A 144,179-nucleotide genomic window follows, 5' to 3' on the forward strand; every position below is an offset into this window, starting at 1 on the left:
TGCTGGGTCAACTGAAGTGGAGTTTTCACTTTAGGGTTGGGAGTGGAATTCCTGATAGCTCTGTTTGCCAGTTAAATGACTACGGTCATCACATTTTCACTTCTACTTTTTCTTTTTAAAAGCTCATTAAAAAAAAAAAAATCTTGCATTTCATTAAATGTAAATTATGTATATTGGATTACCTTTTTATCTGACTGCGCAGCCATTTTTGGTCGGACTAAGGTTGCCTGACCTTCTACTGCTATTGATCTATGTTGGCGAGTCTGGCAAATAGAAAATGGCATTTTATTTACCTAAGAAAAATATATGTACATAATTAAAAAAAAAACATTAGTTTCATTGTAATGAACTTTTTTTTTCAAAAAAAAAAAAAAAATTTGAAAAGAATATTTGACAGTTGTCCTTTTTAATTCCAGCATAAAGCATTGCCCTGTGCCAGCAGCCTCTTGTGTAAGACAAGACAAGTATCTCACAAGATGACTGAACATGGCATCAATGCCAGCAAAGATTATCTCAGGGTTTACATCAAAAGGGAAAAAAAAAAAAATTCTAAATATTTTTTTTTGTATGTTTATGGTTGTATTTGTGGAATATTCACTAAACATGTTGGAGTAAGTGTTCATTATATATTATGCTCCCTGTATCTACAATGCTTCTAGATGAGAAACATTTGATTGAATAATGCATAGCATAAACCAGGCATTTCACAATAAGGGGGCAGATCAGCTTAGCTGCAGAAGGCAAGTTTTGCATCTAAACAAAAGTATGATTTTAGTAAGTTAAGGGAATTTTAAAAACTAGAATGCATAAAAAAAAAAAAAAAAAAAACAACTTTCACAGCATATCCATTTTAATTGTATACATTGAAACAACTTCACACGTGTTGCACGAGCCAAACAATTAAAGTGAGATTCTCAATTAAAGCAAAGCATTTCATATGGCAGGTTGTATAAAATAGTCTTCTATTGGATTAAAAACAAGCTCTAGTATAAAAAGGTTCAGGTGTTCCTAGAATAGGTTACCCACGGTGATTTTTTTTTTTTCCTTTTTCATTATTATTTGTAAAAAATCCTATGCATAAATAGTTAATTAAACCATTTGATCATTGCATGGTAGTCACATTTTTAGCATTGTTTACCATAAACTAGAGGATAAGCAAAATGCAGTCCACAATACAAAAAAAACAAAAAAACAACCCACACACTGAAGAGCAAACAGCTGAGCTACTCCAAAAGTAATCTGACCTTCAGTCCCCTGAAAAGGTCCACCTCCGGGAATATGGTAAAAATGTTCATAAGTTGTTACTACCTGCCACACAGGTGATTCTTCTCATATTAAGTCCCCTGGGTAAAAGGATACATATTTCCTGATGTGACACAAAAGAGGTTTCAAACAATTAATACTGAAACGTTCTCATGTTTGGCGACAGGAGTCATTCTTTTCATCCAAGTATAACTACCATCTCTGGCCTCCTCCTCTGCTGTATCCCCCAGTACCTTGATAACCACCTCTTCCAAAATTCCTTCCTCCAGCATTAGAACTTCCTCTACCAAAGCCACCACCTCTACCACCACCACCACCTCCTCTCCATCCTCCTCTTCCACCATCCTGACGTTTTTGCCAAGGTGGCATTTCTGGTGGTGGTGGGTCAATCTCTCTAGGTCTGCCTCCTCTGTCAGGAACTCTCCCCATCAAGACCTGCAAGGGACGGAATGTTATAGATACATACATGAAGGAGAACTGCCAATACAATTGAGGAACATGCAGAGCTGTAAGTGTAATATCCAAGTATCAGAAAAATCACAGTATAATGATAGACAATACAGGGTCCTTGAATTCCATTCACTAACAGCTGCAGAGTGATAATTTAGGCAAATGTTGGAGAGTGGGCAGGTAAGATTTGTACATGCTATATTTCTTAAAATAAAGGCATCCTACCTTATTTACAGCACACACTGTTTTTTGCCGAATCTCTCCACTGCTAGTGCGTACAATTCTGGAGAAATCCTCTCGGGCAGCAAGGAGGTTTGCCAGTGAAACAGCAGGCTTGGGACACAAAGAGTAACGTGCTGGCTGATAAACCCTTGCAATCTCATCTGTTTTTGCCTGCAAAACAAAATAAGTGCAAAATGATAGGTAGCAACAATGGGTATTAAGTATATAAAATGTTGCAAAAGTGCAAGTAACAATAGTGGTCTTTATATTTGATATTGCTTTAGTGAAACAATATATTAAAAAGACACCCCAGCACAGATGCAGTTTAATGCATTGCATAGGTTTTGGCCTCATTAATATGCTGTATTTTTGTGTGCTCAGATGTTTATAGTTTTTGCAGAATGATGCACCGTGTGTATGTACACAGCTCAGCCACAGATAGCACCGATTGAGCTGCTTTTAATGCAAAATCTGGCTGCAGGCAGTCAGTTTCAGACGGTGTGCATACATTTGATAAGAAAGTTTTTGTTTGTTTTTTACTAAGGAGGTAAGACCACAGCTACAGAGCCAAGGCACAACATTAAAATCTCTCCCAGATGCATTTCTCTAAGTGCTCACATGGCAACATGAGACAGGGCCTCAGTTAGGAAAAAGGACAAATTAGTAATTTATTACATGTATTACATGTAAGTTTACAGAGGAAGATGTTCTATTTTAACTGTCAAAAGCAAAGACAAATAAGTCAATGAGGCCTGATGGAATACACCCAAAGTTATTAAAAGAGCTTAGTGGTGTACTAGCAAAACCATTAACAGATTTATTTAACCAATCGTTGTTAACAGGAGTAGTCCCAGACGATTGTTAGCGAATGTTGTGCCCATTCACAAGAAAGGTAGTAGGGAGGAGTCGGGCAACTATAGGCCAGTAAGCCTTACTTCAGTAGTGGGGAAAGTAATGGAAACCATGTTAAAAGGATAGGATTGTTGAACATCTAAAAACACATGGATTTCAAGATCAGAGACAACATGGGTTTACTTCAATGAGATCGTGCCAAACTAATCTTATTGATTTTTTTGATTGGGTAACTAAAATTATAGATCAGGGTGGTGCAGTAGACATTGCTTACCTAGATTTCAGTATGGCTTTTGACACTGTTGTACATAGAAGGCTTATCAATAAATTGCAATCTTTAAGTTTGGATTCCAATATTGTTGAATGGGTCACCAGTGGGGTACCTCAGGGATCTGTACTTTGACTCATTCTCTTTAATGTTTTTTATTAGGGATATTGCAGAAGGTCTGTCTTTTTGCTGATGATACTAAGATATGTAACAGGGTTAATGTTCCAGGAGGGATAAGCCAAATGGCAAATGATTTAGGTAAGCTAGAAAAATTGTCAGAGTTTGGCAACGGACATTTAATGTGGATAAGTGCAAGATAATGCACCTATAAAAACCCAAGGGCAGAGTATAGGATATTCGATAGAGTCCTAACCTCAACATCTGAGGAAAGGGATTTAGGGGTAATTATTTCATATGACTTAAAAGTAGGCAGACAATGTAATAGAGCAGCAGGAAATGCTAGCAGAATGCTTGGTTGTATAGGGAGAGGTATTAGCAGTAGAAAGAGGGAAGTGCTCATGCCAATGTACAGAACACTGGTGAGACCTCACTTGGAGTATTGTACGCAGTACTGGAGACTGTATCTCCAGAAGGATATTGATACCTTAGAGAGAGTTCAGAGAAGGGCTACTAAACTGGTTCATGGATTGCAGGATAAAACTTACCAGGAAAGGTTAAAGGATCTTAACATGTATAGCTTGGAGGAAAGACGAGACAGGGGGGAAATGATAGAAACATTTAAATACATAAAGGGAATCAACACAGTAAAGGAGGAGACTGTATTTAAAAGAAGAAAAACTACCACAACAAGAGGACATAGTCTGAAATTAGAGGGGCAAAGGTTTAAAAATAATAGCAGGAAGTATTACTTTACTGAGAGGGTAGTGGATGCATGGAATAGCCTTCCAGCTGAAGTGGTAGAGGTTAACACAGTAAGGGGGTTTAAGCATGCGTAGGATAGGCATAAGGTTTTCCTAACTATAAGATAAGGCCAGGGACTAATGAAAGTATTTAGAAAATTGGGCAGACTAGATGGGCCGAATGGTTCTTAATTGCCGTCACATTCTATGTTTCTATGTGTCTTCAACTTTGTCAGTTTTCAACAAACTGTCACAATGTGATTTTACGGTCCTCTCCCCCACTGTTCACACATAATGGTCAGTGGAAGTATCCATACTCCGAGACATGAGACGCAATATGAATTGATACAATTTATGACTGAACTAAGACTGCAAAATTGTAAAAGCTCTCAGAGATGTATGTACAAAAAAAAATGTCATGCAGTACTTGCCATTAAGCCCTTAAGGACTGAACATAGCTGTTTTTCCATGTTGCTTTCGATAAGACAGTGCTGCCACCATCTGTACATTTAGAAGTACTGCATGCACACATTACACTAACCTTTGCTCTGTCTGACCATCCAAACGATTGAACAGTCACATCCAGACGCTTTATTAACATCCTGCGTCGACACTCATATTCCTTGGAAAGGGCTTCGTTTATTTTCTCCAGGCTGTCCTAAAGGGAAAAAAGAAACACTGTCACGCTGTGCAATGCAGGAATGGAAATGTTTTGAATACGTACTCTCTACCATTTACACAGTCTGCAGAGTTAACTGCAATTAGAATATGTTGTTACAATGTAAGTGGTGTAAGAATGCCCTGTCCCAGACTCTCTGCACATAATTAGTTATTAATGCAAACACTATAAAACAATTGTCTACTGAACCTCACTAAAACAAACCATGTAAGAATCAGGATAGGCTGAACAGCTTGACTGGGTGGGATGTCCCTGCAGAAGATGTAAACCAGGGCTGTCCAACCTGCGGCCCCCCAGATGTTGCTGAACTACAACTCCCATGATTCTTTCAATGAAACAGATAGCCAGGGAATCATGGGAGTTGTAGTTCAGCAACATCTGGGGGGCCGCAGGTTGGACAGCCCTGATGTAAACCCTGAGGATAAGCTGCATTAGAAGAAACTTCAATAAGTATGTTTCACAATGTTCTTGTCTTGTGTTTTGGATTTTTTTGCATATTTTTTATGCATAATTCAAAAAAAGATTATAATGAATAGGACACTCCACACACAAAGTACTTCACTTTATTTATGGGTTCAAGGGACACTGTAGGCACGATATCCATTTTACCTTACTGAATTAGTTATAGTGCTTTTAATCCCCTGGCACTGCCCCTCCATTCAGTGTTAAACCATTTGTGATCTGTTTAACAGTAAATGAGGACCCCATGCTTCACAAAGCTCCATACCCACTGGAGGTATAACGGCTAACGCAGAGATTACACCGTTTCTTGTAGCCATACCGATTCATACCTGCAATGGCACTGTGACAGGATGATTGAGGTCAGGTGACACTGTCAGGAAATCTTAGAAACCCATTAATGCTCGGGCTAATGCTTCATTAACCCAAACAGCACAGACTGGATAAATTCCTGGGGAATCTTGATTAGCATTAAAACATTAAAAATGGTACAATGCTATATAGAAGGACAGCACCAGGGGACTTCAGACATTATAACCACTTCAACAAGATGGAGCAGCTATAGTGCTTACAGTGTCCCTTTAACTAGGGATGCACAAAAATGTAAATTCTGGTCCGAAACCGAAAATTCAGGATGCCCTTGGCCGAAAACCAAAAAGGACTTTTCCCCCCCCAAATGATTTGTGTAGGTTATGTAGTGTCTGTGTATGGAATATAGTGGTATGTGGGAACGGGATGTAGTGTGTGTATGGAATATAGTGGTATGTGGGAACGGGATGTAGTGTGTGTATGGAATATAGTGAGGTGTGGGAAAGGGATGTAGTGTGTAGGTTATATAGTGTGTAGGGAACATGGTGTGGTGCAGTATAGAGATGTAGTGGGGGTGACTGGTGAGAGTGACCGAGGGAGGGCTTGATGGGTGACTGGTGGCAGAGTGAGGGAGAAAGAGAGTGGTTGGTGACAAAGACTGAGGGAGGGGGGTGACTGGTGACAAAGACTGAGGGAGGGGGGTGACTGGGGACAAAGACTGAGGGAGGGGGGTGACTGGGGAGAGTAAGGGAGGGGGGTGACTGGTGAGAGTAAGAGAGGGGGGTGACTGGTGAGAGTAAGAGAGGGGGGTGACTGGTGAGAGTAAGAGAGGGGGGTGACTGGTGAGAGTAAGAGAGGGGGGTGACTGGTGAGAGTAAGAGAGGGGGGTGACTGGTGAGAGTAAGAGAGGGGGTGACTGGTGAGAGTAAGGGAGGGGGGTGACTGGTGAGAGTAAGGGAGGGGGGTGACTGGTGAGAGTAAGGGAGGGGGGTGACTGGTGAGAGTAAGGGAGGGGGGTGACTGGTGAGAGTAAGAGAGGGGGGTGACTGGTGAGAGTAAGAGAGGGGTGTGACTGGTGAGAGTAAGGGAGGGGGGTGACTGGTGAGAGTAAGGGAGGGGGGTGACTGGTGAGAGTAAGGGAGGGGGGTGACTGGTGAGAGTAAGGGAGGGGGGTGACTGGTGAGAGTAAGGGAGGGGGTGACTGGTGATAGTGACTGAGGGAGGGTGTAAGAAATACCTTCTTTTTTTGTTTGTTACCCTGATGGTCCAGTGTCCTGGCTGCAGACTGTGCTGTATCTCCAGTGTCCATGCTCCCTGGTGGTCCGGTGGTCTGTTTCACACTCTGCAGCTCCGCCCGGTGTGAGCTGTAGACTGTGCGGTATCCCGCGAACTCCAGAAGTCCGAGCGTTGCTGTGGTAACTCGCAGCAACGCTCTGATTGCCAGAGATCGCGAGATACAACACAGTCTGCAGCTCACACTGGGCGGAGCTGCAGACTGTACTGGCTCTCTCCCCGGGCAGATGGGAGGGGCCTTGCACCCCGCGGCACACAGGGCAAGCCACCGGACCTCCTCCCGATGTTGGGTCCTTGGTCATGTACTGAGGACCTGACAAGTCACTCTGCCCTATTTTCGGCAGATGTGACTTTTTTTGGCCGAAATGGGATAGGCCCATTTTCGGCGCATCCCTACCTTTAACTGCAAGCCCCCATTGACCATAAATCGCAGAAATTACAATTTCAATAGCAGTTAGTGTAGGCAAAGACCGGCAACCAGCAGACCCAGGTATGAGGTAAACTGTTCAAAAAAGGTTTGACTACATACATTAAGGGAGGTTAAGATGAGCCAGAGAAATCTGGACACCATAATCACTACAGCTAGCGTTTGGTATTCCTGTAAAGAGTTTAGAGTGCTGACTGGACTAAGATGGTAAAATGCATTTGTCTCTAAAGCTACAGTTTGTTTTGCCGGGGATCAGGGTTTTATATGATGTAGCAGTACAGCAAATCACCTGTTTTTCTATTTACTCCAACTATACAAAAAACAGTGTTTTAGGTCTAAATCTGTGCCGTTCCCTTTCATGGATCTACTACATGGAGCTAGAATCTAGAACATGTTATAATAGTTTGTACATTGTGTGCATTTGCAGTCTCTCACCAGCTGTTCTTCATTCAGTTCCGATTTAAGCAACATTGGTCCAACGTGCTTGGTGTTCACTTGAGACATAATGTCTGTGACCTGCACAAAGAGTAAAACAATAACTTAGGCTGAAGGATAATGCGAGAAGGACTAAATATTACATGGACAGTCTTTACTATGTAGTGCATAGTTTAAAATTAAGATTAAACTAAGATTAAATTAGGGTTAGAGCAGGCTTCCCCAAACTCCGGCCCTCCACATGTTGCTGACCTACAACTCCCATGATTCTATGAATGAAATAGATAGGCTGAGAATCATGGGAGTTGTAGTTCAGCAACATCTAGAGGGCTGGAGTTTGGGGAAACCTGTGATAGAGTAACACTTAAATTTAGAAAAATATTCACAAGATTACAAAAATAAATAAATAAACCCACCCATCTCTTTTTAGAACCATATTTCTTTTGTCATTTCCTCTACTATTTTCAAACTACAAAAAAGAACCCCTTCATTGTGGTGATAGACCCTGGATATACATTATTTTTTGTATTATATTCAGTGAATATATTCCAGGTTGCACTCATAGGATATAAAGACACCACTGGCTACCCTGTAACAGCATTAATTATTTCTAATAGGATCACCTGCAGATATCATCAAGTACAGCCATCTGAGTAAACGCACTGTAGCTGCTCCGTCCAACGTGAGATCATTGTGATCACTTGGAGTACTGTACGCAGTACTGGAAACCGTATCTTCAGAAGGATATTGATACTTTAGAGAGAGTTCAGAAAAGGGCTACTGAACGGATTAATGGATTGCAGGATAAAACTTACCAGGAAAGGTTAAAGGACCACTATAGGCACCCAGACCACTTTAGCTTCATGAAGTGGTCTGGGTGCCAGGTCCAGCTAGGATTAACCCTTTCTTCTATAAACATAGCAGTTTCAAAGAAACTGCTATGTTTATAATAGGGTTAATCCAGCCTCTAGTGGCTGTCTCATTGACAGCTGCTAGAGGCGCTTCTGCGCTTCTCACTGTGATTTTCACAGTGAGAAGACGCCAGCATTGAGAATGCTTTCCTATGGACTGGCTGAATGCGCGCGCGGCTCCTGCCGCGCATGCGCATTCAGCAGATGACGACGAGAAGGAGGAGAGTTTCCCGCCCGGCACTGGAAAAATAGGTAAATTTAACCCCTTCCACCCCCTAGAGCCCACCGGGTGGGGCACCCTCAGGGCACTAGAGTGCCAGGAAAACTAGTATGTTTTCCTGGCACTATAGTGGTCCTTTAACCCCATAAGGACCAAACTTCTGGAATAAAAGGGAATCATGACATGTCACACATGTCATGTGTCCTTAAGGGGTTAAAAGAACTTAACATGTATAGCTTTGAGGAAAGACGAGACAAGGGGATATGATAGAAACATTTAAATACATAAAGGGAATCAACACAGTAAAGGAGGAGACTATATTTAAAAGAAGAAAAACTACCCCAACAAGAGGACATAGTCTTAAATTAGAGGGGCAAAGGTTTAAAAATAATATCAGGAAGTATTACTTTACTGAGAGGGTAGTGGATGCATGGAATAGCCTTCCAGCTGAAGTGGTAGAGGTTAACACAGTGAGGGAGTTTAAGCAAGTGTGGAAAAGGCATAAGGCTTGGTGGTTACTCATAGGACAGGGAGATAGAGGTATGTACCTCACCTTGGCCTCCACAATCTTCAGTATTGACATGATATCAGAAGAAGGCTGCTCAGGTAAGTGGAGTGCGTCACATATTGCTTTCAATTCCAGGTGGGCAGGGTCATTCTTCTCTGTGTCCATTTGCTTCCTGCTATGGAAGATCTGCAGGGCTTGAAGCTCTGTGCCTAGAAATACTGAAATAAAGAAAACCCTGCTAAGTACTAGACTTCTGCGTCACAATGAAATTCCTTTTAATCTATGCCCAAACTAATCCATCCGTCTGGGATTTACCTGTACAGTCTTTTTCAATAAATAAGGCTCCACAGGTAAATCGTGGGCAAGTCAGTTTGTTTGGGGTCGATTAAGTATTAGAGTCCAAGTGAATTCCTGCAAATGACAGTCTTCAAATGGTTTGGTCTGGCCACTTTAAAACAAATGCTGGTCAAATTTCCTGTTGTGTTTTGTTTATGAATTCCATTTTCACAGGGAATGTAATAATCCTGATATGGGTTAGTGCAATAAGGCCTCAGTAGTTTTGATTTACATTGTATCACTAATATAAGAGTATCCCCACATATTGGTTTTTCAGGTCTTTTTGGTAATTCTCACTGCAAAATATATTAGAAATATTGACAAACTGATTTTCTGGGCCCATATCGCCTTTAATAGAAAATGACGGACTAAGAAAGAAATTTGCCCCACGATAGCATACCATTTTAACAGGTATTCTAGAAGTAGGATTTTGAGTTTTTTGTGTAGCCACTATATCAGAGCTTGACAAATGTGTTTGGAATCTAGGAGCAAGCTAAAAAAAAAGTTAGGACACCATTTAAAAAAAAAAAAAAAATTTAACTAGCAAAGTTTAAATTTACAATGAGAAACGTGCAAATCTTAAAGGGACACTATAGTCACCAGAACCACTACAGATTAATGAAGTTATTCTGGTGCCTATAGCCTGTAGTCTGTACCTTTAGCCTTTTCAATGTAAACGCTGCATTTTCAGAGAAAAGGCAGTGGTTTATATTGCTGCCTAGTAAGACTTCTAGTAAGGCAACTAGAGAGTCCTGTGTCAGTGCTCTGCATGGAGGCGCTGAATGTTATCCATAGAGAACTTGCACAATATCCTCCAAATGCATTCCTATGGGAAAGCATTGGCTTAGCCAGTGACATACACATGACCCATGGGGCCCCGGTGCAAAAATTGATCCGTGGGCCCCCCCGCCCCCCACCCACGCTTACTCTGCGCGGGCCAGGGCCAAAACACATGGCGGCGGGCACCTGGTCGCAGGGCTGCGACCGCGGTATGTACGCCAGTACACTTAAAGGACCACTACAATCACCCAGATCACATCAGCTCAATGAAGTGGTCTGGGTGCCAGGTCCCTCTAGTTTTAACCCTGCAGCTGAAAACATAGCAGTTTCAGAGACATACTCAGCCATAATCAGCAACAGACATACTCACTCCCTAACAGACATCAAACAGACTCACTAACAGACACTCACTAGCAGACACACACACACACACACACTTTTTTTTTATTATTATTTTTTTTATTTAATCCCCCCAGCCTCCTTACCTTTTGGAGTGCTGAGGGGATTCCCTGGGGTCCAGTGGTATCACCTGGTGGGCAGGCTGGCGCACGAGGGAGCACTCTCCCTGGTCGAGTGCTTCCTCTTCAGCTCCCTCCTGCGCCGCGTACTGATGCCGGAGCCGGACGTCATCTTCCGGCTCCGGTATCAGTGCGGTGCACGAGGGAGCTGAAGAGGAAGCACTCAACCAGGGAGAGTGCTCCCTCGCCTGCCCACCAGGTGACACGAGGGCCAGCCTCGGGGGGCCTTGAGGTGGCCGGCTCCTGGGCCCCCCAGGAGAAGAGGCTGGCCCAGTGGGTACATACCTGGGTTGGCCGGGCCCGGTCGCAGCCGCGACTCCGGTATGTACGCCACTGGGCTTAGCCAGTGGTGTATCCTGGTTTTGTGCTGCCCTAGGCAGAACAAAACTCAGACGCCCCCCCCCCCGCGCGCCACCCAACCTTTACCCCGCCCCGCATTCTAAACACACACACATTCACTGACAGATACGCATTCACTAGCTAACAGAAACACACACACTAATAGACAAACTCACACTCAGTAACAGACACACACTCGCTAACAGACACACACACACACACTCGCTAACAGACACACACACACACACTCGCTAACAGACACACACACACACACACTCGCTAACAGACACACACACACACACACTCGCTAACAGACACACACACACACACTCGCTAACAGACACACACACACACACTCGCTAACAGACACACACACACACACTCGCTAACAGACACACACACACACACTCGCTAACAGACACACACACACACACTCGCTAACAGACACACACACACACACTCGCTAACAGACACACACACACACACTCGCTAACAGACACACACACACTCGCTAACAGACACACACACACACTCGCTAACAGACACACACACACTCTCGCTAACAGACACACACACACACACTCGCTAACAGACACACACACACACACACACACACATTCGCTAACAGACACACACACACTCGCTAACAGACACACACACACACTCACTAACAGACACACACACACACACTCACTAACAGACACACACACACACACTAACAGACACACACACACACACTAACAGACACACACACACTAACAGACACACTAACAGACACACACACACTAACAGACACACTAACAGACACACACACACTAACAGACACACACACACTAACAGACACACACACTAACAGACACACACACACTAACAGACACACACACACTAACAGACACACACTAACAGACACACACACACTAACAGACACACACACACTAACAGACACACACACACTAACAGACACACACACACTAACAGACACACACACACACACTAACAGACACAGACACACACACTCACAGACACACACACTCACAGACACACACACTCACAGACACACACACTCACAGACACACACACTCACAGACACACACACTCACAGACACACACACTCACAGACACACACACTCACAGACACACACACTCACAGACACACACACTCACAGACACACACACTCACAGACACACACACTCACAGACACACACACTCACAGACACACACACACACTCACTAACAGACACACACACACACACACACTCACTAACAGACACACACACACACACACTCACTAACAGACACACACACACACACTCACTAACAGACACACACACACACACACTCACTAACAGACACACACACACACACACTCACTAACAGACACACACACACACACTCACTAACAGACACACACACACACACACTCACTAACAGACACACACACACACACTCACTAACAGACACACACACACACACTCACTAACAGACACACACACACACACTCACTAACAGACACACACACACACACTCACTAACAGACACACACACACACACTCACTAACAGACACACACACACACTCACTAACAGACACACACACACACTCACTAACAGACACACACACTCACTAACAGACACACACACACACACACACACACACTCACTAACAGACACACACACACACACTCACTAACAGACACACACACACACACTCACTAACAGACACACACACACACACTCACTAACAGACACACACACACACACTCACTAACAGACACACACTCACTAACAGACACACACACACTCACTAACAGACACACACACACTCACTAACAGACACACACACACACTCACTAACAGACACACACGCACACTCACTAACAGACACACACGCACACTCACTAACAGACACACACACACTCACTAACAGACACACACACTCACTAACAGACACACACACACACACACACTCACTAACAGACACACACACACACTCACTAACAGACACACACACACACTCACTAACAGACACACACACACACTCACTAACAGACACACACACACACTCACTAACAGACACACACACACACTCACTAACAGACACACACACACTCACACTCACTAACAGACACTCACATTAACACTTTTTTTTGTTTTTTTTACTTTAACCCCCCCAGCCTCCTTACTTTTGGGAATGCTGGGGGGGGGGGGGGGGGCTTCTTTTTTTCCCTGGTGGTCCAGTGGCTTTTTTTTTTTACTTTAACCCCCCCAGCCTCCTTACCTTTGGGAATGCTGGGGGCCTTCTTTTTTCCCTGGTGGTCCAGTGGCTTTTTTTTTTTACTTTAACCCCCCCAGCCTCCTTACCTTTGGGAATGCTGGGGGGGGGGGGCTTCTTTTTTTCCCTGGTGGTCCAGTGGCTTTTTTTTTTTTACTTTAACCCCCCCAGCCTCCTTACCTTTGGGAATGCTGGGGGGGGGGGGGGCCCTTCTTTTTTCCCTGGTGGTCCAGTGGCTGCTGGGCGGTCGGGCGGCGCTGCTGGGCGGGCGGCGAGGGAGCACTCCCCCTGAGCTGTCTGCTCAGCTCCCTCGCGCGCCGCACAGTGAGGCTGGGAGGCGGAGCCAGAATATGACGTCATATTCCGGCTCCCAGCCTCACTGTGCGGCGCGCGAGGGAGCTGAGCAGACAGCTCAGGGGGAGTGCTCCCTCGCCGTCCGCCCAGCAGCGCCGCCCGACCGCCCAGCAGCAGCCCAGCATGTCTGTTAGCCGCAAGGCTAACAAGACATTTGCCTTGGGCATTTGGGGGGCGGCTTTTTTTGCCGCCCCCTGGAAAATGCCGCCCAAGGCAAATGCCTTGTTTGCCTCGCGGCTAATACGCCCCTGGGCTTAGCAGAGTTTATAAAGATTGATGATCTCAGCTATGGAGGCGGGACAAGCCATGGCGAAACTGGCACGGTGAGGAAAAAAAGGGGAGTTAAAATACCTCTCTGAGATCAGAGGGGCAGGTACCTAAACAGACACACACTCTCTGACAGAGGCACACACATAAGCGCACACACACAAATTTACATTTTTGATTTAAATCCACACAGCCTACCCTTGGGAGAGCAGAGTAGATCTTTCCCTGGGGTCCAGTGTGCTTGCTCTCTCTTCCTGCGTGCGAAGGAGCAGTAATCTTCCTGCAGCTTCTCTCTGCTCCCTGTAGGGATGTCGGGAGCAGAGAGAAGCTACAGGAAGATCACTGCTCCCATGCGCACTGCCTCAGCTGATCACCTCCATGCTCCCCAGGGTAGGCCGCCGGCTACAATGCTCCCTAAACCGGCTGCCTCTATTCTTCAAATGGCTACTTTGAAGCAGCTACAGGAGATAAGGGCTTTGGGTATCGACCTAGCAGGCTGCCTTACAGTAGCATCAGAAGACAGGGTTTTTTGGAATCACCAATGGGTTAGTGACAGCCAGCGACTGTGTGACCGGATATTGGTATTTAACAAACTCCTATAACTTCTGGAATTTAATGATTTGGCAGTTAATACTTTGAAGCATTTGATGCTTACGTAACAGCTACAGTATACAACAACAAGCTGGATAGTCACTTGTGTGTAGCGATTCTAACACTTCATCCCGTTTTGGCGGCACTGCCCCTAAATGCACAGTTTTTAGACAAGCCACCCTTTTTTTCCCCCCAACCATCCACCTCCTCTACTTTGTTTGGAGCCGGGTTCATCGTGTCCACGCCATAGTGAACCCTTTGATTAATATGGTCTAATTAAGGGATGGACAAGACTAGTGTAGCCCTGTTGCCTCTTCTTGTGCAGCTCCATTGTTTGCCCAGACAGCCCCTTTAGCTAAAGGGCTGACAGATCACAGACGCCAGCGCAAAATTTCAAGTTGCCATGCCCTTCACTATATAAATGCCTGGACTTAACTTAAACAAGGACAGGTCAATGTAAAGGGAATGCAGAAGTCAGGGTAGTTGACATAACAAGTCAATAAGTCTGTACAGGCAGCTAACAAAGAGAAATCATGACAAGCCGGCGTCAGATATCCAAAATAATCAAACACACTGAGACAGTCACACACTGAGTGATTCAATAGTTTAGCTCTGTATGGTAGACTCTGAAACAGTCTGTTATGCAGAGGGCAGATTGAGATGGCCAGGAAGGGTCCTTTCTCTGGGGTGACTTATTCAGGGTGTGCGTGAGGGATTTGTGAAGGAAAGTGCTTGCCACAAAGTCTTTGGACATCATCTGATTCCCAAGAGGGAGGAGTGGGGGACTGGGTAAATAAAATATCAGACAAAAGTTTCAAGATAATAATCAAGAAATTGGTATGGCTTCCCTGTGGCTGCTTTTTATACAGCAAATAGGAAGTGAAAATTGATTAAATAGATTGCAATTGTCTTGTACCAGGACCTACTTTTTCAGTTCAGCAGATAAGCCTGTGTACATTGATCAGCCGAGTCCACTCCCCCCCCTATACATGCTAGTTTAACAATGCACTTTGATTTTTCCAACTGCTCAGTTCTTCCTCTGATGTACACTGGCACTGTGCTTTTGTTGTGCAATGTTTCCTGACAGAGAGCTGATGCGGAGCCTCTACTGCATGTCAGGGTTTGGGGGAAAGCTCTGCGTGTTTTACGCGCCGTGCCACATGCTAGGGTTTTAAAACAAAATATATATTTTAAATAAATCAATACTGGTATAATAACCATCAACCTCTTACTATATCTGTTCCAGGCCCTACCGGTAGTATTCCCGGGAACTTTTTTCCAAACCAGTTCCACTGTGATCCGGCAGTTTGTGTCCAACAGCTGAGCACCCCCAAATACAGCGCTCCCAACTGATCCTTACCAAGCACACAGGAGGAGCTGGCGTCCCGTCAGGTGGTCACATACTACCAAGCAACCCACCTACAAAGATTGGTTGAATGGCATGCAAAGGCACCAAAGAAGCTGTTGGTGACGATGGAAACCCAATAGACGGAGGGCAAAATCCCCTCCCTACATTGGCTCCGAGGAGTACCGTACGGGACACTCCGCACAGGCAATCCTAGGATAGACGCAATGCTCAAGGTCTGGTGCTCAACTCGCTACTCAAATCAATTAACCACGTCCCCAAACCCACTGATGTCAATACCACACAACCCGAAACTCGCGGGCAGCCTGCGACTGGCCAGCTTCCAAGCTTTGAACTGGACATGTATCCATCACTGGTGCACCACGTCTCAGCTAAAGACCCTTCCCGAACTGATCCCTGACCGGCAGCTGGCCCACATGGAAAGGTTTCGACACCACCAAATACACTCCTATTGCACCGGGGCGTACACAGTTTCACAGACCACTTACACAATTCGAGCAACTATGCACGACACATGAAATACTGTATAAAAGGGATCTCCACACTATGCTACTTACAGGATGTGATAGACCACCACTTGGGTTTACCTCGAGATGGGAAAGAGCTGTGCGGGAGACGCTTACAGATAGTGAATGGGACAAAAATTTCAATTAAGAACCAGAAACTAAGCTACAAGTTCTTAACACCCTAGTATCGGACGCGAGACGTCCTACACCGCATGAACTCAGAGACCCCGGCAGTCTGTTGGTGCTGCGGAGGGGGAAGAGGGCACGAACTGCCACATCTGGTGGTCTTGCCCAGTGATCGCCCCTTACTGGGCTATGATGCATTCTAAAACCCATGAGATTACAGGCACAGACCTCCCACTACAACCTCTTCCGATTCTTCTATACCACATGAACAGTCCCATCGCCTCATACATGAATTCCCTAACTATCCGCCTACTCACAGCGGCAAAGTCCCTTATACCGATACTATGGAAACAGACGGGTGCTCCTGTCAGCAATGAGCTGCCAGGATCAAAGAGACCCATAGCATGAGACCCTGACCACAAACCTGAGAGGCCGCACTGACAAATGTATCTTGACTTGGTACCCATGGTTGAACTATATCACCAGGATTAGTTTTTGAAACCTCCCCACATCCAGACGGGCAGCCTGTGAAAGACCAGACGACACACTTAGACCCCAAAGGCAGGGGAGAGCCAGTCCGCCCACATAACGATGACACCCTCCATCAACCGCTACTTTGCCGAACCTGAACTACACCCCACTTTCTCGCTCACTCTCACTCTCTATCATACATTCACGTCTTCTACATTGTCTCACAGCCTTCCCCCTTGAAGTTCTCATTTACTGCTCCCCTATCCCCTCCCACCCACTTCCCCCTCAACCAACAGTACACCAATTCGAACGCAATTGCTCATCCATAGCCCAAACACATCTACCTAAAGATGCCCCTAATGTATAGCCCAAGGCCAAACAAGAGGCACACAAAATATGTCTTGACTCAGATACTAAGCTCTGTAATGCGCATCACTCACTGTACCCTGGCACAACAACTGAATTAACAATTGTCAAAAATAAATATATATAACCATCAACCCATGGATAATAACCCTTATTTAACATGGGAAAGATCAGATCCCACTCAATCTTGCAATTTGTACCCACAAATCAGGGCATCTTGGTGGGTCAAGATGGCTATCCTTCTCTTGATAAATGCAAAAAGCCCCGTATAGCCAGTAGTGGATTCATAGAATTCATAAAATGTAATGCCATATCGTAACAGCTTCAATTGGATATATTGTTTGAAAAGCAGTCTCCCTTAGAATTCATAAGGTATTCGTCAATACAAATGTTTTGGGATAATTTGTTAGAAATTACAAATTGTTTGACAGATTCTGTAAAATTCGGCCCCTTATGTTGGATAAGGGGCCGAATTTTACAGAGTCTGTCAAACAATTGGTCGTTTCTTAGAATACATACTGTATTAATTTCAAACTGGAGGAATTGCAGTATTTGCTCATAGTGATCCTTTCTTCATAATCCCTGGGAAAAGAGGGGCAGCCAGGATGGGGTGCTTGTGTTAGCAGGACCTGATACACGGCTTTTCACAATACCCATAACTAGGATTATATACATTTATTTTAATTTCTGCAACATCAGCGAGATAACACATTTATTCCTACTGTAAATAGGTTGTCTGACATCAAGAGGCAAAAACAGTTCACAGGCTCCAACATCTACCGATGTTGTGATGCCAGATGTAGCCGTGGGGTTATTTCTAGGGCTGTCAAGTTTGGGGGTATTTAACTTTCCTCTGGTACTGTGGGGTGTCCTAAGCGCCTTCTTGTAGATTGTGGTGGGGGCACCATAACTGATGGACTCACTTGTGGCCTCAATGTCAGAAGCTGTCATAGTGTCACTGTCGGTGAAAGTGTCCCTATCTGAGCCTGCCAGAATGGCGTACAGTTTCTCCGACATATTAGCATGCCATCTTAGGGGGGGATTCATTTAAGCTATGTCACTAAGGGGTAAATTTTATTTGCCCACCTGCCTAATACACGCTACCACACCCTTATTTCCCACTTCAACCAACAGAATACCCAACACCCAACCCAAAAATTAAAATAACAGTGATTGCAGATCAAACAGCCGCGACCAGCACTAAAAGGGTTATTATACCTTATTTGCATATGCCCACCCAGAATCCTTTGCAATAGTAGCATCACTGCAAATTTGAGATTTCTGTGGGAAAAGCAAGTCTTTTGACTTGACTGGTGTGCAGATCTGTGTTTAACAATGTATTGAATATATATATGCAAAGCAAAAACCAAGAATGGTGGGGTATATGGTGGGGAATAAATTGTGATTGAGAACCCCTTTCACCTGAAGTCTGTGGCTAGTCAATACAATGTTAAACAAAGATCTGCACACCAGTCAAGCAAAAAGACTTGCTATTCCCACAGAAATCTCAAATTTGCAGTGATGTTGCCACCTCATAGGATTCTGGATGGACGTATGCAAATTAGTTCAACAAAGAATCACATTTTTGCCTCATTCCATTTTTAACATGGATTCCTTGGAGTTTGTGTTTGCTGTATACAACAGCTTTGTAACACAACTCAGGAAGAGATGCAAAGCCAGTGAACCAAAGCAAATCTATAAATATATTTATACTTTTTAGCACAGTTTAGGCAATTATCTCTCTGCCTCTCTCACCGTAGATCAAAATAAGGAAAGAGTGGGGCAGAGACATCGTTATAGTAAGGGCTAAATGGTTAGGACATGCTATGGCTTTAAGCCCTCCTATTGCAGGACAGCATATCATGCTCTAATTGAGTGAAAGGGTTAACTAATGCTCATTTTTTTTATTTTAGGTATACAATTATTGAAAGGGATACTATATGCATCAAAACAAACCTTTTTTTGGGGGGGGGGGTGAATAAATCACCCCCCTGCAATCTCACAGCTGAATTCTTTGCAATTTAGGAGATAAATCACTTTTGTTTCTGGAGCCTTAGCCACACCTCCCCTGGCTGTGACTGACACAGCCTGCATGGAAAAAAAATGGTTTCATTTTTAATCAGATCTGTAAATGGAACTTTAATCGCACACTCATGTAGAATCTAGCAGGCTATTAAAGCAGCGGAGGTAAATTATAAATTAAACAGAATGTGCAATAAAAGAAGTTTTAACATTGGATTGCTCTTTACAGGAATTGTATAGGAAGGCTGGGAGGTGTGACTAGGGCTGTATAAAAAAAGTGATTTAACTCCTAAATGGCAGAGAATTGAGCAGTGAGACTGCAGGGGCATGTTCTATACACCAAAACTACTTAATTACGCTAAAAAGGTTGTAAATTAACTCAGTTATAAAATGATCAAAAGGTATACAATATCCTATAAAACGACAAATCGCAAATATTAACATTTATACCATGGTGGGTAAAAGCAAACCTTTTTGTAAAAACATTTTAGGTTTATTCATTGAACCATAAAATATGCAATTCTCATGCAAATATAACAAAAAAAATATAACATAGTTGGAGAATTTCTCAAACTGTGCGATTGTAGCTGTAAACCTTTTTTTTTTATTATTGATTCATCACACTTCCTATTTTAGTGATTGTCAGGGTTATTCAATAAAGTGTGACTGGCAATAAATTCAAAATGAATTAAATATTCTTAACCCAAGATAAACAAAACAGGAAATATTTTACAAGTCAGCTATGATTCATGTTCATAGGTCAAGAATTATAACCTATAATTTGAGATTCCCTTTGTATTTTGACCATTTAATGAATAATTCTGATAATGTTGCAACAAAGAAATCACTCTAAAGTAGCCTGGACTTCCCTTACTTTACTCATGTACCATTACTAATCTCAGATTCACGAGTGAGAGAAGAAAAGCAATGGGTGCACTCACACAGCAGCCTCAGACAGTCCTCCTTGGATTGAAGTCTATCCTTGATGTCTCCAGAAACAAGTGCAGGATACGGACAGGAAAGCTCCTTTAAAAATCCACTCACTTCCAACTGAACACTCTCCACATCTTCACCTGAAATACAAAGTCAAAATACAATTATTAATCAATGCTAGTGTTTCTAACATGAAGTACACACTATGATGAAGGGCCGCTCTGTATGATAGACAATCAGTGTGAACTGAGCCAATGACTTGACTCCGCCCTCACAGCCAATCACTGTCCTCTTGAAAGGAGACTAATAATAGGACTGTGAGATGTTAGTCGAGTTGCTGACATGATTCCATTCTACAACCAGATTTCTCTGTGGCTGAGCATGTGCACACATAAGGAGGTTACTTGTGAAAAGAAGGGGCATGTCTAAAGAAGGGGCATTTCTAAAGAAAGCTGTAGAACTAAACAGATTTGAATGTAGACAAAATGCAACATGGATATACTCCACAATGTGTACGTAAAATGGTTTTCATACCTGGAGTGTCCTTTTAAGTTGAATTTGAGTATATAGTGTTGCATATAAGAGGGGAGTTCAACAGCGCTGAAACTGTGAGAACACGCTTCACAGATTTAGAGCCACAGACCTCCCTAGCACTTTATTTTGTTTAACATTTTTATATTTTACTGGAATAATTGCTTAAGAAATACTTGAGACCTGAGTTCTGTATCAACTATGTTTCCTTTGTGGAGTGGATGTGATTCATAGGTGTAGGGATCCAACGCTCCCCACAAATTTGATTCTACCGAGGTGCAACAGTGTGGCACTATAAACCACATGATTTTCACCTGTGTATTGATTGATCTGCACTATGTAAAGATTATTTAAGTAGATATCTATGAAGTGATTAGTAGTATATTTTTTTTGCGCACCATTGTGGATTTCATTTATATTAAGTTTAGTGTCACATTATTATTAGTTACAGCACTATAATTCGGGGTTTTGGTACAGTGACACAATCTGGATTTATGTTTGTACCTAAACCATATTTATTTATTATTGTTTTGTGATGATCAGAATATGTAAAGCAGATCAATGATTGTGGATTTCTCTCAATGTTATGTTGTTCTTGGTCATATTTGCAGAAAGCAGTCAGTGACCAAGCACTAAAGGCAGCTCAGGGAACTGTTTGCATGCAGCCTGTGACTTGTGGAAGAGGTGTCTGAGCTTCAAACCAAATGTTCTGACACTAGAACAGCAAGAAAAGAGATGCTTGCCATTGACAGGTGGGCTCGGTTTTCTCAGCTGCACTGTCACAGTGATCTGTGATTAGATGTGTAGTTCACAATACTTTTTGTTGAACAGCCAATCACAGACTGCTATAGAAGGTGCTGCTGCTGCAACGGTGTTGCTACAGTCTTAACAATAGACATAATCTATGCACATAGCTGATATTAGAAGCATGGAACATTTGCTAATCACGCTGCCAGAGAGAGTCGGTATGTGCAAACCACTGAATTGGTAATGGTGCTAGAAGCACCCCTTTAACAGGAGACCCTGCAAAAAATTATATAAACATGTAGGATTTGGGATTTAAATGTTGTACTGCAAACACTCCTCCTGATCATGTAACAGAGCTGCCCCATCGGGCTAGTAGGAGCTAAATTGTGTGTCACACTAGGACACTGTGTGATTAGTCTGATTACTGGGAAGAATAGCTTTCCCTATGAAAGTGCGCTTGTAGGGGAGTTGGCCACTTTAAACCAACATACAACAGTAATAACATACCACTGTCACATATATTATTTGGGAAGAAGTCTGCAATGGAGCTGGGCAAAAAGAAATGGGACTTGCTTACCTTCCGAGCTAATGCTTTCTTCTAAATTTCCCAGCAGCTTAATCTGTGAGCTCAACCAGCAAAGCAGTTGAGTATATTCAGGTGATGCAAGGCCGTCTTCTAAAGCCTTGGCTAGCATCGTCTCCTCCAGCAAAGGACCCTCATACCTGGTGGGAGGGAAGACAAAATATGCTTATTAAGTTACTTTTCATGAAACCAACACATATTTCCCTTGCAGGTTCAAAAAAAATATTATTACTTCTTATTGGCATACTAAGCAGTCTCATATTCTTGCTCTCTTTTTATACACACACACACACACACACACAATATTTCATATATATACACACACACACACACACACACACACATATATATGTTGTCCTGATAAAAGTTCATGTTATGAACTGAAAACATTGACATTTCAGATTTTCTTGAGTAAAGAACAATCCTTTTTGGAATTCTAGAGTGCTGGTATTTTTCTACATTATATTCTGTATTACTGAGCACCAGGTATTTATTGATTTTAGTAGGAGTGCAAGGCTGCACAAAACATGTGATCGGCAGAGGAACCGGAAGATAAATATACATGATTTAGAGCAGTCATCGTAAACTTAGCTCACAGGTGCCAGTTTCGGCAAGCCACTAACCACAGCTCATTCTAAATCCCCTTATTCTGGCACCTCCATTTATTTTTTTTATACCTTACTTCACTCCAGCATCCTGTTTAACCCTATCATTCCAGAATTTACCTTTATCCTATTACTACAAAAAAATACCATAATTTTCCCTTTATAACTCTCCACCAGAGTCACCCTGGTAAAGTTGAAGCACAAAACCCATTCTCCTTAGAAATGACACCAGATCCCCACTAACTTTCACATAGCATCTCCTTAAGTCAATGATGTGATGTGATGGACTGATGTGCTATTCCAGCCAGGATGTGTTCTTCTGCCAACTTCAGCAAGGTAAACGTGGCCCTTTTAACCCCTTAAGGACCAAACTTCTGGAATAAAAGGGAATCATGACATGTCACACATGTTATGTGTCCTTAAGGGGTTAAACAGGAACACTCTACATCTGGGGACCAGCATTGCTACAGTCATTAGAGCAGTAAAAGGCAGACCCACATCATCTACAACTGGAGATGCTCATTTTTCTTCCTGGGGAAAGAGACAAGCCATGGACTGCACAAATGTGTTCCATTGCGCTCTGGATTGTAAAACACAGCCCGGTTCACTAAACGGTGACTTGGGGTGTTCCAATACATTCATTAGCAGTTTCCATCATCCTACGCACAAGAAAAGGATAAACAATGCCTCCATAAGCCTCTTATGCAATTCATTTACAATATATCATCACCCCACAGAGCAGAATAAGAGAGGAAAGCAACAAGCAAAAAAAATTTAAAGGAATGTTTTGTTTTTTTTCAATATCTTTAATGCAGTGACTGTATAATGCATAAAAATAGGTATTTATGTTTATTATTAGTTAGGAATTTAGATAACCATGTCCTGGCACAGCAGATAAACACTGCAGGGCAACACAGCATTGCAGAGGACATAGCTCACTGTAAATAGAGAGGAAAACATTGGAGCAGACTAAAGCAGCCCAGCATTAAAAGGGACACAATGTATCTGACAGTTTATTTACCCCAGGGCCTCCAGGGTGTCCAGCAAATCCACTTCCATCTTTCAGTAACCGGGTCCAGCTCTTTCAATTAAAGCACTATCAGGCTCCCTGGTCCCATTGTATTTAGCTGCTTCCTGTCCGTCTGTGAATCCCGTCCGTGCGTCTCCAAAGGCTTCCGGAACAAAGGTTCCGCCGTAATCTAGGGTGTTCCAATGTTCCATCCAGCTGAATTGTTTATCTGGGGCCCTAAAACCATTTTCTGTATATGTGTGATATTATGAAATTGATATTAAATATAATAATGCTGTTAAATATTCACCTTTCTGCATATTAAATATTATTATAATGCTGTTAAATATTCCCCTTTCTGCTCACAGTTACACTGTGCTGGAGCTAGGAATGCATTATGTATAAGTAGTTTTTCTAAGCACATGATGTTTCACCCCTAAATTATGGTATGTAGCAGTGAAAAGTGGGACTTTTCTGCATTTAGCATCCATATGCTGTAAAGCGCTACAGAATCTGTTGGCGCTATATAAATGGCAACAATAATAATATGCTGTAGGATATTTCATATACAACTTAGTGCAGCATATGAATATTGCATACTACAAGAAAGCACTATTCATGCACAGTCGATCAGCATGGTATGAAGAAATAGTTTTTTTTTTTTTCCCCCAGCTAGGTGTTAAGTGTAGGTGGAAGTCTGTAGAAGAAAGTTGCCCAAGTGACCTCGTTTTTGAAATGCACAATGGATTTAAAATGGATAAAGAGGGACACTTATTTTAGGGTTTGGTCAGGGGCCGAGCTGTTCTTAGAAGGTTTAGGGGACTTACTAATAATTTACGCAATTAAAATGTTATTTAGAACAAGAACAATGTATCTTGTTATAGACACAGACTGATTTCTAAACACATGTATTGTGGTTTAAAGACACATTACTGGGAGCATTATTGCCGTGGAGCTCTGGTATACACTCAGACACACCAACAATATGGAGATCCTAGATAAAGAGGGCAGAGGAATTGGGGCTCTAAATAGGGATACTTAAGAGTTATGTAACACTAGGTAACACCTGTGGAGTGGGATGTTACCAATATTGGCTTTAATGTAAGTCCACCACTTAAGGTAGTGGTTCCCAACCCAGTCCTCAAGTACCCCCAAAACGGTCAAGGATTTAGGGTTTGCCCAGTTGTGTCTAAGGTGTTTTTAGAAAAAAAATAGAAAACACTTTAGACACAACTGGGTAATCCCTAACTCCTGGACCAGTAGGGGGTACTTGAGGACTGGGTTAGGACCTGCTGACTTAAGTAGCAAACACACTTATTTTAGCATTAGTATGATGTTTTTCACCAACCTTATTTTAATCTGAGCAGTAATATGGTGTTTTGTTTTGAATTATTTTAAAGGGACACTGAATACACCCAGACCACTTCATCTCATTGAAGTGGTCTAGGTGCAATGCCCTATGTCCCTTAACCCTACAGTGGTAATTATTGCAGTTTCTGAGAAACTGCAATAATTAACTTGCAGGGTTAACTCCTCCTCTAGTGGCTGTCTATCAGACAGCCACTAGAGGGACTTCTGGCACAACCATGCTGGTTGTTTTCCTGGCATCCCCTTTTCTAAGGTCTAAAGTTTAATGGTGGTGAAGATAGTTAAGGAACTGGGGTGTTGCTCAATTTAGTTTCATGTAGAGATTAATTATGCACGCTATTGGTAAGATTAGGGTTAAAATCAATGTTAGTGATAAATCTAGTCTAACTCAAAATCTTATTCTAGGACCATATTTAAATATCACACTAAGCTGGCCCCATAACTCCCAACCATCCCTCATTTGGCAAGATAATTCTGATTTAGAGGTCCTGGCCTCCCATTCCACATTTGGCTTCTCATATCCTGCTTCTGAGGACACCAGAGATGATGTCCAAGAAAACCCAGTGCAACCACATCATAAGACGCGCTAGTACTGCGGAAACCACACTTAGAGAATTCAGCCCATGTGTCAACCATGCTCTGAACATGGGCTGACCTGGGTGGGACTGGCTAGAAAGGCTGTCTCCTCTGCTTGTTATGCACACTGACTGACACACCTCTTTGTGCACCTTTTCTGGCCCTATGACACCACCAGTGACACACAGGGCTTCACCGATCAGGCTGCCAAACCTGCATTTATACCTTCCGATGTTGAGAGAGATTTATGCTAACCTAGACCTTATTGTAACCCACCTATAATCCTACATGCAATTAGTCTAAAAACTGTATCTCGGTCCCTTGTCCTAGTCCTTATTATACTGCTCTTAAAGCACCATGAGAGAGGGAATGAAGGAAATCTCAAGAAGTTATATCTAACACCGCCCTTTGCTTTACCTGAAATGTCACCAACAAGTGCAATGTTCAACTGAATGCCATCTGAGCACTTGGACCATGCAAATAGTGCTTCAGCATGTCACAGTCTGACATGATTGTTCTTTTGGCAGCCCATCCAGTTTGGAAATCAATAGCATGCCTCCCAAATCCAATGTCCTGTGAATTGGGAAACCGGTTGGGAGGTTGAGATGGGTCACTGATAGCCAGTCACCCCCAAAGGATTGGCAGGTCAGCCTTGCATCAATGCACGCCAGGTTGACTGTCCACTGAGTGCATTTCCTGTGGGGAGCACTGTTTCAGTGTTGGCCCACGGAGGGCAGGCCCTGCGGGGAGCACTGTTTCAGTGTTCTCTGAAGGGTCCTTATGCCCTAAGCATATCACAAGTGGATCTAATGATGCGCTCACGCTATGCATGTTGAGGACATTTCTCTAAAGTGGGACACAAGGGAACTAAGTTGGAACAGCGGGACAGGACCCACAAATCAGTACTGTCCCCCTAAAATCAGGATGGTTGCGAGGAGTCCTTGTCCTGGATTCCTTTGCAACCAGTTGCAGAATAGTTCATGTTTTACATGAACTAACTGATGCCTTTGGGATTAGAGCAGCTGACAAAAAAAGTTTAAAGGACCACTATAGGCACCCAGACCACGTCAGCTCCATTAGGTGGTCTGGTTGCCAGGACCCCCTAGTTTTAACCCTGCAGCTGAAAACATAGCAGCTTCAGGGAAACTGCTATGTTTACACTGCAGGGTTAATAGAGCTTCCACGATTTACACGGAGTAAAACGCACATATTTGATGTAAAAAAAGATCCCCATAGGAAAGCATTGAGTAATGCTTTCCTATGGGCTGGTTGGAATACGCATGCCTCTGGCTGCGCATGCGGCTCCACTCAGAAGCGGACATTGATGGAGCAGGAGAGGTCACCAGTGGCGAGGGAGCCCGGTGCTGGATTAAGGTAAACAAATAAATGGTTAATTAACCATTTATTCGCCACGGAACGGGCCCTAGTCAGCTAAATGGCGTCTAGGGCTCTATAGCATTAGGAATACATATTTGTATTCCTAACACTATAGTGTTCCTTTAAATGTTGGAAGTCATGTATCCCAACAATAATCCTTACGTACAATGCTAAATAAGGGTGCTTTGGAGCTAAGCTTTGATATTTTCATAGGGTGCTTTAAGGAAAATTTCCTCTCTGGAGGGGGAGAGGGGGCTGATGAAAAAGTATAAATTGTGCTAGGACTCCTCTTTTACTAAAACAATAAATATTTAGTCCAACCCTAATGAGGAGGGGGGGGCCCTTTACTGTGTAATATGCCCTATTGGGCCCTATGGATAAGCACCCCCCCCAGTTATTACTTACCTTTGAATCCAGCAACAGGCACAGCTCCTGGCACTGATTTCCATGCCCACCCCTCCCCGACATCGTCCGAATCACCGGCTTCTCATAGAGATTTTTGTTTTTTTAATGTGTGTAACGGAGGGAGGGAGGATAAAGCAATCTATTTCTAGCAGGCGCTCTGTCGATTTATGCGCCTGTCGACAGCCTACAGTGCGCGCTGACGACATTATGCACAGAATTGACATTAGGTGGCCCGGAACAGAGTTTTGGCTAGTCAATGTCATGTATGCTGGGGGGGGTGCAAGTGCAACTAGTCACCAGCATACACAAAAATAACCCACGCAGAAACAGTGTACATACATACTACAACCACTATAACCACTTCAAATCACCGATCTGGCCATGGTGGTTGGAGTAAACCTTTAAATAAAAGAAAAATTGTTAAATGGTAAAATAATTGAATATAATTTCTGCATATCTGTATTTGTATACATTTTCTAGCCCCCAAATCTACCTAGCTAAAATAATGAGAAGCTTAAAATCTAACTGTTATGTTATAGTTCTTTTATTTATAAAGTGTCAATTTAACCAAGACCAGATGGATAAATATTTTCATCAATGCACTTCTACATTTAGCCACTAGAGGTTGATCTTATGCCACTGTTGCAATGCTTAAAGGACTAGTAACATACAATAAATATACATTTATTTTTAACATTAGATTTCTTTTTTTTTTTTGCAATCTAGACTAACACCAAAACAAAAACAAAAAAAAACAGCTTTTCAACAATCTATAACATTTCCCTGTAATGCAGTGCAGAGAATCCCCTCTCTGCAGCCATTCCCATCCTGATGACCTCAGGATGCTTCTCATAGAATCACTGAGGGACCTAGGGTGTGTGCATGGCAATGGTCCACCTCAGTGTCAATTACTTAGATAATGTAAAAACCAGATGATTCAAGGTAGCGGTCTCACTGATTTGTGAAAACCTGTTGAAGAACAATGGCTAAAAAGAAGAGGTTCAAGCTCAAGTAGCAGACGGCTTAACTATACGTCCACATCTAAATTGTAACTTCAATAGGATCAACTGTCCTGATTAAAGTTTTAAGCCTAAATTGAAATGTTGACAAATAAAAATTAAGTTTAAATATGAAGACTCGGGAGTGATGATAGTTTCTTTGGTGAACTGTATTCTATCAGCTGGCTTCAAGCACTGGGCGCATCAATTTAATCAGACCTCGAGTACAAACCATCTGTGGTTTTTGTATGTGTGTGAGTATGTATGTGTATATACACTGAACAAAATTATAAACGCAACACTTTTGTTTTTGCCCCCATTTTTCATGAGCTGAGCTCAAAGATCTAACACTTTTTCTATGTACACAAAAGAGGAGCGAGGGGGTCCGAAAACCAATCAGTATCTGGTGTGACCACCATTGGCCTCACACAATGCAACACATCTCCTTCGCATAGAGTTGATCAGGTTTTTGATTGTGGCCTGTGGAATGTTCGTCCACTCCTCTTCAATGGTTGTGCGAAGTTGCTGGATATTGGCAGGACCTGGAATACGCGGTCGTATACGCCGATTCAGAGCATCCCAAACATGCTTAATGGGTGACATGTCCGGTGAATATGCTGGCCATACAAGAACTGGGATGTTTTCAGCTTCCAGGAATTGTGTACAGATCCTTACAACATGGGGCCGTGCATTTTCATGCTGCAACATGAGGTGATGGTCGTGGATGAATGGCACAACAATGGGCCTCAGGATCTCGTCACGGTATCTCTGTGAATTCAAAATGCCATCAATAAAATGCACCTGTGTTCATTGTCCATAACATACGCCTGCCCATACCATAACCCCACCGCCACCATGGGCCACTCGATCCACAACATTGACATCAGCAAAGCGTTCACCCACACAACGCCATACACGCTGTCTGCCATCTGCCCTGTACAGTGAAAACCTGGATTCATCCGTGAAGAGAACACCTCTCCAAAGTGCCAGACGCCATTGAATGTAAGCATTTGCCCACTCAAGTCAATTATGACGATGAACTGCAGTCAGTTTGAGACCCCGATGAGCATGTTGATGAGCCTCCCTGAGATGGTTTCTCACAGTTTGTGCAGAAATTCTTTGGTTATGCAAACTGATTGTTGCAGCAGCTGTCCGGCTGGCTGGTCTCAGACGATTGCAGAGGTGAAGATGTTGGATGGGGAGGTCTTGGGCTGGTGTGGTTACACTTGGTCTGCGGTTGTGAGGCTGGTTGGATGTACTGCCAACTTCTCTGAAATGCCTTTGGAGACGGCTTATGGTAGAGAAATGAACATTCAATTTACGGGCAACAGCTCTGGTGGACATTCCTGCAGTCAGCATGCCAATTGCACGCTTCCTCAAAACTTGCAACATCTGTGGCATTGTGCTGTGTGATAAAACTGCACATTTTAGAGTGGCCTTTTATTGTGGCCAGCCTAAGGCACACCTTTGCAATAATCACTATATATAGGGTGAGGTAGAGGCAAAAAATGCCTACAAAATTCAAAGTATGATTAAAGAAAATTAGACCTGTGCTGCAGATACTCTACACTGAAGTCCCAACACTGTATATACAACCAAAAAACAAACAAGAGTCCTGCACATCCAGTATAGGTGTGCACACCCGGCTGCTACCACAATTTATTTGAGGACAAAGTTAAAGCAGCAAACGTTTCGGGCAGCAGCCCTTTCTCAATGCTAATGTCCTTTGAGAAAAGTTAATATGTTAAATGTTTTACATTTAAAAATATAAAGGAGCCAAGCTTCCACACATTGTTTTACAAACCTGATATCCATCATCAGTTTCTTAGAACAGTCAAATTATAATGCAAATAATGCATTTCGATCTATTATATGGGTGCAATAGTTTAGTAATCTTGGAAAAAATATTCTGCTATGCAGGAGTAATATACTATAAAAAAAAAAACATGAAATAACATACTATTAACATACTTAGAACTTGAACTAAGGTAGCAGAATGCCAAGACTTACTTATTTTAGGAACAGACACTTTTTGTTCAAACGAATGTCCATGTTACAAAATGCATATTTTTATTAATGCATTTGAACAACGCAGTAAAATGAAATATGCATTTCTTAGTAGTGTTTACAGTTATAAACAAGCTTGAGTTTGCACAACAGCAGGTACACGCTAGTGAGAAAATACAGAGTAAGCCACATCATGGCATTAGATAAAGGCACCATTTCTTTCTGGTATTAGATTCAGGTTAGGTACAGAATAATGAAACAAGCATCATAGGCATGTCAGTGGTGAGAGATCAGAAGTGGTTCCAAGACAGGTTACGCAAACTGACTATATGAGTGGTCCTAATAAGAGATGCTAACGTGCTTAAGGATTTAGTGACATGCTACTGTACAAGATGTTAAGCTCGCTTAGAAAACTGCAAAACATGCAATTCCTAGTAAATTAACTTTCAATAACATAAAGATAAGGGGGCGTGGTCTGACCGCCGACGGTGATGGCTGCCTAGGCGAAGAGCTCTGCGCCCTGCCAGACCCGAAACGCTAAGCAAACCGCTACTCACCCCTGCCAACGACCTACAAACTTGCCTGCTGAAGGGTGGACAGTCAGGGCAATGGCCAACAACAAAAAATCCGGCAAAAAACCGAAGGAAGGGACCCCTTCCGTCGCCGAACTCCTCGCGACGCCCAGGCCGCATGTAACCAAAGATGGCGGCGGCCATCTGAACGCGGGCTCTCCGGACTCCCCACAATCAAGAGAACATGGGCACAGACCTCTGCAGACGACTAATGCCGAAATCCTGCACTCAATTGCAGAGGTAAGACACTATCTGGCTGGGGAGATAGAGAGATCAGCAAGGGAGGTTAAGGAGGAGATACAGGCAGTGGGCCAGCGCACCGAGGCCCTGGAATGGAGGATGGACCACGTGGTAGCAGCCCATAACGAAACAGCCTCCACCACCAACCACCTACTCACTAGAGTGGCTGAACTAGAGGCAGAGATAGAAGATGCCTCTAACAGGTCCCGCAGGAATAACCTAAGAATTAAAGGCATACCTGAAAGAATAAAGGATGCAGACTTAACAACTGTATTGCTGGGACTGTTCAAAGATCAATTACCCGCCATACCGGAACATCTATGGACCATCGACAGGGCGCACAGAGCGCTGAGAGCCAGGGGCCCTCCTGACAGCCCCCCTAGGGACGTGATAATGAGGTGGCATTTTTTCTCCACCAAAGAAGCGATTATTAAAAGCGCACGCCGCCACACTTACACGCTGGATGGCTCCACACTCCACCTTTACCAGGACATTGCACCTGCCACTTTAGCCAGGAGACGGGAATGGAAGCCTGTTGCTGACCTAGTCAGGGCAAAGGGCCTCAACTTTGCCTGGGGACACCCCTTTAAAATGCTGGTGTTCAACGGCCCGCTACCAGCTGTACTCCTGCCCACGGCGGACCCAAAGGCCTTCCTCCGGGGACTAGGTATAGAAGTCCCAGAAGATTTCCGACTCCCCCAACGAGGGACTCAAGCACTAGGCCTTTTGCCCAGGGATGGAGCAGGCCTGGACGGCGGCGCACTATAGGGGTCCCACAGGGGCCTTCCCTCCGCCAAACATTGCTGACTACTGGCCAAACTCACCCTAACGATATCCCCCCCCGCACAAAGCAGCAAGATGAGAATCAGACCCAAATCATAAGCTACAACGCAAAAATGGTCTCCTAAATTGAACACAGACGGCTACAGCTGCGGACCGCAAAACCCACAGACGATACCAACACCAGAGACATTATTCAAAAATCCGAAGTGAACAACACTCGTGAAATCAAGACAAGACTGGACCTGTTGCAGAAGGATTGCTACCACACATCAAAGTACAACACCTAGGGGCCTGAGAAAGGACACTGCGAAAACAAACGGAATACAATATACCCTAGCATTTTGTATGAAACGCAAGGGACCGATACTAGATGGGTAACTAAGCATCGCCCGTTAACTACATCGCAACAACATACGAAGAAACATGACGCAGAAACGGAACGGCTGATACTTTAACCCGCGACTACAGTCTCAAATTGCTGCGCAGAAACAGAAGCTGTGCAAGGACGAGAACACACTTATACAGAAGACCTACTCGTGCTTGGCCCGTCCGAGATACCACTGTGCTGCACGGATTTGTGACTCTTAAACCACTCTTTTTTAAACAGGACAGTGACAGAGTCCACTACCGAATGGGACACTGGTTTATCCCCAAGCATTGGGACACTGCACAGAGTCGCATCCACGGCCAGAAACGCAAGTGCATACTCCCCCTCCCCCCAACCCTCAGTATTACTCTATTGCTTTATTATTATCTCATTATTGTTTTACTATCTTCTGCTTTTCTGTTTTTACGTATCATTCTCAGTACTTAAGGGGACCTTGAGGGCCTTCTGGTGATGACGGAACTTAGGGGTCACGACTTAGACTATCTGGTGACATGCGGTATGGGACACTGCTTAATACCCCAAGGCTAATCTCACCCCCCCAGACCCGTTTTCGGGGCAACCCCCACAGAGGTGACTAACACTTCTTAATCTCACCGGTCATCCCTGCCCTCCCTTGCCCCCCCCCCCCTCCCCCGATCCCACGGGACAGGTGACGGAGTAGCACACCCCGGCAGCTCTGACGTAGACGGGACGATGCCCCCCCCCCCTTTTTGCTGACCCAGATTGATACCCGGGTAAGGGGATTAGGACTTTTGAGGGGGTGCTAGATGTAATAGCTCTGAATGTATTCAAAGTGATAAATGCCTCAGGTTTAATGTTTAATGTCTAATGTAACTAATGCAAATACTGAATGTCTACTTAAGGTCAAATAATGCTTGCTCCGTAACTGTATTGTAACTCTGTGAACACACAATTGATTTGGCACGAGACTACACATTTCCCTTACCAAAATTGGCAGGGCACTAACGTTTATATCCTAAGATATCTAGATACTCGGGTCTTCGGCAGGGTGCTCGGCGAATGTTTGTCCCCTCCGTGCTACTTGAAGTACTCGCGGAGCGGGCATCCACCCCCCGATACACCCGGCACGAATAAGACCGGAGTGATCCCCTACCCCCCGTTTTGTACCACTACCCCTTCCCTTCCCCTTACCCTCCCCTCGTACAACAAGGCCTAGACAGCTCTTGGGCCTCGTCAGCCCTCCCACGAACAGCCTCCAATTACTCAACCCACAGACAGAACGTGTTCTCCCTAGCAAGGACTCCCTTCCCACCTCCACACCGGTCTCAAAAAGGAACCCGGTCACTGCCTCCCCCCCCCCTAGTCCACAAGCACCGCTCCCTGGTGGGGGACGCGGCGGACAGACCTGACCGCGACACTCACGGGACCGACAGGACCTCATTTAAACCGAAACATGGCCACACTTAAGATTACCTCCCTTAACGTTAACGGCCTTAATACGCCGACCAAACGGCGACTATTAATGAGGGAACTAAAAAGACAAAAGACAGACATAGCCTTCGTGCAGGAGACCCATATGTTGCGCTCAGCCCGGATTCAACTAACCGACCACCTGTACACCAGGGCGTACTCTTCCAGAGCTCTGGTGAAAAAAAACGGAGTAGAAATACTCATCCATAAAAATTGCCCTTTTATCACTCATACTACACAATCCGACACCACGGGTAGGTATATCATCCTTACTGGGACCATACACGCCACCACCTATCACCTTATCAACATCTATGCGCCTAATCAATCAGACCCAGCCTTCTGGGACAACTTACACGGGATCGTGCAGAAACTATCGCATGGTATAATAGTATTGGGGGGCGACCTGAATGCTACCCCCAGTCCACCAGTCGATCGTAGCACACCGGCGGGAGGTCGGAGGGCCCCGAGGGTTGGGGGACAAGATAAATTACTATTTCAATTCATGCAAAATACACAACTACTTGACCCCTGGAGACTGCGTCACCCGGGACAAAGAGACTACACTTTTTTCTTTCGGCGGCACACTCCACTTACTCCCGCATAGACTTATTTCTGGTTAATCAGGCCGGGATCCCGTGGATCCACTCCGCGCGGATCAACCTCATTACGTGGTCAGACCACGCAGATATAGAACTCTCATTACGAATCCCAGGCCCTAGGCCACCCTGGAAATGGAGGTTGAACAACACACTCCTTAAAGACCCAGAAGTAGCAATACTTATTCAGAAAGATATCGATTCCTACTTCAAGGAAAACGACACACCGGACCTAACGCAAACCACAATATGGGCCGCCCATAAGGCGGTCATCCGGGGCTCCCTTATTAAACTGGCAACTAGACGAAAAAAGCAGAAGGCGGAAACCCTCTTCGAGCTCCAGAAGGCGCTGAGGAGGGCCGAAGCCAAGCACAAACAAACCCCCACGAAGCAAGGTCTCCAAGACCTTCGGGAACTCCGTCACAAGATTAGGTCCTTGGCGGTTGAGGAACTCGGTAGGGATCTAGTCCGCAAAAAACGACTTTATTATGAACGCTCTAATAAAATGGACACCCTCCTAGCCCGGGCACTCAACCCCAAACAACAGTTCAAAACCATAACAGCGATCCGAAACAAGACAGGGCAGATCACACACGACCCCTCGGAAATCAACCAGGTCTTTACGGAGCTCCTGGCAAATATATATGACCACTCCCCGGACTTAAATAGTAACAATGCGACATATGCGAACACTGTCGCAAACTACTTGAACAAAACAAAATTACCACATCTCACGGCGGAGAACATGCTGACACTAAATGCCCCAATAGAGGATGAGGAGGTCGACAAAGCCATCTCAGCACTTAAAGGTAACAAGGCCCCGGGACCGGACGGGTACGATGGTTCCTACTATAAGATCCTTAGAGACACCCTAACCCCACGACTAGTTAAGGTATATGCGGAATGGATGGACGGAGGACATCCCAACCCAGAAACTCTAACAGCAGACATCACCCTCATCCCGAAACCCGGTAAAGACCCGTCGGAGGCGGGGAACTATAGGCCCATTTCGCTTATAAACTTCGATGTTAAGTTGTTCGCCAAAATTCTAGCGACTCGTCTAAACCCCTTGCTGACAAAACTGGTCCACCCGGATCAGGTCGGTTTTGTGCCATCTCGACAATTATACGAGAACACTAGGAGAGGCGCTGATGTCATATGGTGGGCAGTGAGGACCCGGACGCCTTCTCTGGTCCTTTCCCTGGACGCGGAGAAGGCGTTCGATAGGGTCCTGTGGCACTACCTCTTCTCGCTCTTGGAGCACCTCCGAATGCCGGAGAGGTTCATAAGGGGCATAAAGGCCCTATACACCGCACCCAGGGCGCAGACAGCTGTCCCAGGAGCGGCTACGACCCCATTCACGCCTGCCAACGGCACCAGGCAGGGCTGCCCCCTCTCCCCCTTATTGTTCGTCCTAGCGCTTGAACCACTTCTGCAACGGATAAGGGAAGACGGGAACATCCAAGGCATAAAGGCAGGGGGAGAGGAGTACAAAGTTTCAGCGTACGCTGACGACATAATGGTCACAATCACCAACCCCCAGAGATCCCTGCCACACCTTCTCTCCCTCCTAGACGAATACGGGCAAGTATCAGGCTATAAAGTTAATCTTGATAAATCAGTGGCGATGCCACTGGAATTGAATACAGCAGAAATCATTGCCATACAAGCCAGCCACCCCCTTCACTTCTCGAGAACCGAAGTCAAATACTTAGGGATCAAATTAACCGCAGACCCAGAGAAGCTTTACGACGCGAATTACACACCCACGGTGCAAAAACTATGCAAAGACATAGACAAATGGCAAGAGAAGCCAATCTCATGGATTGGGCGGCTTCATGCCATAAAAATGACGCTGCTTCCACGCCTATTGTTCTTGTTTCAGGCTCTACCGGTCAAAATTAGTAAACAAGACCTCACCACACTACAAAGACACATAGATAACTTCATATGGGCACAAAAACGACATAGAATAGCCAGACAGGTGTTGTATCGACCGAAGTTAAGAGGAGGGCTTGGACTCCCAAATTTACATCTTTACTACTTAGCGGCCCAATTAGCCCAAATAGTGGCGTGGCACGCTCCAGAAGGCTCCCATAGGTGGGTCGACCTGGAAACTAAGCTCATGGGCCCAGACCTACCACAATACTGGATATGGGTCCCCAAACAAGACAGACCCGCCCTAAACACTACCTGCCCGGCCGTCCTAAACTCAGTTAGAATTTGGGACAAGACGGCTATTAAATACGCACTCAAGCACACCCCCTCGCCACTGACACCGTACTTGAGAAACAAGGCGTTTGAGCCCGGGCTGAGCGCAAGGGACTTTAGGGGCTTGGAGAGCACGGGGATGCAGAGATACAGACAAATGTACGAAGGTGGAGCCTTCAGAACGTTTGACAGTCTTAAACTCCTGACGACCCTGACTACAAAGGACGTATTCCGCCACATACAACTACGAGACTTCGCCAGATCTCCAGAGGTTAAAAAAGCAGCACACGCCCCAATGACATTCTACGAACAGCTATGTAATGCCGAAACCGTACAAAAAGGCTTAATAACCGCTATTTATTCACATCTTAGCGCCCCCGTCAAAGACGACACAGATCCGCGATATATTAACCAATGGGAGACGGACCTGGGAGGGACGTTGGAGGGAGAGGACTGGGTTGACATATGGGAAGCGACAGCCAAAACCTCTATTTGCGTACTACACCAAGAGCAATCCTATAAAATGCTTATGAGATGGTACACCACACCAGTACAACTACACAAAATGGGTAAAACCACGACCGACATATGCTGGAAGGGATGCGGGGGTAAGGGCACCTTCATACATATGTGGTGGGAATGCCCCGAAATGCACAAATACTGGACGCGCATACAGACGCTCTTGACGGACGTTCTTTTGAAACCTATTGCGCTGGATCCCTGGTCGATCTTATTATCCAAACCCATAGACGGCCTCCCCAGGACAGAACAACGACTCTTTGACAAAATCACACTAGCGGCCAGAAGGGCCATTGCCCAAGCATGGCTAAAACCTGACCTACCCACAGACGCAGACGTAACTGTAAAAATCAAAGACACATACCTGATGGACAAACTCACTGCCCAAATCAGAAACACAGAAAAATCTTTTCAAAAAATATGGCAACCCTGGGAAGACTACCTAGACGAATAGGGACCTTACGATATGACACTGACAGACAGAGGCTGCCGAATTGGCCTCACTCCGCCGCACCCCCCCCCCCCCGCGACCGGTGCTTCCCCCCTCCCCCCCTCCCCACCCCCCAGCCTCTCATCCCTTCCCACCCTTCCCACCTCCCCCCCCATTGTTCTTATTTTTCACCATTTCCAGCTGTTGGTTGCACAAACAACAATCAGCTGGACATATTATAACAGATTCTTATGCTTCTCTCGAACACAACAATACATTACCTTGTCCTCTTTATCTATACGCGGCCTAAAGACCGTAGAGGCTAATATACAACTAGCTTACGCTACAAGACACACATCGCATCCTGGAGGTCGACCTCGGTATGAGCCGTAACACCTCATAGAGCCAGCTCAGCACCGACACGACTCACAGTTGTCAAAGCCTATACGGCCACAGGCAACACAAACCGTAAATCACCACCATGACTCACTCTATGTGAAGCGACTTATCTATAACACTGTCCATCTACAATGTATTGTTCTGATTCATTTCAATGTTTGCATTGTATTGTACTGTTCTATTTTTATACTATTGTTTTTTCCTGTTCCCCTGAATACAGGGCTGAAACGGCCCCCCCCCCTCCCCTTTTTTTTTTTCCTTGATATTTCATTTAAAAGCGACACGGAGCGGCATGAATCACCACCTAATATGCGAAAACATCATCTGTCTACTGATGTATAACCTGTAAAAATGTTTGTACTCGGCCCCTGCGTGAGCCACTGTATTTCGAAATGCCGCACTCCGTGCCGACTCAAAAATAAAGAATTAAAAAAAAAAAATAACATAAAGATAAGGCATATAATGAACAGGCTACTTTAACAACATAAATGCTACCAGTGCTGATCTGGGATTTAGGTTTACGGCTCCATATGGTTTGCATAAAATTATAAGAGCGTTAGGAGGAACTATATAAAGCTTCACAAGATTGTCTCTGGGACTCTCACTGGTTCATGGGCAGCGGGCCTGTTGTGTCTTGAGGTTGGCCTATCGGCAGGCCTAGTGTGGAGTATGACAGTCCATAGGGGGTTGCAGCATGGGTAAGTCGGGTCAGGGTGTCCTCCTTCGTCGGACTTCGGCATAAGTCGGTAGCTCTAACTTGCGGGCTCGAGCATTGAAAGTCCGGGTCTGTAAAGTCCACGCATGCTGTTGTTGGCACCGATGGCTTGCTGCTCTCTGCTGGACAGTGGCCGGAGCTCAATTCTCTGCCGCCGCCTATGTTGGAGCGTGGTCTCCCACCACTGTGTGTGATAAAGCGTGGCTCTGTGCTGTTTCAGCTGATGGGGTGCAACCCTCTTCCCTCTCGGCAGTTGGGAAGGGGGTCGAGCTCCTGTTGTTCCGTGGCTTGGGTTTGTGTGCTAGGAGAGGGACAGGATGCTGTTTGAGCTGAGGCATTCTGCCAGAGAGTAGATTTTATCCTCGCTCTTGATCTGTAGGGAGCAGCAAGGCTGTTGCCAGGCGCCTTTCCAGTCAGGCCCAGAAATCCTGGAATATTGGCTCCAGTCTCAGCAAGGAGCATGCGGTGCCGCTGCTTTCTGCATCACAAGTTGGTAGCAGGCTCTGCTCAGACGTGGAAGGCCTTCCCGCCATTTTGGCTAGCTTGGGTCTGTGCTCTTTCGGTGCAGCAGCTGTTGGTAGGCCTTAGCCAGCTTTCACTGACTCCCCGATGTAGGAGGGTTCCAAGAGAGGTATTGGTGGGTTCTCCACGGCATCCCCAGTTTAGGCTGCGAGGAATCACTACGATTTGGGTGCAAAGGTAGATGATTACCCCCTAGAATTGGTGAGCTAAGCGGGAGCTTGCCCGATGCATGTTTGATCAGCATGAGGCTGAGGCTACGCCCCTTTTAACCCCTTAAGGACCAAACTTCTGGAATAAAAGGGAATCATGGCATGTCACACATGTCATGTGTCCTTAAGGGGTTAAATTTTTATATGATGTTGCATCCCATTCTTACAGCTGAAACTTTATTCTGGCATAAAACATTCAACTTTTTTACATATACACACTGGCGTACATATCGCGGTTGCAGGGGACGCAGCTGCGACCGGGCCCATCACTCGAGGGGGCCCGGCTGCCCTGCAGACCCCTGCGACAGGGTACCAGCCACCATGTTTTGCGGCCCCAGCCCGCGGGGCAAACCGCCTGGGCCGCACAAGAAGGGGACCATCGGGTGGCCCATGCTGTTAGGGCCACCCGAAGGATATGTATTTTCAGGGGGCCCGGTCAACGCTGGGCACTTTAACAGCGTGACCAGGCCCCCTGTGATGATGTCAGACAGAGCTGGGAGGAAGTGACTGCCCCGGTCACTCCTCCCAGCTATGAGAGAGCCGCACGGGAGGAAGGAGTCAGAGTGGGAACTCTGACTCCCATCAGGCTGAGCCCCGACTGGACCCCAGGGGAAGTCACCCTCCTGCAAAAGGTAGGAAACAGGAGGGTGACTTAAACATTTTGTGTATGTGTGTGTCTCTGTATCATACAGACACATACATGCAGAGACGCACACAGACTGTATGTGTTTGTGTCTGTATGTATGTGTGTGTGTATATGTCTGTATGTATGTATGTATGTATGTGTCTGTCTGTCTGTCTGTATGTATCTGTCTGTGTGTGTATGTGTTTGTTTGTATGTATGTGTTTGGGGGGGGGGGGGGGGGGGGGGGAGGGGGCCCACGGATCAGTTTCGCACCGGGGCCCCATGGATTGTGTGTACGCACCTGCATATACAAAATGTGCTATGGTAATTAAACATGATGGTCTATGGCAGCATAAAATCTTTAAAGCACATATTATGACTTGAAACATCCGCTACCATGTTTTAGGGGTTACAAAGACATGCACACTTAGCGGACATTTAATTTAAATAAAGTCAATGAGTACCCTGCTGTTTCAGTATATACTGCTGTAAGCCACTGTTGCAATTAGCAAATTAAAATGGTTACACCCTCTTGGCTTTCAAGCTGACAACAGGTCCTGTTACTACCTGGTTTGGTAATCTCAGTAGCGCTAACCTCAAGAGGCAGGCTATCGCCCAGCTCACCTGCCTTGCAAAGACTTCCCATTGAGCTGCATTAGGAAGTCTGTGATTGACAGAAGGTTTATACATATTTTATGATAGCCACTCAACACATATGACAGGGCCTACATTTCAGGATCCCCACAAAAAATAAAATTAAAAAATTCTAGTTCTGTTGTTTGAACCATGATTTACAAGATGCATATGAGAAATAATGAAATCTCTCACTTTTCCCTATCTATCACAGATAAAAATTTAATTACCACACAATGAAAAATATATGTGAATATATATGTAAAGAAAATGAGGGAACAAAAAAATGCAAATTAGAAGCCAGAGAGACTTCCCTAGTAGACAGATGCTAATAGGCAGCTGCATATTGGGAAATCCAGTCCTGTCGGCAATGTTGTGCAGAAGGGTATCTTTGAGCGTACAACAAATAAAACAATCACGTATATAAACAACAGTACTAACGACCAGGTCAGGATAAAGTTCTCACATCGAAGAACAAGATGAAGCCACAAAGAAGATTGGAAAAACCATTACCGCTTCTGATGAATCTTGATCTGTTTTGGCACACACAGATGGTACGGTGAGAATTTTCAGTTAACCAGAGGGATCCATGGATTGATTTTGTCTTGTGGCAAGGGCACAATTACATCTAAAGTGAGTATTATAACGCTTACTCTTACCATAGTGATCACTGGGCTGCTCTGGACCATGTGAGTAGATATTTTACTATATATATTTACACATACACAAACACACACAGGCTGGTGCTATAATGATGGGTGGAATGTTTTCAAGGGACACTTTTGGCCACTTTATATAAAAACGAGCACCAAGTAGAGTATATCCAGCGAGTAAAGTTGCTTTCAGTCTGGCGAAGCTCAATTTCCAATTGAATCAAATTACTGCTGTTGGATAGGACATTCTACGCCAGCTTAATGTAGCATTCTATCCCGGCATTCTAACCCTAAATTAACCAGCTGGTCAGGAAGCAGTGAGCTTGGTCTATGACCACCATTGTTGCAAATTGCTTATTATGCACTTTGATTACTAAGGTAACATCTTGAGGTGTTCATGGTATGTGTAATGATGATGTTCCTTAAATTCACTTAGGCAGAAAAAGAGCATGGCTATATCTACTATGGCGAACAATAAGATTACAACCATAGACACCATAAACACTTAGATATGGAACAGAGATAGATATACATATACCACTGAGGTCAGAGCATCTCACAATCACAATATCTTGAGAGAAGGTGGAAATTAGGCAAGAAGTACACACATTAAGAATGCAATGTTTATATTTAACTACACTTTTATAATTTAGGTGAACACATCAGTGAGTTGGTATATATATATATATATATAGGTCTACAAGGTGGCAAGAATATTTTCCAGCAAAAATACATCTATTAAATGCTTAATCTTACCATAGTGAGCACTGGGCTGCTCTGGACCATGTGAGTAGATATTTTACTATACACACATATCAAACACAACATTAAAACCACTGGCAGGTGAAGAGAATAACCTTGATTATATCGTTATAATGGAAGCTGTCAAGAGGTGGGATATACTAGGCAGCAAGTGAACAGTAACTTTGACCAGGGCCCAATAGTGATGGCAAGATGACTGGGACAGAGCATTTCCAAAACGGCAAGTCTTGCGGGTTGTTCCAGGTATGCAACGTAGTACCGAACATAATTAGTGCAAGGAAGGACAACTGGGGAATTGACGTCAGGGTTATAGGCGTCCAAGGCACGTCTGGTCGGATCACACAGTACTGTTGCTCAATATGCTGGAAAATGGAATGACAGCCATGATATAAAGGTGTCAAAACACACAGTGCATCGTAGTTTGCTTCATAGCGGTGCCCGTGATGATACCTGTGAACCGCCATAAGTGCCTTCAAGCAGTAGAAGGTTGCCTGCTCTGATGAATCACGTTTTCTTTTAGATCAGGTGGATGGCCAGGTACATATGCATCATTTACCTAGGAAAGCAATGGCAACAGGGCGCACTATGGGAATATGGCAGGCCAGCAAAGGCAGTGTTATGCTCTGGGCGATGTTCTGCTGGGAAACCTTGGGTCCAGGAATTCATGTGGATGCTACTTTGACACGTACCATGTACCTAGAGATTGTTGTGGAACCACATACACCCCTTCATGGCAGTGGTGTTCACAGATGGCAGTGACCTCTTTCAGCAGGATAATGCACACTGCAAAAATTGTTCAGGAATGGTTTGAGGAACATGACAAAGAGTTTAAGGTGTTGCCTTGGCCACCAAATTCACCAGATTTCAATCTGATTGAACATCTGATGTGCTGGAACAACAAATCTGTTTCATGGAGGCCCCACCTCGCAACTTGCTGGTCTTAAACGATCTGCTAATGTCTTGGTGCCAGATACCACAGGACCCATTCAGAGGTCTTGTGAAGTCCATGCCTCAATGTATCAGAGCTGTTTTGGCAGAATGAGGAGGACATACATGATATTAGGCAGATGATTTTAATGTTTTGTGTCTGTGTGTGTGTGCGTGCGCACTGTACTCTCACCGGTTCAATAGTATTTATAGATAACACTTTTGCATGTCTCAGGTATTCCATATATACCTATATGTATTTCTGATGTGATCTAAATGAAGCACTGCCTGCAGAGTCATGTGACTTTTCATTCTTTTTGCACACACGTCATTAAATGTTCCAGAATTATTATCTATATTTGATTGTTTGTGTTTTGTGCTTATCCACTCATTAAACCCCACTCAGCAGAAAACACAAAGTTCACTTATTAAACTTGGAATTGTTGAAATTATGAAAGGAGGTTGGGAACATTAAAGTGACACTTGCTGAAATGCTTTATGTATGAAGACTGTGTCCTCTTTCTTCATTTTGTTATTTATAATCATAAATTAAACTAAACCCCCTCTCCCTGATTGTCAATCAGACAACAGGTCCTACTTTTTCCTGGTTTATTTAGATCAGTGGAGATAATCTGAAGAGGCATCCAGTGTTCAGAGCACCTGCCTTGCAAAGAAGTCTCACTGAGCTGCATTGGGAAATCTGTGATTGGACAGCCATAGAAAGTTTGGGCGGGGTTAGAAGGGGAGGGCTTGCAAAGGAAGCTGGCAAGAAATTGGCAACTTTTGCAAGTAATTATTTTCAGATATACCACTACTAGAAAAATGGATGCATGTTTTCATTTGGGGTATATCAGATCTATAAACAGTGATTTTTTTATTTTTTTTATTTGAGCAGCGGAGTGTCCCTTTAAGTCGAAATTGGGCTGAGGATATAGAGATGTCAAAGTTCCCCTAGAAAAAGGAGCTTTTGGTCAACATAAAAAGGTATATTTTTCTTTCTTCTAAAGCAACAATGCAATGAATTTTAACAGAAGAATAAAACTCAAAATAAACAGAACAACCAGTCGAAGCAAAAATAAACGACACAGGGTATATCTGACACTTGTGTTATATTCTATGTACCAGAGTGTATAAATAATGTGACATAACACAGGTAGATCTGAGAGACAGAGATAATCTGGATTAACAGTTAACCATCAGAAAAACAATAGTCTGAAAAACTTATTTTTAACCATTCTGCTGCCAGAGACACACAGGTCACCTTTCCACAGCAGCAAGACTCAGCCCTATCATGGAATGTCCCAAATTTAGATCAGGGGAACAGCAAGGGAAGCTGGATAAGGAATATAAGAAACACCGTCCTAAAAGTCATAAAATTCTGTGTACCGTACATTTAGTTAAATATAGACTTTGTTATTTATACATAAAATCACTTAGAATAAAACTAGAAATGATTTAGTTCCACTAAAAACTCATTTAGATATGATGTATCTGCAGTTTGCCTCTTCCTCGAAATTCCACTTGGATACTATACGATGTTAGTTATTCCTGAAATCACTGTATTGATCATGTTAACCATTTGAGAGCCAGAGGGGCAGGCACGGAGTCAATTTTTAGAGTACTTTCCCACCGATCTGGACCACAAAGGGTTAGAGAAAATATATGCAGGAGACATGTTTAAATATTACGTAACGAATATATATATATATTCTGGTTTTAATAATTGGCGGCAAAGGGAAGGCGGGAGATATACATACATGTATATCCCCTTCCCTTAACCACCAAGCAATTAAAACCAGAATGATCTATGGTCAGGTCCTGCTTTGTTAGATTATTTCATATCATTTGTTGCAGGACAGCTGGTTCAAACATTTCTTCTGCCTTTAAATAGGAATGGCAAATAAAAAATAAAATATTAATTACAAAAAAAGAAATATATATATATATATATATATATATATATATATTTATTTATATACACAAGACTGGCACTGTTACATGTTCACCACGCTGGTCCTTTTCCAATCCAGACAACTTCAGTAAAGTCCCATGTACTCTTGTAAACCACTCAGCATCACTGAAAACTGTCCATTCCCAATCAGCAGCCACCTGGCAAATAAAAGGTTATTCACGGAGTTACAGTTTTGTTACGTCATCCAGCTGCTTTGTGCTTCCCCCCACAGCAGCCGCACATCTCCCCACAATGATGACAGGCACGCAGGGGGAGGTAGCAGCACATACAGGGAGCAATCAAGGATAACGTGATTAGAGCCAGCCAACGGAGGCACAAGTTTTCATCGGAGGCGTCACAAGAGCAGGGGTCTGAGAAGTCTCCTTCAGAGTCCGACATGCAGTGGTAGAGCATGCTCTCCGCACACAGCATACAGCTGACCTGGTAGATGCAACGCCTAATAGGGTCTGGTGCATCTTGGCATTTCCCCCTCCCGTTCTCTTCGTGATTGAAGCGTTCCTGACAGTATACACACCTGGAACGCTCCCCATCCTCTTTCCGCCTCTTCTTCAGGGAAGATGTGGGTTGTGTTATAAATACTCCAGACCCTTTATGCTCTTTAATAGAGTCTCTGCCATTGGCCGGGGAGTAAACATAGTTGCATTTTTTACTGTCTGTTTTTGTGTCAAGAGCACCAATCTCCGGCTCTTCCCGCTCCGGGTCATTCCGCCATATCTCTGGATGCCTGTAGTCCGCATAGCGCCTTATGATGATATCACGGGGATTGATGCGCACAATTTCATCTTCGTCCTGAAAGCTGACATGTCGAGGTGGCTTGAGAGGAACCTATGGAGACAGAAACAGAACTTTTATATTTTAGCATAATTAACAACAATAAAAAAAATTAAACATCGTGAAATGTGCTGTGTTCTACTTTCATTTATGACATCGAATAGTAGAAGGATAATGTTACCTAAAACTAAAAAGGTTATAAAAATTACACAATAGTTTTAATGATCACTCTAAGCACCATCACGACTTTGCTAGATTGCATAAACATGTCTCTTAACTGTCCTGTTGTGCCAGGTTTGCATTGTGGTGTTCTGCATCTGGGGTCCCCATAAGTCACAGCATGAGTGTATCGTTTGATGCATTAATGCTGTGCAAACTTTAAGACCCTGTGCGTGCTCCCCTAAGTTGGGTTGTCCAGCAGTATGCCCAATCAGCCTGTAATGCATTCACACCAGGCTTACCTTTCTCCAAAAGGCCTGCCCCATATGCAATTGCATCATTGGCACAACCCAAAAGATTCGCTGTGCCCCCTGTCCTGGTTCCATACCTCACAAGGAGAATAACTATCAACCAAGAAGTCCAAAACCCTCAGTTGCCTGCGTTACCTGTATTAAATAAGTCCAGTTTTTTTTTTCTTTTTTTCAACATGCACATATTCGTGCATTAGCAGACAATGGCTCTGTCAATAGTTGCAACCCTGTTCACCAAAAAGTAGATAAACTTATGGCTCTCCTGATTGGAGGTCTTTTTTCTGGAGTGCAAGGTCTCACAGGAAGTTAAACGACGTGTAGCTTTTAATGAGATAATTTTTTATTTTATTTTTTGCACTATTTCAATGCATTGTCTGTATGAATTAGTAATAATTATAATAACTATGATATTAAATGCAAAATAACTTCTTAATCTTACCCCATATTTTTCCTTTAAAATTTGCCGTTAGTGGAACAAGCATAAACAAGGGCATCTCAGATGGACAAATAAGCATCTACACATGAAGGAACAGATTCTAAATAATTTGACAAACTTTTATGTCTTAATTTTTGCTGCTTTTAAAGGGAAACTATAGTGCCAGTAAAACAAGCTTGTTTTACTGGCACTATAGCTTCCCTCTCTGTCAAGGCCCCCTCCCGCAGTGCTGAAGGGTCACTTACCTGGGTCCAGCGCTGATGTCGTCAGCGCTGGCTCAGCTCTGCCCATCCTCCTCTCCCACCAACGTCCGCCGGCGGGGGAGACCTAATGCGCATGCGCTGCAATGGCCACGCTCGCATTAGGATCGCTTTATTCAATGCTTTCCTATGGGGATTTCGGTGACGCTGGAAGTCCTCATGCATTGTGTGAGGACGTCCAGGGTGGTTTAAGTGATCAAAAGTAATCTAAGAAGCTGGAAGTCCCCCCTGGTAGACAGCCACTAGAGGAGGAGTTAACCCTCAGAGGTAATTATTGCAGTTCATAAAAAAACTGCAATAATTACCACTCTAGGGTTAAGTGAGATGGGAGTTGGCACCCAGACCACTTTTATGAGCTGAAGTGGTCTGGGTGCCTACAGTGTCCCTTTAAACTGAATCTGTCTTCCAAAATAGAGGAGACAAAGAACTAGGTCTCCAAATTTTCTGCTAGCTCAAGTGTTTCGTTTTTTTAAATAGAAACTGGTTCTTGTAAGTATCGGGACTCTTGTTGCTGACATTAGCAACTGGCAGTTTTTGACCAAACCTCAAGGACAGAGAACGCAGAGCTATGTTTTGGACGGCCAATCCCCTCTCACCTGGCTGTGCATATAGTTCCTTCTTGGATTCAGGTTCTCGAATGGAGAAGGTCGGATGGCGGAGCTGCGATGTAACTCATCCAATGAAACGGAATCATGATGGAAAAAGGTGTCCGTGTTTTGAGAGTTGTAAAATTCGTCTCTGTTCACCTAGAGCAACAATAAAAGGTTGATCAATCATTTGTTAAAACTCAGGTTGCAGAAAAGTACTGCCGTCTTTGCAGGGAGACTGAGCGTTTACCACTAGAATGCACAATATCTTTAAGATACTCGATAATAACAGTGTATTTCTTTGCCATCTGATTTAATGTCGCTGCATGTGGGTACATTAGCTGAGCTGATAGGCAAGTTATCTTTCACCTGTTTTTGGGAAACTTCTGTCTGGACACCAATGGCACATTTATAGAAGGTTAATGACAGACGGTGATGCTGGACATCGATGGTTGCTTGTAATATTTAAAGAATGACCAATTGCAAACAGTCCTCTATGATTACGTCAAAGAGAGCTGGCTACAGTAAGGGCCTAATAGGTTATTCACCGACACAGCTCTGCATCTAATGTTCCTGCATATCTTGGAGTTTTTTTTTCTATTATCCTCCTAGTTTTTCTATAAAATTATTAACCAAAAATAATTACTGATGGATCATGATGCATTGTTTTAAAAAACACAGCAAGAACATGATACAGTGCACAAAGTATGACTTCCAAACCAAAATGCAGTGCATTGGGTGTTACTTCCTAACCAGGACACAAGGTACTGAGTGTTACATCTCAACCAAGGTGCAGTGCACTGAGTGTTACATCTCAACCAAGGTGCAGTGGACTGAGTGTTACATCTCAACCAAGGTGCAGTGCACTGAGTGTTACATCTCAACCAAGGTGCAGTGCACTGAGTGTTACATCTCAACCAAGGTGCAGTGCACTGAGTGTTACATCTCAACCAAGGTGCAGTGCACTGAGTGTTACATCTCAACCAAGGTGCAGTGCACTGAGTGTTACTCTCCAAGAGAGAAGCAGTGCATTGAATGTTCGTTCCCAAGCAAGACGCAGTGCACCGAGTGTTACTTCCCAAGCAAGACGCAGTGCACCGAGTGTCACTTCCCAAGCAAGACGCAGTGCACCGAGTGTCACTTCCCAAGCAAGACGCAGTGCACCGAGTGTCACTTCCCAAGCAAGACGCAGTGCACCGAGTGTCACTTCCCAAGCAAGACGCAGTGCACCGAGTGTCACTTCCCAAGCAAGACGCAGTGCACCGAGTGTCACTTCCCAAGCAAGACGCAGTGCACCGAGTGTCACTTCCCAAGCAAGACGCAGTGCACAGAGTGTCACTTCCCAAGCAAGACGCAGTGCACCGAGTGTCACTTCCCAAGCAAGACGCAGTGCACCGAGTGTCACTTCCCAAGCAAGACGCAGTGCACCGAGTGTCACTTCCCAAGCAAGACGCAGTGCACCGAGTGTCACTTCCCAAGCAAGACGCAGTGCACAGAATGTCACTTCCCAAGCAAGACGCAGTGCACCGAGTGTCACTTCCCAAGCAAGACGCAGTGCACCGAGTGTCACTTCTCAAGCAAGATGCAGTGCATTGTGTGTTACTTCCCAAGCAAGACGTAGTGCACCGAGTGTTACTTCTCAAGCAAGATGCAGTGCATTGTGTGTTACTTCACAAGCAAGACGCAGTGCACCGAGTGTCACTTCACAAGCAAGACGCAGTGCACCGAGTGTCACTTCCCAAGCAAGACGCAGTGCACCGAGTGTCACTTCCCAAGCAAGACGCAGTGCACCGAGTGTCACTTCCCAAGCAAGACGCAGTGCACCGAGTGTCACTTCCCAAGCAAGACGCAGTGCACCGAGTGTCACTTCCCAAGCAAGACGCAGTGCACCGAGTGTCACTTCCCAAGCAAGACGCAGTGCACCTAGTGTCACTTCCCAAGCAAGACGCAGTGCACCTAGTGTCACTTCCCAAGCAAGACGCAGTGCACCTAGTGTCACTTCCCAAGCAAGACGCAGTGCACCTAGTGTCACTTCCCAAGCAAGACGCAGTGCACCGAGTGTCACTTCCCAAGCAAGATGCAGTGCACCGAGTGTCACTTCCCAAGCAAGACACAGTGCATTGAATGTTAGTTCCCAAGCAAGACGCAGTGCACCAAGTGTCACTTCCCAAGCAAGACGCAGTGCACCGAGTGTCACTTCCCAAGCAAGAAGCAGTGCACCGAGTGTCACTTCCCAAGCAAGACGCAGTGCACCGAGTGTCACTTCCCAAGCAAGACGCAGTGCACCGAGTGTCACTTCCCAAGCAAGACGCAGTGCACCGAGTGTCACTTCCCAAGCAAGACGCAGTGCACCGAGTGTCACTTCCCAAGCAAGACGCAGTGCACCGAGTGTCACTTCCCAAGCAAGACGCAGTGCACAGAGTGTCACTTCCCAAGCAAGACGCAGTGCACCGAGTGTCACTTCCCAAGCAAGACGCAGTGCACCGAGTGTCACTTCCCAAGCAAGACGCAGTGCACCGAGTGTCACTTCCCAAGCAAGACGCAGTGCATTGAATGTTACTTCCCAAGCAAGACGCAGTCCACCGAGTGTCACTTCCCAAGCAAGATGCAGTGCACCGAGTGTCACTTCCCAAGCAAGACGTAGCGCACCGAGTGTCACTTCCCAAGCAAGACGCAGTGCATTGAATGTTACTTCCCAAGCAAGACGTAGTGCACCGAGTGTTACTTCACAAGCAAGACGCAGTGCACTGTATGTTGCATCCTGACCATGACACGTTGTTGAATTTTAAAGACCAGCCATGATTCAGTGCATTGAATGCTATGTAGATGGACCATGATGTTACAGTCCATTCATGGCACACTGCATTGGATGATAAAGGCCAAACATTTAAGCATTGCTGAATATTCCAGCCCTACCATGACACTCTTCATTAAATGACTACAATGCAGGGCACTAAATGTTACAGACAAATCACGATACACTAAATTAAATGCTATGGACTGACCACACTACAATGAGTGATACAGACTGGTGTTTATGCATGGCATGTTGCAGACCCACAACGAAGTTAGTTCGTTATGAATCTGTGCTCATGAGAGCACGTAGAAAGCTGTGCAATCAGTGTATGATACTGTAAGTACGCAGGCCGCCTAATTCTAGCCCCACTAAGAAAACAAGATGTTGTTACCATGGAAACACTAATTCAATAAAACAATGAAAAAATATCATAAACCAGGAAACTGTAAAATGTGTAATTTAATCTGTCGTTCCTTTAAACTTGAGGAAACTGTATATAATTTATGATCCGAAGAAGTTGTGCAATGCTTCGGTACTTTGCTGCAGGTGACCTACGAGGCTTTCTTCTGAGTAACGTCTGTTAGGCATGATCACCTTTATAACACTGTATGTGTTGATCTTGAAACTTCTATTTCAGCAGACAAGTTCTGCAGGTTTCACAGGCTTGACTAGTGAAGGAGCTGACACCATTCACAGTTTGGGATCTCTCCAATTAAGCAGATATTTAAAAAAAAAAAAAAAAAAAAAAAAAAAAAGGGACTTTAATATAAGGGGAATATTACTTCATTTAGACTTGGAATTTATCTCGAACTCATGGCTTGTACTCAAAGATTTTAAGCGGTTTTCTTTCCGACTGGATCTGGTCTGTTTAAAGAAGCAAGCGATGACGCTAGCGAGATTCTCGTACAGCTCCTGCCATGAGGAGTCTTCATTCCCACCACAGAGGAGCCCAATAATATATTTCAGTTTCCAGTTCATGTAGCTATAGTGCAATCACTCATATGCACGTCTTCGTCCAATCTGGATCCCCAGGCAGGTACACAAATAATAAAAAAAATGTATATATATTTTTTTTAAGTCCTAAAGATTATTTTCTCAACGTTTGTCAGAAATACACAGCGCCAATCTCCTACCACTTCCTCCAAACTATTGAATCATGCCTACTGAATCACAGCATTTACTTTCATGGAATTCTCTAAATTAAACCCTGACAGTGTTCGCACACTCCCCCCCCCCCCCCCCCCACTTCTTGCAGTAATATCTCGGTCTCTGTAATTACACAACTTCTCGTCAAGCTCGTCCACCAAATCTTATATTGTTCCCTTCAGACTCACGCACTCACTCTCATAAAGCCTACAGATTCTATAACCAAAAAGTCTGGAATAATAAAGTGAAAGGAGGAGTCTGGCATCATCTGCACCTTGCTTTCGGCCAGCTTTTAATGCAGTTCGGAAATCTGTTTTATTCCAGCTGCTGGAAGAACAATTATGGTACTGTGGTTGCTATGAGATGGGCTCGATTTTTTTCCCCCCTCAGCCCCCTCCTGAATCCACAGTTCTGTGCAGGGGCAGGCAAGTCTAGGGAAAAGCTATAAAACTGTCTCCAGCTGCAGGAATTGCAGCCAGATGAGAGAGGGGCCGGAGGGGGAGAGGGAAGGAAAGGAAAGCACTCCCTTCCCCCCAATCTCCCTTCGAAAAGCACACAGAACTTTCCTCCTGTCATCCGTGAGCATCTTTCGGGCAGCTGGAAAACTTCAACTGACTGTCTGCAGTTGCGAGAGAGAGAGAGAGAGAGAGAGAGAGAGAGAGAGAGGGGGGGGGGCAGAGACAGAATGGGTCAGGCACATGCATGCTCTAGGATGGGAGGGGGTGAAATGGGACAGATTATGGTAGAAATTACAAGACACTGAAATGAAGACACTAAGACAGCGGCAGGCACTGACAAGAAACAGAATGTGGCACAGACACACATAAGTGATACAAACAGAGATACAGAAAGGACAGGAGAAGACATTGATAGGAAGTGAGAAAAGGAAATGGAGAAAGAGAATGTAACGAAAGTCACAAAAAAGTAAGTTGTCATGGTTCCAGAGGCAGCATTGTGGCTTCAGGTTTTTATTTTTTATTTTTTTTTATATTAAGCTCCATGTGATTTACGAACCAATACCATGCAGCTAAACCTTTGCGTAACAGTTACATATGACGACCATGGAGATGTACAAACTATTGCTGAAATCATCGACATGGGTTACAAATAAGGAAAGCTTTTCAAAGTGCTTTCAATTTTGATGTGGCTTGCCACAAACACTCATTGCGATATTAACTATATTTGGCTGACACCAGTTAGAAATCTGCAACCCTGGGGCAGTAACATATCTTCCTTTGATTCAAAAAGAAATGACATGTTTGTTTCTCTCGCGCTCATCAGCTTTTGGGATCAGAATCCTTTTTTGGAACAAAGAGCCACTTGGTTTCGCTACTGTATATATGTGTATCACTGTGAAGATAGCTACTGACACAGTGAAAATAAAGGCCAGCATCAAAGAATCTTTCAGAGGATATTTGCTCAGAGCACAATCACGAACAGGGTTCTAAATCAGGCAGGGGAACAGATTTAAAGCATTGCACGTAAATGTTTGTGGCACTGTGCATGGCTTAATAGAGGCACTTGTGTGCAATAAATGCGTACTAATCCTGTACTAAACACCCGGATGGCCAAATCAGAAAGCATAGCTTCCTAAATTCACAATCAAGGGGGCAGCTATTTCTCTAAAAAATTTGGAATATATAATAATAATAATAATAATAATAATAATAATAACAACAACAGAGTATTTAACTAGGAAAGGTACATTTAGATATTCTCTGGTTTCCAAGTACGACCTGGGGTTGCTACTATTACCCAATTTAATGGTACTCATTTTATCTACCTCAGAAGGTTGACGTCATCCCTGACGGGATTTGAACCTGCAACCCCCAAGCGTGAAACAGATTCTATTGATAATGCATTAGATGATGCATATGGAGAAAGCAACAGGATCTTTGTAGTATAAAGACAACAATAAGCTGTAGTGACTATGGTGCTTAGCATGTCCCTTTCACCATAGATATCTGTTCTCTAAATTGTAAATTCAAAAATGTAATGTCCTACACACTAAGCAACTGTTTCTGTTGATGGATGGATGGTTGATTGATGGATGGATGGACTTGTTAATGGAAAAAATGATGATGATACATTGCCAGCATAGGATTATCAAGAGCTTGAGTTTTATGGGGGTTGTAAGTCCAAAGTTTGGATTTCTCGGTTGACCACATCTGGGTCAAGTCAACAACTTGGCCAAGTTACTGTCCACTAAATAGTATTCACTGAATTACACATGTTCATCCTTCTTATTCAAGTGCTAGAATTTAAAGTAATACAATTTGCTAAAACCCAAATCTTGCCTTTTCTTTTGTGTGTGTGTGTGTGTGTGTGTGTGTGTGTGTGTTTGATTGTTTGAAAGTGTGGTGTGTTGGAGATAGCAGCAATATTTACAAGCAACAATCAAAATCAAATACATTGACAAAAACAAACCTGGGGCACATCTTCAGGAATATCCGATTCTCCATGGAGGGATGATGGGCACCCTGAAATTACCATAAAAAGATTTGTAAGACAAGAGTTAAATATGTTCACCTCTGATCTCATCTGCAAGGCACTACATAAAAAGAAAAAAAAAATGGAATAAAAATAAAAACCAAGCACAAAGTAAGTGGCAGTTCGTGATAAATTCAAGAGATCTTGAGATCGCCAGTATCTCCGTACATGCAGAGCTCATCATGGACAAGGACTGCCAAGTAGTTATAGTGCAAAATAACCTTTGTAATAAAGACAAAGAAGTGGAAGAAGGGATAGAGAGAGATATATGCAGGATGTTTTTTGCTCGGAAAGGAAGGATTCAGAGATAGAGAACAAACGAGGCAAGAGAATGAAAGATAGCTGTGTATCGTACAAACAAAAAGTAATTAGCCCGGTAATCACATCTGTTAATCACTCAGTGGGTTCCCTTTTTATAAAGGAGTTGTGAACCGTACTTTGTAGCCTGAGTTTTAGGAATTCAAACAAAAGGTTTCCTTACATGCAAGAGTACTAGAAAAGTATCTCCAGTTGTGGTACTACCTTGAGTAAGGTCTTCGATGGCACGGCGTATACCCCTATCAAATGCTCTAGCATCTGCAGGACTCTGGAAAGTGAGGCCAAACTTCTTGTCTCCAATCTTCCAGTGGTGGAATGTTGGAGTGACTTTATTATAGATAAGTTCTCGCTTAAGTACGCACTCCAAGACAACCTGTGGGAAACAGACATGTAAATAAACTGTAAATAACGCAATGTACCAAGAAAGCACGTACACACATCCATCCATCCATCCAACATCGAGAGCCAAAACTCCAAGAGAAACAAATATATCGGCACTGCAGTGAACCAAATCATACAAAAGTCACAATCTGGTATTGGGTCACGTGACGACACAATGCTACATAGATATCAGAATCTTTGTCAGAGCTTCAAAGGCTTTTGGAAGTGGTCTTCTAACAAGATATCAGACGACATCATTCAACCTAGAACTGACAAACACAACAACCAAGTCTCTATCAGTATCTCAAACAAAACCTATTTACAATCTAAATTAAACCCAAAACAGAAAAAGGTATTTATGCACACATAATATGAAATAATATGCACACACGCCACATTTTTCCTTAATAACTTTCTGCTCCCCTGGAATTCTGGAGCAGTTTAGCCTGGGGCCTCATTTTGCATGATTACATTTCCTACAGAAAGTTTTTTTGGAAAAGGACCAGATGCAAACAGCTGGAGAAATTTAAAAAAAAAAAAAAGAAGAAAAGAAAAGAAAATTGTTTTTAGTCGCGAAGGAAACAATTGGATTTCTATCTCGAGACAACCGTATCCCATATTCTGAGAGGTGTGTACATTAGTGTTTTATGGTGTGAAGTTAAAAAGTTCACCAAACAAGGTTATATTCTCTAAACTCGGAACTTCACAACCTAAAGCGGAATGTAGCAAAAATAGCGGATTTGGAAGAATTCTCTATCAAAGTTACTATTTTTGACTGAGTTTTCCATTTGTATGTAATTCCCGAAAATTTGACGTGAATAACCCTATTTTAGATCACCCCTTTCCATCTAGATTGTAAATGCACACTAAAATAGGGCTCTCCCTCATCTCCTCCTGTATTTGCTTGTCAGATTTTGTATTGTGTCTAAGTTACATTGTAGTGCAGGGGTGCCGAAAAGGAAGATCACCAGATGTTGTAGTGCTACAGCTTCCATGCGAAAACATGCTAAAAGGCATGCAAAGCATCATGGGAGTTGTAGTTTTAAAACATCTGGGGATCTACCTATTTAGGCACCCCTGTTGAAGTGTGTCTTTTTACTCGTAACAGTGCACCCACGGACAGCGCTGCAGAATGTTATAGCGCTATATTAAAAAGTAAAGTAATAATTAAATATTTGACTTTAAGACTATCTTAACCTTTGAGGAGTTAGATACTTTTCCAAAATTATATAATTTTTTAGTTCTCCACAGATGTGTATTTGGCGAATAAGCCTAGCTCAAACCGGCCCCTTTTTCCTCTGTAGTCTGTGTTTTAGACCATAGGTGTGATTCACACACTAAACAGGTGGCTATGACTATGGTGTGTGGTGCAGAGCTCCCCGCTGCTGTAATTGTTATGGTGTTTAGACTAGAGTAACTCATTAGTCAAGATTTTTATTTAAAAGCAGCTTATAAGAAAGTAGTCTAGGAATTTTCTGAGACCCACCTGGACCAACAATATTCCTCTGATATTTTCCTATCCATTTTGCTACATACCCTGTCTGTCTTCATTGTTACCCACCTCTGTGATAACACCCTAATGCAGTGGTTTCCAAACCAGTCCTCAGGGCACGCCTCCCAGTCCAGGATTTAGGGAATACCCTGTTGTGTAAAGGTGTTGTATTCTTTTTTTTCTTTCTAAAACTGGGTAATCCCGAAATCCTGGACTAGTAGGTGTCCCTAAAGGACTGGTTTGGAAACCACTGCCCTAATGTTATCCATTTTGAGTCTTCGTCTGCTCTTTCAAAAGCAGTTTTTATCCTTTTTGACTTTTTATTTGTTTAGTCCGACATTTCAGGACTGGGGGCTAGAACCTCCCTCCCAGAAAAGTCCAGACACAGGATTATATAAACCCCCTAAATACAGCTTTCCACTACGTTGGGTATCCCCAGATTAAGAGTTACATTACAGCTCTTATGTAAAACTTTGGGAGTGGAGCAAAAGGATTTGCACTAGTCTCTATCCCCAGACATGTACAAGAAAAGTGTCAATTTACATTTGAAAGGTTTAGTATACCGTATTATTATTTGAAGAACTTTTTTCATGTCCAACTAGCCCATGATCAAATGGTAGGATATGAGTGAAACAAACTCATATCAAACTACAGCCCCCATCATTCTGTGGCCACATTCTGCATTGATAAAATTCTTGGGAGTCCTAGGCCATCCATGTCCAGATTTTTAGATTCTTGCCCCCCTCCCTCCCCCCAATGAGTCTCATAGGTGGATGACACCTAAATATAGTACGTAAACCCCGAATACCTCAAGTATCCGTACTGATACTGGTTACTGTTTCTGGTCATGTCTACGCATGCATATATTTTGGAGGGCAATGAACCTCTATGTGGTCCGAGTGGAACTCAACCTGAGAAGTGGACCATGTCTGTATATTGAAAGAGGGTGGCTCAAAATGGAATAGAATGTTACACGCGGTTACATCTGCGGCTCGTAAAACTATTCTCCACCAGTGACTACACTCTGCACTCCCCAACCATGGCCCTATACAAACCAAGAGTCTACACGTATATAAGATGAATTAGCTGGTGAAAAAAGGAAAATACAGCAATACGTTCTTTCTAGCATGGAGGACGGATATCTTTGCTCTGGGTGTATACACCCAAGGGCTATTTAGGATTTCAAAATGTCATGTGGCACCTTTAAAAGTGGTGGCAGAGCATCCCCCAATAACAGGCATAAATCTCTTATTTTACTTTATGTAGAAGTGAAATCTTTCTCCGAGTGGCTCTTGACCTTTTCCCCACATAGAAATAGAAATCTGTTATCTTTTAGTTTTGTTTTAATTTGTGAAAGGATGTATTGGTTACTTAAAAGTAGTTGGTTATATATCATGTCTTTGAAGGATGGTCTTTGTTGTGTACTATTAACTCAACTGACCTCAGCCCAATATGGTGATTGGAGTTACTGTAAATGCCTTTTATCTTTATCAGCGGTTAAGGATTACCCTGCCTAGCTATTTTTATTTTGTTTTGAGTATAATCTACATTTGTCTTTTTTTTTTGCAGTTAAAAAAAAAAAGGTAACAAAAAAAGGTTTTCCCCAAACAGCTGGCTCTAAAACTAGTTTAGAACAACCTTTTAATTCCTACTACAAATTCAGATCATAAATACATGTATTCAGCACTACAGCAGAGAAAGAAACCAGGCCAAACCAAACCAAAATCTAGAATATCATATGAACTGTCCAGAAACGTTCAAGTCAAATCAGTTGTATTGCTCAATTCTCTGCCATTTAGGAGATAAATCACTTTTTTATACAGCCCTAGCCATGCCTCCCTGCAAGTGACTTGCACAATCTGTCTAAAGACTTCATGTAAAGAGAGCTTTAATGTTTAAACTTTTAAACCTTTATTGCACGTTCTGTATAATTTACAATTTCTAATCCCCCACTCTGTTAATAGCATTCTAGACCCTGCAAGAGACTACTGTGTTTTATTAAAATTGAATTCATAGAGGATAAGATAAAAACTCCTAAAGCAAGTTAACATCTGATTGAAAATGAAAACATTTTGTTTTCATGCAGACTGTGTCAGTCTCAGCCAGGAGAGGCGTGGCTAGGGCTGCAAGGAGAGAAACAAAAGTGACTTAACTCCTAAATGGCAGAGAATTGAGCAGGGAGATTTCAGAGGCATGATATCTACACCAGAAAAAACTTCATTAATCCAAAGTGGTTTCAATGCCTTTAGTGTCCCTTTAACAAGGACACAGACAAACTGAATGATGCCACATTATCTGACCAACCTCTCAAAATTATAATCAACTGAAAAAACAGCATCATGTTTGTTTTGACAACCAAAACACTACATTACCCATTTATTAGGTAAAATGGAGGACAAGCAATCAAGACTACCACAAACCTTTAAACTGATCCTCCCTAAATGAATGCCAGAGAAGGAGTTGACCTTGCCTTCAAAAAAAACAAAAAATCCTTACTACAGCTCTTTGTCACTTTATTTTTTCTCTTGCGTTAGGTTTCATGTTTTTTTTTCTTCTAGGTCACAAAAGGTGTAGATTTTATGCATGTTAAAAACATGGAATTGCAATTTTGCAATACTACACTCCCCCCCACCCCACCACACCTCTTCTTTTTTTGTTTAAAGGGACACTCCAGGCACCCAGACCACTTCTGCCCATTGGAGTGGTCTGGGTGCCAACTCCCACTACCCTTAACCCTGCAAGTGTAATTATTGCCGTTTTTTATAAACTGCAATAATTACCTTGCAGGGTTAACTCCACCGCTAGTGGCTGCCTACTAGACAGATGGTTTTCCTGGCACAGGAGTTTCCCTTTAAGAAATAAAATAATAGTAATAATAAAATAAATACATAAAACATTTTTTTTTTAAACTTCACTTTACTCATTTATCTTTGTAAATGATCACTAGTTAAAAAAACAAAAACAAAAAAAAATACAAAATAAATAATGTAAAAAAAATAGGAAAGAGATATAAGAAGTGGCAAAAAAATAAATAAATGATAAATTAGTTGCATTTCAGAAAAGGCAAAAGATACCTCACCAATATAAAAATATGAACAGTTCTTTATGCGTTAGGAAATGGAAACATGCGCACGAAACTGGACACAATTTTAAATATAAACTCAACGGTGACAAGAATGCAGAAACCAAAAGAAAGACCAAACAGACCTAAATTGCACAGGTGCAGGAAATAATTTTATTACACTCCTGAGATAAGGATGTGTGGATGGAACAATGACACAGCATGAAGCTGGGTTCATTCATTACTAAGACCAGTGTGTGGAGGGTTAATTTTTTTTATTATTTTTTTTTTATGCCCATGCAGAAGCCTGTGTTTATGTGCACAGGTTTATAGCTTTCTTTTTTTATAGATGATACACATTGTATCATGTCAGTGTTTGCTTTGGAATTGCCAAGGCCACCCATAAAGTTTATGGGGGGGGAGAGGGGGGGGAATGTATCATTTTACAGGTCGCAAAAAACAACAACTTATTGGCGGCCCTTGAATGACAATTTATTTTGAAGGCTGCAATGATTTCATTGAGGAATTAAGTTTCAGCCAGCTTTTTTTCCACAGGGTAGTTGAGATGTTCAAGTAGCATCTGATACAAAAACAAGTAATAAAAAGGATTGGATTCTACATTCTAAGTCCATCAGTGCTAATTGAGCAGTAGTTTCATTCGAAACGTCCCAAGTGTCTCGATTTTGCCACGAAATCCCTCTTTTTTTATCATGAGGTCCCTCTTTTCGAGGTGCTCGGTGTTGTTGGTGTGTCTGATCATCTAACATATGGTGAGAATTGTGAAGAGGTTAAAAGGGAATAGGCTGAAATAGACAATGTAAAATATTTCAGTTTGACAAAAGCTGCAATGTTTACAGTGCATGACTAAGACAGCCTCTAGTGGCAGTCTACCAGACACTACCAGCCACTAGAGGTGTTTCTGGGATTTTAGGTTGCTTAACTGGTGCTGGACGTCCTCTTACTCTGCATAAAGACAGCCAGTGTCAGTTAAGCCCTTATTAAGTCTTGTGACGCTTGCTGTGCATGTACATTAACCCCTCCCCTGTCGGATGACTTTGTAGGAGGTGGAGTACCAACCCAGCCCCGAGGAACATCAGAAAGTGAATAAAGGTGGCAGAGGGAACTATACAGGTTTGTATTACTAACACTATATTATCTCATTAAAGGACCACTTTAGTGCCAGTAAAACAAACTTGTTTTCCTGGTTCTATAGGGTCTTTGGGTCCCCCCCCACCATCTGGGTCCCACTCCCGGTCCCAGTCCAATGAGACAGCCACTAGAGGCTAGATTAACCCTAATGTAAACATAGCAGTTTCTCTGAAACTGCTATGTTTACAGCTGCAGGGTTAACCCTAGATGGCCCTGGCACCCAGACCACTTAATTGAGCTGAAGTGGTCTGGGTGCCCATAGTGGTCCTTTAACCCCTTAAGGACACATGACATGTGTGACATGTCATGATTCCCTTTTATTCCAGAAGTTTGGTCCTTAATGGGGTTAAGTCCAAAATAACCAAATTGGATACATTTTGGCAAGTCTGCTATGCTTCCAATTTGAGTAATTTGGCATTTGATTTGAAATTTACTTAGAATTTCTGACAATTCTCACTTTAGCAAATAACCCAGAGTATAAACAGAGCATCAACCTCGCAATACTGTATAGCACATTAAAAAGATTATTTCACTCCACCGGGACAGACAGACGCAGAATTAACTCATCCATCCATGTACGTACATGGAACAAAGATTCAAGTAATAAACAATAAAACCAGGATGCACCGAGTGTAAACAAGTCCATTTTCAGGCTGCGTGTTCCCATGCTACAGTGAAAAAAAACCCACTCTAAACCGAAGAACATGCGTTTGAGCTCTGCTGTGTGGGCTTTTCCTGAGTGACACAGGGATTATATGGGATGTGGCGATTGCTTCCTGCAGACTGGCTGGAGCCCAGCTCAGGAAGGTGACAGTGAAAAGACCAGGATATGTGGAATCAACATGAGGTTTGACCTCACAGAGGCTGCAAGCTGGTCTCAGGCAGAGGCCTTTTCACTTATCTGTAAAAATCAATACTCCAGCTGCCTCTAGAGGTCAAATTCCTCTCCTTTATACTCCTGTACGACCAGGGAGGGGAGAGGGAGTAACATTCAGGAAACAGTCCACATCATTACTTCTCTCCATTTCCTGAGCTTTATGCCCCACTATTGATGCAATCATTCCTCCTTTCTTTCTCATCGTCTTTGCGCCTCATTCCTCGCTTTCTCTCCTCCTCCTCTCTCTGCACTCCAATGAATCATTCCTCTGCTTCATACTCTATGTTTAAGTCGCTCTTGGATGAGAAAAGAGCTTTTTGTGGCTTTTAATGCATCATAGCAGTGGGAAGGAAAGAGCCCGCCTGGCTCAAATTCCTACCCACAACTTCCAGCAAAAATAGTAATTGTGCTCTCCGCAGGCTGGGAATAAAGGGTCTAGAGGCAGGTGTTAAATGATAGTCTACGGCGAGGTAGCATGTTATTAATAAAAAAAAAATTACAAAATCCACACTACTACAAATAGTCCGTGTAACTCTAGGCCTGACAGTTTACAGAGTACAACATTCTGCAGAAGAATCCTAACTTTTCATATCAACTACCTTCAGTTTTTTTGTTTGTTTTATTTTTAGTTTGTTTCTACTTAGGTCACCATAGGCATTAACCCATTGAATTCCAGAAGGCTAAAGTAATGCAGTGGAGGGCTAAAAAAGTAAGACCTTCGAGGGCTAGAAGTTTGTGAATGTGCTGCATTGCATACAACTCTGGGTACGCAAAAATTTAGGCACAAACTAACTGGGTCCTGTTATATTATAACGTGCGGTGAAATCCTGTGTTAACGAAAAGTTTAACGTTACAAGAAAGACCATGTCCGAGAATGTTCAAGTTAGCCCACGTGCAGTCTGGGAGGAGGGGGGGGGGGGGCAGTAGAAAAAAAAGAGTTTAGGAAGGGACACTTGCTTCTTAAATTAACTGGGATAGTGAACTGACTGATGGGAAATCCACACCGGGGACCAGCTGGTAAAGTAGTCATTCCACTACAGCTTACGAAAAAAGATCTAAGAATCGACAACTATATTTGATGGCTCAGAGAGAAGCAGAGGTTTGCGGAGCCGTAACTGTTACCTACATTAGGGTACGGCAATTAACCTTTGCCTTTAATCCATTGCGTTTAATCATCAGCCCATATAAATTGATCCCTGACTGTGTCATCTAAAAGTCTGGCATTAACCGTTTCATTTAGATTTGCGAAAAAAGAGCTACGTTTATCGTTCAATTGGCCAGGACAGATATGCAAGATGTGATTAATTAATTTCTAAGTTTTGCGACAAGTAAAAAATATCCTGAATTATGTTCAAGATTCTGACTGTGCAGATGTAGCATAGCTAAGTGATACGGTGTTCTCGCTAATATCGGCGATATGCAGCAATTCTCCTGCCCTGCATTGTACCATGACTACCACTTCCCTCTGGCCGCATGCTTAGCATTCACCCCCTACGAGCACCGAGATGCCAGGAGTGAGAGGACTGATTCATGCAGGACACTGCAAGCTCTCTCCCACTAGCAGTCTGTCTTCCTCCCCAGGCTCATTATTCTGTTCCGGAGACAGTGTTCTGTCGTCATGGAGACAAGCGCACAGCTAAAAGCATTGGGGAACGAGGACCAACATGCACATTTTATGAAGATCGAGATGCGTTAAACTGGCCGCCACAGGATACAGAGAGGGTATGGGAAGAAGGTGGTCAGATAAGGATACAGGTCTCGGCAACATCTGAATGCCACAAAAGTTGGAATAAAGGATTCTGTTACAAAATTACAAAGTAGAAAAAAAATATAAAAAAAGGTTTTTAATTTTTCATATAATCTATAGAAAATTGTGAGTTTTACAGCAGGTTTCCTCACGACAAAGCACTGCTATCATGGTCAGGGTGTGAGGATGTGGTTGAGATAGGCTCATCATTCTAAAGTTGTACCACGGAACCATAGAAAATAAGTCAGATATTCAATTCAATGTTTAAAGGGACACTCCAGAGACCCCTAATGCACTTTATCTGTTTTGCATAAAAAAAAGGCAGATTTTCATAAAAACTGGATTGCAGGTCCTGTAACTTCCTGGTTTGGTTAGCTCAGTGGAGCTAAACTCAAGAGGCAGCAATTGCTCGGAGCACCAGCCTTGCAAAGACTTCTCATTGAGCTGCATTGGGAAGTCTGTGATTGGACAGAAAGTCTGGACTGGGGAAGAAAGGTTGCAGGGGTTTGCAAACCCTGCACACAAAATATCTGCAGCTTTTTCACAGATGTAACCCCAATGAAAAAATGCTTAATAAAAAGCATCCATGTGCTTGTTTGGGTATATCTACTAAACAGTCAATTTTGTGTTTGGCCAATGGAGGTGCACTGCCATTTCTCAGGACTTTTAATAACATGTTTACATATTCCCTATATTTAAATTTCCCCACCTTTGATCTCCTTTGACTTTTTCCACTATATACAGCGCTATGGTATTTGTTGGTGCTATATAAATAGCAAAATAATAATAATATACAACTGCATCATTTATTGAACAGTCAAAATTGTCGTAAGTGGTCCCAAATGATACACAATTTGAATATGCCTGTTTATATGTCCCAGTTCTATAGTGTGCTGTAGTGGTTATGGAGCCAGGAGTACCCTCAATGTAAGTAATCAAACAATTTAGCAAACCATTAAGTCAGTAATCCGTTGATGCTCTCAACCAATGAGCTGGCCCTAGCAGGCCCTTCTGGCTTTCAAAAATGAGGGAACGGCACCAGCATACCCCAGGTAACAAGTCAAACTTTACGACAATGGTTTGACTCCTTACAGTGGAAAGAGCCAAGGGAACCCTGACACTACATCACTATAGATTAGTGGTTATGGTGCTTGGAGTGTTCCTTTAACACCGGAAGAACGACTAACAATCTCAAATGGAAACATTGTGGTAAGGTTGGTCATTATTCATATATATGTAATAGCAGTCTCCCTTGCCACAACTGTTTTGGGTACAATTGGTGAGACTGGGCTTACGCATTTTAGAGAAACCTATTCTTCTAGTTCCTGGCGTTTTTTCTCCAATCTGAACTTTCAGCCGATATTATACATGCAAACAAAAAAATAGGTTGCTTATCTGTAGAACTTGCTATGCCTCCCTTACCTTCCATCTGACACTTAAAGGGACACTAAGACTACCAAAACAACTATATATTGTGTAGATCATGTCCCTTGCAGTCTAACTACTCAATTATTTGGCATCTAGGAGTTAAAACGCTTTGTTTAATCAGCTGTAGCCACACATTTCGTCTGCATCTAAATGGTAGGAAACAGGAGGGTGACTAAAATATTTTGTATATGCGTGTGTATGTCTGTGCGTGTGTATGTCTGTGCGTGTGTATGTGAGCTTGTTTGAATGTGTGCTTGTTTGTATGTGTGCTTGTTTGAATGTGTGCTTGTTTGAATGTGTGCTTGTTTGAATGTGTGCTTGTTTGAATGTGCGCTTGTTTGAATGTGCGCTTGTTTGAATGTGCGCTTGTTTGAATGTGCGCTTGTTTGAATGTGCGCTTGTTTGAATGTGCGCTTGTTTGAATGTGCGCTTGTTTGAATGTGCGCTTGTTTGAATGTGCGCTTGTTTGAATGTGCGCTTGTTTGAATGTGCGCTTGTTTGAATGTGCGCTTGTTTGAATGTGCGCTTGTTTGAATGTGCGCTTGTTTGAATGTGCGCTTGTTTGAATGTGCGCTTGTTTGTATGTGCGCTTGTTTGTATGTGCGCTTGTTTGTATGTGCGCTTGTTTGTATGTGCGCTTGTTTGTATGTGCGCTTGTTTGTATGTGCCCTTGTTTGTATGTGCCCTTGTTTGTATGTGCCCTTGTTTGTGTGTGTGCTTGTTTGTATGTGTGTGCTTGTTTGTATGTGTCTGTCTGTGTCTGTATGTATGTGTGTGCCTGTATGTATGTGTGTGCCTGTATGTATGTGTCTCTGTGTGTTTTTGTATGTGTGTGTGTGTGTGTGTGTGTGTGTGTGTGTGTAGCATGGCCGCAGCTGCAACCGGGCCCATCACCCCAGGGGGCCTGGCCGTCCTGCAGACCCCTGCGACCGGGTGCTCACCGCCATGTGTTGCGGCCGGCCCACGCGGTGTAACCGGGGGGGGGGGGGGGGGGGAGAAAGATCTGTTTTCAACCCAGGGCCCCATGGATCATGTGTACGCCACTGTCTACAGGATTCTCCTGTGTGAGGTTAAAGCTCAAGAGAATAAAACTAAAATAAACACACTGTGCTGTCACATCTGATTTTAAAAAAAACAACAAAAAACTTTTTTTTTTCATGGAGTCTGTGAGAGTTACAGCCAGGGGAGGTGTGGCTACAGCTGCATAAATATAAACAAATTGATTTAAAACCTAAATGGCAGAGAATTGAGCAGTGAGACAACAGGGGCATGTCATATACACAAAATCTGCTTCATTAAGCTAAAGGGGTTTGGTGTATAGCGTATACCCATAAAGAATCAATCAAAACTGATCACTTTACTACATGTGTGCTACCCCTTACAATGCATCCTCAAACCCATGTTTGTACCAACTGTTTTGGTAGATATTATAGACAGTTCTAGTGTTTCTTAACCCTTTTTCTGGTCTTCAAAAAATTCTTAAAATAATTTTGAAATAAAGAGTGCTAAAAATATGTATTTGTTAGTTGTGAAAAATAAAATGAAATGTCAAAAATAACCAACCTCATTTATTCTGCCTTTTCTAATTCTCATCCTCATTTACATTTCATGCCCTGGCTGTGCCAGGACTGAACTAAATAATCAAGTAATTCACTAAATCTTTAATGAGAATTTACAAGAAATCAGAGCATCACGTTTTATAAATGAAAAAGAAAGATAGCACAAGTTGTAAGTGATCTTCAATATTTTATGTTCACCTTTAAATATATGGAAATTATAAATGCCAAAACAACCATTTATGTGCTTAGCCTAACTACAAAGAAAGGAGATGGACTCTAAGACAACTTAGTGCCCAAATGCCAGACCACGACTGTCTGAGGGCTTAACCGTAATACTAGATTAAAGAAACTAAAAGTAAAAAACAAAGAAAATAGACTATCCCAAAAGCTTAATGTAGTTGTTCTGGTGAGTATAATCATTATATGCAGGCATTTTCATGCAAACACTACATTTTCAGAGAAAAGGCAGTGTTTAAATTGCCCCTAGGGACACCTTCAAGTGGCCACTCCTTAGATGGCCACTGGAGGGGGCTTCCTGGCTCAGTGCTGCACAGTAGGCAGCACTGCCGTTCAGCGTGGGGAAGCTGAATTTTTCTATATATCTATGCATCTCTATATCTATAGAGATGCATAGATTCAATGTAGATTTTAATCAATGGGGGAAAGCATTGGATTGGCTTAAATCAGCAATTATAATGATGTCACCAAGGGGGCGGTGCTGAAAATAAGGTTGAGGGGCTGAGGGGGGCGGGGCAAGCCACTATAGCGTCAGGAATGTTTGTGTTCCTGACCCTGTAGTGTTCCTTTAAACAGACATGATCGGTACAGTGTAGCATAATAAAATAGCATGTGTAACAATTAATAGAGATTAAATAGCACAGTGTTTAGAATGTTACAATGTAACAGTTATGGATAAACCAAATTCAGGTTTTTATCAAGCTATGTGCTTCTGTAAAGTCTTAATTCAACATACTACAGAGGAGCTAGTTAGTCACAGTTACAGAAGGGGTAAATGGAAACATTTACTTGCTATTTTATTTCATTGTACCATACCTAATAATGTCTGTTTATCAATTCTTTGATTACTGTCGGGAGGAGAATATTATCAGGCAGGATTATCACTTTTCTCTTTGGAATACTCCATATTGTCTCAGGTTTTTTTTCCTTTTAGTTTCTTTATCCCAGGCGACCACTACACTTTAACTCTCATCACTCTCAAAAAGCCAAAGAAAAGCTCAAGAACATCAGATGCACTTAAATCCCTTCAAAATGATATGCCCAGAATCCGGACCAGAGACGAACATATGCCTCAGGTGAACCTATGATGACTTGCTCTACATCAGGAAGCAGACGTGCCAACCTGCATTAGTACATCCAAGGGCTGGTGGGGAACAAAAAACAAAACCACTTTCCACACACAGTGAGGAACATTCATTCTGTCCATATGCTCCTATTTTTTATACTAGTTCCTGCCAGAATATTGTGAATAAAAACATGCTTATTTTCAGTGCTTTCCTGCATCAATCCAATTTCTGGACCAACTACCACGATTGACAGTGTGCCAAAAACCTGGAAATGTGTGCAATCTGAAGACCTTACCGATAGCATTTTTTCTATATATCAACATTCTTTATACATCCTGGACTATGAGGTATAATGAGTGACCAAAAGGGAGGTCCCAGTACTTATAGGACTACTGTGAGATCTACATTAAGCCATCCCTGTTTTACATTCTATTATTCCGAGACTAGAAACAAAATCGACCCTATACAACGTGACAGTATGAAATAAGTGCAGTACATGTTTCTGCGTTGAAATACACACAAGTTGCGAAGACGTTCCTGTAGCATTGCAGACGCACGACATACTAAATGGGAGATTTGTAAAAGATGCCTATACCCGCTCACGTTCCCTCTTATACGGTCAACAGGAGAGAAGTGGAAAGGGACAGGGGCACATATAGCAGCTGGAAGCAAAGGTATAAAAAAATGCAACCCAGGTATCCCGAACACAGAAAACTGCAGGTGTAAAAATTGACACTTGCGTTGAGGAGACAAACAGTGTTAGGATGGGCTAAAACTGGAATAAGCAAAAAAAAAAAAAAAAATAATAATTAAAAAAAAAAATAATAAAATGAGAGAAGGAATGTTGATGACATTATGTAAAGAAACAAACAATCATGTTTAGGAATAGGACAAGCATGACAAGCAAAGATGTGGGATGCATGGATTGAAAGAGATAAGACAAATAGGCACGTTAGGGAGGCCTACAGAGTAAAGAAAAATATAGGTTACGAGATTAAGAGAGCTGAAGCTCAGAAACATAAGGAACAATGACATAATTTTGGACAAAGTGTGGGGCAAATACTCAGGTAATTCAAAGGCAAGCTTGGACACTAAGGCAGAATACAGAGTAACACAGGACACTGCACACGTGACAGCTAAGGACAGGTGACAATGACAAGTTTAAACATGGTTGATTATCTTACGGTTTTGTCTCTGAGCCTCTCTCCATGAACAATGAAATCCGCACACCCGTTCTCTTCAGGATGGAGAGCTTTGTACACGGTGACACAGCTGAGTCCACCTCCTCCGAGTGGCAGCCATCCACCACTCGAGTCATCCCGTGTCATAACCACAGCTCGCACACGTGCGTAACTGTCACTGAAAGAGACAGAGAAACAAATGCACTTGAGTTAAGGTGTCAATGGTGACAGCACAAAGTCTTGCAGACACAAAACGAGTTAAGTACAGAAATTACCTCTTCACAATTAGATATGTATTGTTTGTGTTAATTTGTGCAAAAAAAAAACCCCAAAACAATACAATCCACTGTTAAAACATTCCGTTGTTAGAGTTTGTTTGTTCATTTCCGTTACATGCATATCAGAAGGGCAAGGCGGGATTATTTCTCCTTGGAGGGTTATTTACAGGTGATCCCCCAGGTGTAAGAGGCGGTCTCCTAAAACATGTTCTCCAACTGTTGCCTTAATCCACCAATAGTTGCAACTTTCATTCTAACATGATTAGCAGTAACTCATTACTTAGTCCATGTGAAACAATCATGAAAGCAAGCAAGAACTGTTGGCCAGTTGGTCTAAGCCCAGTCTCTGGAAACATATGTAGTAGAATAGTTACATAGTTACATAGCTGAAAAGAGACTTGCGTCCATCAAGTTCAGCCTTCCTCACATATGCTTTTGCTGTCGATCCAAAAGAAGGCAAAAAACCCAGTCTGAAGCGCTTCCAATTTTGCAACAAACTAGGAAAAAATTACTTCTTGACCCCAAAATAGCAGTCAGATGTCTCCTTGGATCAAGTAGCTATTACCCCACTAATTAGAAATTGTATCCCTGTATGTTATGTTTTTGCAAGTATTTATCCAATTGCAACTTAAACATCTGTATAGACTCTGACAAAACCACCTCTTCCGGCAATGAATTCCATATCCTTATTGCTCTTACTGTAAAAAAACCTTTTCTTTGCCTTAGATGAAATCTCCTTTCTTCCAGCCTAAATGTGAATGATGACAATGATCACAAAAATATGGGGACTTCATAACCAAGGTCTTTTAGCTATTGCTGAACTGCAATGGAATGTATATCTCAGTAGTAACGGAATATCTACTACATACGAATGTTGTGAACAACTACATTCTTTATGCATAAGACACTGCTCCAATGTGAGTCTCCCATGAAAAAAATGTGCACACCATTTAAATGTGTAAAATGTTTTTTTTTTGTTTATTCAGACCACATTTCAGAATAATGATCAAAACAATAAGGTATCGTTGCATTTGATGAAACCAGCTGCAAGAGAAATCAGATGCCACGTTAAGGGACGAGATTGCCACTAACACAGGAGACATTCTCATAATGAATCTAAAAGAAATAAGACACCATTTAAATCAATGAGATTGCCTCTATGGAAACAAGACCACATTCTGATATGAGACTTCTTCCCAGAAAAACCTGTTATGAATTGAATTACAATGTCTCCAAGAAGGAGACATCATCACACAGAGTAAGACCAGTTTGAAATGACATATAATTTTAATCAGTGAGATTGTCTAGAAGAGAAATAATAAAACCTCATCATGTGTACAGAGACTGCCTTCAATGTAAAAGACAAAATTTATACCAAAAACGTGTCATTCAAATTTCAATAAAAATATAAGATACAAGTTGGGAAGAAGAGAAATCCATGCACACGCATGTGTGTATAACCTTCACCGGACGTATCATAAAGCAAATTTTTAAATCTGCCCCACGACTGCAACTCTAACAAACTGCTTTATAATACTCCCAGAAAGCCCTGGGAAACATGCAAATTAGGATAAAAAACATTGCAACTTTTTAGAATTCCTGTTTTAATTTCAGCAGGTTCCCTCAGCAATCGCCTGCTATTTTATAAATAGCTTTTTGGTCTGGTGCAGTGGTTCCCAAAACCAATCTTCATGGTCCAGAAATAGACCAGGATTTTTGTATTGTCCTCTTCTACTTCAATGGAGATATTGACAAACCCAGGACTGTTGCTGGGTCATGAAGGCTGGTTTGGGAACCACTGGTCCAAAGTATGGGTTAGAATCTATAAAGCAAGACATAGGTGTGGACAGATGTTTTTCCCTATTGGGACTCGTCTGTGCAGTCCTGGTAAGGACTGTGTTCGGAAAATACGCCAATAGCATCAAGGTGAACATTTATAAACCGCCATAAGCTGTCACTCTCAGCCAGTGGATCTGCAGGACAATGTGGAAGTATGAACCTTAATTTTACGGGCACGAGACAGAGTCGAATGGCAAACTTCTTAAATAGGACAGTTCACAGTTTGGTTGGTGGAAAAAAAGATATCCAGGCTCTCCCGAGGTTCCTTCTAGAAGGCAGTCTTTTATTAAGGAACAAAAAAGTGGAGACAACATTTCAGCTTCTCTCTGAAACTATATCAAGTCTCAAAGAGGAGCCGCAACGTTGTCTCCACTATTTTGTTCCCAATAAAGATTGCCTTTTAAAAGCAAACTCAGGTGTGCCTGGATATTTAACTTTTCTTCCATTTGATGTCTCCAGGGATTGACCCTACCTTTCTGGATCCTGCTGTAGGAGGTATCATGCTGTAGGAGGTACCCTTTTTAGTGTGTGCATTATACTCCTGTTTTCGTGCAAACTACTGTTAGGTCGGTGACAGGGGGACTGATGACTATAAAGTTTTGTTGTGGTTATGGTGCTCAGAGTATCCTTTAAAAAAAAAAAAAATACTCAAACTACAAATCTGCTTGGTGGAACACAGAAAGAAATGAGACAGAATGTTGACAGACTGATTTCTTGAGGACAAAAATATACTTCAAAGCCAAACGCTTGATGAAAAGATAAACATGAAACACTACCACCACCACCACAATTCTGTATAGTAACCGACATATGTGGGAGATTACAAACCAGATACATGTGAAATCAGACACTATACAAATGTTATTATACATACACACAATATAGAGGCACAGGCAAAGTTTGTTGGAAGAAAAATGTTTTCCAACCGTCCAGTAGAATGACTCCCATTAGTTTCAGGCAATTATAAAGTATAATTGGGAGATTTGTCTTTACTGAAGTTTAATTTGACCAATTGCATACTGCAGCTACTAATCCATGCCTTACCATACTTACAACATAAAAGGAATGACACATAACAGCAACTTACTATACAGTACTTGCTACATACAAGGAAAATCATGTACCAGCCAAATACCATACAACATACAACTAATAAGGTATAAGAAAAATACCCCAGACTGCGAAGATTGTGGACTAATTAGATACTCTAGAAAGACCACCAGAAGAATAATTAAAGGGTTAGTCCAAACACCATGACCACTTCAGAGATTTGAAATGGCCGTGGCGGCAGGAGTCAGTATGTGCAGTGCACTTACAGAGATATTTTTAATTGTGTGCTGGGGGTTCGCTGTACTCCCAGCACACGGGATATTTGTGTAAATTCTGTGAAAAACCTGTGATTGGACCGCGTGCAGCCCTGTGAAAGTCAACGCTAGGACATTCGTCTGGTGCTGGATTCAAGGCGAGTTAAAAAAAAACAAAAAAAAAAAACAGCTTTTATTTCAGGTTTTAGAGCAATCGGAGTGGGGTGCAGGGGCCTCCCACATAGTACCCAAAATTGTATTTTATACTGGTAGAGCACCCCTCCCCCCGCTCCAAAGGTTTAAAGTAACCCTTTAAGTGCATGCGACTAGACGTAAATAAAAGCAGCCCGCATAAGGAGTGCGTAGTATCACCTTACTGGAATGCATCCCTAATCAAGGTTGTTTAAAAACTAGGTCTGAACAATGCAACTACTATCGTGCGAATGTACAATGCCTGCAGCAGCATGTCTGCCTTCTGTTTGAGTTCTCTATTTTGATAGACCACAAGCAGAACAGGCAATGGGCGGCTGGGAGCATTACTAAACTCAATGCAGCTCTGGCTGCCCTCCATGTGCTTTAAGAGGATCTGTGCCTTTAAACGACAGACTGAACATTCTGCCCAGAACATTTGAGTTGTGCAGGCAGAAGGAGTGGGCACGGGGAAAGATTAACTCCAAGGGAGGGGCAAGGAAGTAAAGGGCTTTGAATAATATAAGACGAGTTGTGTTGTGGATCTGAAATTTAATAGGGGGCAGGAGAGAGATTTCATCAGGAAGGATGCAAAGACAAATTGACGGGACAGAGATCTTATCCTCACAGCAGAATTTTCAATAGGCTGTAGGTTAGCAGGCTGAATTTAGAGCGCTTATAAAGGCAAGACAAGACAGGATAAGAACAAGCGTTAGTGTTTTAGTGATGGATAGACACAGATGATGAATTTCAGTAATGGAAAAAAAGCCTAGCCAGATGTAACAGTGATGTGACTGTTCAGAAAATAAAAGAGACATTAATAATGAAGCCTAAAGGATGGGAGGCAATCGTTACTTTGTAGTGCACTTATTGTGTTTGAAGTCAGTTTATGTGTATACGTGATACTTTATATCCTATCGGTTTATATATTGATACACCAACACATATAGTCCCTAAAAAGAGAATTCAACGTGAATTTCAAATTTAAGGTCAAAATAAAAACTGAAAAGATTGTCAGTCAGCTATGCTTGCAGTTCAGTTAGGCAATTTAGTAAAAGCCCCCGAATAGTATAACACAATAAACCTGTTACTTTATTATTATTATTGCCATTTATATAGCGCCAACAGATTCCGTAGCGCTTTACAATACACAGATACACCTTTAAACCATATAGAAAAAAAAATCTGGGTTAAAATAAGCTGTGGATATAGCATAGTTAAAGACTTGTTTTTTTTTGTTTAATTTTTAGTTTTGTTATCAATTTACTTTACAATTTTGTGTTTAGGGAGGAAACCTAAAAAGTCAAAATGTTTGACTGCCACTTAGTCTCTCTGTACCCAGTTTGTTAAGCACAGTAACGAGTGGTGAGGTGAGGTATAGGATTGGATTACAATTATTCTGTCGAAGTATGCTTGGGAAAATATCAATAATCGGGAGAAAAGTCCAATTGATGCTCATTGTAATGCTTGATAGTGATACATTCAGATATGGACAGTTCATGCGTACGTATGTGCCCCCTTCCCCGCCTCCCAAAACAAAAAACATATATTTGTAGCCCCTTTTCAGATTGGAAATGAATCATTCTAAAACCTACATTTATTCGATTAGCTCGAAGAAGTCCCTCATGCAGGGTACATGGCAAGGCCTGGGTTCTAATGGAAATTTTACATGTTGGCCTAAAAGAGGTCTCCGTCATTGCTTCAAACAGGATTACGATGACAAGGACAAAGCAGAGAGTGCAGATTCTGCCCTGAACCATGTGTCTCACTCAGCATTCATATTTTATGTAACAGTTTCCTTCCTCCGGGCACTGTTAGTACGAATAACACAAGGAAACGCAGAAAATGCCATTCACAGACTCGGGCAGAAGAGTTCACACACCATGAATGAGGGCACCAAAAAAGCAAGCTTCTCATAAAAGAATGACTATATTCTGGTACTCCAGTCATCTACGCACTACATTACCCATGATGCTTATGGTCAATGCTGCATATAATTTAGACTCTGTTAAAGTAGAAGATAATAAATGCTCATAGATCAGAAAAGCTATTTTTTTTTAAAGTAAATCCTTATATTTTTTTTAATTCTGCAGTTTAATAGACTTTCCGACATGTTCCGCTTGCTTCAATTGACTTTTAGTTTTTAGGATACCAGGTGAGGCACGTACAAAAAAAGTCAACTTTTTTCAATTTTATTTTTTAATTAAAATATGCAAATCTGTCCATCTGGCACAATCTACTGATTAAATTATTTGCAAATTAAAAGGGGGCTTTGCCATGTTACGCAGGACAAGGAGTTGGTTTCATGTAAATACTTACCATTTATACAGTGAATTCAATATACAGATTACACAAACACCAACTGCAGAGACACTAAGTGCAGTTTTATCTCTAAGCTGAAGAAAAAAAAAAAAAAAAACCTTCAAAAAGAGAAAAGCTGTTTCCGTGACAACGGTTTGGTTGAGCTATAAGCAAGGCACAGCATCTCCATGCTACAACTGCCCCTCAACAACCCACACAGAACATCACCCACATTATTCACGTGCTTAATATTACATACCGTATATATTCTCCGATCTCAGATTGAAAGAGTACACTTACTAGACTCGGTATGGATTGTCAAAGACTGCTTTTATTCCTGCTGTTAAAAGGGACACTGCAAACACACAAAGTACTTTACCTTGCTGAAATCACTGTTAGTTTTGGCGTCAATTTTCAATATAGTTTTAGTCATAGTCTTTTATCTAAAAAGACATTTTAGTTTTAATCGTATTTTAGTCGGCACGACTAAAATCTAATGGGTTTAGTTAAAGCCTCTTTCTGTCTCTTTTGCCCATTCTGCAGCCCCTCTGTGTCTCTTTGTGTCCTCCCAGTCCCTTTGGGGTCTCTATCCCAAGCCACAGTATGTCACTTTTTTTCCCTTCCACAGAACCCTCTGTGCAATGTCAATTTTGGCAGCAAATTACAATTTAGTTTTAGTTATAGTTTTTTGACTAAAATGCCATTTTAATTTTAGATGTATACATAGGCGTGCACAGCCTTGTGCACCCTAAAGCACAAACACACACACATACACACACGGCCGGCATCACCGTTAGGTGAAATAGGCATTCGCCTAGGGCGCCAGCCTGCTGGGCTTCCCCTGTCTTGGGCCACAGTGCTGTGCGAGCGACTCTAGAGCCGCCCCCCTCAGCGCCGGGCCACTACTCCAAGCGCCCGAAGGTGGGGGCGCCCAGAGTAGCCCTGTCACAGTATGGCACTTTCTTACCTTAATGACAGGTGCCTGCTCTGCCATCAAATGTCTGTGTCCGGAGGAGAATGCAGGCGGTGAGGGAGGCTCTTCTTGCAGCCTCTCACTCCTCCCTCGCGCGACCTCTGTGATGCCGGGAGCCAGAATATGATGTCATTCCAGCCCCAACGTACTAAACAGTGGGCGGGAGGAGTGACAGGCTGCCCCACACTGGACACCAGGGAGGTGAGAGTTTGTCAGTAAGTGCGTGTGTGTGTGTGTGTGTGTGTGTGTGTCAGTGAGTGAATGTGTCAGTGAGTGAATGTGTCAGTGAGTGAATGTGTCAGTGAGTGAATGTGTCAGTGAGTGAATGTGTCAGTGAGTGAATGTGTCAGTGAGTGAATGTGTCAGTGAGTGAATGTGTCAGTGAGTGAATGTGTCAGTGAGTGAGTGAATGTCTGTGTCAGTGAGTGAGTGAATGTCTGTGTCAGTGAGTGAGTGAATGTCTGTGTCAGTGAGTGAGTGAATGTCTGTCTCAGTGAGTGAGTGAGTGAATGTCTGTCTCAGTGAGTGAGTGAGTGAATGTCTGTCTCAGTGAGTGAGTGAGTGAATGTCTGTCTCAGTGAGTGAGTGAGTGAGTGAATGTCTGTCTCAGTGAGTGAGTGAGTGAGTGTCTGTCTCAGTGAGTGAGTGAGTGAGTGTCTGTCTCAGTGAGTGAGTGAGTGAATGTCTGTGTCAGTGAGTGAGTGAGTGAATGTCTGTGTCAGTGAGTGAGTGAGTGAATGTCTGTGTCAGTGAGTGAGTGAGTGAATGTCTGTGTCAGTGAGTGAGTGAGTGAATGTCTGTGTCAGTGAGTGAGTGAGTGAATGTCTGTGTCAGTGAGTGAGTGAGTGAATGTCTGTGTCAGTGAGTGAGTGAGTGAATGTCTGTGTCAGTGAGTGAGTGAATGTCTGTGTCAGTGAGTGAGTGAATGTCTGTGTCAGTGAGTGAGTGAATGTCTGTGTCAGTGAGTGAGTGAATGTCTGTGTCAGTGAGTGAGTGAATGTCTGTGTCAGTGAGTGAGTGAATGTCTGTGTCAGTGAGTGAGTGAATGTCTGTGTCAGTGAGTGAGTGAATGTCTGTGTCAGTGAGTGAGTGAATGTCTGTCAGTGAGTGAGTGAATGTCTGTGTCAGTGAGTGAGTGAATGTCTGTGTCAGTGAGTGAGTGAATGTCTGTGTCAGTGAGTGAGTGAATGTCTGTGTCAGTGAGTGAGTGAATGTCTGTGTCAGTGAGTGAGTGAATGTCTGTGTCAGTGAGTGAGTGAATGTCTGTGTCAGTGAGTGAGTGAATGTCTGTGTCAGTGAGTGAGTGAATGCCTGTGTCAGTGAGTGAGTGAATGCCTGTGTCAGTGAGTGAGTGAATGAATGTGTGTCAGCGTGTGTGTGTCTGTCAGTGAGTGAGTGACATGCAGGGGCAGCAAAATGGATCTTTGCCTAGGGCGGCAGAAATCCTTGCACCAGCCCTGTACATACACACACACACATATCTCTCTCTATATATCTATATACATATATATATATATATACATATATATACACATATACATACATACATACACACACACACACACACACACACATATACATACATATATATACATACATATATATATATATATATATATATATATATATATATATATATATATATATATATATATATATATATATATATACACATACACACACACACACCTTTTTTGCCATGCCAGTTTTACAAGGCCGGGTTTTGTATCACAGTCATTGAGTTAGAATCACTGCAGTACATCAGTAGAATAACAAATGCAGCAACATGCATATATATATTTACCTCCATGGTGGAACACAGAACAACACCGTATCTCCAAAAGGTCATGGGAGTTGAATAAAAAAAATCATGATAAACACGAGATACTATATTATAGACGTGAGCACCAGTGAAATTTTCATTTCATACAAATGAATTGATACTGAATAAAAATTACATTTGTTCATTCTGATTTTAGTCTGTAAAACATTTGTTTTTTGGACAAAATTCGATAAAAAATAATTTGTTTTCACCCATTAGAATGAAAATAACACTGCGCATGCACAAAAAAACAACCGAACACGGGGAGCATTTGTATCCTGAAATGAAAAGAATTCCTTGCTTGGTGTTCGCACGGGAACTCCACGAACAGAGACCGGCCAGTACACCTATTCTCCTGGAACTGTTTTGGGTTAACGCCTCGTGTCTGGCCGGTCAAAATTTACCCTCGATGGCATTCCCGTTCCACTGAACCGATCTGAGTGATCTTTGGATATGTTGTACACTCAGATCAGGGCTATCCGGGAATGTACTTTTTGTAAGGTTCACGAATATGGTGGGGACACTTTTGGGGTATTGTAATTGGATTAGAGGGTTTTTCGCATGCAATTATCTCTCAGGCACAGAGGATCTTGGGATCGATACCCCGGTTTTATTGTATTGCAAACCCCATGTAGGGGTCTGGGCATAAAAGCCATGTGTGACCAAATAAACCTCAGTTAACTACCAGAACTGTGTGTCGTCCAGTTACTGGGGGAATGGGCTAGACCTACTAAACAGCGCTTCCCTTCCAGCTCAGAGGATTACAGCTGAGAATTTCAGTCTCAGAGGATTACAGCTGAGAATTTCAGTCTCAGAGGATTACAGCTGAGAACCTGAACCAAGTCCCCCCCGTTACCCTATAGTGAACCCAAATAACTAAAATGGGCCCTGTCTCAGGCTGCAGGGAGAACCAGCAGTTTTTGTTTCTCCTCCGTTCTGTGGGGGAATAACACCCTGCCAGTGGAATACAGTGTTCCCTTACTATTCCCTGTTTTGTTCGGTAAATACCGTGTTCACGGTAACCGAACAAAACCACAAAATATCCAGACCACCTGTATGCTTATTAACCCCGCTCGCCCTTGTTAACATCTCAATAACGATTCACACAGTGTTCTAAGTTATCGGCTGGGTGGCCGCCGTTCGTATGCACAAACATGTGGAGGCAGCCATCTTGTTCGCACGAACGCAGGCAGCAGTGTTTGGTCGTCGAGTGCATGGAACTAAAACTTCCATCCCCGCATGCGTTTGTTTCTTTATATCATGAAGAGCACTGTTCGGTGGAATCGTTCGCATGGATTAGGTGAACACTATCTGCCTATCCTGCAGCATGGAGTCTATTAAACAAAAGAACTGAAACTAAAAGGTAATGCATTTTCCCTTTCATTTTGTATATAATTCGTATGTAGGACTTTCGTTTACGAAAAAGGTCCGAAAATTCGGACGAAATCATATTGGTCCAATAACGAATGCACATGTCTACTATATAACACATGCACTGATGTGAAACAGGATACAGGAGAGTGAACCGTACTTGAAAGTAGGCTGTTCCAAAACCCCTGGAAGCCAACAAAGTAAGAGCAGGTGTTATAGAGGTGTGTTGCGTTTCAGGTCGTTGTAACACTTCCCCAATGGCTTACACAAAGCAGACGGCTCTTCCTATTAATACATGTGAATAGGATAGGAGAAACTGGTGATAATGTGACATGGAGCCTCCAGGCATGTAGCGGCTAGTAACTTGTAAAGCCTGGCTAGTGGTGTAAGACTTAAAAATTTTAAGTGGGTGGGGGTGTCTTTTTCTTGTTCTTCAACAAAGAACAAACAAGAAACATTCCTTCTTTCATGTTTATCTCCATCTCCTTTCCGCAGTCTGTTTTTAAATCCCCTCGGGCAAATGGTTAATCTATTCCTTTTACCTGCTCCTTCCTGCAACTAGTTTTCTATAAACACCTGGGATTTCATTCATGGCTAATGCAGGGGACTGTGGAAAAAAAAAAAAATGTAAAAAAAAAAGGAAAAAAGGGGGGCGGAGGGGGAGGGAAGTGTAGGGTACAAAAATAGAAAAATAAAAAAAATACAAAATCGGAGAGATTGCTGAAGAGACCGGATGCTTAATGTCTGACCAGCACAGATAAATAAGACCCATGGAAATATTAAACACGTCAAGGAAACGTTGAATATGGACACTGAGAAGAAATGTGTAACATGCGGGAAACACATCCGGGATGAACAAACAGTGAGAAAACTTTTGTTCAAAAACAGAACTGTAATCGCTTTCCATCAGAGCATAGAATGTCTCCCCACCTTGTATACAAGCAGAGTGACAAAACACAGTTCATCTCTCACATCACTTCCAAACCTCAAGTAAACTTCCCTAAACAACAAGGGATTTCATTGAGTATTGTCTTAGCTTTGTACGAGGACATTGTGAACTTCCGGTCACGATCAGGACAGACCTGACAAAATTTCCTAAGAATTCCGGTGAGAGACTTAACCCCTTAAGGACACATGACATGTGTGACATGTGATGATTCCCTTTTATTCCAGAAGTTTGGTCCTTAAGGGGTTAAGGAGTCAGATGAAAATGTTATTGAATTTAGTTTCTTAGATCGTAATAGCAGTTTTTAACTCATGAACACAAAACTATTTAGCCCCAAGCTTAATACACGTGAATAACACCGGCGATGTTGCCATGATTTGCTCACACATTTTAAAATCATTTTACAAACTAACACATAACATCACAAAAAAAACAAACCAAAAAAAACCAGTCAAAGTTGAGATTTTGTTTGTATTTACATGGCAGAGCATAAAATGCAAATTACTTTAATTCCAATACTTCCAAGCGCATGGCCGCAATGAAAACTAATGTATGTCAAAGCGCCTAAGTGCTCATATAGCACGTTACAAGTACATGCTGCGCACACCACGAAACGATGACATAGCACACAGTACGATCAGACAGACCACTCTCACACCTGGAAAAAAACTCTCACTATCTTTATACCGAAGAGCAGTTCCACTCGTCCCAAGCAAAACATACCATAGCTGCCATCAGCCTACTCATAGCCCAGTTCAGGGTAAGGTCTCAGTAATGCCGCTGTCCGTGGCTCAACTCTGTCCCCTATGTGGAGCGGGAGCTTAGCCCAAATTATGCGCGCGGTGTGCAGGTGGTGCACTCAAAATTTGCTCAAAACGGACATGACATCCATTGAAATGAAGTTTCCGGTTGGCTGATGGGCAATTAGACAATGTAAATGATGACAGAACTAGCACCACTTTTAGCTGAAATTCTGCACAGACAGGGTCCTAGCACCATTACCCCTTCAGGAATCTGAAGTGATTATGGTGCGTAGACTAAGCCTTTATGGTTGATGGAATGCTGTGTGTGCTGCAGATACTACTGTATGTGTCACAGTCTTCATCTGCGTGGGAAGCGAACATCCTTTCTGTAGGCCAGTGTGATCTCTGGATGAGTCATTCTGAATGTATAGCAGGCAGTGTTCATTCACCAGTCTCTGCTCTTTCACAGCAACTATGTTAACAATTAGAGATGAGCATTTAATTGTACAAGGCTTGGGGACATGTAACAAAAGGTTTTAAAGGGACACAATATGCAGGAAGATACCCCTTCCATTTTCAAAGCAATATGGGGGAGATTCATCGAGACAAAAAACAGGTGCTATTTTTGGTACTAATGTGCTAAATGTTGAAAGACATTTCTACTGGTTTCCATGGTGACTGTTCCTTATTTATCACTTTGCCCCAGAATAGCACTTTTTTTTGTTTGTCTTTGTAAATCTCCCTTTACATAGAATCATTGAAAAGGAAAACAGAATGCAAACATAATTCATACAAGGAAAAACATATTTAGATTTAAAGAAACACTATAGTGTAAGGAATGAAAGGCTGTATTCTCAACACTAAAGTGCTTAAGGTGAGCGTCATGCCTGCATTAGGCCTTCCCCATAGGAAAGCATTGAATCAACGCTTTCCCGTGGGGATTTAGAAGACACTGGAAGTCCTCATGCCAAGTGCGAGGACGTCCAGTGTCATTTGACGGAGTCAAACTCTGCAAAACAGCAGAAAGCCACGCTAGTAGCGGTCTAGTAGAAAGATAACAGAGGCAGTCTTAACATTGCAATGTAAACTGGCAGTTTCTCAAAAACGACATTGTTTTACATTGCAGGACTAAAGGGGAGGCAGACACACTGCACCCAGACCACTTCAATGAGATGAAGTGGTCTGGGAATCTATAGTGTCCCTTTAAATAAGTAAAAAATCTGGCATTTACACAAACAAGTTTGACATCTCCCAGGCCAGGAAAAAGCTCCATCAATCTGGAGCCACTTATTCTGGTCTTTTTTCCTTTGCCCCATAAATGCCTGAAAACCAGTGGTGTGTATGTGTAGTTTGCCCACCAGCTACAGTTCCACTCATCACATAATTTGCGTGGAACTGCTGAAGAAGGTGATAGCAACCATGTCTGTCTTTTCACAGCTCAGTCCACGGTTTTAGAAACCAGGCTGTGTGTCAATGATTGCGCATGCACACTGTGTCAGCTGAAGGTTCTCGCCAGAGCTTGAGAGAAGAAAGAAGGTCAATCCAAACTGTACATACCGTACAACATGCCCCAATTAAAAACGTGACAGGTCTTTGAGTTAAAAGTTAAATGTCATCATCTACGAGACATTCTAAAGCTGCAGCGATTTCTGCAAATTGCTGCAGTTCTAAGCTTATCTGAAAAGGGAGACAGGGACCACTGTACTTCCTGTATCATATCCTTTGTACAACTGACCCTTTAAATGGGAGAACTTTCAATGAAGTGTGAGAAAATACTAAAGCTTGTAGGCTCCTTCTGTAGCAGGGTGGTCCAAAACATAGAAGGCAACCGATGCAGACTTCCATGACAACTTGCAAGAAGGCCGAGTTTATCACAGTGAGTGAACATGTCCATCTCAGAGCAAAGCATTCAACAAGATGCATAGTTAAAATCACCTCCATGGTGGAACACCGGAAAATACCTGATTTTCGTATGTCAAGGGAATTAAATTAAAACCAAAAGAAAAACCATTAAAAACATGAGATAATATATATTTTGTGTGCACTGATGTGATGCAGGATACAGGGGAGCATGAATGGTGTATATACAATGAATAAAGAACCGCACTTGAAACAAGCCTATTCCATAGTACCTGGAAGCGGACAAAGGAAGTGCAAGTACCACAGAGGTGTGTTGCGTTTCAGGTCTACCTAACACTGCCAGAATGGCTTACATAAAGCAGACTGCTCTTCCTGTTCATATAAATGAACAGGGTAAGAGAACTGGCGATAGAACACGACAGAATTGGGCAGGAGCCACTGGCAAGGGCAAAGTCAATCAGCCATTAGAGCAAAATCCATAATGGAGAGTGTTCCGTGTCTAGTGACTGTCCATATGACCTCAGTTTAAGAGAATTGCCTGTTCTCTACTCAATGATTCCATGAATCCAAACCATCAGTTCTTCTTCTCACCTTGAGGACTCGCCATATCTTAATTTTCCAATCCATTTGAGAAAAGGACAAGGTATTGATTTATTAAAAGGAGAGCCTTGGCAGGGTCGACAAACACAGACAGGCATTTCTGTACATTCACAGAATCATAACCCTTAACGTTTTGCAGAGCCATGTATAATAAATTAGTTAATAAAGCGTTCTTGCTAGGCAGAGACTCCTTACAGCTCTGAATCCCAAGGTTCTAAGAATGCTATGCAATCATATTTAAAGCACAAACATTCTAACCGATCCTTTGGTTCCTATTGTACAATTATTCTACAATTTTCCTTTGGCACTGAATGTGTTAACATCAACTGTGGTTCGTAAAACGTTTGTGGTAGTGGCAAAGCAAGTGTTAACGAGCAAGAAGCTCTCAATGAACTTTCTTATCAGCCATTTCCTGTCCAGGCCGCTCCCTCTGTCCAATGGTTAATCATTCATCATTTGCTGCAGAGTTTAGTGAAGTAGATAAAATGAGTACAAGAGCCCAGACACGTTAGGAGGCAGACTATGAATCAGGCGCATGTGTGAACACTCTGCTAGATTAAACCAAGAGATCTTTAGCCAAAAAACTGTGAAGAATGGCCTTTAATCCCAATTTGGAGCCGGTGAGTGTAAACACTGCAACCCTCTGGCACCGAATAGGTTAACAAGTTACTAGAAATCGCCATTTTTCATCATGGACATCAGTTGTGAGAGTATGTCAACCTGTAGGCCCTTGACCGAACCGTTGTAAATAATGACCAAAATTGCATGTAGCAACAAAACATTGAAATACTCAAGACAAAAACAAAAACGATTCTGATCAACTAGAATGGTTTAAGACTTAGCAAAGCTCTCAACGTGTGTGAGTAGAATTTTGACCATTTATTTAGAAATTATCAAAAGAATGAATACAATAAAAAAAAAAGTAAATCAATAAAAAAAATATAATTAAATTGAAAGCATTCGAAAAGTTACAATGTCAACAAACAGTTTGGAGACACTTGCCTTGAAGATACACAATTTACCAGTGCCATCACAGAATAGTTCAAGGAACAATTTTCCTCACTTACCAAGAAATAAACTATTTATAATATATATATATATATATATATAAATACATACACATATATTTATCCAGAATCCATTTTGCCTACCAGCAATTTATTGATTTATTCGCTAAACCATGAACCAAAGTGTCGAGGCAACTGCCTATTTTAAGCCAAAATTGAAATGCAGCTCAAATGCTGTCCTATAACCTCTCAAAGGATACAATATTTGGAGAGTCGCAAAACTGGATACTTACTTTGAAGTATGTTCAACTATAAGTGTAAACGGTTTTAAAAGGGATCCCCTCTGGTATACATCGAGGAGCCGATTGAGTCAGTACATATTCAGGTCCTTCAGATGGCGTACATATAAAATGGCGTACATTGGCTCATATATATATAAAAGAAACCAAGAGGGCTACATTTTTTGCCAAGGTGAGGTGTTTTTAAATAAAACGATTACAATCTCTAAAGATTTGAAATCACTGTTTAGTTAATAAGAGAGTGCGCTGGATTCTGTATATATATATATATTATTATTATTATTATTTTCTTTTTTAGTCCAGAATGTCCACTTCGCTTGCCAATTCCTCACAATTGATGCGGACTACACCCACCAGGTTTTTCATGACAATGAGATGAAACCGTGAATTCAAGGTGATTCAAGGTGATTTTCAGGTTTAAGATCAAAGTAGCCAAACTGGTAAAATTATTTAAGTCTGCTTTGCTTTCCGTTTGGCTACCCTGCGGGGCCTTCAATTTGAAATCCGACTTGAGTCAATAATGGTGCCACAGTGTTCTATAAGATATAGCTGGACCTGTTAAAGGTAACATCACAACAGGGAGTGCAAGATCCTTCCACATGTTACTTCGATGCTATAAGCGGGTTGGATTATGCAATTCAATAAAAGTATAAAGTTCACAAGTGAAAAACGTGCAAGAGGGCATATACTCCGTGAAAACAGCATAAAAGTAATCTTTCTCTCTAGATTCTCAGAACTCACCCTTCTGTTAAAAATAAGGAACCTTTAGTTCCACGATCAAGTTTAGAGAATAGCTGCAAGTTCCTCACAAATGTGGTTATAGTGCATCAGTAATTTAGAATGGGGATCACACAGAGGTGGCTTTTTTTCTGTGGTGTCTAAAAGTTAAATCCAGAGTATAACATTTCCTCATTTGAATGGGAAGTTACACATAATGAATGAAATGCAAGATAAAGAGGGGAATTCACAATCATCATAGGATATTCACATCCCAGGACCTACTTGAAAACGAGAGAGATCTCAATGTATCCATCCTGGTAAAATATTTTATAAATAAATTAATTCAAAGGCATTGTACTGCTTCAGTAACAAATAAAACATTCATTATGAATAATTTTCAGAATTGCTGTCCAATAACCTCTCAAAGGATACAATATTTGGAGAGTTGCAAAACTGGATACTTACTTTGAAGTATGTACAACTATAAGTGTAAACGGTTTTAAAGGGATGCCCTCTGGAAAACATCGAGGAGTCGATTGAGTAAGTACATATTCATGTCCTTCAGATGGCGTACATATAAAATGGCGTACATTGGCTCATCTTAAAGGAACATTTAAAGCATCATAACTACCATTATGGTTATGGTGCCATGAATAGATCATCTGTCAAACTATACTAAAATGGATTGACTTCTTATCTTGAGAAGGCACCTGTTATACCTTGAATAAAATGCACCATAACCACTTCAATGGGCTGTAGTGGTTATGGAGCTTTGAGTGGTCCTTTAAAAATATAAATTTGGTGAAAAAATACAAAAAAAAGAATGGTAGGGAGGGATTGACACCTTAAACCTACACCTCAATAAAGCTTAGTCATGGGTTCAATGACTTTATTTATCACTTTGATGGGTTGTTTTTTTTTTTTTTTTTTTTTTTTTGATGGTTCATAACCCTTTTTTACTTCAAGTGAAAGCCATGAATGAGTCTACAAGGGGAACATAAGCTTTCACCAGTCGATGGATACTTCCTGAAGGCCTTTCCCTTTTTTTTCAGTTACAAGTTGGATTGCCACTGGAGGTTGTCAGGCTAAGGACAAAGATCTAGGTTATGGTGTGTATTTTTACATTTGCAATCATAAACCATGAAAGATTTAACCCCTTAAGGACCAACCTTCTGGAATAAAAGGGAATCATGACATGTCACACATGTCATGTGTCCTTAAGGGGATAAAGTCCATTATATACATGGTCATTTCAGTATAGAGGACCTAAGGTAAATAGACAGTTTTCTGCTAAGGTGCTCCTTTTGTGTGTGCATTTCGCCATGTGTTCAAGCACACAGGAGGTAACGATGTTTAGCAGTGGTTATTGTTGAGGCATTTGCATTTGAATTCTGTCCCGGTTGTCTCTCATAACAAGCAACAGACAGAGCAAGGAGCAGGCCAATAAGAGGAAGAAACATCAGGATAAAATAAACAGCTATCCTGATGCTCGGAGAGACTGCAAACAAATAATTGAAACGTGTAGTTCAATCTCCTCTGCAACCACAAAGTGTCCTATGAGTGTCTAAACCTCTGCCCTGAACCATTATGCAGTAGAAGGATGTAGACAAAAATAACTGGAATCAGAGTCTCCAAAAGTATAGGGGACAGGGGTGGGGACGGACGACAAACAACAAATATAGTGTGTGAAGAATCTGGACACAACAAAAACAGACTCTCCATAAACATCACATACAGACACATAGGCATGACCACACAAGCGGTCAACCCACACACCTCTTGGAATTGTATTTTGTTTGACAAACAGGGAATGAATGTGCACACTCCTAATATGCTGCGCACGTGTGTAAGTTATTGGTTATGGTAAACCTAAATAATATAGCACAATGTTATATTTTTATAGGACCAATAATACTTAGCAGGATCACAGTAAGTACAATCAACAGGTGTTAGAAAAGCACTTTAAGAGTAATTTTTGAGCATAGTAGTGATCAAGAGTTGAGTATGTACATAACTTTGCTAGAGATGTGCCCGCACCCCTCTCCCCAGAGATGTACATATGGCACTATTCATCTATCCCAATTGGACATTATTCTAAGACCATACTTCATTAATGTTGCCCGCAGCCTTGTTCCAAAATTTTTGGGGCCGAGTGCCGTACCCACCGTCCAGGACTAGACCACAATAATGGTAGAAATAAGCTCAATTGAAGAACTCATCTTACTCTCTTTGGATAATTATCAGACATAAAACGATCTGATTTCACTGCAAGTAGTGGTTATCCTCTGGGTCCGCTGACTCCGGACCACCAAGTCATTCCCCTCCATAGCCTCTGCTACTTCCCCTAGTCTGACTGTTAGCAACCACCATGAACAGGCATGTGCATCTCAGTGGCTATTTCTCCCCCCCATATTTTTTTTATTTATCTCTCCTCTACTTCCTTTCTTATGCCTTACTTCCGTTAAAATCTTTTATACCCCCCCCCTGTCCTCTTCTAATCACCCGCTTGTGACACGCAATGTGCTATAGACAGGAACTTGCTCTAACATGTCTAAATAAAAATATAAAAAGGACATTATGATAAAAGGTATTTTTTATTGGAAATTAATAATAGATCACAGCACTGCAATTATAATGTTTATCTTTTTTGTATTATATGACTCAAGTCTTGTTTTACATATTATGTCATGTATTTGTTAACTCCTATTTCAATAAACCTTGAATGTTAAAAAAAATAATAATAATAATATTTGGATGAGATATAAATGGAAGTTAAAATATATTTTGGAAAAACTAATTTTTCATTTACATACACTAGCAGACCCCAGGCAGTTTTATGCTATATTGATACCGGTAAGTGTTTTCAAAACGCAATATAAAACTGAAACATCTATATCTAAAAGTGGTAAATATTGTGGGTTATGAAAGCATTTGGGATGCCCTTGGATTCTCGCCATAGCTCCAGTGAGAGAGTCACATAGAAATAATGGCTTCTTTTGTGAATGCTATTCAATATTCAGAACACTGGGTGAACTAATGACTCCCACCTACAAGTGACCCTCAGGGACCGGTTTACAACATTCTGCAGGGTTCTATGTGGAACTTTGAAGTTTGATTGACAAGGACACTACACTGTAGACTTCTACACCTTTGCTTATAATGACACAGTGTGGGGTCACATTTGCATTTTGAATTAACACAATGGCACTTGCTGTAACTGTGTGACATGTTGCACTTTTAATCCCATGATCAAATTAACACCTCGAGTCACTAAAAAGGGTCACCCAAATACCCACCGGACAACCATGAAAAGACAGTACTTAACAGTGTGAATTGGCTTAATGTCGTGACACAAGGAGGAGCTAGGAAAACCTTGGCAGAGTTTACACAAAAAGGTTAAAGAAAAACTGTTAGAAATTCGATTTTGTTTTTGCACTTGTATTATCTCATAACTATACATTAGTTATGAGTGTATTCTAAAACAAAAAATATTTCTTTTTTTTGAAAGGGAACTCCAGGCACCATAACAATTTCATCTGAATTAAGTTGTTATGGTGCCGAGAGGTACCTGGTACGGGCCTAAGTCTTCTCTCCAGCACAGTTCAGCTCTGCCCCTGTCTTTCCGCTTCTCTAAAATTCTTCAAACAGGATATCTCGTAATGGCTTGATAAAATATTATTTTCTCTTTTTTTTTTTTGTTTCTTTCTGACAACCACTAGAGGCACTTCCATAGGGTCAGACTCTGTTCTCAATCATAGAGACATTGATTGGCGCAGCTCCGAGATTTACAGCGCGTGAGCACTAGTCTCCTAATGTATCCCAATGGGGAACCATTTGATTGGCTGAGATCATCAAGCTTGATGATATCAGCCAAAGAGGCCAGGCGACTGGACAGAGACCGTCGTGGCGTAGATGCACACTACCTAAATCATCTACACTTAGAAATATATATTAATTCAACGAGGTGTAGTAAGTGCATCCAGCGGCAAGGACAGACAGACAACGGAATTACACATTTAAGGCTAAAATAGTTGAACTAAGAGCTGAGCCAAGCGGTGATGTATGATAAGGTTATACTTTTAGTGGCATTGTGACAATATCACGTTTGTCAGCCAAACTATGCGAGCTACACCCAATACCTTTCAGATCTGAGCCCAGCACCATATCATTTAACTGGAATTAATGCTCATGTTTATAGTATTTCACTCCAGCTTATTGGTTAAAACTTCCTTCCTAATGCTGCATTCCAACAGGTTAGATGATTTCCTTTCTTTGTTTTTAAAATAAACATAGAGATAAGCGTTTGAGTAGTTGCATAGCAGATAAGTATTTAAAGAAACAGTGACTGCAGTCTTGCACATATAAAAAGCACTATATAAATAACATTCTAAACACTTACAATTTACTTCCTAGGATTTACACTAAACCAGGGATTAAATGTGACTTTGCAATAAACCACTGTTTAAAAAATAAAACATTGAAATGGGGAAGAATATAGGCAGGTCTGCCATATCAGCAACTAATTTAAGAATTCTATTTAAATGCCTAGGAAACAAACAAGCCTGAATTATGCCTTTTTAGTGGCATCGGTAAATAAAATCACATTCTTGTAACCAATCTATAGAGTAACCGGCAGACTTGTTTATCCAAGAATATTAAAAACCAAAACCAAACAAAAACTAAACGTCCTTGTGCATAGGTGATAGTCAGTTTCAACCCAACTGCTTAAATCAGCTGTATCCTCCAGATCACCTTAATTATTATTATTGCCATTTATATAGCGCCAACAGATTCCGTAGCGCTTTACAATATTATGAGAGGGGGGATTTAACTATAAATAGGAAAATTACAAGAAAACTTACAGGAACGATAGGTTGAAGAGGACCCTAACTCAAACAAGCTTACAGACTATAGGAGGTGGGGTATTAGAAACATTAGTACAGGAAATAGCAATCAAATAAATATACAACCCGCTTAGCATCTAGCACAAAATTACAATTAGTAGCAACAAAAATTTATTCTGCAATAAACTTAAAAAAAACCATAATTTGGGCTTTTTCATCACGAGACAGTACTCCTAGAATTGTATCTCCTATGATTCCGGACTACCACAGTGATTTGATCCAATAAAGGCTAAATAACACATTTTAAGTCTTTGTGTACAACACCAAATAAGGCTTAAAACAGATAGATACTCAGAGAAATATATACAATGCTACGTAAAAAAAACAAAAATAAAAATGTTAATAATTAATAACAATAAATTGAAATGGTTTAAAAAGGAAGGTTCAGTAAACAAGAGCATATCTTCAGGAAATGCAATTAAAACGGAATGTTTAGCATACAGTTTCACAGCCCAGGGTACGTGTGCTATGTGAGTAATTCTGACAACACCAATGGGGGTTATCAACACATCCTATACATAGTGATATTTAATTACTCACACATGGGGATACATGGTTGCACAGGCGGATGTGTCAAGGGGGGGGGGGGGGGAGAAGATGTACTTATAAAACTTTTGGATTACTTGTGGAACCTCGTATTGTTTAGTCCAATAGTTGAAAACTTGGCTTCAAAAGAACATGCATCATCTATTTTAGATAGAATATGAAAACAATATGAACGATACATAGCGTTATTAAAAAAACATAAAAGAGTAAGGGTTTCAATACACTAAGTGTACTAAACACGCAGGTTGGGTGACTGATTAATAAGTCCTGTGCCAGTTTCAGGTAAGTGATAACTTTCAATCTCTATATTGTGATGATGGATACACATTAACTCATAGTTCAAGTCCGGGTATTTGATGTATGTGGTATTCTCAATGCCTACTATTTTATAGAATTAGTAGCCTGTGTTGCTGGTAGAAATTATGCCCCCTCCTCACCCTCCTTCCCGGAACATACTCCCAGACATGTACACAAATAAAAACACACATATACATACCAAGACATACGCACACACAGATACATTCTGATTCATGCAGACAGATGCCGTCACAAAACAGCACAGACACATGCATTCACAGACCAATATATCCTCCCACACAAACAATGACCCAACATTCAAACCAGGCCCCTGAAACGAGTATTAGCTTTAATGCCCTCTTGGCAGTCCTGGAATTAGGAAATACGAATAAAGTCAAGGAATTCAAAAATTCAGACGGTCTCGAAGAACAAACCAGTTCGCATTTGATGGGCCTCTTCATTCTCACTCAAACTTTTCTGTTTTAGGAGTTTGTGAAAACTGGTAGAAAACAATACTTTTTGCCAAAAAAAAGGAGAAAAAGAAAAAGACTGGTCTCAGTTTTAAAGGTAATTGATTGAGAAAGCTTACACCATGGGTTTGGTGAATGATTTACAATACTGTTTATGGTTGCCTGTAAGGGGCTCCTGTCTTTTCAGAGAAGGCCATTAGGTAATATATCCAGTAACATGAGCTACTCCCAATCTATATTACTTCCTGTTGCTGATAAGGGTGGCTGCCTGCCTTGCATGTATCCCATGATGTGATAACACTGGAGACCCTAGCTCAGTGGTAGGCAATCTTCGGCATTCTAGATGTTGTGGACTACATCTCACATAATGCTCCTACATCCATAATGCGTGCAAGGCATCAGCGGAGATGAGGTCTACAACACCTGGAGTGTCGAAGGTGGCCGACTCCTGCCCTAGCATATACGAATACTACTACTATATAAATGAATATTCCTGTGAGGTAAGATCTGGTAGATTTTTGCATGAGACCCTCACCCATCAGTCTCTAGGAAACGAGTCCTACAGTGAGACTGTCTGCTGTATCCCAAATTGTTCAAAGTATAATCTGCACTGGAGTTCAAAATGTACTTTTTTTTGGACAATCAGTGCCTAGCCATAAAGTAACTGCATAGATAAGGCTAATTTATTTACAGATCTAAATGGATTCAGTCTTTCACAGCTAGTGTAAAGAAGCATAGTATAGGCAATGACTAACAGAACAAAAAAATGCTTGGGAGCTGGAGGTAAGCTATAAAGGTGTCGGACACCGTGAACCATGTATATATAAATATGCTATCTCAGATCCTAAATTCCACAAATATTTGTCAGACCACACAATAAATGGCTACTGACAAAGAAGACACCAGACAACAGGAGCCCATCCAATAAAAAGTTATTTTTAAATGGAGAAAGAATTTCGCTCTGCACTATATGTATCTTTTAAATTAATGAACATTTTATATAATCACACACAACTTAAAATACAGCGGTACATTGCATAGTTTTCATGCTATTTGAATTTTGGGATCAACTTGTCCATAGTGACACCTGGTGAAGTGTTAACATGGTGGGGCGATGCATAAGACTCCACCCAACTTTTAAAAAAAAGTTTCAACCCTTTCTCTCTAAACTCTACCTCCAGATATGTGTATATATATATATATATATATATGTTATATATGTCACAACAAAGACAGCTTTGTCTATTGATGTATGCCATTTCTACACAAATACAATAACTGGTGCTAAAATAATATAAGTGTCTATTATTATTTTATTATTTCTATAGCGCTGTACAATGGCTGGACTAACAGACACGTAATTGTAACCAGACAAATGGACACACAGGAACAGAGGGGTTGAGGGCCCTGCTCAATGAGCTTGCATGCTAGAGGATAAGGTCATTCACAACAATAGAGTAAGATAATATACATATTATGGTATTGCAATAGAAGTTTGCTAATTTCAATTGGTAAAATAAAGAACTGAATTTAGAATAAGAAAAAAAAAAATCAAAAATCCCAGTGTAGACCGATCCACAAGTTTTAAAATTACAAGCCCTTCACTATGTCCAATCTACTTAAAGTGCCTCTGTCACATTTTGTGGTCTTGGTAGTTTTTGCACATCCTCACTTGCAGTGCAGTAGCCGAGGGTGTAGTGCAGTTCAGATACTTATCTAATGCAGCCCCATCGTCTTTCTTCAGCTTACAGCACTGCATCTGCCGGTGTTGCATGCTTCAAAAGTACAATGCTGATGTCTATAGAAGACTGTTCGAGTCGGCAGCCTCCATAGATTTTGTCTTGCGATCGGCGAGACAATGTCTTTTACACACAACCGTCACTAGTAATGGCTGAGGAAAGTACCAAAACTTGATAGTGATAGCTCCACCTTTTTCAAGTTTTGTCAAGCATAAGAAAAAGTTTAAATTCCAACACAGCCAATGTGAGTACTTGGAAAGATTTAATCTTTCTCAAATACTTTTTATTTGTTGACAGAGTTGCTTTAAGTAATTCCTTAATATTATAGTTTAACTGATTAGACAAAGTGGCGTAGGTCATCCAGGCTCAGAAATCCCAGTGTAAATTAAATTGGTCAATTCCACAAAATCACCTCTCACAGCAGACTTGTCATGCCGGAGCTCTATACTGTGGGCATGTTTTACAAATGACCCAAGTTCTGCACATGCTCAGTTAGTCTCGACGGCTTCTCTAGACTGTTAGTTGAGGTTGTTTACCTATACAAACATCTAACTAGAAGAAAAGTTATAAAATAATGTTAAGAATAATATTTTCAAGTGCAAAAAACTCTTCTTAAAAACAAAAAAATATATAAAAAGTAGTTACATATTGGTTTCATATTAAGATGGTTATTCAACATATCCATTTAAAAAAATAAATCTTAAAGCCTTTAGACAGCATTATAATAGAGATTGACAACACCAAAAAGCAATCTGTTTTATTAGTTTACTATTAAACAAATATATCAACGTCTGTTGCATGCATGCACAGACCTTACAAAGTATGCACCTTTTACATGCTAGGAACCCAATACCAGCATGACACAAGAAATAAATATTTTACGTGTAAATTAACAATATTCCTGTAAAGATCAATCCAGACATGGACAATATCTGAAGATGCTACCTTAAAGTAAGATCAAACTGTACTTTTAAAGCATAGAGAATGTAAACACATGTCTCATGATTAGTCAGCAGACAGGTCGAAAATAAAAGTACCATGTAACAAAACGAAAACAGGTATTTATTCTACTCTACTCAATTCTGAACAATTAAACACCCACATAAAATGTATAAATAAATAAATACCAAGCACAGATGTCTCTTTAAAGGAACACTCCGGGCACCATAACTTTATCAAAATGAAAGAAAAGATACTTACTTTTTCACCCTCACCTTGCTAAAGGGGAAGCAGTGATAGGTTACGTCAGCTGATGCTCTCAGCCCATTCAGTGGCGTTCAATCCGAGGCTTCCTGATTGAAGCCCCCGACCTTCAAAGAAGTGGAGGGGCAGAGTGATCTGGTGCCATGCTCCAGACTTTGTGGTTAAACGGTTAGTTATGGTTTAGTCCCTTAAGGTAGGACTGTGCTGAGGATGTCCTTGCACCATAGTGGATATTTAGAGTGGATATTTACAAGTTATCAATGGCAATTACAATTCTTAAAAGCATAAAATAAAATTGTATAGTTGTATGCAAAAAATACAACATTAAAAAAATAAGTTTTAAATATCTAAGGTTTTACTGTACAATTAATAAGCAAGATGTCAGACAGAAAAGGGATATCAGACACAAACATCTGTTTTTATGGTCTGTGAACTCGTTTGGGGGGAAAACAACACTGGGGGGAAAAAAAACAAAACAAAAGACAGGTACTTCCCATTCAGTACATTTGTGTGGTCAACAGATGATACAAAGACTCTAATATCGATCCCAGAGCAAAACTAAACTTCCACATTTTATTAAATCCATCCATATTATTTTTAAAGCATTTATGCAGAACATGCAAGTGTGGCAAAATATTTCACCAACACTACTCCTAAAATCAAGCACACTCCAGCGGGTCGGGTATCCAATGAAAACCGTATACTCAAGGAAGGATGGACTGGAACAGGGGTGCCCAAAAAGTATATAACTCCAGATGTTGCAGGACTACATCTCCCACAATGAATTTGCCGCCCGTTAGAATGGCAAAGTATCTTGGAAGTTTAAGTTTGGAAATATATCATGAGATACCCGTTTCTTGTAGACACAAGCATTTAATATAAAAAGGGTTCCATTAAGGTTCTTTGCAACCCAAACAACCCTTTTCTTTGCCTCTTAGACAAGATGGCTAATTACATAAATCGTGCAAACAGGACTAAAGATTACTCGGGTCATGAGATGTTTTGTGTTGTTTTTTTGATTGGACACAGATCTTTGAACAGGCTCATGTGAAACAAGGAGGCCCACAAAACCTCGGCTGCACTGCGGTCCTTTTATTCCGAGTTTACCGTCCTCCCGAATGGGGAAAGTTTCACTCCTTCAGCGATGTGAAAACCGGTTAAATATTGTCTCTTTTGGCTTTTCAAATATACTTCAGCGTGTTTCTTTTTCCATAAAGCTTTGTACAGTAAGGGTAGGGTTAACTGTGCAAGAAAAGATGAATCAAAAGGCTGACCCAAAACCAGAAAAATATGAGCACTAAGTAATCAGATGGGGGAGAACATCCACCCACACATTTGCAGCCGCACTGTGCTGAGAGCAGCTGTTCTGTTTTGAGGAACTGTATTACAGGCTTAGACTGACTCAGTGCAAGCATTCACTGCCTTATTTTCTTTTGTCATAGCCAACACGTTACATCCAACCACCTCTGGTCACCTTTTTTGCCACCACATTCTACCACCGGAAACCACACAGTAAGCCCTGGTGGAAAGGCTACCTTTGACGGACTTTATCGAGCATTTCTGTGAATTAACAACACGAGTACATGTAACGTGGATTTTAAGGTGTCCATTTTAAATGACTTAGATTTATAATACAATGATAAAGAAAATATTAACATGATAAAAAAAAAAAAAAAAATGCAATCAAACGCTCAATTTCTTCAATGGCCCTGTAATGGGTTGGTCGTCTCAAGAAACGTGTAGGACTTCAAGAATATAAAATGTTTATCTTAATACTATTAAAGACCAATGGGGAAGGACGATTAAAAAATTATCAGGATATATCTACAGCTATTTGCTTATATAGTAAATGCACACCCAAACATGCAAAAAAATAATGGCAGCTAAAGTCAATGGCCTATGCCATTTCCCATAATGCACATTCTACTGATTATTTTTGTATTATATAAGCACACTTAAAGGACCACTCTAGGCACCCAGACCACTTCAGCTTAATGAAGTGGTCTGGGTGCCAGGTCCTTCTAGGGTTAACCCATTTTTTCATAAACATAGCAGTTTCAGAGAAACTGCTATGTTTGTGAATGGGTTAAGCCTTCCCCTATTTCCTCTAGTGGCTGTCTCACTGACAGCCGCTAGAGGCGCTTGCGTGATTCTCACTGTGAAAATCACAGTGAGAGCACGCAAGCGTCCATAGGAAAGCATTATGAATGCTTTCCTATGTGACCGGCTGAATGCGCGCGCAGCTCTTGCCGCGCGTGCGCATTCAGCCGACGGGGAGGAGAAGAGGAGGATCGGAGGAGGAGAGCTCTCCGCCCACCGCTGGAAAAAGGTAAGTTTTAAAGACTTTCCCCTTTCCAGAGCCGGGCGGGAGGGGTTCCCTGAGGGTGGGGGCACCCTCGGGGCACTCTAGTGCCAGGAAAACGAGTATGTTTTCCTGGCACTAGAGTGGTCCTTTAAAAAAAAAAAATAAATAAACCAGGATGATTATTATTATAAAAATACTTAAGGTTTCTAAGTATGAGAAGTGTCAGACCTGTCACACAGATACATTGACACATTGGAACAACGCCGCACACAATATGCCCTGACTGAACAACTACAAGCCAAATCTACCATTGTGTGTGCCATATACTAACACTGGAAGAAGAGTGAAGACAAATTGTTATGGACATAGAGAAAAGGGGCAAAGAACATGTCCCTTCTACCAGATCTACCTCTATGTATCTCTGAGCGATAATGTACTTCACAGGTATGCAACCTTTGGCACTCCAGATTTTATAGACTACATTTCCCTGAATGCTTGGCCAAAATTACCAAAACACTGCACACAAGCACTCACACGGGCACAATGAACGCTAAATTAAATGCCTGTATGTATGCAGATTACAGTGACAAGCACTTCCATTGATTTTAATGGTACATTACCGTGTGCATCAATACCATAGAATTCTTTTTTTTCTATTGCAGTATTAGCGTATGCGCTTACATGGGTGCATTCGTGTGAGGGCTGTGTGCATGCATGTAATCGAATAAAGGAGTATGTGTAATGTGTGAATGCAATGCTATTTTGTGCAGTGGGTCAATGTCTGTGAAAGTATGGGTGGATTTCTGAAGAATCCGTTTGTTTTGTGAAAATGCCAGGTAGCATTTGTGCAGAGTGTCTGTGTGTACATATACACAATATGGACAAAACAATGATTTAATTCAGGTGTTTCAATCAGGCCCATTGCCACAGGTGTATAATCAAGCAAAACGTTTGTGGGGGGAAAAAAAATAGCGCCGTGAATTCAAGCGTGGTACTGTGATAGGATGCCACCTTTGCAATAAGTCAGTTCATGAAATTTCAATTTCATCCGTGCTAGATATTCCACGGTCAACTGTAAGTGGTATTATTGGAAAGTGGATGCATTTAGGAACAGCAGCAACTCAACCACGAAAAGGAAGACCACATTAAGTCACAGACTGTGAGCATGATGCGTAAAAGTCGCCAATGTCCTGATGACCTCATAGAGGAAGAGTTCCAAACTTCCACTGGCATTAATATCCGCACAAAAACTGTGCAGTATGAGCTTCATGGAATGGGTTTCTATGTCCAAGCAGCTACATCAAAGCCTCACATCACCAAGTACAATTCCAAGCATCGGACTGAGTGGTGTGAAGCATGCAGCGACTGGACTCTGGAGCTGTGGAAACGTGGTCTGTAGAGTGAAAACTCATGCTTTGCTATTTGGCAGTCTGATTGGCGAGTCTGGGTCTGGCGGATGCCAGGAGAATGTTACCTGTCTGACTGCATTGTGCCAACTGTAATGTTTAGTGGAGGAGGAACAATGGTATGGAGCTGGTTTTAAGGGATTGGGCTAGGTCCCTTCCTTCCAGTGAAGGAAAATCATAATGCTTCAGCATACCAAGACATTTTGGACAATGCTTTGCTTCCAAATTTGTGGGAACAGTTTGAGAAGACCCTTTTCTATTCCAGCTGGACTGTGTTCCAATGCACAAAGCAATGCCCATAAAGACATGGTTGGATGAGCTTGGCGTGGAAGAATGTGATTGGCCCACACAGAGTCCTGATCTCAACCCCATAGAACACCTTAGAGGATGAACTGGAACAGAGATTGCGAGCTAGGCCTTCTCGTTCAACATTAGTGCCTGACCTAACAAATACTCTACAGGATGAATGGGCAACAATTCAGAAACACTCCAAAATTTTGAGGAAAGCCTTCCCATAAGAATAGAAGCTATTATAGCTGCAAAAGGGGAGGGGGGGGGGGCAACTACATATCAATGTTGATGTATTTAGAATGCAATGTCATAAAAGTCAGGTGTCCCAATACTTTTGTCCATATAGTGTATGTATTAATGTGTGAATGAACTTAAAAGTTACTACCAGCTTCTTAGCAGGGCGAGTGAAAATTTTGAGCACGGTTATATCTATACTTGAACTAATGATTTGACTGGAGTAACATTTCTGAAATTGGACAAATATACTGTGAAGGAGACATAATTATACATTCGGAAACAGGGAGGGGAAATGTACACAGTTCTAAATTAAATTATTCAAGATGTTTCTGTGTCTGTGCCTTAACTAAAATCGAGGAGTCATGGACTTTTCAAGCCCTTTATTAAAATATTACCAAAAATGTACATACATATATAAAAAAACCCAAAAAAAAAAACCTGAAAACAATATACAAAATAATGTAGATTTCTGGGAATTTAGCTCAATCTTACTGTGACTCATGCAAGTAAAATATGTTGCAGCCAGATTCCTTATTCCAAATAAGGTCAAAGTGAACTTCTATTATTTCCGTCACAGAAATAAATATATAAAAGACAATAACAAAAAAAAAAAAACACAAATAATTTTTTGTTTAAATGTGAATCAAGCAAATACGTCAAGCTGAATTGGGAAACCGTGAGGTTTTACATATTTTGACACCCTTTGATAGCCAGAGGAAGGATAAACAGAAGGGTTTATTTATTGTAGGAAATTGACAATGAAATCGCATATTTTAGCCCATTAAAAGCATGGAGAAGTTGGGGGATTTTTACAGTTCTGCGCGTTTGGTCAAAATTGTGTGATCCTCTTGTTATTTCTCAACAGTTCTGCATTACTGGATAAAACCAGACTGTTTAATAGAAAAATATATTTAGCTCCCCAGAATTTACCGCTTAGTAAATAAGCCCCACACTTTGCATAAACCCTTCCCCATACAGGGGGCCTCAGTGAAGATTCCATAAAAGGGTAACTGTAGATCAGAAATTCTTGTTAATAGTACATATACAAAATTAGTTCACATTGGAACATGTGAGGAAAGGGAAGAAGAGAATTTCTTTAAAAAAAAAAAAAAAATGTCACAAAGTATGTTTTTCCCGATCAAGATATATGCTTTGCTTAAAATTATATTTATTGTCTCAACAGCATCATGTAGACATCGTCCCTCAAACATTCCTAAAAAAGATAGAACAGAGAGAAAACATATCCTGTATTTTGCTACTGGCTTAAATATTCCAGATAGTTCAGTAAACCAAAATCTTAAAGAATTAACAGGAGAATTGGAAACTAGAAAATAGAGTTGCAAATAATATTGTAAAGCGCTGTGGAATTAGTTAGCGCTATATAAATACCAATTATAATAATAATAATAAATGATGGGAAATTATTTATTTTAGCCTAAAATTTGCAATTCAATTAGTAATTCTCTGTATTTTCCAATATTGGGTTTTATAGACTCAAAAGAGACTTTTTGAATAGTAAATTGAATATCAAATATCAATATTAGAATCTAAGTTCATTGCGCAGGGCCCTCCACCTCTCTGTTCCTGTATGTCCAGTTGTCTGGTTACAATTACATGTCTGTTAGTCCACTCATTGTACAGTGCTACGGAATCTTATGGCGCTATATAAATAATAAAATAATATTAATATTGAAGCAAAAATGGCTGAAAATTCTCCAGTAACTAGAGTTATTTCGGCAGGTAGTTTATCATTTGTTTTTTAGTTCCCCCGCAATTCACTTGTTAATGTATAAACCCTCAAATTAAGAACCCTGTTTGCTAGATATGTAAAACATTGGGCCTTCACAGAATTATTGCACAGTGTGGGTAAAAACCAAAAACATCTATTGCCATGGTATATAAGTGGCTATAGGCTATATACCGTAATTGATTTAGTACATATTCACAGAGTTAACAGTAGCAGCAAAGTATTAATATTTTTGTGCAGCCGGACAGATCACCGACTGCTAATGAGTTAACCCTGTCACTGCCAACCCAGTGTATACATTTGTAGCAGACGTCTGCCACCCATCCCCAATTAGGTGTATTTTTTGTAGTAAATTGAAAACCATATTACAAAATTAGGAATAAAATCTGATTAAGAAAACTGTGACATAGCCGATTTGGGGTAAATATTTTCCAAATTAAAATGGTAACAAATTTGCAATATTTTGTCTTCGGTATGATTTGGGGTTTAGTGAATACACAGGATTAGACTAAACTTTGCAGAAGAAAAAAAAAATTATAAAACAATATCCATTTATAGTCCTATCATGCTCAGAGGAACTGTGTACAATGTCTTCCATTCCAGCATTATACAGGGGCCTTAAACTAATACAGTGCTTCAGGGAGCAGCAGTAAGAGGACAGGGCACACTAAACACAAACATTAGCAACCATATTTGCCCTTTCTAAACAGATTTTCGTTTTCTAGAAACTAAACTTATTAACTGCATTTTTATTTTTTTAAATATGGTAATGCATTAAATGAAATGTGTATTTTCTGTCAATGTACCCAATCTAAAATGTTTTACTACCTGCAATATTTATCTTAATTTTTCTGCAAATACACTCAAGCTTTAAACACATTTTTGGCATCTATCGCCATGAGTTGGTGGTGTTTTATACTTTATTGTGTGGTAGTGAAGAGGTTAAATAATTCTGTACATTTTACCAAATATATTACAAATTTACCACCTGCCGGAAAACCAGACCAAAGAAGAAAACAACAACAACAACAACAACAACAACAACAACAAAAAACACAAAAAACCTACAAAGCCTTGTATGTGCTACAACCACACAGTAAATAAATCTACAGCTCATATCTAACAGATAATTGATGAGAGTTTCATGTACACTTAAAAAAAAACCTGTGCGTCAACGGGCACATTATCAAAGTGGTGATGTATTTGGCCCTTGCTATAAAGAATACAGCTCAAATGGCATTTCCCCTAGGAAAGAGTTCGGATATGCATGGCATACCCCAGGAAAGGAATATCTACGGAATGCAGAGCTCTTTCCAAGGAGGAGTGTCCTTGTATTACAAACACCCATTAAGGAGAGAGAAAAAAAAAAAAAAAAGAAGACCAAATGTTAACCCTTTTTCTCATGGATGGAATGACTTTGCCCAGAAACAACATCCCCCCTCCCTTCGACTATCATTGGTGCCATCCACCTCTTCCTCAATCCCCTTACCAATTTTATCAGTATACAGAAATCTCATTCACATCTATAAAATGAAAGACGAGAAGGGAAAGAGACTACATGCACAATATGCTTTTAATCAGTGGCAATGCATGCGTCATGCCAAGACCACATTTATAAATTGTATCATACTTGTAGCGTCACCTGCAAACGGTGTACTCAACTATAACCCTCTCCCAACAGCATATAAATGTATCTGTTTATAAGACACACTATTCATCTCACAAGGATTGATAAATAAACCCAAGGTAAGCAGTATCTGTGAACAACACGTGTCCCCAGGCAGAGCTGTAATATGAATGGGAACGTGCAAAACAGGAGAGTCTGTGAGCGGTGACTCCCCTAAGGCAGAAGTATACATAAATGGTACTCTCCCCTCCCCCTCTCCAAAGGCTAGTGTACATGGATACTCTCTTCCCTCCCTCCCCTCCAAACACACACCCTTGAGGTCATATTGTCTGTGAAAAGCAAGCATTTGCAGGGGTGTGTGTGTGTATGTTGCTAGTGGACTCATGCACTCAGTGTATTGTGAATGGACACAGGTATTTTATGAATGGAGGAGGTGGTCATGTGACACCAGAGCCTCCCTGAATTGATATTTCCCACATAACTGTGTCAACAGGCAGAGGGGGAGGAAAGAGGGAGAGGCCAGGAAGAAGGGGGGGGGGAGGAGGAGGGGGCTGTGACGAGGAGGAAAGAGGGAGAGGGGAGAGATATAGGAGCTAAGAGAGGGAAGAAAGATTGAGAGCAACAGAAAGCATATACAAAAAAAATTATATATAATACGGTTAATGGTTTTGAAAAAACAAAATAAAAAAGTGAGATGTTTTATCTGACTCTGATAAATGTCTATACTGTGTGTGTGTCTTCATTTACCGGATTTATAGGGCACCATGAATTCTGCCATTCTATTGGCCAGGGCTTGAAAATACTGCCCAGCAGTATCTGTAATTCATAGGATATCAGCAATAAATCTATAAGTCAGTACTGTTGATACGTTTGAGATAAAAAAAAAAAGCTTTCTGCATGTTGTCGGGCAGTACTTTCAACCCTCCTGACAGAATACACAATTCTACATGTCTCAGCCAAGGTGTGTAGTATATCTCCTCAGCTTCAACACTTATAAAACTTTCCCTAATTCAGATCTCCATATCCTTTATAACTACACGATGTTGCTCACTATATCCTTAAAGGAATTCCATATACTTCTTGGACGAAGGAAAATAAAGGGTTTACAATGGACTAAACCTCCCCATTGTAAGAACACTATTTTACACTAGAATATTTATTTTCAGCCTTTATTTCTCAGGTTGATTTGCCCAAACCCTACAATGTTCTCCCCAACCTGCCATAATCCATTAATCCCATCCCATCCTACATGAACAAGCCATGTTATTGGCCAACGCTTCCATAAGATTCACCCATATTCTTCATGTTATGCCCAAAACTCGCAAAATTCATGACATGAGTCTGTCATGGTGCAATTCCTCCCCAATAACTTCTCAGTCTATAATGCTCAAAGCTCCCCCTCCCCCTTTTATCCTCAGCCTACCCTGTCAGGCCCCCCCCCCCATTTTATACACCGCCTATTCTGTTCTTCCCCCTTATCCTCAGTCTTACCCTGTCCTAGCCCCCCTTTATCCTCAGTCTTACCCTGTCCTAGCCCCCCTTTATCCTCAGTCTTACCCTGTCCTAGCCCCCCTTTATCCTCAGTCTTACCCTGTCCTAGCCCCCCTTTATCCTCAGTCTTACCCTGTCCTAGCCCCCCTTTATCCTCAGTCTTACCCTGTCCTAGCCCCCCTTTATCCTCAGTCTTACCCTGTCCTAGCCCCCCTTTATCCTCAGTCTTACCCTGTCCTAGCTCCCCTTTATCCTCAGTCTTACCCTGTCCTAGCCCCCCTTTATCCTCAGTCTTACCCTGTTCTAGCCCCCCTTTATCCTCAGTCTTACCCTGTCCTAGCCCCCCTTTTATCTTCAGTCTTACCCTGTCCTAGCCCCCCTTTATCCTCAGTCTTACCCTGTCCTAGCCCCCCTTTATCCTCAGTCTTACCCTGTCCTAGCCCCCCTTTATCCTCAGTCTTACCCTGTCCTAGCCCCCCTTTATCCTCAGTCTTACCCTGTCCTAGCCCCCCTTTATCCTCAGTCTTACCCTGTCCTAGCCCCCCTTTATCCTCAGTCTTACCCTGTCCTAACCCCCCTTTATCCTCAGTCTTACCCTGTTCTACCACCCGTATCCTCAGTCTTACCCTGTTCTACCACCCTTATCCTCAGTCTACCCTGTTCTACCACCCTTATCCTCAGTCTTACCCTGTTCTACCACCCTTATCCTCAGTCTTACCCTGTTCTACCACCCTTATCCTCAGTCTTACCCTGTTCTACCACCCTTATCCTCAGTCTTACCCTGTTCTACCACCCTTATCCTCAATCTTACCCTGTTCTACCACCCTTATCCTCAGTCTACCCTGTTCTACCACCCTTATCCTCAATCTTACCCTGTTCTACCACCCTTATCCTCAGTCTACCCTGTTCTACCCCCCCCCCCTTTATCCTCAGTCCACCCTGTTCTACCTCCCCTTTATTCTCTGCCTACCTGGTTGTCCACCAACCACTGTTCTAGCACCCCCTTAATCGTCAGCCAAAGCTATCCTAGCACCCCCTTAATCTACAGGTAACCACTATCCTAGACCCTCTTTATCCTCAGCCTACCACTATCCTAGAACCCCCTTAATCTTCAGCCTACCACTATCCTAGCACCCCCTTAATCTTCAGCCTACCACTATTCAAGAACTCCGCTAAATCTTCAGCCTACCACTATCCTAGCACCCCCTTAATCTTCAGCCTACCACTATCCTAGCCCCCCTTAATCTTCAGCCTACCACTACTCTAGAACCCTCTTTATTTTCAGTCTACCACTATTCTAGCACCCCCTTATCCTCAGCATACCTTTGTCCAAGCCCACTTGTTATATTCAGCCAACTATATGCCCCCCTTAAACACAGCCTACCCTGGCCGAGCCCCCCTTTTATCCTGACTATACGCTGCCCTATTCCCCCCACCTTGTCTATCCTTAAAATCTAAAATTCGTTAGTCCCTTCTATCCTCTACTACTCTGCCCGAGCTGCACCCTAAAGATTGTCAAAATCATGCCCATTCTACTCAGTCTGACTTGAACTAACAGTCCTCCCCAGGCTGTGCTGCCCAATACCCCCACTAACCTTGGCCTGCACAGTTCTAACCCTCCCTCCACATACACACACAGCCTGTCCTGCCTGAAAAACCACTCTGCTCAGCCTGACTTGCTTTTAGCTCTCTCGCCTCTGCCTGCCCTTCCCCCTCCAGTCTCTCCAACATGTCATAGTATGTGAAGGTGACATGGGGAGGGAACATTTTATGAATGGGATCCTGCTATGCAAACAAGAACAATTCACAAAACAGCAGCACAACATGGCGGATGGCTGCATACAGTACACAGAGAGAGCAACACATGGAGCAGGCACTGAGCATAGGGAATGAACAACAAACCACAAAAAGACACAAAGAAAATAATCATATTGAACAAGGCAACTTTAAATAAAAAAAAATTAAAAATTAATAAAAATAAAACAAACAAACAAACAAACAAAACAAAAAATTAGCTGAGGAAATGGGGAAAGCAGAGTTGACAGGGAACACACAGGGAACCGATACTGGGAGTACACCACACAGGAAATAAACAAACATTCAGGACACCCATTACAGTGAACACAATGAGTGACACTCGTGATTGGCACTCAACGAGCAGACACTCAGCACTAGACACATTAGGACGTAGCAAAACGAACAAACCCACAAATTGGGTCTGGACAAAAAGATAGTCCTCAGCTATTGCAGATACTTAAGCATAATGGGAATTGTAGTTTTGACCTCTGGGCATCTACTCTTTGGACACCCCTGCAATTAATTGCAATAATTACAGCACACTGCAAGACATGTATATCTGCAAAGATGTATCTGATAGAGTTTACAGTCACAAAGCTAAATGGCATAAAGCATTAGGAGTATACTAGTGGTATATTCAGATTACCAACCACACAAACACACAACATGCAAGTGTCACAAATTGTGACAATGAATTACATACAATGTCTCTGAGCTGGTGGTATTAGAATACTAGCATAGCTGATACATGGGGTACATATAAAAACACTGTTTCAACTGCATATGCATATACGTAACATTATAACCCAGCAATATTTATCAATATAAAATAAATGTTTTATACCCAAATGACAGACTAACACACACAGCATTTATTAAACACAGAAATTCCATTCTCACGAAATGAAATCTGCCTGTTAGGTATCAGAAGAAAAAAGGGCCAAAATCAATATCTCATGACATGTCATGAAAACTTCATATAAGGTTGGGAGCACATGTTTGTCTCTGTATTTTTGCAATACACGGAAATAACAGATCCTAGTTAATCTTGCACTTCTACCTGTAAATTCTACCATCCCTGCAGGCACATTAGCCACACCATAATTCTTCATATCATGACATTAACAATGGAACATGACTTAGGTGAGTCATGCAGGAAGCTTGTTTTATAGCATATAGAGAGAGTATGCACCAAGTACACCAGAACACATACATTTAAACATACCAACGAATAAACAGTAAATAGTTAGGCAAGCATTTACACCTTTGTTTTAGAATCAACTGAGGAAAAAAAAAATTGTGTAAGTCATAATTACATGCAATAGCCTCCTAAATAAACTAAACACATACCACAAATAAATCAACTTTAAATACACACTAAATAAAAACAAAAAAAAAATACAACATGTGGATATTTACATAGAAACTAGTGTATAATATTAGACACTAGTTTTTGAGATATGCTTCTTGTGAGGATTAAAATTAAATGTATATACTCAGAAAAGGTATATGGAAGAATACATATACATGACTGGCAAATGAGGTGTATGGACATTCCTATTTTTGTAAATACATATGCAACAAAGATCAGAAATCTCCCCAAAAAAACATTCAAGCAATATACAAGGACTCCCAAACTGTAAGGGATCAAACATGCAACGGGGCTGCACACAGTACACGAAACATAGCTGCACACAGAACTAGCAAACAGATACCATATGTACAGCCATGGAGACTAGGCCAGCTGCCCAGCTTTCTGTGATTCACAATTCTAGAAGCACTTAGTGAATGACATTATCCAATATATGGATTGGACAACAGGATCGTTATGGATCTAATGCAAGAAAATGTGCAGGGAACAGACCAACAGGCAATATAGAACGAGGCAGTGATTTGACTCCATAGCAATGCATGTCCTGCATGTAATAAACCCATAAGGGTTCTAGCAGAGTATTGCTAGAACTGGATATCGTGGATACGGATAGAACGTTGGAATGTTGGGCGCACGCAGCCCATGCAGTAAACAGATACAATGTATTCAGAACTCCTCAGCCGTGGGCAGAAACACAAAGTGCCCATTAAAGGGCCCCCTACACGGTCTATAGACACAGGGTGTACAGGTAGCACTCACTCTGGCTCCTGGTCGCCGCTCATTGTCCCCGTTCACCGGGTTCCGATTCGGGTCTGGCTGCGCTCGGCCATGGCGCGGGGAACATTCCGGGGGGGCCACATGGTGGTGATGGGAGCAGCAAGATCCGGGGAGAGGTGTTGGAGGGGCTTTAATCCTGGTGGGGCGCCGGGGAGAGCATGGACAGCAGCAGCCGGGGATAGAGCGAGGCCAATCCTGCACCAAACAGCATCCGTGTGAGAGCTCCTCCAGAGTGGGGCCCCCACCTCCCTGCACTGGCTGGCTGGCCGGTCGGCTCTCCAACTCCCCTCCTTCTTTCCTCCTTCCACTGGGGGTGGGTGGGAGAGAGGAGGCTGCTCTTGCTGTACAGCTCATACACAGCTCACAGGGTTATTACCTAAAGGGTGGATTGTGGGAATTCATAAAGAATTCTCGTATTTTAGGGTAAACTAGAAGGGACTGAATACAATAGGTGACTTGGAGAATGATTCCATTTCAGTTGTTTTGTGCCAGGAAGCTGGAATTCACATTGGATCAAAACTTGAGTGAATAACTTTGCTTGGGTTTGTGTATAAAACGCACACAGGCAGGGTTGTTGACTACAGTGAGAATTGAGGAAATTCAAGTCAGTTTTGTTTTTAGTTTGGCTATTTTGGCCTTAACTTTACTGGGAAGCAATGAATCAACACTAAAGGACCACTCTAGGCACCCAGACCACTTCAGCTTAATGGTGTGGTCTGGGTGCCAGGTCCAGCTAGGGTTAACCCATTTTTTTTATAAACATAGCAGTTTCTGAGAAACTGCTATGTTTATTAATGGGTTAAGCCTTCCCCCAAATCCTCTAGTGGCTGTCTCATTGACAGCCGCTAGAGGCGCTTGCGTGATTCTCACTGTGAAAATCACAGTGAGAGCACGCAAGCGTCCATAGGAAAGCATTGTAAATGCTTTCCTATGCGACCGGCTGAATGCGCGCGCAGCTTTTGCCGCGCGTGCGCATTCAGCCGACCGGGCGGAACGGAGGAGGATCGGAGGCAGAGAGCTCCCCGCCCAGCGCTGGAAAAAGGTACGTTTTACCCCTTTTCCCCTTTCCAGAGCCGGACGGGAGGGGGTCCCTGAGGGTGGGGGCACCCTCAGGGCACTCTAGTGCCAGAAAAACGAGTATGTTTTCCTGGCACTAGAGTGGTCCTTAATGATGTGGAGTAGTGGCTGAACTAATGCACCCCGGGAAATAAGGTAGAACATATACATATATATTTTTTTACTTTTAAAGGGACACTGTAGGCACCCAGACCACTTCAGCTCATTGAAGTAGTCTAGGTGCTGTGTCCAGAGAAACTGCAATGTTATTATTGCAGCACTAAGTCTGCCCTCAGTGGTTGTCTACCAGACAGCCACTGAGGGCACTTCTGGAATCGCAACAGACTTTTGGTCCGTTATCTGACGCTGGACGTCCTCACACTCCGCATGAGGACATGCAGCGTCAGATTTTTCCCCACAGGAAAGCATTGATTCAATTCGTTCTTATGGGGAGGTCTAATGCGGGCGCACCGCTCCCTGCTACTTTTATTTTTACATATTACAAGGAGGGAGCTGCGAGCCAGTAGCTCCCTCCTTGTAATAAACCAAACGAACGAACAAAGAGGTCTTCGTTCATTCGTTTGAAATTTCTATTCATTTATTAGTGTTTCTGACGAATGAATAAATAGATTAAATTCCTGTTCGCATGCCCAAGTATTTAACTGGGCATGCGCGGCAATTTCACAGCGCTATCTAGTGTGAGCAGATGACATGTCCCACAGGGACTTCATCTACCCACGCAAAGATAGCGGCGCCCAGGACCTAGGTCCGGGCACAAAATAATGATGAAATAGGTAAGCTGGGGGACTTAGGGGTATTTGGGGGACAATTAGATGTAGGGGGACAATTAGATGTAGTAGAGTCAGGAGGGGGGTTAAAATGGATGGATTTGGCCATGACAGTGCCACTTTAAGCCCCATACTCTGTTCAGGGGCCCAGTCGATTCCCGGGCCCTTTAATGCTTTATGGTCCGGTCATGTCACTGTGGGCTATGGTATGGTTGGACAGACTTTGGGAACTCTAACAGTTGTCATTAAAAATTATTTAACCCCCATTGAAAATCAGATTTATTGTCACAATTTGCAGACTTCCAGCTGTTTGCAATGAACAAATCAAACAAAAGCAATTGAAATAGCTCAACACAATGAATGGTTCAAGTGGTTTCCCCAAGTTCAACTGAAAATGCTAATTATAAAGACATCTCCAGTCTCATAATTATTCAACCCTTTGATGGCAAGCATCTTTAGTGCTTAGTAGAGCACCCTTTTGCTGTTATGACCTGCTGCAAATGGGAAGCATAGCCAGACACCAGCATTCTGGCAGTGTTCCTGAGGAATCTTGTTAATGAGCAATGGCCTCCAGTTCAGTAATATTCTTGGGTTTGCGTGTTGCAACTGCCTTCTTCAAATCCCACCAGAGATTTTCTACGTCTCTTTCTAAGTCAGGTGACTGTGATGGCCACTGTAACATTTTCCTGGACTTTTAAAGGCAACCATGGCTTAGGTGAATTTAAGATATGCTTGGGATCATTGTCCTGTTGGAAGGTCCAATGACACCCAAGCATCAGCTTCTTTACAGACAGCATGACGTTTTCTCCTAGGATTTCCTGATACTTCAATGAATCCACCTTGCCTTTCTTACGCTGTTTTCCAGTGCCAGAGGATACAAAAGCAGCCCCAGAACATTACCGAGCCCCAACACATTACCAAGCCCCCACCGTGCTCAGTTGTAGGCTGAGTGTTCTTTTCAGCGTATGCTTCATTAGTCTTCCTCCAGATATACCGCTGATCCATTGGGCTGAAAAGTTCCAACTTTGTTTCATCACACCACAGAACAGAATCCCAAGAATCCAACATATTGGAGCCAAGTTATCTTGTGCTTTTGGGTCATTAGTGGTGTACGTCTTGGAGTTCTGGCATGGAAACCTTCTATGCTTAGAACGCGCCTTACTGTGCTCACTGTAACCTCAGTGCCTGTTGCCACCAAGCCCTGCTGCAGGTTTTTTGCAGTCACTCTAGGTTTTTTCACAATCTGCCTTCTCAGTAATCTGGTTAAAGCCATTAATAGCTTCCTTTTTCTGCTCCGTCCAGGTAGTCTTAAGCGAGACTTGTATTGCTTACACGCATAGCGGTGGAGTTCTTGATAGCTCCAACCACCTGTAAGTGCATTTCTTTCTTCATTTTCCATATTGTGAAAAATACTACACCATATACCCCTCCATTATCCAGTATATGGTGTAGCCTGTCTAGTCCTATCATACAGAAGAGCTACTGTAACTCAAACTGCTGAAAAATATGATGCTAGCCATTATAGAAAGGTGTCAGAACACAAAGTGTATCGCAGTTTGCTACATACGGGGCTGTGTAGCTGCAGACCTGTGCATGTGTGTCAGGACAAACCAGTGGCCCAACACTCAGAATTAAGTCAAACATGGAAAAATAACAAACAGTAACAACGTATTAAAGGCCCTTAGAATGGCCAGCTTTAATGTAAAAGAATAACCAGTACCGAGCCAGGGCCAGGAATACAGATAGGTACAAATACGGTAAGAACAAAGTCAAAGGATCAGGAATACCAGAAATAGGGAAAGTCAAGACAAGTCAACATCAATAACCAAATATAAATAAACAGGAACGTGCTCTCGGATAACCAACAGGACGGAAACCACGACAGGGCACTGAACATCTGCAGGTTTGGGTTTAAATAACCCGGTAAATCTGCTATTTGCTAAATTGGGTCCCATGACCCCAGAACGTGCGTGCACGGCGGAAACGTGATGCCACGTGCACATTCACGTCACTAGTGACGTCATTGTGGGCGCCGCTATCATCTGATCGGTGCGGTCACACTAAAGGAGGGAGAGATTACTCACCCTGTTGATCGGTCCATTTCCAAAAGAGCCTTCAATTGGGACAAGAGTGTCAAAACTGGACCATGGTTTACCTGGGGAAGTGATGGCAACAGGATGCACTATGGGAAAAAGACAGGCCGGCATAGGCATTATAATGCTATGGGCAATGTTCTTTGACATGTACTACCTACCAAGAGATTGTTGCAGACCACGTACATCCCTACATGGCAGAGGCATTCTCTGATGGCAGTGGTCTCTTTCAGCAGGATAATGCATACATTTTTCTGGAATGGTTTGAAGAACATGGTAAAGAGTTCAAGGTGTTGCTTTGGCCTCTAAATTCCCCATATCTCATTCTGATGGAGCATCTGTGGGATGTGCTGGAACAACAGATCAGATCTATGGAGGCCTCACCTTGCAATTTGCAGGACTTTTTCTTTATCTGCTGCTAATATCTGTGTGCCAGATACCACAAGACACGTTCAGAGTTCTTGTGGAGTCCATGCCTCGATGCATCAGAGTTGTTTTGGAAGCACGAGGGGAACCTACATGATATTAGGCAGGTTGTTTTAATGTTGTAGCTGATCAGTGTACAAATGATTTTGCATCCCCAGTTATATATTGAGAACCTATGTTTAAACTTTATCCCAAATTAAGTTCTCTATACAAAAAAAAGGTGCAGCCGCCGCCCCCTATGTCCTTTGTTCCACTTACTGATCTTTACTTTCCATTCCCAGTCTCAAAAAGGTAATTCGAGAGCTAAATATATTGAAGGAATATCCAGCCTTGAAAAATATTGCATCTGCCACCATTCTGATGTTCATGGAAACCTCTGCATCTACCTACTTTTGATAGAAAAAAAATCATGTGTACTCATTGTTGTACATCTTGTATGTAGGTAGTGAAATAACTTTACTTATGTTTTAATTATTTATAAACTATTTTGGGGGTAATACCCTTTTTTATATGCAATAATTTGTTATTATTGTATGGACATTTATTATAATTAGATATATTTGAAGAACCCTTTGTGACAGCGGTCAGGACCTTGTTTTTAATCCTCCCCCTGCATTCTTCAAATAAAGGTTACATTCAGGAGCAGCTAGGATGGAGTGCCATAAAATAATGTAAACAATGGCTATATCCAGGACCTGCCTTATGTCTGTATATTACCATCATAAAAAGAGAGTGATAAGGCCAAATACTTTATTGCAAAAAGAGAAGACCTTCCTGTTGGCTAAATGAAATCTGGCCCATGTTTATTACTTGAGGAAGACTAATTTCAGTTTCAGTTAATGATAAATCTCAGTCATAGGCAACCTTCGGCACTGTAGATGTTTTGGACTACACCTCACATGATGCTTTGCCAGCATTACAGGGAGTGCAGAATTATTAGGCAAATGAGTATTTTGACCACATCATCCTCTTTATGCATGTTGTCTTACTCCAAGCTGTATAGGCTCGAAAGCCTACTACCAATTAAGCATATTAGGTGATGTGCATCTCTGTAATGAGAAGGGGTGTGGTCTAATGACATCAACACCCTATATCAGGTGTGCATAATTATTAGGCAACTTCCTTTCCTTTGGCAAAATGGGTCAAAAGAAGGACTTGACAGGCTCAGAAAAGTCAAAAATAGTGAGATATCTTGCAGAGGGATGCAGCACTCTTAAAATTACAAAGCTTCTGAAGCGTGATCATCGAACAATCAAGCGTTTCATTCAAAATAGTCAAAAGGGTCGCAAGAAGCGTGTGGAGAAACCAAGGCGCAAAATAACTGCCCATGAACTGAGAAAAGTCAAGCGTGCAGCTGCCAAGATGCCACTTGCCACCAGTTTGGCCATATTTCAGAGCTGCAACATCACTGGAGTGCCCAAAAGTCCAAGGTGTGCAATACTCAGACATGGCCAAGGTAAGAAAGGCTGAAAGACGACCACCACTGAACAAGACACACAAGCTGAAACGTCAAGACTGGGCCAAGAAATATCTCAAGACTGATTTTTCTAAGGTTTTATGGACTGATGAAATGAGAGTGAGTCTTGATGGGCCAGATGGATGGATTGGTAAAGGGCAGAGAGCTCCAGTCCGACTCAGACGCCAGCAAGGTGGAGGTGGAGTACTGGTTTGGGCTGGTATCATCAAAGATGAGCTTGTGGGGCCTTTTCGGGTTGAGGATGGAGTCAAGCTCAACTCCCAGTCCTACTGCCAGTTTCTGGAAGACACCTTCTTCAAGCAGTGGTACAGGAAGAAGTCTGCATCCTTCAAGAAAAACATGATTTTCATGCAGGACAATTCTCCATCACACGCGTCCAAGTACTCCACAGCGTGGCTGGCAAGAAAGGGTATAAAAGAAGAAAATCTAATGACATGGCCTCCTTGTTCACCTGATCTGAACCCCATTGAGAACCTGTGGTCCATCATCAAATGTGGGATTTACAAGGAGGGAAAACAGTACACCTCTCTGAACAGTGTCTGGGAGGCTGTGGTTGCTTCTGCACGCAATGTTGATGGTGAACAGATCAAAACACTGACAGAATCCATGGATGGCAGGCTTTTGAGTGTCCTTGCAAAGAAAGGTGGCTATATTGGTCACGGATTTGTTTTTGTTTTGTTTTTGAATGTCAGAAATGTATATTTGTGAATGTTGAGATGTTATATTGGTTTCACTGGTAAAAATAAATAATTGAAATGGGTATATATTTGTTTTTTGTTAAGTTGCCTAATAATTATGCACAGTAATAGTCACCTGCACACACAGATATCCCCCTAAAATAGCTATAACTAAAAACAAACTAAAAACTACTTCCAAAAATATTCAGCTTTGATATTAATGAGTTTTTTGGGTTCATTGAGAACATGGTTGTTGTTCAATAATAAAATTAATCCTCAAAAATACAACTTGCCTAATAATTCTGCACTCCCTGTATGGGTGTAAGAGCATTATGGGGGATGTAGTCCATGACATCTGGAGTGCCGAAGGTTGCCTACCCATGAGATATGTATTTGTGTTTGCAACATATGACCAGAAGGTCTACAAATAGTAGGATGGTATTTAGGATGAATGTGTCCACAATACTTATATAACTCTGGATGGGGCAAATAATAGTACTTAGATGACAGATGAGACGATCATATTTTCATTTTCAACAGTTAGAAGATGAACTCAAAATATGTAACAATCCAGTCCATGGAATTCCGAGTATTTGAAAGAAGCAGCAAGTCTTCCATGGGACATCAGGTGATTTTTGTATATTGGATTCATCCAACAAGTCTATTTTGTTTTATATAACTGGTAGAGGGCTTGCATTTTTTTAATGCACCTCTGGATGGTGTTCTGTCGATAGGTAATTATCCAACTTGAAAAGAACCTACATCTGTTGCATAAAGTGACGAGCCACACCTCAAAGATTATCCTTACAAATTCCAACTACCCATACCTGGCAAAAATTCCCAAGACCCCTGCGAGTACAAGTGTTTTTTTTTTCTTTCCGCATACACTTGTTTTAAACGAGGAATCTCCATCTATCCTGAGTACAAGACAGCATTACCTTCCTTCTTCAAGGGCTAGGCCATTTATTAGGCATTTCTCTTAGATTAATGGAACTCTCCTCTACTGTACAAAAGTACTTGATTCATCACTGTTTTTTGAGGTCATTGATGCTCCTTGACTCTAAGTGACTTAACCCCTTAAGGACACATGACGTGTGACATGTCATGATTCCTTTTTATTCCAGACGTTTGGACCTTAAGGGGTTAAAGGGAAAGTGTAAAAAAAATGAAATGGGCTTGCACTACAATTAGCATTACATTCTTGATATTCACATTTTGGCCTGCAAAATACACTGAACCGAAACACCTTTAAAATTACACGCAGCTAAAGATTTTCTGAACTGGCTCGGCATGAAATGCAGTTATGCTTGACAGCCTAATTTCCATGATAGTTTGCAATGCATGATAATTCTAATTGTTGCTCAACTGACCAGGAAACAACTTAAATTGGTGGTGTCTTCATGGATATGCCAGTTTTTCCCACTTTATTAAAATTCTTTGAAGTGTTCCAATTTATGACTCAAGTGGCTCCACAATCAGAAACTGACTGGCAAACAGGTGGGTGTCTGTGATTAGAATCTCTAAGAATGTCCTGCTTGAACTGCCAACAGAAGATTCTAAGCACCTGGTAAAAGAATTATGATGTTTCTATAAAATCTTCACTGCTCTACATGTGCAAAGATCAGAGTAGAAGTTAAAGATGCTGATGGATCAAACATGAAAGTTTGAGGTCCCAAGTCACCTCTTCAAAAAAAAATAAAAAATACATATCCCTATTTGTTCTGTCTGCAGACAATCTGATCTTTGGTTATTCTGCTAGTCTGTGGTCAGGTTTGCTCCCTGGTTCTCCCGTTACTGCCTGTATCCTATTGAGAATGTTTGATCCCAGTCTGTGTACATGGTACTGTGTTGATGTTGGCCATCATTGACTACCAACCTACCTTCTTGTAAAGAGGATCCAGCAACTGTCCTAATGTGACTACTTCAGGCTAAGCATGACATTGTCTTTATTATTATACTCATATTTTAGATACTAGGGCCTGTTGTTTAAGTATTGATTGTAGTCCATACTCTATTTATGCCCCAATATGCCTACGATTTAAACAAGTTGCATGCATCGACCTGTGTCCAGATGTCCAGATACATTTTACCATGGCCTGTCCTGTCCCAGCACAACTTGGCATTCCCTATCACAGTCATGGGTCCTTACCTTGGATGGCCTCTTCCTTTCCTTCATTTGACTGCTTGTTGGCCACAATCTGTGTGAGCTATAGAGGCTACAGATGCCTGTGCTGCTTAATGCTTGGGGTTCTAAATATTAAGCTTAGTGGAAGATTGAGTTTTTAGAGGAAGCAGCATATCGCAGTGAGAAGTGACCACAAGGGTAGAGGAGAATACTGCTGCTTGTTGGTAACAGGCCAGCCAATTAATGGGGTAATTTGGGGGTGTTTTTCCCGATCTCCCCAGTTTGTAATAATCTTAATTGTCCTGGGCCAAGATCATTTTCCCAGCTTGTCCACTGGTCAGTCCTGGCTTGTACATGCTCCAATAAATGTAAAATCAGTTGCATCTACTTTAAAGTCTGCAGAGGTCAATCACTTGTTTGTCAGTTGCATCAGGTCGTTAGTATCTGTAACCAATCTGTTTTCTGTGACTTCTGTATTGTACTTTCTACCTGCTTTTGCTTGGTTTCCTGTTCTATAGTCCAGATCCCTAGTTACCAGACCTTTGTCTTTAACTCTCACCTTTGTTACCTGCTCTATGTATTGATCTGTTTGACCATGCTTCTTTGATTACTATTGTCTGTACCACACCCAACTTCCTCTGTGCTATTGTTCTACAGTGAGATATATTGAAAAGATGATTTTTAAAGGTTGCTGTTCAGTAGAGCGACATTATACTGACACTGTGTTTACCCAAAACAATGCCAGCACTAATGAGGGATGTGATGGTTTAGGATAACCTTTTAAAGTGATCTAGGTAGCTTTAGGGGGATTTCAGGCTGGGAATGTTTAAGGTGAGGATGACTTAGGGTTGTGACAGTCTTAGGGTAAGGGGAGTCCTGTCTTTAATATTCTGTAGATTGTGGACTGTAAATATTAAGTTTCTAGTCATTTTGAATCCCCTTTTACCCGAAGACCCAAAACAATTCCTCTACATTATCATTAAACCTAAATAACCCTTAGCCCTTACCTTAAGGTCCTCTATCTCCAAGCCCTACTACACCTACAGTATGGGGTACACTGTTAAACACTGTATTACTATAACAGGGATTATGTTACTTTAATTATGCATATCATTCTATATGATGGTACATTGTTTTCAATGTGGCAACATTCTAACCTTATAATGAACAATTACATTTCTGTTTCATTATTTTTTACAGTGAGTCTATCTTTTCGCTCTTTCATTTAGGCAATTTTCGTTGTACAAGTATGCAACTTCATGCTCGTGGACTCATGTCTGCCAACATCAATACCAATGTCTGGACATCGCTGTTACAATGAATCCTTGCTACTGTTTTATCTACCCCAGAACCCTGAAACAGAAATAAGCATGTGGTCCATTCTTCCAGAATTATTATTATTTTTTTTAATGGTAATAGAATCAATTGAGTTTTGTATATTATTAAAAAGCATCCTATTGGCTTTATAAGGTTTTTTTTTTTTACATTTTTAAAAAAAAAAATGTAATTTTTAATTCTGCTTTTAATTTTCAAGTCTATTTTTTTTCCATTTTTTTCGTATGTAAATATTTCTTATTGTGCCTTTATTTTTAGTTATCTCTTAAATTTTTTTATTTTTTTTTGGTAGGGCACAAATTTGTTGCTACCCATGTATCAAAAAGAGGTCCAAATTTATTTTGTGACTGCAAGAGTGGCAGGATCAGGGCCAGCCTGTGCGTATTGCCGCCCCTGTACACTTGAACAAATCTGCTGTAAGGGGCCCTGGCGGCCTATTTGTATATATATATATATATATATATATATATATATATATATATATATATATATATATATATATATATACACAAATAACGTTATAGGGAGTATATAGGGAGTAACTTATATATACACAGTTCTCTGGGCCCCTGCTAGCTTGACCATTGAAAAGGGGCCCAGGAGTCTGATTTCCACCTCCAGGAGCAGCAGGCCCTCTCCTCTCCACCAGTGTTATGCTTTGGGGGAAATTAGACAAGATAGAGGAACACAACTGCAGAATTAATTGGTGGTACTGTACCTTTAAGAAAAATCTAAGAAATTACTTTGGATACCTTGAGAAGTTTAATTTATCTTCTATCTCTTTTATAATGAAAATAAGTTGTAGACAAATATTGTTTCTAATATCAGTTTTGCATGTAGCATGAAATAAAAAGAAAAACTGTCTTGACTGAATACTTGCAGCAGTTGTAGCAAACAAAAAGTAACAAAGTCCTTATTTACCTGTAATAGGAGTTCACATGCAGCATTAAACAAAAATTGAATTCAATTGCTTGGAGATTTGCAACAATATTTCAAGAGAGAAAACAAGTATTTACAATGTAGATAAAGTAGTTGAATCTTTTGTTAATAGTAAATAGCTGGATTAGGATGGAAATAGTTGGTACTTATGGTTTTCCAGGTAAACAGTCTCTGTGGATGACGTTCTTGGCTGGCTCAGAGTGTTAGGAGACATCCAGCTGTAATATGAACGATGGTTCAGATTATTAGAGAGAGATAATGGAATTCCGGTGTCAGTCCTGGTCTTGGATAGGAGATGGCAGCGTGGTCTAGGTCCGAGCAGAGATTCAAGGAATGGAGAAGGCAGCTACAACATTTAAACAGGTCCGGGTCGGTACATGAGGAAGTAATATGACAGCTCAGCGTGGTGTTCGAGGTTAAGACGAAATCACTCACCAGTTTGAATTTGGCGCGGCTCCCCTATAAGGCAGGTGAGTGTTGCGTCATTCAAGTGGGAGGAGTTTACTTCCGAAAGCGGAAGTATCCCTGGGGTACAGAGTTTTGGTAAGTTCTGACATTTAGCGAGCTGTGGGTTGCCATGGCAATGCTCCACGAGGCACATATTTACAATAATTTCGGATCTGGACTGCCCGTATGGGTGGGACCAGTCTGATATGTTTCAAAGATGTTCTCTGTGTAATGGCACAAGATGAGCTAAAACCAGCTTGAGAACGGGGACCCACCCACAGGCTATTTCAGCTGCTGCCCATTCTCAGTATTCTCTTGCACCTCGTTTTTTACTCTCCACATATTTACAGTCCACAATCTACAGAATACTAAAGACAGGACTCCCCTTACCCTAAGACTGTCACATACCTAAGTCCTCCTCACCTTAAACATTCCCAGCCTGAAAAACTGTAACTGTGGTCAGAAAAGTCAATGATCTGGGGGAACGTGAAGCAGCTCCATTTTTTTGGGCCCCTTGCACAGCTCAAGGTCTGGGCCCCCAGTCCACCCCTAGGTCCACCTACATGTTCCACCCATAAGGAGTGTTACGTGTTAGTGTAGAGGATCTAAAGTGTGTGCTTATGGAATGTAGTGTATAGGGATACCAGTTTGTGTAGGTGATGCAATGTGTATGTGTGTGTAGTGGATGCAGTGTGTTTTTGTGTAAGGGATAGAAAGCAGTGTGTGTTTGTGTGTAAGGGATGTGTTGTGTGTTTCTGATTGTGTTTAAGGGATGTATTGTGTGTTTCTGTGTATGTATAGGGAAGCATTGAGTGTGTAGTGTGAAAGCGAGAGTTTATGGGGTAGGATAGGGGCTGATTCCTACCAACCCCTTTGAGCTTCTCTTTCCCCCCCATTCCTCATCCTCTCTCCTCTCTTGTCCCTTACTGCTCTCCTCTCCTGTCCCTTAGAGCTCTCCCCTGCCCCACTGTCCCTTAGTGATCTCCCCTGCCCCCTTTCCCATAGTGCTCTCCCCTCCTGTCCCTTAGAGCTCTCCCCTCCTGTCTCCTTGTACTCTCTCCTCACCCCCCATAGAGCTCTCCACTGCCCCTTAGTGGTCTCTCCTCTACTCCCCTGCCCCTTAGTGGTTTCTCCTCTCTCCCCCCTCAGTAATCTCTACTCTCCTCCCCCACTGAGTGTACTTTCCTCTCCCCCCCTTTCCATTAGTCGTCTCTCCTCTCCCCCCCCCTCTCAGTGGTCTCTACTCTCCTCCCCTGCCTCCCTTAGTGTACTCTCCTCTTCTCCCCCCTTTCCATTAGTGTCCTCTCCCCCTGAGTGGTCTCTGCTCTCCTCTGGCCCCCCTAGTGGTCTCCCACCTCCCGTTTCCTTAGTCATCTCCCCCCCTTTCCACTAGTGGTCTCTCCTCTCCCCACCCCTCCTCCCCTAGTGGTCTTTCCTCTTCCCCCTCATTGTTTCTCCTACCCCCCACACTTAGTGATCTCTCCTCTCCCCCCCCAGTGGTCCTCCATCCCCATTGGTCTCTCCCCCACCCCTCCCTCCCTCCCTTAGTGGTCTCTCTTTACCCCCTCCCTCCCTTAGTGGTCTCTCCTCTCCTCCCCCCTCCCATAGAGTTCTATCCCCCACCCCCTTCCTCAGTGGTCTCTACCCCCTGTTCTCCTCACCCCCCCCCCCCTCTCCTACCCTGTGTAGCGTGGCCGAGCTGCGGTCAGGTCCGCGGTACAGGAGTTTCTGTTTCCTGTTTCCTGTACCCGGCCGGATTGACAGGAAGTGCTCACTCATTGAGCACTTCCTGTCAGTCCAGCTGGGCACAGGAAACGGATGCTCCTGTACCCCGGACCCCGGACCGGAGTTTGGCCACGCTACACTGAGGGACTGGCAGGAGGGAGTGCTGTGCGCTTCCCTCCTGCTGATCCCTCATATCTTGCGCCCCCGGGCAGTGCTGCAGCCGCCTGAGGCTCTCTATAGAGCGCTCAAGCGGCTGCAGCATGAGGGGGCTGGCGCTGTGGGCAAGTATGCCCACAGGTAAGAGGCAAGGAAGGGGAAATAAGAAAGTTGGAGAACAGAGACACAGAGCTCAACTTAAATAAAAAAACATTGAAAGAAAAAGAGAGGTTGACATAGAGAGGAGAAAAATAAAAAGAGACTAGAGGTACACGTTGGATACACAGTGGACGGCAAATTGGATGTTTGCCTAAGACACTAAAAATAATTGCACTGTCCTTGAGGGGTACTTGAGTTGAGAAATGCTACTATAGTATATATTAGTGATATGTTCTATTAATGTATATTGAGTGTCCATTCCTTTTACAGAAATTCTATATTGGATACTACCGTATATACTCTTGTATAAGTCGAGTTTTTCAGCACATTTCTTGTGCTGAAAAACCCCAACTCGACTTATACTCGAGTCAATGTCTGTATTATGGCAATTTAAATTGCCATAATACAGACTGGGGGCTGTGTGCGTTTACTTACCTCTCCTGTCAGCTCCCTTCTCCTCCGCGCCGGTCTGGTCAGCACCTCTGTCAGCTCCCAGTGTAAGTTTCGCGAGAGCCGTGGGGTCATAGTGCGGCTCTCGCGAGACTTACACTGTGAGCTGGCAGAGGGAGCTGCATGGACCGGCGCAGAGGAGAAGGGAGCTGACAGGAGCTGCAGGAGAGGTAAGTGCTTCCTGCCAGCCCCCCTCCACTGAACTGCCAATGCCACTGGACCACCAGGGAGTGAGAGCCCCCCTCCCTGCCATGTATCAAGCAGGTAGGGGGGACGAAAAAAAATAATACAAAAATAAAATAAAATATTTTAAAAATAATAATAATTAAAACATTTTTTTTTTAAATAATTACAAAAATAATAATAATAAAAATGCCCCCTCCCCCCACCAAGGCTCTGCAACACACATACACACACTGCATCACACACACTCACACTGCATTCATATACACACACACACTGCATTCATACACACACTGCATTCACACACACTGCATTCACACACACTGCATTCATATACACACACACTGCACTCATACACACTGCATTCATACACACACTGCACTCATACACACACTGCATTCACACACTGCACTCATATACACAAACTGCACTCATACACACACTGCACTCACACACACTGCATTCACACACACTGCACTCATATACACAAACTGCACTCATACACACACTGCATTCATACACACACTGCACTCATACACACACTGCACTCATACACACACTGCACTCATACACACACACTGCATTCATACACACACACTGCATTCATTAAATACACACACTGTAAATAAATATTCAATTAATATATATTTTTAGGATCTAATTTTATTTAGAAATTTACCAGTAACCGCTGCATTTCCCACCCTAGTCTTATACTCGAGTCAATACGTTTTCCCAGTTTTTTGGGGTAAAATTAGGGGCCTTGGCTTATATTCGGGTCGGCTTATACTCGAGTATATACGGTAATTATTATTTGGTAGTTCTAACCTATTTTTATCTTAGCAGGATGCATTTCCTGGCAGTCCTATCAATTTCTTGATAAGTGAAGGCACTGCTCCGTTAGACTGATAAAAGCCATAAACACTCAGAGATGTGAATTCCCGGGTGGCTTTCCCCTCTGTCCAAATTGTCTTCCACTTATGAGCTTGTCGAGCTGACTTGTTTCCAGTGTGTAGGTTTCACACAGTTAAATAACCCAGACTGCTGATATACGTGTGGTCTGTAATGGACAAAATACATGTAATTTGAAGCAGAACCAATGGCATGTATACCTTCTGCCATGCCACCAATGGGGACAGGGGAGAGATCGAGGGGTAATCAGTGAGATTAAGAGTGATGGTGCCAATGAGTCAATGTTGCATTATAAGATTAGGTGACTCACTGCAACCCCCTTTGTTACAATATGTGGCATGAGACTACTACTAGGATTGAGCTTGTGCCTTTAGGCACCCTCTGCAAAATCTGTGCGTTATGCCGTCTCAATGCTCATGTCATCTTTTTCAAATCTATTATTAGAATAGTTTCATGTAAAAAGTGTTTATTTATTAAAAAAAAAAAATCTACTTATATGGCATAAAATTAGTGCAGCCCAACCAAGACAAAACAGCTATACCCTAATCCACATATATCACACTGTCTCAGACACCAACAGACACTCTCACGGAGATACTGCCATTAATGAAAACTTGTGGACTGAAGCTCCCGTCAAACTTTGTCAAATACTACCATCATGGTGAGATCTGTATTTTAACTCATCATCAAAAGATGCATAATGCAAGTTGTAGTCTATGGGGACTGCAAATCATTTAATCTGATGAGGCATACAGAAATTAGATCCAAGGACCAGATTACCATAGTGGGAGTGATAGTCATTGGTGACTGTTTTTCAATGCTCTATCGAATGAGTCTAGAGGGTCCTTAGAGAAGTATGCCAACACAAAAAAAGACATGTATGTAACTTGTTTTACTAGTTACATCTAACACTGGGTAAGCTCATTACTACCTTGCCTCCAGTCGAGCATGTCGCTAGATACTGCTGACAATAGACAGGCAATGTATGCAGCCTAAACCAAAATACTTTCCTCTGACCACCAAACTCAGCAAAGGCATCTATTTTTGTAAAAATGTTTTTACATTCTTTATTTTTGATGTGCATGATATGAACAGAAATACTTGTGATGCTACAACAGCAATAGAAAGACAAACAATTGAACAATGCAAAACAGTGCAGACGCGTTTCTCCTACTTCGTAGGCTTTTTCAATCGGCCTATTGAAAAAGCCTACGAAGTAGGAGAAACGCGTCTTGGAGGATCCAAGGACTCATCATTGTAGTTACATCTTTATTTATTTTTTATTTTTTATTAGAAGTCTTTATTTTGACCTTTTTAATTATTTTAATAAAGAGCACTGAGTGCACTTTACATCTTCTTTACATAAAAACATATCTGCTACTGATTTCTACCTATCGAGATAGATCTCTCTGTCCAGTTAAACACTTATCTATAGATAATCAAGAACCAATTCAATCACTTTAGTTGCTTACTAAATGTAATTACTAAAGATACAACTCTTTATTACAGAAAGCATACGTGTGTCCAATACTGTCATACTGGCCCGATTTTATAGTGGCCATTATGACCAACATGGCGACATAAGATGGCTGTTAAATACAACATAAATCAAAAGTGTATGTTTACATGTAAGGCAACATATTAATGGGTCACAAAATGTGAACATACGTTATATCCTATAATTGTCATATAATGAGTATAGCCTTTCGATCCTTCTTTACCTATTTGTCCCACTAAATGTGGAATAACCTTTAAGAATGTTATGAAGAGCTGAGAATATTTTGGGCTCTATAGACACAATAGAAACTATATTTCAGTTCCCACAAGTTAAGTCAAATTTACTCAGAGAAGTTTTGCATGACTCGGTCTGCACCAGCATTCCAAAAATGTGTCTTACATTATAAGTGACATCATTCTGAGACACTACACAGTCAACTGTTTAACCATCTGAGTAATATTGGGATGAGCAAAGCAATGCATTGCGCATTACTACAGCTCATGGTTAAAGGATTCCTCAGAGTTCGAAAGAATAGAATGTGGGCGACTGGGAGAGTTGTGAAAGAAATCAGGAAAGGGGGCCTGTCTTGATTCATGCTCTGCAATGCAGTAGGAGGAAATATTAGATAGAACAGTCTGGGAGGGAGGAAAACTCACAGACTAACCCTGTAATGAGTAGAGGACCCTTTGTGGCTGCACATTCCATACACAACTATGCACTGCCAAAGTTATTCACTAAAGTTTTAATTTATAGGGAATCCAAAGTGAAATCAAAGTGAATTTCAAATTTTAGGACAAATAAGCAAAAGTGTAAAATGTTCCTAGTGTGTTTTGTTTTCAGTTCAGCTATTTTGGCATTGCCTTTTTGAACTTTGTTAGTGAATATCCCTATTATTATTTAATTAAAGGAACACTATAGGGTCAGGAACACAAACATGTATTCCTGACCCTATAGTGTTAAGACTACCATCTAGCCTCCCTGGCTCCCTCTTCCCCCCCCTAAATATAGCAAAATCTAACTTTTGTTTAAGTTTGCAGCTGCTGGCTCTGGTCCTGATCTGCCCGCTTTGCTGACATCTTCAGAAGTCATTCTGTGAGCCAATCACAATGCTTTCCCATTGGATTGGCTGAGACTGTCAAAGAGGTAGATAAGGGGCAGTCACAGCACAAGTCAAACACAGTCCTGGCAATCAGCATATCCTCATAGAGATTAATTGAATTAATTGAATAAATGAATCTCTATGAGGAAAGTTCAGTGTCTCCATGCAGAGGGCGGAGATACTGAATGGCAGTACTGGTGACTATAGTGTCCCTTTAATCCTAGGGAACTTACCACATGAATTTTAGGCTGAGGTTGCAATCCTATGTCGAAATATATCCAAGAATTGTATTTGACCTCTTGCGGTCCAATATCAGATTTTCCATGGACAGTACTGCCAATCCTCTGTGCCGGGTGTAGCAAATGTGCGTGACGCACACATTCGCGACACCAGGCACAGAGGTCTGGCGGTACTCTCCAGGAATGATCTGACATTGGACCGCAAGAGGTCAAATATTTTGTCAGATATGTTCCGACATAGGACTGCAAAGAGTTAACGACAGATGGTGTCATTTGCGAAACTAGGGATTTTTAAAAGGAAATTATCAAGGGATTGCATTTTCTGCTGTTACATAATATATAATATTAATTCACATAACTTTTTTAACTTGAAACTAAAATTTAAATTAAAACATATTTCAAAATACCAGCTAGTATTCTATCAATCTTTATTAAATGTTCCTTTATAAATGTTCTTTGTGTTTTTTTTTTTTTGTTTCACTAAATCTGAATTGCATTATCTTATTTTTGGTTTTCATTCTTTATTTTACCTGATTATACTTATTTTTTTTTTTTTTAAATGTGACAGAGGATATATGTGTATTTTTATTAGGTTCGTATTACTTGTACTTTGAATCATTATCACTTAAATTAGATGGCATGACTTCAAGTTATTGTCTTTGAACCTTGAATTGTCAACCACTCAACAAAAAATGTTTTGGAAAAAAACATATTTTACTGGCAAATTAAGTTTAAATGATAAAGAGAATACAAAAAATGAAATAATAAATAACACAATCAATAGTTAGCTAGTAGGACAGCTCTCCTTTATTGTGAATGGAACGACTTTGAGTCTCCAGGAGTGGAATTTCTGTAGTATTGTTGATAAACCAGAAATGGCATCATAACACCATGTGTCTAATAAAATGTCTAGTAACTGATTCAGGAATACTTGGGAATCTCAGTCTATGACACTGCTCCTAAAATAAAAACACAAGACAGACTTTGTTGACACAAGACAGATTTTGTTGACGCAACACATAGAGTGGGTATATAAATTCTGGTCATTACAACACCACCATAAATGTTGATGCGTTTTACTAATGTGAATAAAGTAACGTCATTTCTGGGAAAAGAATTGTATTTTATAGCTGTATCAGTGATGCAAGCGAACTTCCAGGTTATCACAATCAAGAAACATGATCATACCAGCCACTGTGTATTCACCACTGATTATGGCTGAAATCTCTCATGGATGTCAATCCAATCAGGATAAGGATCTCATAGTTATCAGGACCACACAGTCTAGAACTGACTCCTAATTGCGCAAAAAACATTTGTGGACTTGATGTATAGTACACCTGACATCTACGCTTGAATCCAAGTTATGGGTAACTAAACGCTGACTACAATGAGATTGCACTACAAAACCGGTTCCTTACAACAATCTAAAAGCCGATAACAGAAATATTTGATATGGTATAAGGTCTTCCTGATAAACCCCTTCAGAAATGCATCAGGCATAATATGTGTATAAGAATTGTTCAGTAAGTGGGATAGAAAAAAGTTGGACACAAAAAAAAGTAAGTATAATCAAAATTATTTTTTATTGTCATAGGCACAAACTATTATCTACAAGACATGGAATCTTGACAAGATGAAAACCAAGCAAAAGTTCTTCAGCATCAAACAAATTTGATATAATCGTTTCTAGAGGAGATTAGACCTACTTTTCAATCTGGAACAGCCTAAATTGTTTTACATAGTATATGTAACCTGCATGAGTTGATATTTCCTTTGGATGATAAACAGTCATTTTGGAAACACTACCGCATTTAAATGATGCGGTAGTGACATGAAGAGACATAATATGCTATAAAATATTCCCTACACCATAACAACACCACCAACCTGTACTGTGATCACTTAAACTTTAGAACATTAAAATTCTGTACATAGCAATAGCTTTATGGATTTTTGAAATAAATGTAATAAATGCCACAATAAATTTTAAAAACACCTATATTGAACACCCATTGACCCGAAGGGAGGCATTATAGCTGCAGTTAGTATTTTATTGTGGTGTTCATCTGAGGCCTGATAAATACAATGTGCCTGTTCCAATCACAATAGCATTGGTACCTTAGCATCAAGAATGCCAAACTTAGACTTATGCCAAACTTTTACCCTTCCATTTGCTTATCGTAGAAGAAACTTTTATTAGAACAAGCTGAGATGTTCCATCTTTTGGTTAGTAGCCTGGTCTTGGTGGGTGTCTCCCTAACACGCAAATTAGGAGGCTCTTACTGCTACACAAACCAAGACATATTACCAGACCTTAGAGTGGCTGGACTTAACATATATAGAGTACAGTGAAAAGTATAGAATAGTCAGACAGGCTAAGGTCCGGATTGGAGATGGAAGTATAAACATAGAACAAAGCCAAGGGTCAAGGAATACCAGAAGAACAGATAAACGAAGAGCAAAGCCCAAGTCAGAAACCAGAAAAGTCTATACTAAAGAAACCCACTGTTGGGCTACAAAAAACCACGACAGAGCAAGGAAGGGATGTCAAAGGGAGGTATAAATAGGGCTAAGTGTGAGCTGATAGGCTCGGGAACCAATTAGGATAGTAAGTGAACACATATAAATAGAGTGCAATCCCAGATGTAATATTGGTTATTTTCCCTATAAGGGGCCCAAAGACAATGAAGGTGCATGCCCTTAGCTGGTCATTGTATGTGCGCGCGCACACCCACAATGTCGGACAACGGTCGGTACATCGCAGGAGAGGAGAGCCGGTGTCAGCATGGATGGGGGGACTGGAGCGGCACGAGTCGAGAGGAGGTATGACAGTGGGTCATGTGCAGTGTTACCTTTGCACAGGTGCTAAAAGTTCCAAATTTCCCTGGACAGTCTTAGATTTTGGGATACCGTCCCAGCAAAAATTGGTCCCCAGCAACTTTCAAAATGCACGAGAAAACTGGGCACTAGAACCTTGCACCCTGCTCTCTCGTCTGTGTTCTTGGCAAACAGGAGTTGTACATGGACATTACACATCACATGTCATGATAAACATGGCATAGTGTTACGTTTTATCAATTACGGTAATTGAAATATCAAGTTAGAACATGCGTAGACAGAAAAGTATTCCAACGTTTTTCGTGACCTTCTTGGCGAGCAGTATAGCGTTACAGTCTATACATGTAGATGGACCTTCCAAGTGACATGAAGCTATCTCACTCTGGATTTTGTCTGAATTCCGACTAAATTATGACTGAATAGGTATTTTACTTTCAAATTCGGTTCATATTCGTTCAACATTCATTAATTTGAGCGTTAGGCTAATTTTGAGAAGTCGGCAAATTGTAAGCTTTTAAACACCAGTTTGTTTACTATTTATTTTTTCTTTACTTCTTTCTTTGTTTTAGGGACTTTTCCTAACCGTCAGTCATCTATTTTTTTTTTTTTTTGGAACACTGAGTCATGAATCAACCAAACCTGCCAATCGCCCCAAAATTCAGAAGATTTGCAATTCAGGAGAAACCGAATGCACCCGTCTAGATTACACAATTACAGTCTTTCTGTATAGATGTAGATGACAATATCGAAATGTTATTGACTTTTGGCATTATTCCCAAAGGGTCTCAATGAGTCTAAACATTTTATAGACTTTAAACAGGTACTATCAACAATTAAATACCTGTACTGGTATATTCAAACAAAGTGCATTGCAACTAAGATAAACCTGAGATATCTCTTATGCAATATATTTCCTTCTTTTTAATAATCATGCTTTTTGACTATGCATACATCTGCTTAAGGATGGTTTTATCTACCTACTTTAAATTCTTCTTTTTTTATCTTTTATCTCCTGATCCGTGTTACGTCATACCCTTTTCTGAGCCAAACAGGATCTTTATCGTCAAGCTATTATTCAATCCTGAAAGTACACCGACCTGAGAGATAGACTGTATTACGGTGATTTATGATTTGAGTTTTATTTTATTTTTCTGCGTCCACTGCTGTTTTCTAGCAGATTCACCGTAATTGGATATATTTATATATAAAAACAAACTGTGGTTTTTTTAAAAGCGACTTTTAATGCAGTATCTTTGTAGTTAAAGAACGACTATAGGCACCCAGACCACTTCAGCTTAATGAAGTGGTCTGGGTGCCAGGTCCAGCTAGGTTTAACCCTTTTTTCTATAATAGGGTTAATCCAGCCTCTAGTGGCTGTCTCATTGACAGCCGCTAGAGGTGCTTCCGCGCTTCTCACTGTGATTTTCACAGTAAGAAATCGCCAGCATCCATAGGAAAGCATTGATAATGCTTTCCTATGGACTGGCTAAATGCGCGTGCGGCTCTTGCCGCGCATGCGCATTCAGCCGATGGCGACCGAAGGAGGAGGAGAGTCCCCAGCGCCGAGGGAGCCTGGCGCTGGAGAAAGGTGAGTGTTTAATCCCCTTCTTCACCCTTCAGCCCGGCGGGAGTGGGACCCTCAGGGTGGAGGCAAACTAGTTTGTTTTCCTGGCACTATAGTGGTCCTTTTAATATTTGCTCTTAATCTTGCATAGGCTTCCCGAAAAATAAATAAACAAACAAACATTTATATATGACTTGTTGCCACAAAATAGCATATTATATAGAAATAAATAGAAATAAATAAGACCTGCACACCAGTTTAACAAACAAAAACAAAGCCATTTTGTATTTGCGCAAGTATCAGATATAATATGAATGAAGGGAGCGTCAATACAAAAAAATTCAAATATGATGTTAACAAATTATATCACCTACAAAACGTAGACCACCCTTGAAGAAGCCCCAATGTTTCACTTGAATATGAACCTTTCCTCAGTGAGCTAATCTTACCTACAAGCAGACATGCACAACATTAAATAACTTTTAAAACATCTGTTTCAAATTATTGCAGTGCATGAATCAATTACCACTGTGTATGGATCGATTGGATGACCATAGATATGCTTGCAACATGTGTGATGTCTTTGAATGCATCTAGAAACTACATCCCCTGTCTAATTGCTAATCATACTTGTCTTGGTCCCTCTGATCTGTGACCGACCTTTCCCGTATGCTTGTAGCACCCGCAAATCCAAATCAAACTTCCAGGAATTCTCTAAAACAGCTCACTCTTGGAGAAGAAAAGGGTATTGTATTTTATCAAAGATATTTTGGATATTGTTTGCCATTTTACTTTAAAAAATAAAAATAAAAACATTTTAAATTAATTTTTATTTTATTTTACCTACTTTACCTGGCTTCTGAGTTTTATCCTGTTCCAGTGAGACATTACTCCAAAGAATCCTAGGTGGGGATTATACCACTCAAGCCCTATACACTGAGCAGTACACCTGCTCGTGTAAATGTGAGTAACCACTTTATATTTTATTTTCTGCTTTCCTGATTTTAAATAGAAAACACTATTGCTGTTCCTTTTTATTTCATATGACCTTCCTTCAGACATATCCTATAAGTGGGGATTATACCACTGTACGCACTTTATACTAGAGCTAGTCCATTAGTTCTATAAAACGTGAGTAGGATCATAGACTTTTACCAGAATAACATCTGATTGTTGAATATACTGCACCATTAGTTGTCTTTTATTTCCGTATACGGAGTGTAAGAACATCTTCAACTTAAGGAGCGGTTATCCCATATTCTACATTTTTCGTTGGTTGGTACAGTCCCCCAAAAGACATTCTTGAACTCTACTACTGGACTTTTAATCACTTAGACTATATTATTATTATTTTTGTCTACTATTTTTTCTATTTTTTATCTACTTTGCTCTTTATTACTGGCACTGCCTATCTACTACCTTCCACTCTTACATTCCCCTATCAGGCTTTCCCCTAATTTACCGTATCGATGAGTGAATGCATGAAAATAATTCCTGAGATTTGTTCCCCTAATAGAATTATAAACAGTTGCCAAATGTATGACTCAATGCCAATTCTCATATAGGTGTATTATGCATCTTCATGGATACTGAAGTTTGAAAATGGTTACACATTCTTACACTTACAAAAACCTACAGCTTTAGAAACAAGGAGTAGACGACTGACAACCCAGTTTGACGTGCTGGTTCTCCAGACAAAGGTTAAATTTAGGACCTTCAAAGGAGGCATGATAAATTCAGAATAACTAAATGTTGACAAAGATTGGAACAATATGAAAATAATCAAACTGCACAAAATGTGATATCAGAAACTAAGATAAAAAATGAAAGTTATTTAGTTTATATTATCTTAAACTGCTAAATAATATTTAATGTGGTCTTTTTAACTTGAGCCAGGGAAAAAGGGGAATGGAACAAAGAGTTATGAATGTAGGCATTGTTTAGGGGAAGCTGAAAACAAATTTATTTTAAAGGGACAAACCAAGCACTATGGCCACAATGGTTTATTGTAGTGGTTATGATGCCAGACGTCTTACAGTGCAGTCCTGTTTTTGTCTGTCTTTGAGCCATTTGCTATAAACCGCGGCCCTCTCTGCACCTGAAGCCTACAACCACTGCTGCTTCCTAGATAATGTATAGATTTCTCGATATCAGTCCATATCCATCCAAATATAGATAGAAACCCCATTTTACAATAAGCAGAATAAACGTATCCAACGAAGCCAGGAAGAGACACACACACACACTCTCCTATGCAGAAATGCAAACTTACACAAACGTATACATCAACTATAAGCGTAAGCATCAAATAGAGACACACTGCTTCCACTATACACATACACTGCATATTTGTGGGTGGGCTCTGGGGACCCAGACCTTGAGTTGTGTAGAGGTCCCAAAATTACTGATGGCAGCCCTGGCTATGCATATACACTTCACTGTGCAGAAACATTGACTTTCGACAATTTACCTATTTCTGAATCTCGTAGATCAATTGATCCAAACAGATACAATCTAAAACATACCTTTTAACAATTGCCAATACCACCTTTTGCTTAGACCCCCTCTGTCCTTTAAACTCTTATACCTAAGGCACTCTCTCTGGTAAAAAAAAACACAGTTGCATGACTGACGATCACATATCCTACACAAATACAGGCCATCATTTAAGATACAAACATATTGATCATCAAATAAAGGACATGGTTGGTTGTCAGATATTGAGATAGCTACTTAGAAATGTTTTCAAGAGAAGCAATATATATATATATTTTTTGTCTATGTGTCTAACATCAGGACCCATGGAGACAGTTCTAGGTGACTGCAATCCACATCGCTTTTAGCAGCAACTACATCTGCTTTGCACCTGCATGCCATGTGTGTGGGCACGTTCCTTCTTGAGTGTTAGTTCCTCCTTCCACTCCCATATTGGGCAGTGATGCATTGATGCATTGGGCAGTGATGCAAGCAACCACCGTACGTAGCAGAGGCTTCTTAATATTATGACTATACCAGACAACAACAAAAGGAATAACAGCATCATTAAATAAACAAAATACATTAAAAACATTCTGCTAATTCACTTGGCCTAAATATATATGACTTCCAAACTAAGTCAATCAGAACTGTAAACCACTTATTTAAACGCAAATGTACTTTTCCCCATTGCCCTGTCGTGGTTTCCCTAGTGGTTGTCTGTGAGTGTGTTCCTGAGCATTTATTTCTGTTTTTTGACTTTGGCTTTGTTTGGCTTCCCTGTATTCTGGTGTCCCTGACTTCTGGCTTTCCCTTATCGTTGTGTCCCAGTCTGTGCCCCCCGACCTCAACAAGTATTCTGACTATTCTTTGGTACGTTAGGTCCGGCCATTCTAAGGCCTGGTAAAACATTACCTTTTATCATCTTCTTGTATTTGGGTCTTACCCGTTCATGCCTCCCGACCAGAAGCTTGATTTTACTTTTTCTTATTTTCTTTTTTCCTGAAACCAAACCTACTTATACCACCAGCCTCTTTATCTCCCCCACTTTCACTCATCATTCTGTCAGTGGCTTCCCTTATCTGTTTATATCACTTCCAAACCTATATCTCTATTCCAACCTCAACCTGTTGCAGGAGCTGTAGAAATCTTGCAGGAGCTGCATCTTTGTCAGCCTAAGTCCTTTTTTGTTGTTGTTCTTTGGGGTTGTTATGTGAAGTTTTTCTTGAAGGACAGTCCTATCACACAGCACCAGGTATATCAACATTAATGACCAAGTTCTATGGATTGAGAAGCAGACGTTTTAGGTATCCATGGATATACCATATGCAATAATATCTTAATTTGTAAAGTATCTATTCTACAGGGCAGTGCAATCAATTAAAAAAAACAAAAACCCATGCACATACTGCTGGAAACTCTATATTAATTTTCTAGATTTCCAAAATAAATCTTCTATTTGCAACACTTTTCAATGTACAAACTTTGCAATACTTTAACTTAATTGATTTGTTCTTATTTTTTTTTTTTAATCTTATTCGAAACCAACCATGATAAACATAGAATATTTATCGTTTTGTTTGTTACTTCATTTTGTTTTCTTTCTCTCCATGCAAATTCTTGCTAAGGTGTCCGGCAATGTAAACCGCAAAAAACATCATATTCTTCTGTTCTATTTAAAACAATTAAAAAAAAAATATTATTTTGCTGTGGCTTGGCTAATGTTTCTACAGCATCATTTGGCTGTTTTTGAATCAGTCCTTTTTTCATGCATTAATTCTGCCAATCTGCCTCCTACACCTAAAAAGTTAATTCTCGCCTTACACAAGGAGGAAATAAAAGAATAATAAAAAAAAATTCGTGCATTGATCATATCCTGCCCTGATTACTGCACTCTTGTGTTAATTAGCCTCCCAGTCATAGATTTACATGCTCAATAATCAATACTAAATGCCGCTGATAAATCTATAGTATATCTCACGTCTTGTTTTTTTTTTTGTTTTTTTAATAATAGCAGGGGGTTTTGAGATCACTCTAGACACATTTACTGCTATAACAGGCCATGTATTTGCATGAGGCTCTAGGCTTCTATTCTAGAGCTAATAGTGACTTAGAAACTCCGGTTATAATCCCAGTCAGCCCACCTTACCAGTAAATGTTCTTGGGCAAGACACCAAAGGATATATATATACCCCTATTATAAATTGCAAGCTCATTTGAGCAGAGCCTTTCTTACCCATTTCTTGAATTTAAAGCTCTGTGGAATATCTTGGCACTTTATAAATACTACTACTAATAAACATTTTTGGCTTCTATTAGCACATTGATAAGCTGGTGGTGGTGGGCTATTACAATCCCCACGTTAGGCAGTGGACCTACCTGGATCAGCTGACTGACCATCGAGGAGTATTGTCCATCATGGCAGTCTTAGGTAACAATTTTCATGTTAGCTCATTTGGACAGGGTCCTCATCAACCTATTGCTACTGTAACATTTTGTAATTGTACCATTTATTGTTAAAAATTCCCCCCATTTATAATATCGTAAAGAGCTGTGGAATAAGTTGGCGCTATATAAATGCAAGTTTTAATAATAATAATAGAAATAATGTGAGACTATAACACAGCCTAACAGACTATAACAGGTGATATTATGAGATAGCACAGCATTGTCTGGTATTGCATTATCTGGACCAGAGCAGGGTCTCCCCATCACTTCATCTCTGTTCCTTGGTACAGCTGCTTCAGCATCACTATAACAGTGATTATAGCAGTGAATAGAACCCACATGCCCATACATTAGTAGTAGAACAAGAACTGATCTATTGATATAAACACAGCATATTAATACAGCTCAGAATGTGTATCCTCATCGCAGCGGGTAATAGTCAAACAATGGGGACAGACAGACCCTCTCCTGCGCTCTGCAATCTGGCCTGGGCCCCCACAGGCTAGTGATGCAAAACATTGGGTATTCTGGTTACTTACTGCACTAATTTATACATCCCCAGGTAGGACCCAACGGACTCCAGCTACAGTCCAAAATGCACCCTTTGTTAATAATGTTATATATGCAGTACTTGCACATACAGATACATTCACAGACATGCACATGCTTCATTGTGACCCTAATAATTTGTGTATGGGATGGGCATTTAAACTAAAATGATCTTTAACAATGTATGCCCCATTTGTCTTTGCATTCATTAGTTTATATTAGTTTGTGTGTTCACTCTTTATATCTGCCTGATGGATAGAACATTGGTAACGTTCAATCTCTGCAAAAAGTCCTGTTTGTGATTGGTCATTAATTCTGCTCATGTAGGTGATCAGTCCTTATTTCTGTAGCATGCAGTGCCTCATTCTCTACCGGGAGATGGAGGAATGTGAACTTGTCAATTCTGCTACCAAGTATTCAATATTAAACAGAAAATTGTCCATAGTATCCACCAATTGCTGTCACTATTCTACCCAGCTGACAAGGGCACATTTTCCAACCTTTGGACCATCAAGTGAAAATGAAGGAGAGCAGCTCTCCATATCACTGATACACATCTACTCACATTTTTACTTTAGCAGATAAAAAAGGAAGCAACCAGGAATTTGCAAGTTTTGAAGATAAAATAGCAACTCACTAATAGGCGTCACCTGTGATGAGCTATGGAAAAATACTGCCTCCTCCAAGAACCATCTTGGTATAATAGACCCTCTGATACCCCTGTAAGGTTTACTTCCCTACTATACACATGCAATCGCTATGAAACCCAATGAGGAGTGAACGTACATGATAATAGGGTAGTACTAAAATAGTCAAAAGTGGGGGGCGGAGCCTGGTAGCGAGACGGGCCGGACGCCATTACTGCAATCTCCGATACTCACGGGCCCAATCTACCGACACAAGGCCCTGATTCCCCACAAGAGTTTAACTCAGTGGAGCAAAGCTCTCAAGGGGTTACACAGCTAAAACCCATGCCCCAGCAAGGTACCACTGAACTGGCCACCAAACAAGACCTACAGCATATGCAAAACATGCTGCAAGAAATACAAAGCCTACTGGCTGCAGATCTACCTACCCTCAAAACCAGCATGCAACAAATCACTGAAAAGGTAGTACACACTGAGGGAGAAGTGAAAGGGATCCAAAGAGAAATCACCTCGCTGCAAGAATCCCTCTCCCAAATACAACACACCCAACAAAACTTGGAGGTACAAATAGCAGCCCAAGAAGACAAACACAGACGCAACAACATCAAAATCCGAGGTATCCCTGTCTCAGCCTCCAAGGAGGATTTACCTCACTATGTGCGACGTCTCATGCAATCAATACTTCCCCCCGCGGTGGCAAGGAAACTCACCTTTGCCGGAATATACCGACTACCCACTCCAACAAGGGCATCCACACTCCTCGCAGGAGACGTCATAGTCCGATGCATCCTTCCCCAAGATAGGGGACACATAATGTCGGCACTCAAGGGCAAGACGCCTCTCTATCAGGACTTAACTAGAGCCACTCTCCAATGGAGAAAAACCCTCAGCGACTTCACCAGCCAGCTACGCTCAGTGGAAATACCGTATCGGTAGGGAAACCGATGCCACCTCCTGGTTACACACAAAGGAAACTCGTACAAAATCGCTACAGGATCCGATGCTGCCGCGCTACTACCAAAACTGGGTCTGCCAACCAAGAATACCCAGAACGCCTCTCCCGCTTGGGACCCAGAGACGATCGAGCCGTTCACCCCGAGGTCACGGAGAATAGACACTCAGGCCACATGACGGGAATGGGGGTAGAAGTCCCCTACCCCAACCTGCTCACAGGCTAGAAATTGCAAATTGTCTTTTCCTTACGGTTTCTCTCCTATTACTTTTTACCTTCTAATACTTAAGTTTTGTTGATATCTCCATAGTTTAAAAAACATGACCCAAATGACGCCCTAAGAGCATGCCAGGGATGGCGCTGGCACGCTAGTGCACCAGAGGAATGTGTACTGCAACACAGCACACACCTTCCCCCCCCCCCGACAGCCCCTAGGTTAGGGCTACTATACCTCAAGAGTAGTTTATACTGACCAAGGAAAAGGCTTCCCGACAAGCTACTCCCAAGACTAACCGACTGTCACCACAGAGAGTACCACAGATCCATGAAGGGGACAATCTCTCCTTACAAAACCTCAACCCCCAGCTTAAAGCTGACTTAGCACAAACCACCCACTATGGACCACACCTCCTTTACCAGCTCATGACCTAATGAACGACACTCACGAACCAAATGGCTTAACCATACCCAATATTATACCAACCCACTTCCTAGGTCTCACAACGTTTTTTAAAATATAAAAATTGTGCCAAATTACAACATATGCGTTGACAATCAAATGCTGATATATATGATAATGTTCACTATTGCATGTGGTAACTATACCCTTTGTTAAACAGCACACAAAAATAAAGAATTTAAAAAATAAAATAGTCAAAAGTTATATAAAATACACTTTGGGATCAACATATTCTGTATAAAACATTATAATAGCTATATAAAAAAATGTAATGGTCCAATACTCCTCAGTTACCAAGTATTCTTTATTTAGATACTCACAGACATGCATAGTAATATTTCAAAGTAAGAAAGGTTTTTCTTAAAGGAACACCCACCACTCGTCATACATCAAATTCTCTTCCTAGTCTTTACACTGGCTTTCTGAATCCAGCAGGATCCAAATCAAAATCATGATAACTGCCCATAAACGGTCTACAACTCTACTCGTAATGACGTCCTTTATGTACACCCCCGAAACTTATTTCTTCAAAAAGCTTAAAGGAATATTTTAGTGTCAGCAATACTAACATGTATTCCTACACCATAGTGTTAAACGAACTGTTTAGGTGACTGGCGTCCGTCCAATCACAGTAAAAAGGGGAATTTACTCACAGTAAAAAGGTGATTTTAGTCACCTTTCTTCCGAGGCTGGCCCCGTCTGGCTAGGACTCCATGGCTGAGATCATCAGTCTTGATGATCTCAACCAATATGATACTTTCCCATAGGAAAGCATTCAGAGGTTATTGCCATGCTGCACTAATCAGCATCCCCTAATGAATTAAATCATTGCACTTCTATAAGGAATATTCAGAATCTCCATGCAGTGCGTGGAGATGCTGAACGTCAGTGCTGCACACTGTGCAGCACTGAATTAGGAAGAACCTCTAGTGGTCTTTTGAATGGCTGCCACTAGAGATGTTTCAAGCCAACAATGTAAACACTGTCTTTTCTCTGAAAAGGCAGTGTTTACAGTGCTAACACTGCAGGGACATGCTATATGCAGACACCAGAACCACTACATTAAGCTTTAGTGGTTCTAGTGACTATAGTGTCCCTTTGATACTAGCGGTATCCTATCCTGCACAATATGCGTTTATATCATGTATACAATACACATTTATATTGTGTTTACAGACGAGGAGGCATAAGCACACATTAGGTCACATGAGAAAAGATGAGAAAAGTGTTGAATAAGTGAAAATCATATGATTACAAATAGTCACATGATATTATTAGCAATATAAAGTACTACAGGCTTGTGATCACATGCGACAAAATGTAAACAATTTGTTTACAAAATAATTAAATTGCATATTCTATTTATTTGCAAATCGTAATAAAAGACCAATTACCGTGTGGAAAATGCAAGAGTGAATATCATTTATCAACAAAGCATAATGACAAATTTAACTTATCTTAACATTTTTCTTTTTACCTTCTTTAAATGTCCTGTACAATAAAAAATTTAAAGAAAAATGGAGGACAAAAATATATTTATTTGTAGTAGCTCTAAGCGTCTTAAAACGTCTATTCAGGATAGTTATTTCTTCTCAAATAGCCAGGACATGATCATCTGTTTGAAACAGTAAGTAGACACATGCAATTGTTTTCAGACAAAAATCCAAATGAATGAAAATGTAAAGTCCTGGCTCGCCATGTAAATGTATCACTGAACGAATTCTGGTTTTCGCCATTCGTTCCTAATATGTGCAGCGAATGACAGTACAGCAACTTTGTCTTATAAGCATTTTCTGACCAAACCGACAAGCACAACCAAGGACCAGTGATAATGTATTTTATTTTCATTGAGTGTTTTATCAGCTAATCAATGTATAAATTAGACAACATTAGACAATTCTTAACCTTTAGTGTAAATAGGACTGCCTGTAAGCTCTTAATTTCCTAATGTGTAAACTAGGGGCCACAATCAAATTTTGAGTAAATCACTATTTTCCTTGCCTGGGCTCCCCCCAAACAGAAGATACTGTTATTTTAATCTTTAAGTGAATAATTAAATGTTCTGTTATTACCTTTTAGTTTTAAAGGTTGTTGCTGTAAATAATTTGTTTGTCAGTTTAAAAAAAAATAAAAAATTGTATGCTCTTTGACTATTTTTATTTTCCTAATAAATTTTCCTTTATTATGTTCAGTCTTTGCCTTTGTCTGGTAAAGAATCACATTACCTGATTAGACCAATTTATTAATAATTAGATATTGCATAGATATTGTGCTAACCTGTATTTTGTGGGTTGTTAGTCTAATTTGCTGGGAAGACCAGGGAACCCCGTTAATACATTGCCTTATTATTGGATGACCATACTCTTTTAATACTTATCAACTATTATTTTTATATAATAAATATCCATTTTTATGGAAGCATTCTCTGGCTAATCATTTTTTGGTTACAAAAAGACCAGTCTGGAGAGGAGTCCGAGGGAATAACTCAAGCCCTCTACTACTATCGAGGGTGGCACCCGTAAGGCTTTTATATCAAGTTTACCTGTGAGTGCAACTGATAATTTAATTATGTTATTATTATGTTATCAATTGTTCTATAGGTCAAAACGGCAAGGTCCCTAAAATAGATTTTTGCAAATACACATTGCCTTATTATTGGCAGCATTATGATATTATTTATATTATTATAATTAAGCGTGGGTGGTGTTAAGAGGGATTTTTATCATTATTCTCGGTCTAGTGCAGACAAATATTACATTTTACACCGGTCACTGCCAGTACCAAGCCACACGCACGCTTGGAGTAGTGTGCGTTTGTCACAAACTAGCCTTTTCAGGGTGATTTTAACCACTGGGCATTTCGTCTCTCCATTCTCCAATGTTTTGATTTAGTCATTTTATTATTATTTGTATTTTGTAGTAGAAGAAGCAATGAAGGTAATTTCAGTTTAAAGTGGGGCTCCGCGCTACTAATAGTGTTTAGCCCTGTAAAGCACTGCAGGTTAGTTGAACTATTTTGCAGGGACAGAATATTTTAGATATTTATGAGAACCAAAACCGCCTAGTGTAACGAAAATATACCCCAACACGCAGGATTCAACTCAACAAAAGACAACACAGAGGAGAGATACGTCGACCGGACCTTAGAATGGCCGGACTCGACGTATATGAGAGGAGTACAGAGTCAGGAGCGTTCCGAGGTCTAGGGCACAAAGAGACAGCATAAACTAGGACTAGCAGGGGTCTGGTACACAGAAAACAGCAAGCCGGCAAACAAAACAGATAAGGATAAAGAGATAACGTAGTCAGAAACAAAGCCAAGGTCAATACGAAGGAACACAACTGAACACAACAAGCGCTAAAGGGAACTGAAACAGAAACCACGATAGGGCAAGGAACTAAGGGAAAAAGGTAAGTTTAAATAGCTTCTAAACTAATGTGATTGGCTCCTGTCATATCCACACCCCAAAAGGTAAGTGTATGGGGATTGTGGCATGACAGGGGCCAATGGGAGCCTTTTGGCAATTTAGGCTCCCACTGTCTCTTTAAGAGCGCGCCCGAGACTCACGGTGCGCTCTTAGATTCAGGCGGGACACGTGACCGCTTCTCGCGATCAATGCCCGCCTTCCTATTGAAGCTGTCGAAGAGAGGACCGCGGCCGGCCCCTGGATAAGGTAAGTAACGCTACACCTAGTGAATAAGAGAGTATTCTTCTTTCAGTTTCTTAGCCACTGCAAGTTTATTTTCTCCAATCTCCATTTACAGTTTGATTTAGTTAATTATTTTTTTTTTGTCATCGTAGAAGCAAGGACGGTAGAGTCAGTTTAGGGTAGGGGAGCTTATCCCTGTAAAACTCTGCAGTTGTTTTTAGTTGTTTTGCAGGGACATGAAAAATATTTAAATGTAAAAAGCATAAAATGTAAAACATTTTTTTTTCAAAATGTTAATTTCTGTGGTGTAAGCATATTTCTCTTTGTTTAGTGTACCTACTTTTCCTTTCTGTTTAAGTTTTGTTGTGTGTGTAAAATCCAAGCATTTCCTAGCCCAGTCTCTTCTAAAAGGAAATGTTAATAAAGTTTATTAAAACAATTAGTAACACAAGAATGCAGCCAGGAATGTTTTGTTTAGAAGTTTTAGGATTTTGTTTTTGTGTGTTTGACGGAGGATGCAGTTACATTTCCCCCCTCTTGCTCTACACTCACAAGTAAATTCATTTTTCCTTTGATGATAGCAATCTGTCCAGGCCCTGACGCAGCAAAGCAGCCCCAAACCATGATGCCCCCACCACCATACTTCCCAGTTGGGATTAGGTTTTGATGTTGGTGTGCTGTGCCTCTTTTTTGCCACACATAGTGTTGTGTGTTTCTTCCAAACAACTCAACTTTGGTTTCATCTGTCCACAGAATATTTTGCCAGTACTGCTGTGGAACATCCAGGTGCTCTTGTGCAAACTGTAAACGTGCAGCAATGTTTTGTGTGGACAGTAGTGGCTTCCTCTGTGGTATCCTCCCATGAAATCCATTCTTGTTTTGTGTTTTACGTATTGAAGATTCGCTAACAGGGATGTTAGCATTTGCCAGTGACTTTTGTAAGTCTTTAGCTGACACTCTAGGATTCTTCCTCACCTCATTGAGCAGTCTGTGCCGTGCTCTTGCAGTGATCTTTATAGGACGGCCACTCCTAGGGAGAGTAGTAGCAGTGCTGAACTTTCTCCATTTATAGACAATTTGTCTTACCGTACAGCAAGGCTTTTGGAAATACTTTTATAACCCTTTCCAGCTTTATGCAAGTCAACAATTCTTAGTAGTAGGTCTTCTGAGAGTTCTTTTGTGTGAGGCATCATTCACATCAGGCAATGCTTCTTGTGAAAAGCAAACCCAGAACTGGTGTGTGTTTTTTATAGGGCAGGGCAGCTGTAACCAACACCTCCAATCTCATCTCATTGTCTGGACTCCAGTTGGCTGACATCTCGCTCCAATTAGCTCTTGGAGATGTCATAAGACTAGGGGTTCACATACTTTTTCCACCTGCACTGTGAATGTTTACATGGTGTGTTCAATAAAAACATGGCAACATCTCATTCTTTGTGTGTTATTAGTTTAAGCAGATTGTGATTGTCTATTGTTGTGACTTAGAAGATGATCAGATCACATTTTATGACCAATTTGTGCAGAAATCCACATCATTCCAAAGGGTTCACATACTTTTTCCTGCAACTGTATATGAAGGATGGGGGGAAAGCAGCAGGGAGACATGGGGACACTGAGACACTAAGGTACACATGGGGACACTGAAACACTAGGGGACACTGGGAGACGTGGACACACTGAGACACTTGGGGACACTGGGAAACATGGGGACAATGATTCACTAGGGGACACTGTGATACATGGGGATGCTGAGACACATGAGGATGCTGTGAGATATAGGGAGACACATGGGGATGCTGTGAGGCATAGGGAGACCCATTGGGACATGGAGACATAGGGACACGGTGTCCCCATGTCTCCCAACCAGTGTCCCCAGTGTCTCAGTGTCCCCATGGCTCCCAGTGTCCCCTAGTCTCCCACTGTCTGTGTCCCAATGTCTCTCAGTGTCCACATGTCTCAGAGTGTCCCCAAATGTCTGTGTCCCCACATCTCCCAGTGTCCACATTCTCCCAGCCAGTGTCTCAGTGTCCCCATGTCTCCCATTGTCCCTATGTCTCTCAGCCAGTGTCCCCATGTCTCCAAGTATCTGTGTCCCATGTCTCTGTGTCTCTAGTGTCCCCATGTCTCCCAGTGTCCCCAAATGTCTCAGCGTCCCCATGTCTCCCAGTGTCCCTATGTCTATGTCCACAAGTGCTCCCATGTCTCCCAGTGTCCCCAAGTGTCTGTGTCCCCATGTCTACCAGGGTCCCCTAGTCTCCCAGTGTCTGTGTTTCCATGTCTCTCAGTGTCCCTAGTGTCTTAGTTTCACCAAATGTCTGTGTCCCTATGTCTCCCACTGTCTTTCTCCCCATGTATCTGTGTCCCTAGTGTCTGTGACCCCATTTCTCCCAGTGTCCCAAATATCTCAGTGTCCCCATGTCTCCCAGTGTCTCCATGTCTCCCAGTTTCCCCCATGTCTGTATCCACAAGTGCCCCCATGTCTCCCGGTGTCCCCAAGTGTCTCAGTGCCTCAGTGTCCCCGGGTATCACTGTGTCCCCATGTCTCTCAGTCTCCCCTAGTATCCTAGTGACACGGGACACACTGAGACATGGGGACACTGGGAGACTAGGGCACTGGGCGACATAGGGACACTGACACTGATATATAGGGACACTGATGCCAGGCTGGCCTTCCAATTCTTTGGACAGACATGCCCCCTTTTTGGGCATGTTCGCCCCTTTTGGCAGTTCTGGTCACGTTATTCACATCAGTGGCCTACCCTTTTACCCCGCCCATTGACTTCCTGCTTCACTGGACACTGCTGTTAGGGGGTATGGATTTACTTGAAAGCATACATTAGAGAGAGATTAGCATAGAGTATGTGTTTTCTTATAGCTGCATCCTTTGAGTTTCCCTCCAACACCAACTCCATCAGATACATGACACTTGAGAGGTATAACTGTTTTAGTGTTTTTGATCGATAAGATTCTGTAATTAGGCCCCATCATAATTTTCAGCACCAGGTCCTCTGGGCTCTTAATCTGGCCCTGGTAAGGGGCATGTCAAAACAGCAGTCAAACAAGGTGACTTGACTGATAGGCATGCTATTTGCTTCTATTATGGGGAGCTTCTTTTCCCATCTTAGAAGGGGAGCCATTTAAACAACTGATACAGACTCAATCTCCCAGTTACCGCCTGCCTACCCAAGCAACATTAAGAAGGAAAGTAGTGCCCTCGCTGAACTGTTTGTGTGTATGAGTTGTAAAGGAGGAGCTCTCTAAGACAGGTAGACAGTGTACACTTCACTACCGACATGTAGAATGCACCTAGCGCGTAGCACGCTTTCTTGTCCCTAACAGCAGCCAAATGTCCCCTGTGCAGATGGAAACACTCACGTTTCAGAGATCGCAGTCCTTCTAGAGAGGACACACTTTAATGGCACTATCATGTCAGGATACACTAAATGCCCAACAAGCAGAACTTAAGTGAAAATAAAGAAAA

The 144,179-nt window shown here is 41.7% G+C and overlaps 2 protein-coding genes across 2 annotated transcripts; both read right to left on the reverse strand.

The window, feature by feature from the left end:
• Positions 1 to 832: 832 nt before the first annotated feature.
• FAM98B (family with sequence similarity 98 member B) lies at positions 833 to 24,009 on the reverse strand. Its single transcript, XM_063440296.1, has 8 exons — positions 23,890 to 24,009; positions 22,258 to 22,403; positions 20,411 to 20,542; positions 9,202 to 9,374; positions 7,518 to 7,598; positions 4,457 to 4,573; positions 1,939 to 2,106; positions 833 to 1,698 (listed from the first exon to the last, which is right to left on the reverse strand). The coding sequence occupies exons 1-8, from the start codon at positions 23,925 to 23,927 to the stop codon at positions 1,456 to 1,458; spliced, it is 1,098 nt and encodes a 365-aa protein (XP_063296366.1). The 5' UTR covers positions 23,928 to 24,009; the 3' UTR covers positions 833 to 1,455.
• A 21,174-nt stretch (positions 24,010 to 45,183) lies between these two features.
• On the reverse strand, positions 45,184 to 107,432 carry SPRED1 (sprouty related EVH1 domain containing 1). The gene is made up of 6 exons (XM_063439918.1): positions 107,096 to 107,432; positions 68,656 to 68,830; positions 54,678 to 54,846; positions 54,093 to 54,145; positions 47,732 to 47,881; positions 45,184 to 46,023 (listed from the first exon to the last, which is right to left on the reverse strand). Exons 1-6 carry the CDS (start codon positions 107,116 to 107,118, stop codon positions 45,379 to 45,381), a joined length of 1,215 nt encoding a protein of 404 aa, XP_063295988.1. The 5' UTR covers positions 107,119 to 107,432; the 3' UTR covers positions 45,184 to 45,378.
• Between the last annotated feature and the right edge of the window lie 36,747 nt (positions 107,433 to 144,179).

The sequence above is a fragment of the Pelobates fuscus genome, chromosome 13, assembly GCF_036172605.1.
Source record: "Pelobates fuscus isolate aPelFus1 chromosome 13, aPelFus1.pri, whole genome shotgun sequence".
Lineage (NCBI taxonomy): Eukaryota > Metazoa > Chordata > Amphibia > Anura > Pelobatidae > Pelobates > Pelobates fuscus.

What these genes read in the sequence shown, in the direction of transcription:
- FAM98B (XM_063440296.1), bottom strand. Translation starts at nt 23,927, where the DNA reads ATGGAAGTGGATTTGCTGGACACCCTGGAGGCCCTGGG. An exon ending in GGACTGTCTGAGGCTGCTGT is followed by an intron (nt 9,375 to 20,410) that starts GTGAGTGCACCC and finishes TCTTTATTTCAG; the next exon opens with TATTTCTAGGCACAGAGCTT. An exon ending in CAGTGTGTGCTGTAAATAAG is followed by an intron (nt 1,699 to 1,938) that starts GTAGGATGCCTT and finishes CGTCCCTTGCAG; the next exon opens with GTCTTGATGGGGAGAGTTCC.
- SPRED1 (XM_063439918.1), bottom strand. Translation starts at nt 107,118, where the DNA reads ATGAGCGGCGACCAGGAGCCAGA. An exon ending in CATCGAAGACCTTACTCAAG is followed by an intron (nt 54,146 to 54,677) that starts GTAGTACCACAA and finishes TGGTAATTTCAG; the next exon opens with GGTGCCCATCATCCCTCCAT. An exon ending in TTCCTGAAGATGTGCCCCAG is followed by an intron (nt 47,882 to 54,092) that starts GTTTGTTTTTGT and finishes TTGTTGCTCTAG; the next exon opens with GTGAACAGAGACGAATTTTA.